The sequence below is a fragment of the Parasteatoda tepidariorum genome, chromosome 11 (assembly GCF_982258835.1).
Source record: "Parasteatoda tepidariorum strain Cologne lab strain chromosome 11, Ptep-v5.0, whole genome shotgun sequence".
NCBI classification, from domain to species: Eukaryota; Metazoa; Arthropoda; class Arachnida; order Araneae; family Theridiidae; genus Parasteatoda; species Parasteatoda tepidariorum.
Window position 1 is genome coordinate 87,599,335 of NC_141765.1, and position 117,863 is coordinate 87,717,197.

Consider the following 117,863-nt stretch of genomic DNA (forward strand, 5'->3'; position numbering starts at 1 on the left):
CACGTTGAAATTTCGAAAAATAAATTTTAAAAAGGAGAAGAAAATAAATAGGAAAAAAAATTAAAAAATAATCCTTGACCAGGAACGAACCCCTGTCCACCGAGTCTAAAAACTCTTTACCCATGGCGCTAACAACCACACCACGACTCACACGTTGCTTCCAAGAATTTATAGCTTAAAGAACTTCCTTCCGGTTAATTAACAAAATCTATTATGACCCATTATGTGCCCCCTTATTAGTGTATAGAAATTTCCTTTGGTACGATTGTTTGGTATATAAAACTCTAATTTCTGGCAGAGTTTGAAAATTATAAGTTAATATTAAATTGAGTTACGAAGTGAGTCGTGTGCGTAGCTCCGGAGGCGAAATTTATCCGTTTTTCAGCTATTATTCTCTCTTTTCCAAAGAAAAATAATTATTTTTATATATATAACACTTTATTCTCGTTGAAATATCGAAAAATAAATTTTAAAAAATAAAATAAAGTAAATAGAAAAAAAATTAATCCGTGACCAGGACCGAACCCCTGACCACCGAGTCCACAAACTTCTTTACCCATGACGCTAACAACCACACCACGACCCACACGTTGCTTACACGAATATATAGCTTAAAGAACTTCTTTCCGGTTAATTAACAAAATCTATTTTGGCCCATTATGTGCCTCCTAATTAGTGTAACGATTGTTTGGTATATAAAACTCTAATTTCTAGCAGAGTTTGAAAATTATAAGTTAATATTAAAGGGATTTTCGGAGTGAGTCATGTACGTAGCTCCGGAGTCGAAATTTATCCGTTTTTCAGCTATTATTCCCTCTTTCCCAAAGAAAAATAATTATTTTTATATATATAACACTTTATTCACGTTGAAATTTCGAAAAATAAATTTTAAAAAGAAAAAGAAAATAAATAGGAAAAAAAATTAAAAAATAATCCTTGGCCAGGAACGAACCCCTGTCCACCGAGTCTACAAACTTTTTACCCATGGCGCTAACAACCACACCACGACTCACACGTTGCTTCCACGAATTTATAGCTTAAAGAACTTCCTTCCGGTTAATTAACAAAATCTATTTTGACCCATTATGTGCCCCCTTATTAGTGTATAGAAATTTCCTTTGGTACGATTTTTTGGTATATAAAACTCTAATTTCTGGCAGAGTTTGAAAATTATAAGTAATAATATTAAAGGGAGTTACGGAGTGAGTCGTGTGCGTGGCTCCGGAGTCGAAATTTATCCCATTTTCAGCTATTATTCCCTCTTTCCCAACGAAAAATAATTATTTTTATATATATATATAACACTTTATTCTCGTAGAAATATCGAAAAATAAATTTTAAAAATTAAAATAAAGAAAATAGAAAAAAAAATGAAAATTAATCCGTGTCCAGGACCGAACCCCTGACCACCGAGACTACAAATTGCTTCACCCATGGCGATAACAACCGCACCACGACTCACACGTTGCTTCTACGAACATTTAGCTTAAAGAACTTCCTTCTAGTTAATTAGCAAAATCTATTTTGGCCCATTCTGTGCCCCGTAATTATTGTATAAAAATTTCCTTTGGTACGATTTTTTGGTATATAAAACTCTAATTTCTGGCAGAGTTTGAAAATTATAAGTTAATATTAAAGGGAGTTACGTAATGAGTCGTGTGCGTAGCTCCGGAATCGAAATTTATCCGTTTTTCAGCTATTATTCCCTCTTTCCCAACGAAAAATAACTATTTTTATATATATAACACTTTATTCACGTTGAAATATCGAAAAATTAATTTTAAAAAATAAAATAAAGTAAAGAGAATAAAAAATTAATCCGTGACCAGGCCCGAACCCCTGACCACCTAGTCTACAAACTTTTTTACCCATGGCGCTAACAACCACACCACGACCCACACGTTGCTTCCACGAATATATAGCTTAAAGATCTTCTTTCCGGTTAATTAACAAAATCTATTTTGGCCCACTATGTGCCCCCTAATAAGTGTATAAAAATTTCCTTTGGTACGATTGTTTGGTATATAAAACTCTAATTCCTGGCAGAGTTTGAAAATTATAAGTTAATATTAAAGGGAGTTACGTAGTGAGTCGTGTGCGTAGCTCCGGAGTCGAAATTTATGCGTTTTTCAGCTATTATTCCCTCTTTCCCAAAGAAAAATAATTACTTTTATATATATAACACTTTATTCTCGTTGAAATATCAAAAAATAAATTTTAAAAAGTAAAATAAAGTAAATAAAAAAAATTAAAAATTAATCCGTAACCGGGACCGAACCCCTGATCACCGATTCAACAAACTTCTTTACCCATGGCACTAACAACCACACCACGACTCACACGTTGTTTCCACGAATATATAGCTTAAAGAACTTCCTTCCCGTTAATTAACAAAATCTATTTTGGCCCACTATGTGCCCCCTAATTAGTGTATAAAAATTTCCTTTATTACGATTGTTTGGTATATAAAACTCTAATTTCTGGCTGAGTTTGAAAATTATAAGTTAATATTAAAGGGAGTTACGTAGTGAGTCGTGTGCGTAGCTGCGGAGTCGAAATTTATCCGTTTTTCAGCTATTATACCCTCTTTCCCAAAGAAAAATAATTATTTTTATATATATAACACTTTATTCGCGTTGAAATTTCGAAAAATAAATTTTAAAAAGAAAAAGAAAATAAATAGGAAAAAAAATTAAAAAATAATCCTTATCCAGGAACGAACCCCTGTCCACCGAGTCTACAAACTTTTTACCCATGGCGCTAACAACCACACCACGACTCACACGTTGCTTCCACGAATTTATAGCTTAAAGAACTTCCTTCCCGTTAATTAACAAAATCTATTTTGGCCCACTATGTGCCCCCTAATTAGTGTATAAAAATTTCCTTTATTACGATTGTTTGGTATATAAAAATCCAATTTCTGGCAGAGTTCGAAAATTAAAAGTTAATATTAAAGGGAGTTACGTAGTGAGTCGTGTGCGTAGCTGCGGAGTCGAAATTTATCCGTTTTTCAGCTATTATTCCCTCTTTCCCAAAGAAAAACAATTATTTTTATATATATAACACTTTATTCACGTTGAAATTTCGAAAAATAAATTTTAAAAAGAAAAAGAAAATAAATAGGAAAAAAAATTAAAAAATTATCCTTGACCAGGACCGAACCCCTGTCACCGAGTCTACAAACTTTTTTACCCATGGCGCTAACAACCACACCACGACTCACACGTTGCTTCCACGAATTTATAGCTTAAAGAACTTCCTTCCCGTTAATTAACAAAATCTATTTTGGCCCACTATGTGCCCCCTAATTAGTGTATAAAAATTTCCTTTATTACGATTGTTTGGTATATAAAAATCCAATTTCTGGCAGAGTTCGAAAATTAAAAGTTAATATTAAAGGGAGTTACGTAGTGAGTCGTGTGCGTAGCTGCGGAGTCGAAATTTATCCGTTTTTCAGCTATTATTCCCTCTTTCCCAAAGAAAAATAATTATTTTTACATATATAACACTTTATTCACGTTGAAATTTCGAAAAATAAATTTTAAAAAGAAAAAGAAAATAAATAGGAAAAAAAATTAAAAAATAATCCTTGGCCAGGAACGAACCCCTGTCCACCGAGTCTACAAACTTTTTCCCCATGGCGCTAACAACCACACCACGACTCACACGTTGCTTCCACGAATTTATAGCTTAAACAACTTCCTTCCGGTTAATTAACAAAATCTATTTTGGCCCATTATGTGCCCCCTAATTAGTGTATAAAAATTTCCTTTGGTACGATTGTTTGGTACATAAAACTCTAATTTCTGGCAGAGTTTCAAAATTATAAAATAATATTAAAGGGAGTTACGGAGTGAGTCGTGTGCATAGCTCCGGAGTCGAAATTTATCGGTTTTTAGCTATTATTCCCTCTTTCCCAAAGAAAAAATAATTATTTTTTTATATATAACACTTTATTCACGTTGAAATATCGAAAAATAAATTTTAAAAAATAAAATAAAGTAAATAGAAAAAAAAATTAATCCTTAACCAGGACCGAACCCCTGACCACCGAGTCCACAAACTTCTTTACCCATGACGCTAACAACCACACCACGACCCACACGTTGCTTACACGAATATATAGCTTAAAGAACTTCTTTCCGGTTAATTAACAAAATCTATTTGGGCCCATTATGTGCCTCCTAATTAGTGTATAAAAATTTCCTTTTTTACGATTGTTTGGTATATAAAACTCTAATTTCTAGCAGAGTTTGAAAATTATAAGTTAATATTAAAGGGATTTTCGGAGTGAGTCATGTACGTAGCTCCGGAGTCGAAATTTATCCGTTTTTCAGCTATTATTCCCTCTTTCCCAAAGAAAAACAATTACTTTTATATATATAACACTTTATTCTCGTTGAAATATCGAAAAATAAATTTTAAAAAGTAAAATAAAGTAAATAAAAAAAAATTAAAAATTAATCCATGACCAGGACCGAACCCCTGGTCACCGATTCAACAAACTTCTTCACCCATGGCGCTAACAACCACACCACGACTCACACGTTGCTTCCACGAATATATAGCTTAAAGAACTTCCTTCCCGCTAATTAACAAAATCTATTTTGGCCCATTATGTGCCCCCTTATTAGTGTATAGAAATTTCCTTTGGTACGATTTTTTGGTATATAAAACTCTAATTTCTGGCAGTGTTTGAAAATTATAAGTTAATATTAAATTGAGTTACGAAGTGAGTCGTATGCGTAGCTCCGAAAGCGAAATTTATCCGTTTTTCAGCTATTATTCCCTCTTTTCCAAAGAAAAATAATTATTTTTATATATATAACACTTTATTCTCGTTGAAATATCGAAAATTAAATTTTAAAAAATAAAATAAAGAAAATAGAAAAAAAAAATTGAAAATTAATCCGTGTCCAGGACCGAACCCCTGACCACAGAGACTACAAATTGCTTCACCCATGGCGCTGACAACCACACCACGACTCACACGTTGCTTCCACGAATTTATAGCTTAAAGAACTTCCTTCCCGTTAATTAACAAAATCTATTTTGGCCCACTATGTGCCCCCTAATTAGTGTATAAAAATTTCCTTTATTACGATTGTTTGGTATATAAAAATCCAATTTCTGGCAGAGTTCGAAAATTAAAAGTTAATATTAAAGGGAGTTACGTAGTGAGTCGTGTGCGTAGCTGCGGAGTCGAAATTTATCCGTTTTTCAGCTATTATTCCCTCTTTCCCAAAGAAAAATAATTATTTTTACATATATAACACTTTATTCACGTTGAAATTTCGAAAAATAAATTTTAAAAAGAAAAAGAAAATAAATAGGAAAAAAAATTAAAAAATAATCCTTGGCCAGGAACGAACCCCTGTCCACCGAGTCTACAAACTTTTTCCCCATGGCGCTAACAACCACACCACGACTCACACGTTGCTTCCACGAATTTATAGCTTAAAGAACTTCCTTCCGGTTAATTAACAAAATCTATTTTGGCCCATTATGTGCCCCCTAATTAGTGTATAAAAATTTCCTTTGGTACGATTGTTTGGTACATAAAACTCTAATTTCTGGCAGAGTTTCAAAATTATAAAATAATATTAAAGGGAGTTACGGAGTGAGTCGTGTGCATAGCTCCGGAGTCGAAATTTATCGGTTTTTAGCTATTATTCCCTCTTTCCCAAAGAAAAAATAATTATTTTTTTATATATAACACTTTATTCACGTTGAAATATCGAAAAATAAATTTTAAAAAATAAAATAAAGTAAATAGAAAAAAAAATTAATCCTTAACCAGGACCGAACCCCTGACCACCGAGTCCACAAACTTCTTTACCCATGACGCTAACAACCACACCACGACCCACACGTTGCTTACACGAATATATAGCTTAAAGAACTTCTTTCCGGTTAATTAACAAAATCTATTTGGGCCCATTATGTGCCTCCTAATTAGTGTATAAAAATTTCCTTTTTTACGATTGTTTGGTATATAAAACTCTAATTTCTAGCAGAGTTTGAAAATTATAAGTTAATATTAAAGGGATTTTCGGAGTGAGTCATGTACGTAGCTCCGGAGTCGAAATTTATCCGTTTTTCAGCTATTATTCCCTCTTTCCCAAAGAAAAACAATTACTTTTATATATATAACACTTTATTCTCGTTGAAATATCGAAAAATAAATTTTAAAAAGTAAAATAAAGTAAATAAAAAAAAATTAAAAATTAATCCATGACCAGGACCGAACCCCTGGTCACCGATTCAACAAACTTCTTCACCCATGGCGCTAACAACCACACCACGACTCACACGTTGCTTCCACGAATATATAGCTTAAAGAACTTCCTTCCCGCTAATTAACAAAATCTATTTTGGCCCATTATGTGCCCCCTTATTAGTGTATAGAAATTTCCTTTGGTACGATTTTTTGGTATATAAAACTCTAATTTCTGGCAGTGTTTGAAAATTATAAGTTAATATTAAATTGAGTTACGAAGTGAGTCGTATGCGTAGCTCCGAAAGCGAAATTTATCCGTTTTTCAGCTATTATTCCCTCTTTTCCAAAGAAAAATAATTATTTTTATATATATAACACTTTATTCTCGTTGAAATATCGAAAATTAAATTTTAAAAAATAAAATAAAGAAAATAGAAAAAAAAAATTGAAAATTAATCCGTGTCCAGGACCGAACCCCTGACCACCGAGACTACAAATTGCTTCACCCATGGCGCTGACAACCACACCACGACTCACACGTTGCTTCCACGAACATTTAGCTTAAAGAACTTCCTTCTGGTTAATTAGCAAAATCTATTTTGGCCCATTATGTGCCCCCTAATTAGTGTATAAAAATTTCCTTTGGTACGATTGTTTGGTATATAAAACTCTAATTTCTGGCAGAGTTTGAAAATTATAAGTTAATATTAAAGGGAGTTACGTAATGAGTCGTGTGCGTAGCTCCGGAATCGAAATTTATCCGTTTTTCAGCTATTATTCCCTCTTTCCCAACGAAAAATGACTATTTTTATATATATAACACTTTATTCACGTTGAAATATCGAAAAATTAATTTTAAAAAATAAAATAAAATAAATAGAATAAAAAATTAATCCGTGACCAGGCCCGAACCCCTGACCACCTAGTCTACAAACTTCTTTACCCATGGCGCTAACAACCACACCACGACCCACACGTTGCTTCCACGAATATATAGCTTAAAGATCTCCTTTCCGGTTAATTAACAAAATCTATTTTGGCCCACTATGTGCCCCCTAATTAGTGTATAAATATTTCCTTTGGTACGATTGTTTGGTATATTAAACTCTAATTCCTGGCAGAGTTTGAAAATTATAAATTAATATTAAAGGGAGTTTCGGAGTGAGTCGTGTGAGTAGCTCCGGAGTCGAAATTTATCCGTTTTTCAGCTATTATTCCCTCTTTCTCGAAGAAAAATAATTATTTTTAAATACTACATATAACACTTTATTCTCGTTGAAATATCGAAAAATAAATTTTAAAAAGTAAAATAAAGTAAATAAAAAAAAATTTAAAATTAATCCATGACCAGGACCGAACCCCTGATCACCGATTCAACAAACTTCTTCACCCATGGCGCTAACAACCACACCACGACTCACACGTTGCTTCCACGAATATATAGCTTAAAGAACTTCCTTCCCGTTAATTAACAAAATATATTTTGGCCCACTATGTGCCCCCTAATTAGTGTATAAAACTATCCTTTATTACGATTGTTTGGTATATAAAACTCTAATTTCTGGCAGAGTTTGAAAATTATAAGTTAATATTAAAGGGAGTTACGTAGTGAGTCGTGTGCGTAGCTCCGGAGTCGAAATTTATCCGTTTTTCAGCTATTATTCCCTCTTTAACAAAGAAAAATAATTATTTTTAAATATATATAACACTTTATTCACGTTGAAATTTCGAAAAATAAATTTTAAAAAGAAAAAGAAAATAAATAGAAAAAAAAAATAAAAATTAATCCGTGACCGAACCCCTGACCACCGAGTCAACAAACTTCTTTACCCATAGCGCTAACAGCCACACCACGACTCACACGTTGCTTCCACGAATATATAGCTTAAAGAACTTCCTTCCGGTTAATTAACAAAATCTATTTTGGCCCACTATGTGCCCCCTAATTAGTGTATAAATATTTCCTTTGGTACGATTGTTTGGTATATTAAAGTCTAATTCCTGGCAGAGTTTGAAAATTATAAATTAATATTAAAGGGAGTTTCGGAGTGAGTCGTGTGAGTAGCTCCGGAGTCGAAATTTATCCATTTTTCAGCTATTATTCCCTCTTTCCCAAGGAAAAAAAATAATTTTTATATATATAACACTTTATTCTCGTTGAAAAATCGAAAAATAAATTTTAAAAAATAAAATAAAGTAAATATAAAAAAAAATTAATCCGTGTCCAGGACCGAACCCCTGACCACCGAGTCTATAAATTTCTTCACCCATGGCGCTAACAACCACACCACGACTCACACGTTGCTTCCACGAATATTTAGCTTAAAGAACTTCCTTCTGGTTAATTAGCAAAATCTATTTTGGCCCATTATGAGCCCCCTAATTAGTGTATAAAAATTTCCTTTATTACGATTGTTTGGTACATAAAACTCTAGTTTCTGGCAGAGTTTGAAAATTATAAGTAATAATATTAAAGGGAGTTACGGAGTGAGTCGTGTGCGTAGCTCCGGAGTCGAAATTTATCCCTTTCTCAGCTATTATTCCCTCTTTCCCAACGAAAAATAATTATTTTTATGTATGTAAAATGATGCAGTCGGACCGAGCAGGAAAACAGACACAGGATTTTAATTAAATCAGAGTAACTTTTATTTGATCCTTCTTAGTTGAATGGGAGCGAAGAAGTGATGTTTACTCCATCAGCAAACAGTCTTTCTGGTAGGGAAAATCTTGCAAAAAATCCTAAAATGTCTCTATTTAGGGAAAATGAGGGAAATCTCAGAAATTACTATTGGTTAATGAACTTGCTCGAGTGATTCCCACGGCTTAAAAGGGAAAAAAGATCTTTATTCAAATTTATGCATAGTTGGGCCAAAAATAGATTTAGAAACAGGATGTAGCTTTTAAAACTGTGAGAAAGTATTTCGATTTGAATAATTAATTAGTAATAATGTAGGAGTTATTTTATAGCAAAGAAACTAACATAAAAAGATCAATAGAAGCTTTTTATGTTACATCCCCCCTCGCCAAAAATGTTTAGTTACAAACCAAAAATTTTAATAATTATCTATTTGCAAAATCTTCCCTATGGTAGAAGTACAATTAAAATGAAAAAAAAAATCAAATTTGTAATTTCAACATTATATAAAAGTAAAATGAATTATAAAAAATACACATTTGTGCACATGGTAAATTTTAGCACAATTAAAAATCTGTAGTAGCATCCATCAGCAAATTTAAAATTTTTAAATCTTTTTTTAAAAATATTGTTATTTAGGTTAAAAAACAAGCAAATTGTAAACCTTATTTTTTGCATTTTTGTTTGCTGTCATGATTAGATTAGCAGAAATATTAAGCGAAAACCTTTTACATAGGAAACGAAATAAAGCAAATATTAACCTTTTCAGCGAAAATATTAATAAATAATAAGAAAATATTTTGCAAAGGGCCTCATTTAAAGGAAAGCAAATAAACGAGCATAAGACCATGATTTTGGATTGTTTTTTTTAAAGTCTGCGAAAGTACAATACGAAAACTTTCTTTGAAAGTTTTCTCGACACAAGTATAAGTAATAGTTCTTTTTTAGAAACTTTTCATTCGAACAATCTCATTAAAATAGTAAATAAAATTCGCATCTTGAGTTTAAAATTGACTCTTCAATATTTTATTATATATTTTTCTTCCTTCTCGAATTTGGCTTTAGGGGTCCTATGCGTTGCGGTTCCTTTAAAATGTGGGGCCTTCTCTCGTTCATTTTACCTTATTGCAAACCTAATTATGGTATAGCAATAAAATATTCGCGCGAAGAGGATTTTATTTAAAATATTTATGTGCAGAAAAAATTCGCCCAACAGTCTATTGTGAGCTAGAGGGTCATCAATATTAAGACTCCACGATTTATGACTAACGAGGAGTGATGGTGAAAATAAAATCAGCATTGTGCACCTACCGCCTTTATTTCCCTGACAAGCTGGTACCCGCTCTACAGCAGGGTGGATTCAAAACCTAGACCCACAGTTTTTTTCATCATATCTTTGGAGTGAATTTAAGAACATTTTGTTCACAGAACTCGATGTATAGTGTACAAAATAAAAGCCAGACCACCCTGAATAGATTTTGATCTAATGATTGAATTTTCACGTTTTATAAATCAATCTTAATATACCAAACAATCGTACCAAAGGGAATTTTTATACACTATTTAGGGGGCACATAAAGAGCCAAAATAGATTTTGTTAATTAACCGGAGGGATGTTTTTTAAGCTATAAATTCGTGGAAGCAACGTGTGAGTCGTGGTGTGGTTGTTAGCGCCATGGGTAAAAAAAGTTTGTAGACTCTGTGGACAGGGGTTCGTTCCTGGTCACGGATTATTTTTTAATTTTTTTTTCAATTTACTTTATTTTATTTTTTAAAATTTATTTTTCGATATTTCAACGTGAATAAAGTGTTATATATATGTAACATAAAAAGCTTCTATTAATCTTTTTATGTTAGTTTCTTTGCTATAAAACAACTCCTACTTTATTACTAATTAATTATTCAAATCGAAATATTTTCTCACACTTTTAAAAGCTACATCCTGTTTATAAATCTATTTTTGGCCCAACTATGCCTAAATTTAAATAAAGATCTTTTTTCCCTTTTAAGCCGTGGCAATCACTCGAGCAAGTTCATTAACCAATAGTAATTTCTAAGATTTCCCTCTTTTCCCTAAATAGAGACATTTTAGGATTTTTTGCAAGATTTTCCCTACCAGAAAGACTGTTTGCTGATGGAGTAAACATCACTTCTTCGCTCCCATTCAACTAAGAATGATCAAATAAAAGTTACTCTGATTTAATTAAAATCCTGTGTCTGTTTTCCTGCTCGGTCCGACTGCATCATTTTACATACATAAAAATAATTATTTTTCGTTGGGAAAGAGGGAATAATAGCTGAGAAAGGGATAAATTTCGACTCCGGAGCTACGCACACGACTCACTCCGTAACTCCCTTTAATATTATTACTTATAATTTTCAAACTCTGCCAGAAACTAGAGTTTTATGTACCAAACAATCGTAATAAAGGAAATTTTTATACACTAATTAGGGGGCTCATAATGGGCCAAAATAGATTTTGCTAATTAACCAGAAGGAAGTTCTTTAAGCTAAATAAAAGCTCCGAATTAAGCTCCGAACTAAAATGTTTGAAAAAAAAATTATGTCCGAAAAGAAAGAAAGAAAAATATAAATAATTAAAAAAAAAGAAAAAAAAAAGATCTTCATTTAAATTTATGCATAGTTGGGCCAAAAATAGATTTAGAAACAGGATGTAGCTTTTAAAAGTGTGAGAAAGTATTTCGATTTGAATAATTAATTAGTAATAAAGTAGGAGTTGTTTTATAGCAAAGAAACTAACATAAAAAGATTAATAGAAGCTTTTTATGTTACATATATATAACACTTTATTCACGTTGAAATATCGAAAAATAAATTTTAAAAAATAAAATAAAGTAAATTGAAAAAAAATTACAAAATAATCCGTGACCAGGAACGAACCCCTGTCCACAGAGTCTACAAACTTTTTTACCCATGGCGCTAACAACCACACCACGACTCACACGTTGCTTCCACGAATTTATAGCTTAAAAAACTTCCCTCCGGTTAATTAACAAAATCTATTTTGGCTCTTTATGTGCCCCCTAAATAGTGTATAAAAATTCCCTTTGGTACGATTGTTTGGTATATTAAGATTGATTTATAAAACGTGAAAATTCAATCATTAGATCAAAATCTATTCAGGGTGGTCTGGCTTTTATTTTGTACACTATACATCGAGTTCTGTGAACAAAATGTTCTTAAATTCACTCCAAAGATATGATGAAAAAAACTGTGGGTCTAGGTTTTGAATCCACCCTGCTGTAGAGCGGGTACCAGCTTGTCAGGGAAATAAAGGCGGTAGGTGCACAATGCTGATTTTATTTTCACCATCACTCCTCGTTAGTCATAAATCGTGGAGTCTTAATATTGATGACCCTCTAGCTCACAATAGACTGTTGGGCGAATTTTTTCTGCACATAAATATTTTAAATAAAATTCTCTTCGCGCGAATATTTTATTGCTATACCATAATTAGGTTTGCAATAAGGTAAAATGAACGAGAGAAGGCCCCACATTTTAAAGGAACCGCAACGCATAGGACCCCTAAAGCCAAATTCGAGAAGGAAGAAAAATATATAACAAAATATTGAAGAGTCAATTTTAAACTCAAGATGCGAATTTTATTTACTATTTTAATGAGATTGTTCGAATGAAAAGTTTCTAAAAAAGAACTATTACTTATACTTGTGTCGAGAAACCTTTCAAAGAAAGTTTTCGTATTGTACTTTCGCAGACTTTAAAAAAACAATCCAAAATCATGGTCTTATGCTCGTTTATTTGCTTTCCTTTAAATGAGGCCCTTTGCAAAATATTTTCTTATTATTTATTAATATTTTCGCTGAAAAGGTTAATATTTGCTTTATTTCGTTTCCTTTGAAAAAGGTTTTCGCTTAATATTTCTGCTAATCTAATCATGACAGCAAACAAAAATGCAAAAAATAAGGTTTACAATTTGCTTGTTTTTTAACCTAAATAACAATATTTTTAAAAAAAGATTTAAAAATCATTTAGTTTTCCTTTAAGGAGGAAAGGTTGGAAATTGCAATATTTTTATGTCATTGAAATAAGGTTTTTACCGCAAACCTTTTCGTAACAATGAAAGTAAAGTTATAACTCAAGGTTGTCGTAAGGTTACATGCTTTCTGGGAAATACTTATGTCTTGGCTGTTAGCTCAGTTAACTGCTAATTTAGCTACATCACAAAAACGAAAATTTGCCTTTTCCCATTTTATACGGACGGATAGCCTAGCTTATATGGTGTTGGGTCCTTGTCCGAGAGGTCGTGAGTTCGATCCTCACTAGCCGAATACTTCCCTTGTAAAAATGGAGACCGGTACTTGCTAAATCTGACGTTGCCACGAAATCCTCCAAGTTCCTATAACAAGTCAAAACTCTGGGGGTACTGGATTGGAGATTGATCGCTTTCTGGTTCAAGTCAAAAGTACGATCTGCGGACGTAAAGATCGTGTATGAATGTGTCTGTAAACGGTGAGACGTATATGTACCTTGTAAAACGGTATTTGACATATATGAGTTGTCTCCGGATCATCGCTGGGATATTTCTCCTACTGTCGCCAATAGCCCATCGGCCATCTCAAGTGCTACATGAATAAAAGTATCAGCACCGTTCTGGGCCGAGTCGTTTCATGCGATGGGGAAAACTAGAGCTCGAATCAACCACCATTCTTACTCCATACGATTCACGCAGTTTCGATCACTGTTGTAAAAAAATAAGAAATTAAAATAAAAATGGGAAGAAAAAGTGAGATACCCCCCCCCCCCAAAAAAAAAAACACCAATTAAATTCTCCTGCTCTTTCTCGACGGCAATAAGAGATGCGTAAATTGTCTCTAGTGAAAACGGTCTCGTAGAATCAGAGAAATCTTCATGTGCAGTTTCGCACTAATGTGCTCCTTAAATAAAAATACAAGGTTGTACAAAGGGACTTAAGTTCAAAAGAAACAAGCATTCGGAAGCGTATTGCAATAAATAATTTTGTATACAACCGGTAAAAATTATTGTTTTGAAATTTTTATCAAAGGAGCTTAATAAACTTTATTTACTGTTGAACATCATCGTGCAATTTTCTCTACTTTTTAAACGTTTGTATAACATTTCATTTTATTCTAAAGTGTTATCTAATTCAAATAATATGAATAAATTATTATAGTGATAAAATAATTTTTTTTGTATATTGCCTTATTACTTGTTTTAGATTTATATCTTGCATTGCTATTTTTTAGCAATTTTCTAGTGTGCGTGTCCATAATGAATATTAGTGTAATTTGTCTGTTTTTAAAACGACTTTCCCGCATTATTGGCAATCTAATTTTTTTTTTTAATATCTGAAAAATAATCGCCCATAAAAATCTGAATAATAATTCCCCATGTACTGCATATAAAAATCTAAAAATTAATTCCTCATGAAAAGTACCTTAGTGACGGAGACTTGATTGTAATAACTATAACAATATAAATAACAAATATAAAGATAGTAAAATAAAAAGCAACGTATCAAAACTTTTTAAATTCATGATGTGTAAGGCATATCCATAATTTCATATCCCTTTATGCTCTTATGAAAAAATTCTACTCCTATTCTTATGTTAAATTTTAATCTTCATTACTCACGCCTGGTCTTTTCTGTAAGGTATCCGTTTGGTAATGTGTTTCTTTTTAAAAAAGAAAACTGAAATAGGCACGCACTAAAATCGAAATACCATAAGCACAATCTTAATAATTTTTTCTTTTTCATTTTGTTTGAGCAAAAATATGCTATTTTAATGTTTTTGTAAGGGAATATTTCCTTATCTCTGACCTGTTAGAGCCAAATGTCATTAGCAAGGTGCCTAGAGGTTTTTGTACATGCATAAATTAAAAAAAATTTAGTGTTTTACCTGTAAGTGGCTATAAATTATATTCTTTGAGTTGGTCTCCTTCTGTAATCTTTTTACTCTATAGTTGTGCCACTTCCTGAATTATTGGTGCTGGAATATGGAAATCATCCTTTTTTCCTTATTTAAATGTCACACATTGTATTTGGCCTGTACATTTCAAAATTATTTTAGTATAGTTTGATATTATGACCAGCCTCGTGGCAGAATTGCAGCGACATTGAACGTTACAGAGTTCTTGCAGGAAGATTTTTCTCTTGAAGAGTAAAAAAAAAAATTACTTTTCTTTTCTACAGAAATTTATATGTAATATTTGAATCATGCATTTAGATAATCACTTTTTGAGGCTCTCAATTTACGCTGTAGTTTTGTAAATTGGTGTAATGTTTTGATTGTATTTTCAGCATTTATTGATATTGATTTTCACATGGATTTTAAATATCCTGATATATTTCAAACAATACGGAAATTTGAAATTGTGCATTTGAGTATTTACTTTTTAAAGCCATAATTTTATTGAATGTTTGGCACTTATTGCTATTAGATTCTCCATAGTTTTTAAATCCGAAATTTTTTATATGATATTATTTATTACAACAACTAATCTCGAAATGAAACACGCATTTGAAGAATCTGATTCTCGTTATTTCGTCGTCGATCTTTTTTTCGGCAGTTACTGCAGATTTCATGATTTTTAATTAATTTATTTATTATATATTTTTTTATTGTATTTTTTTATTATTTTCTTTAGTATAAAAAATTATTACATGTTCAATTAAAAAATGGTATGTTTTTTTTTTTTTTGTTAACCCAGCGCTTTTGCTATTTTAAATTAGTAACATGTTTATTATTATTAAAAGCATCATGCAGAAAGATATTAGTGCCAGAGAGTTTTGACGCAGATAGCTCAAAAAAAATTCTGCCTCAAAAATGACAAGAAAATTACAATAGTTGAAAAGATATTCTATACTTATACCTCTATTAATCTCTAAATAAATTAATTGCTTTTCTGTTTTTCTTCGGAACTTCTTAATCATTTTGCACTTATTTTTTAGTAAATTGTTTTGCCCACATTAGCCATAGTACTGTCCGAGTAATATTTAGGTTTGACTTGTGTTCATGTAAATATTTAGTGTAATGTAATAATCAAGAGAGTGAGGAGCTACAACCTATGATTAGGGCTGCATGTTTGCCGCGGAGCGAATTTCTGCAATGATTTCCGCGAAATTGTCATCTTTTTTCCTAAAATCCGCAAATTTCTCAATATGTCTTGACTTGCTCGAAAATTGCTTAAAATTTGATTTTTTTTTATTTATTATTTTTATTAAACAGAATTTTTTATTTTCCTGAACCTTAAATTGAACATGTAAAATTGATTAGATATTTAGGGGAGTAAATCAATAGCAAAATGACATGAAAATAGTTCAGAGATAAGAGATAATCACAATCTTGTCAACTAAGGTGGTCTTTCTACACTTAGGGAGGGTAATTACCTTCCTGAAGTCAGTAAGAGTACAAAAGAAATTGGAATCACAAAAGAAGGAAAATATTATAAATCAAATCTTTGACAGAAAAATTGTTATACATGCTATTGCACTGGGCAATGAAATTTCTACTGCCTTTCTACATATCCAGTTAATTTTTCCTAGGCAGCTTCTTGTGATTTCTTAAATATGGATCAGTTTCTTGGATGAAGGGGGGCACTAGTAGTTAGTAGAGTCTTGTAACTAGTAGTTTGAATGTAGAATGTTTGAGTTTTCACAGCAATTACTTCTTACAAAGCAACGGTCAAGGAATTGCGCGCTGGTGAAGGAAAATTGATCGAGTTTTGGAAATTAAAGACCGAACGCTCCAAAATTGGCAAAAGTGGCGTTGATGCAGAAAGATCGTTTTCTAAGTATAAAAATTTATTAAGTGATGAAGGACGAAGGATAAATGAGAATAATCTGACAATGTACAATACTTTGTATCAAAATTCTGTTCATTTAAATAAAAATATTAATATTGCTTGAAATTCAAAGAAATACTTTTGTTGTGTATTTTTAAGCTTTTTTTATTATTTGCGCAATTTCTGTCTTTTGCATCATTTATATAATAAATTTTTTTATGTTTAGAATTTGTGTAATTTTCAAAATTTCCCCCGAGTTTTCCTCGAATTTGGGGTCTTTTTTCCCGTGACAAACTTGCAGCCCTACCTATGATGAGTCAACTTCATTTATGTTATAAATGATAATACTAAATATGTACGTCCCCATTCCTTAAATTCCACTGGATCTTGGTTCAAGAAATGGTGATAATTAAGATGGATAAAAGAGCAAATTTTATCTAAAGCTACCTTGGCCTTAAACTGAACTTAAGTATAGCTACAACTGTGGTGTTTTTCATTACAAAAAACAACTTTTCTGATTGTTTTTTATTGTAATAGTTTTTTTTGGGAAGTTTTTATGCAAATTTCTTTAAATGTGAAATAATCAGTTGATATAAGATTTTGAATTTTCAACTTTACAGAAATTTAATGTTAATTTTTCGTTTTTAGATTGAAGTTTTCGAGCTTTGGTAATCTGAAGCAGTAACTTCCTCTGGAAGAAATTAATTACTACTATACAAAAGTTTTTGAAGGTATTGCGATTATTTTCTGACAATGTACTTAACTAACCTTTATGAGGGGAGTGAAGAAATGATTGAATATTTTGAAACTTCTCTCAAAGATGTGAATCAAGAGCTTCAAAAGTGGAATACTGTGATCGAAAATCATTTATTGAAAATAAATGGATTAACAGAAGTACTTCGATTACCAAGCATTAATCAAAGTAAGCATTTATGTATATTAATACCTTCATATTTATTCAGTAGAAAGTTCCTGTTTCTGTAATTGTGGTATACAAAGTATTGTACCATTTGTATGAATGGGTACCAATTTAGAAAATGGTGTCCGATATTTTCTAATTTGAATGTGTTTTAAAAAATTTGTATTTCGTATAGAAATTCTTATTTATGCTAAAATTTGAAAATAAAATTTTATATCAAAATAATTCTAGTGCCGACATTAAATTAGTAATTTATTAATATTAATAATTTTATTAACATTAATAATATAAATTCTACTAAACAACCACTCAGTTGTATGTCATTTTTTTTTACTATTATAATTTTTTTGCGATCTCTATTAATTATTTGTACAGTCGGCAAAAAAAGAGATATCACCCTGAATAACTCTCATTCTAATGATCTGATTTTCACGAACTAAACATCAATTTTGATGTTTCCTGAGGGTGACCTCAAATATGCTTATTAATTGGTGCTAACTATTAATTAAGTTACAAAATCAGACTCAAAAACATATTTCTCTGAATAAAGACATTGTTTTTACAATTTTCTTGAAATCAATAATAAAAATTTTATAAATTTTCTAATTTTAATTGGAATTGGGTTCAATTCTTTGAAAATTGTAAATTATTTGATGTGGAATGAATTGCTCACTTTTATCTTTTTACTTTAACACCTAAGTTAAGTTTTAAATTAATCTGTTAAAGTTACAGTTTTACTTTTGTTGCTGTACAATTTTAATGTAGCATTATTGTTTTTAATTGATAAATATTTTTTTAGGCTTTGAATGGGTAAACACAAGTAGGCCTCTCTCAATAGAAAAAGATCTTAGTGGTAAAATTGTCATATTGGACTTTTTTACTTATTGTTGCATTAATTGCGAACATATATTACCATATTTAAAAGCAGTTGAAGATGAATTTTCTGATAATGCAAGTGTTGTAATAGTTGGAATTCATTCACCTAAATTTCCAAATGAAAGAGACAAAAACAATGTTAAGGACGCTGTCTTCAGAAATAATATTACACATCCTGTATTGCATGATCCAGAAAACTTTTTATGGAAAGAAATGGGTATATATTGTTGGCCAACAGTCCTTATATTAAGTAAGTTTTTTCCTGTTCCTTTTGCTTTTGGAAGTTAGGTTATACAAATTAGATAATAAATATCATTCTGGAAAATCTTTATATAGTATTTTATATAGGTCTTCTGTAATATTTTTACAAGTGCTGTATCAGTTTATCCTAAGAATACAGCTTTAAAATTTTTTTTTGATATTTATGTGAAAATTAAGTTCTTATTTATTTGATTATCTTTTTTGATTTCAAATTTAATCTTAATAATTTATTGATGTTTTTTTTTATAAATATAAGGAAAATTTATTGCTTAGTTTAGTTTAAAGATTACATTTCCTAAGTGTATTATAAAATGTGTTATTAAAGCAATATTTATTATTTTTTTCTGACAGACTAAATAATAAATGATGACTAACTGATTATAGTTTTATTTATTTTTAGAATAATTTTTTTTTACTTAATTTTTAAACTTTTTATGTCACATATGCTCACCGCTCACTAATTTTAGCAGTATTAAGTTTTGAAAGAGCTGTTAGGAAAGTCAAAACAATGTGCAATACATGTTCTGATTTGACTAATAGTCTATGAATTTTTTGTAATTTTGTGCTTTCTGTTAACTGTATTGAAGAAAAAAACTTCATTTATGTTATTTTTTTATTTATTTATTTTGTGGCATGGTTTTGTCTTTAATTGTCCGTTTGCTTCACACTTTTAAAATTTTTTGGTCTTTTGCATAAAATAAAGTCTTATGTAAAATATTTTGAAATATATAATACGTAATGTATTTTTATATATCATGTAAAATATTTTTTCAGGAGATAATTGCTGAGTTTAGACACTTTATTTTTTTTCACATTAGTGATGGAAATTTTTTTTATTATTTTCTTTTTTTTTGCTGCCTAAATTTTGTATACATTAACGGTCATGTTATATGTAAAATCTCTTTCATATGAAAAAATTTTCTCTTGAAAATGAACTTGCATCAGATCCTTGCAATTATTTTCTCTGATTTTGTCTATTTTTGCATTTTATATTTTCTTTATGGGAAATCATCTGAAATTTTTAATTTTTAAGAAGTAAAATCATTGCCCTAAAAATTAAATATGAGATGGTAACATTATTGCTTGAAAGGTAAATTATGATTAAAGTATCGCAGAATATCTCAAGATGTACTAATTAAAATAGCTCAACATAGACCTTTTACTTTAAATATTATTGATGGAGTTGACAAATATTTTCAAGTCATCTGATTACTGTATCTAATAATCAGTTTTTCCTCCTAATTTTTAGGTCCTGCTCATGTAGTGCAGTTTTCTATATTTGGAGAAAGTCAAATTGATAAATTAAGTCATCTTGTTCATCAGACATTGAAGTTCTTCGATTCTCAAAAACTTACTTTGAACTATGAGTCTTTATCAAATGCAATTCAAACAGAAAATGTTTTGTCTGAAACATTACGTTATCCAAGCAATCTAACAGTTTGTGATGATTATATAATTGTCTCAGATACAGGTCACAATCGACTCATCGTCATTACCTTGCAAGGAAAAATTATGGTTAATATTTTTTTAATATAATAAACTTAAAAATTACTTATTGTATAATGTTGTAACTTTTTTATAAATGTAATACTTGTACAGTCAAATCCTGCTATTGTGAACCCAGCAATAAGTATACTATAAGTGGTGGTTCACTATATCCAAATACTTAGAAAAGTTTCATTTTTAGCTTATGACAATAACATTGTTAGAAATAGTGATTTCAATTGTGCATAATTTGTTTATAAATTATTAACTGATTAAATAGATAATAAATTAAATATTAAAAAGTATAAAAATTAATTTTTATATTCTGTGGAAGAAGTTGATTTTTAATTGACTGCAATTCAGTTTTAGTGGAGTCCGCTGATTGTCGTATCAGCAATTAGTAAAGAATTCAGTATTTTTCCAGTCTGCAATTTTGCAGTAAAAAAAATCAGTTCATTTAATGCGGATTTCACTTCTGAGTTTTTGTTCTTCTTCAACATAGAGGGGAGGATAAAAAGTGAAATGTGCTGCTTAACAACTTGTTTGCCTTCATTTAAATTTTTAAGAGTACTAAGATTGGTCACAATGTAAAGATATGCCATCATTCACAATTGCAATTCCTGCAAATTTGAAGGAGAAATGAAAAAAAAAATTTGAAAAGGAAATGATATAAACAAATTACCAATTTTTTAACTGTTTACTATAAGCATTTAAAATAGCATTAATTAGATTCCACTAAAAAAGTTCACTGTAACCAAGTATTCAGTATATACTATTTTCATTATGGTTCATTCATAGTGGGGTTAGCTGTAAAATGTTTTGTTTGATCAATTTTTGTGGATATAAGGTACACCAAAATTTATTTAATGCTTAATAGCTGTTTCAGAATACTTGAAATGCTGTAATATTTGTTTTTATAAGTTTCTTATTTTCACGAGGAAAAGTTGAGCATTTGGGATCAAAGCATTCCAAGATCATACTGTAGAATTACAATTTTTAGGATATTGTGAAAAATTTTAAAATTGTCTACTTTGAGTAAAAGTTAATGTCTAATCTTTTAACTGCCAATCTGTTTGAGAAAGCAACCTGGCCTTTTAAACCTTTAATTATTAATTTTATGGGAATTTATAATTAAAGGTTTAAAAGGCCTAGTTGCTTTCTCATACAGGTTTTATTCTTTGTTAAAGAAACACTTAAGGTTCAAAAATGCTCACAGTTCAAATTTACCCAAAGAGCTTTGAACTTATAATTGAGACAAAAAGATTCATGTTGTATTATAGAATTTAAAAAAAATATACTATCTGATTATTTTACTGATCTGATTATTTAATTACTGAATAATTTTAATTTGAACATTTGCAGTTTCACTTTTGAACTTAATTTTCACTGCAAATAAGAACCAGTTATTTTGGAAAATGTTATATTCTTTAACAAATATTTTATTAGCTTTACAAGTTAACGAAAAAAAAAACTAATAATATTTTATTTTATATGATAAATTTCAAGTTATAATTCAAATTATGTTACGATAATATGTAGCACAAATTGTGTGCAAGGTTTTCCAAAAATGCGTTTTTATCTAGAGCTTACGTAACTTCATAAGTTTAGTTACCCTTTACTTAAAAATAATTCTAGCATTCAAATTTCTTTTTATGTAAAAAAAATGTACATTAATGCGTTCTTAAACTTAGTATGTAAATTTTCTCATCCTTCCAGACAAAACACTAAAGAATCACAGCTAATGTGGATTGAGAAATGGAAGGTTTTCTCCTAAAAATAATATTCTTGCTTTAAGATCTGCTAATCATGCTATTTTTAGTTTCATTGAAGAATATTTGGAATTTTTACTTATTCATGAAAAAGTTTTAGTAGTTTTTTCTTACTACTAGTGTTTTAATATTTTATGACTGCCATAATTTTTCAAACTTGTATTCATTTTTCATTTAATCAGGATATAATTGGTAATGGAAAAGCAGGTTTTGAAGATGGCCCATACTCAAAAGCTTTATTTAACAACCCTCATGGAACTGCATGGCTGAAACCTAATATTATATTTGTGGCTGACACAGGAAATCATAGTATTAGACAAGTAAGCTGTTGTATTTTTAATATTTATTTTAATAAATACGTTTTTTTTTTTGCTAGATTGAAATCTGTGTGAGTTGGATGATTTGATTTTCACTTGCTAAAATGCAATGTTATTCGACTGAGTGTTTGATGGACCCCACACATAAAAGGTTAATTAGTTAAAGCTAACATGGATTTAAGTAACAAATTGTACTTTCTCTGAACAATCATATCTTTTGTTTTGACAAACGTAAATTTTTAGCTGTCTGGGAATTATGTTTTCAGTAGTTAAGTCAGCAAACAAGTTGTCAAAATGATGGGACTTTCAACGCTATTTATTAATGTTTAATATTTCATCAAATCTCTTAAATTAATTTCACTCATCTAAATATTAAATCGACAAATTACATCTATATAAACTTTTGAAACTTTACTTAATGACTGTTTTATGTAAAAAAATAATAATATTAATAATTATGTATTTTTCATTATTTAATTAAATCTTGATCAAAATTTTTCTAATTGTAAGATATGCAAGTTTTTACACCATCTTATGCATTGTAATTTTTGTTGTTGAAATTTAAAACTTGAATTAATTTTGTTGAATAGTTCTCGTAAACGATATAATTAGGACTGCTTTAAGTTTTTATAAAGTTGTGTTTTAGGGTGTGAGGAAATATACAAAAATCGATCAATATTAAAGGACCCAAACTTTTGTTAAGTTTTCTTAACTAAGTCATGAAAACCAGATCTTACAGACTGCATCTATTGTTTGTAACTTAAGGGTCAAAAATTCAAAAACCCACCAAAAGAAAAGTATATTTCCAAATATAGTTTGGTTGTACTTTGTGTTACAAATGAGTAAAGTTAAACAAACTAATTGATTACTGTTAAGTAATCACAAAAATAGACAAGGATATACTATTTTTTGATTTTATAAATTGGAAACTTTTTGTCATACAATAAAAGGACAGATAAAAAAATGAGATAAAAAATTGTTTAAGCAAATCGTTAGTATTGTTTTAAGGTTGTGGAAGAAGAGGAAAAAGATGAAATACGCAAATCAAATGTGGTGAAAACCGGGGGTGTGTGGGGGTAGTATGAGAAACCCAAATGTGCAAGATGTAGAAATTAAAACATATTTCTAAACATTAGAAAGGAATGGGATACTAAAAAGATAATTAATTTAACTATAAGAATTTTTCAAAGATTAATTCCCAGAAGTCAAGATTAGTATTGAATTATTTTAACAGAAGGAGCTCAAACTTATGAATGATTAGAATTCCAGCTATGCCAAGTGATGGAAGATTGTGTATGTTTATTTAGAGAAAGCTTGTTTTTGTGTCTGGTTTTATGACTTAAACTATCATTGATACTAATTAATTAGTGTAACTTAAATGATATCCTTAAACCATGAAGATTATCTTAATATGTTAAAAGTATTATTGAAGGTTTCCTGTTTAAAATTCATAAACCTCTAATTAAAGAAATAGAAGTAATATCTTAAGTATAATACCAAATAAATATTGAATCTCATTTTGTAATAAAATGGTTTTATTTTGTTTTTGTTTAAACTCTATAAATTTTCTTTAATTAAAATATTTAATTTAAATTTATATTGCTCAGTAAAATATGTATTATTTATAAAATATGTATGTGTATGTTTCTTTTTTTTATACTCTAATTCTGTAAACATTGCAGTTTTTTTACTTTCTTTTTTAGAATTTATTTCAGAATGAACTTCTGTATTACATGATTTGATAATAATAAAAAACATTTCTTTTCCCCAATGTGTATATATATACATATATTGATAAAAATGGAGGGGGAAAAAATTTAAAAAGTGTTTTTTCTTTCTTTTTAATTTTTGAACAAATTAAAACAATTTTATTTTCTGTAAATATGCTACCAAGTTTATTAAAAAGATTTTGTGCTTAGAGCACAAATGTTTATAATAAAAATTATATTTGTACAAGTGCATGCGGCCCTTTAATATTCAACCTGCAGTGCAAGTGGCCCTTCCTTCAAAAAGGTTGTGCATCCCTATATTACAGGCTGATTGCATTTTCTATTTACTCCATTTGCCATTTTCTGGATGTTTTCATATTTTAAATCATAAAAATTATATCTTTGCAAAATTTAAATAAAATTCATATAAGTAATCTTTCCTAAAGCTAAAAGTCATTTTTTCTCAGCTTCTTTCCTGAATCTCAAGTTACATTCATTTGTGAACTTCCTAAACCTTTTAATTCACAGGGCTGATTGTGCTCCGGAAAAATCCCTATTTCCGGAATTTTCGCTAACAGTGATCCGGAAGTTTCCGGAGATCGAAGGTCCAGACGTTTCAAAAAATCATTGGTCACAGAAGTTTCCGGAAATCAAATTTTCAAAAGTTGAACTTAAAAACACAGTTTATTTTATTTGTTTGTAAGGAAGACCCAGAGAGATACTTTATTAGCTTATATTCATGATTAATATTCATTTTTTATCAGTAAATAGTTGTTATAATCATAAACTCAAAAAAGAAAGACATATTTGTAAATTTTAATTACTTCTCCAGGTCATCATAGGTATGTGTAAAATTTTAAATATATTTTAAGTAAACTAAGAAATATTGAAGAAAAGGAAAGAAACCTTGTTTAAATTTTTTTCTAATTTTTCAATTTAAACTGTTTTTTTTTTTAACTCAAGAAATTTTCCGAAATTTTGACTTGTGCTCACAATTACAATTCAAAGAGGTTTCATAGCTATTACAAAATCTTGAATTTCTAATTATTTCATATATTTAATTTTTTGAGGAATTTACTGATAATATAGTTTTAAAATGTGAACAAGTGAATTTGACTGTAGCATTTTATTTATATTTCTTTCATTACCTTCGTACATTTTACCTTTATTACATTATCTCAGTAAAAATATAAGTAAAATAATAATTGTTGTTAGTGATCGCAGTATGTTTCCTACCTAGAATGTTTCTTCATCCCTTAAGTTAGAGAATTTTTTAGAGTGAAGCCTTTCATTACTGTGCATGTGTCTGATGATTTTGAAACTGGGGCATTTTCATTTCATTAAATAAGTTTAAAAATGTATATTTAACCTTTTGATCTGTTTTCATAAAATTTTTCTGTAGCTAAGCTTCTGTAGCTTTTCTGTAGTTTCAACAAAAATGTGCACCATTTTATAAGAGAGAAACTATGCTTTTCCACCTAATATTTGTCTGAATTATTTATGTCAAATTGATGCTTTTTATAATCGTGTTTTTTTATATATTACTTTTTGTAAGATTTTTATTTACTTCTTTTAGATAGATCTTCTTTCTAAAACAGTCATTACTATTTTTGATGGCAGAACTAAAAATTATGATTCTAATCTTAGCACAGAAGAAACTGTACCTCAATATAACTTCTTGTCTCCTTGGGATTTATGCATTGGACCCAAGTTAGGTAATTAAAGTCAATTTCTTTATGAATATGTTTTTCACTGTGATTGGGTGTTAGAGGCACACCCTTTTCAAGCTTTATTTTTTTATAATCTTAGAAAATTTTTTAATCCTACATGAAAATGTCTAAAATAAATAAATTTGAAGTGAAAATAAATAATATGGGATTTTTAAAACACCTTAACTTATTCGTATCTCTTTTTAGCATAAGACATTAAATTTTTTTTCTCTAATTATTTAATAAACTTTTAGTAGCAAGGAAAAATTCTATATAAATTTTGAGTGCGATTCATACATACATTAACTTGTGTTATGTGAAAATTCTTGTATTTGTAACAAGATTTCATGCATCAGAATTTGTGAAAAGAAGAAAATGTATCAAAAAGAAGTAAATATATATAAATTTAAAAAAAAAAAATATTTTTTTGTCAGCCTAAATATTATATGTTATATTGACAGTAAATTGTTCAAATGTTAAAAGAATTAATCAAAGGCTTTTGATTACTGACAAAGTCAAAAGAATTTAAATACTTTAATATTTAATTTATGTAATCAGTATTTTCTTGCAAAAATTGTAAATATTTTCTTGAAAATTTTATGTTTCAAAAATGTTATTTATAAATTTATGTTCATAGTCAAAGCCAAATTTTTTTTAAACTTTAGTAAGCAAGAGAACTTAAAAGATTGGTTTAGTTTTGTGTAATAATGATTTTTATGATGTATAATTTATTAAAATGAACTCCACTGTGTTATCGTTTCTGAATAAATATGTGATTAATGTTTTTGCCCCACAGTCATAAAATAAACAAAATGTTTGAAGATGTGTTTGTGTCAAAAAGAATTTAAATCTTATTCAAAATGGTGTCAAGTCCTTAATTCCTCATCTTACTATATATGTATCACAAATTTTGTATAGGTACAAATAGTAGAGATAGCTAAGTATTGATTTTTTCGCTATCAGTTACTAACTGATACAGCAAAATATCAGTTACAAAAACCTGATATGTTTTTAATCAGATACATTTCAATGTTAATTTAGATCTTAATTATTAAATTGCACGGTAAAACTTCTATTATTTTTATTAAATCTAATTTTGTTGAAATGTTTTCACTTCAAATTAAAATATAAAGATATTTTTGCCTTTAAAATAATAAATTCATCTAGAATATAACTATCACAAATTCTTGTATTAAATACCACTGAATAATAAAAGTAATACCAAAGAAACATTTTTTCTTTATTTCCTAATAATTGGCTATCGAAATATAATTAATTCTGTTCATGAGAAAATATTTATGAATCAAAATTGGTTCTTCCTCTAGATAGCTTGTGAAAACCATTTAAATTATCTTTTCTTAATTTATGGTTTAATTAATTTAAATGGTTTGCAATTGCTGTCAAAATATTAATTAAGAGTTTTTGTAAAAATTCATGTATTATTTTGCAAGTTGAACAAAGAAAATATTCAAATATCATATGACCTATGAAATATATCTTGAAAACCTATTCATATAATATAAGAAATCTTTGATTATGGATATCTGTGATGAGCCAAAATCAAAAATTACTTGATTGAGATAATTGATTTATTGAGCTTAAAATGTAAATTTTTTATTGTACAAAATAAATATTGTAAAACTCACATGTAAATAAGGTGGGAGAACTGAGAAAGAGGAAATAAATTTTAAAAAAAACAAAACATGAACAAGTATTTCTAGAAACATTCCAATTGTCTGTGACAAGGGAAAAAATTGAAACAACTTCAAATATCAAGTTACTTAAAATAGATTAAAAAATTGAGTTAGTTTAGTGTTAATTAAACATAAATGAGTCCAGATTCACTCAAAAAGTTCTCCACAAAGAACATTCAGGAGTTTCCTCATCTTTTTAAATGGGTTCAAATATATAAGGGCACAAGTTAATTTTGTAACCACAAGATACATACCTAAGTGAATGAAACTGTTGTTCCCGAGCATTATTTATGTGGGTCCCTGAGTGTTTTTTTTTTATTTAGTTACTGTCATTGAACAGTCAGTGCATATTGGATTTGTAGTTATATCAATAGAACTATAAACTATATTCTATGTATTATCTTATAGCACTCTAAAGTAATTGTGAAAAAAATTAAAACTTTTCTTTTTAATTATTTGAATGTTTGTTGTAGATGTTTTTTCCTGTTGTTTCATCTTTGTCATTTTCAGGAGCTAATTCTAAACTTTTGAATACTTTATATATTGCTGTTGCTGGATCACATCAAATTTGGGAATTAAGTCTGGATAATTTAATATCATCTGATGAACAGTTAGTATAGTATGAAAATTTTACCTTTTAAACCATAGAAATTTAAATTTCCTTGATGAGTAGCTGTATAAAATCTGATAAAATATATTTCTAATTAAGTATCTGCTTAAATAAAGAGGATTTAAGCAATTTTTTGTTTAGTAACAATAAGTTTTCTATTTTTTCCACAATAACATTTCCAGTAGTTATTTTTTATTATTTTCTGATTTTGTGTCTTATTTTTAAACTAGTGCCCCTTGATTTTATCAATTTGAAATGTTGAATAAGTTAAGTACAGGGTAATTCAAAATTGCTATAGCTATTAATAACTATTTAATGAAAAATAATTTAATGATAAGATTAACATAGAATGTGGATGGAACTTCAAAATTTCTTTATGTAAGGCACAGACGCGAGTTCATTAGTGAAAATGGCGAGTACCAAGAAAATGAGATTAGAAAGCATTCTGCGTGTTGTTAGAATTTAACAATTGTCATTCTGTTATCACAGTGCAGAGAAGATTTCGTTAGCGTTGTAATCAAGAACCTCCAAATGGACATTAGCGTTGTGATCAAGAAAAACAATCAATTCGACTGTATTCACCAAAAAAAGCTGATTGTGAGTGTTTGGTGCTCTCACACAGGTGTGATCCATTATCATTTTATGAAGCCTTGCTCAATGGTCCCAATAGAAATACACTGTAACTAACTAGGCAAAATTATGTAAATACTTAAAGAAAAATAGCCTATATTGAGCAACAGCTCAGTCCCTACTGACTATCAATTCTTTCTAAATTGTAACAACTTTATTATGGGATTTGAAAGTATAAAAATTTAATTGCAAAAATGCTGTAAAACTAGCCTTCCTGGAATTCATTGACTCTCGTACGCCAAGGCTTCATACACCTTGCCTTAACAACCCTGATGCTTACATGGAAAAAATGTCAATAAAATATGTGTCATTCTGTACTATAGTTCTTTATATCTGCAAACTATAAAACAACTTTTTTTTTTCTTCACAGATTTTATATTTGATGACCTGATAACAGCATTTTACTGTATTTATAAATTTAATACTTTTATTTCAGTTTTTTTTCTTCTAAATAAGTATTTCATCAAAACATGAAATTGCATGCATTTTAATAATTTTGGTATACTAAGTATATATTATTCTTGCAGATATGTCCCTGTAAAGTGTGTTCCCTTTGCTGGAAGTGGTAAAGAAGAGTGTCGCAATAATTCTTACAAAATGAAAGCTGGATTTGCTCAACCATCTGGAATAACTTATAATGAAGCATGCCCAGGAGATTTATTTATTGCAGACAGTGAAAGCTCAACTATTAGATCAATCTCTGTTATTAATGGTGCTGTGAAAACTGTTGTTGGAGGAAGCTTCAACCCTGAAGTAAATATATGAATATACAGTGAAACTGCGGCTTAGCGGATATTCTTCGGACTAAAAAAATTGTCCGTTTATGAGAGTTATCCGTTTACGGAAAGGGTACCCTATTAACTAAGTGTTTAACCTTGTAAATTGTTTTTAGAATATTTTCTAAGATTATAGAAATAATTAAATAATATAAAATAACTATCTACAAGGATATTTATTTAAACTTTTTTAAAAAAATTCGATAAAAAAAGAATATATTAAGAAGTTTGATATAAATACATAAATCTAGATGTAGCTACAGATAAATGAATATAATTTTCCTATTAGCACAGATATTCAATTTAGCCATATGATACAGAATAGGAGCTTTTAGTCCTCGCTCTGTTTCAGTTATTAGGTTTACATCCCCTAACACCTACCTTTCACTTAATAGGAAAGGTGGTTAATTCTTCCTTGAAAAGAACCCTCCCATGATTCACAGAAAAAAAGCAATGCATACCAGTTTGTCATGGGCACCTATGGAGTTGATTATTCACAATTGATCATCTATCAAGTGTATGTATAAATATTTCATTTACATGAACACCTCAAAGATTATACTTCTGTTCTCTTTTTTTATACTCCAACAATGTAAAATATAGTCTTCAAATTGATACGAAAAATAAGAGAAATTTTCTGTGGGGAAGAAGCATTGAGAGCATTTAAGACGCCATTTAAACGTGAGGAGTCTCATAACCTGTGTTGTCCAGATGAAAAGATGAAAAGATGCCGCCGTCTAAATTATTTCACAAGAGCAGTATTATTTTCTCTTCTTTCTTTGCAAAGATAAGACAAGGGGACAGGAAAAAGATTGATTCTTTAGTAGTGAAATAGCTTAACAATATTTTTAATTGTGCATAAGGTAAAAAATTTACATGCTTTAAAAATGGTGAAAAATTGCATTTTTTTTCTTGCAGTTTAAAGCAGAAATAATTTTATTTTCAAATTTAAAAAAAGTAGTGTTCAGTTTGAAAAAATAGAAGATAACGTTTCTGGGCAAAAATGACCATCCACGTTGGGTTACAGGAGTGTCCGCTTTGCGGAGAATGTACATAATGGTTTATTCATCCAAGTTTCCCGGGGAATTAAAAATATGACACTACTGAGAGTCGTCCATTTTGCAGGAGTGTCCATAACATTAGGTTTCACTGTATATGTACAAGTTTATCCTTATTGTTTTTATTGTGCTATATATATATATGTATTATATAATTTCAGTAATTGCTGCAATTATTCTAATTTGAATCATCTTTATTACTGATTATCAGGATTACATTTAAAAAAATGGATGAGTCACGAATAGCAACAGAATCTTAAGTAAAAAATAGCATGTGTCAGTTAAATGTAAATATTCAGATATTATCATTATCATCCTTATATATATATATATACACAGACATATATACATGTGTACATACATACATGATATAAACATAAATATATGTAATCACTGTTTTTTTTCTAGTTGTTTAATCAATACAATATAAGCGAATTTTATAATATAAGCTAATTTAATAACTTTTTTTGTCAATTATCCAATCAATCTAGATATTTGATTATCCAAATCTTATCTCTTCAGATTAATCTTGATTAGAGTTTTACTATATTCTTAAGATGGTTACTAAACTTATCCTTGCATTATTATATTCATGTAATATACTCGTATACATGTATCTAGGATTTGCAGTCATGGTCATGTGAACAGAGCAAACAGGCACAGGATTTCAAAGAGAGCAAACAAATTAATTTTATTTAATCATTTTGAGATGTATGAGAGAGAATGTGTCACAGTATCATCGTGGTCCAGCATAAATGTTAGGGAAAATCTTGCAAAGAAAATCCGTAACATGTGTCAATTTAGGGAATAAGGGAAATCTTAGTAATTGATATTAGTTTATTAAATAGGTCACGCGATTCCCACTAAGAGCAAAGGGGGAAATGTCTTTCTTTTAATTAATACATGCTTGAGCCCTAAATAGATTTAAGGACAGGATGTGAATTTAAAGGTGTGGGAAAGTGTTTTGATTAGAATATTAAATTAAGAAAAAGATTTGCAGAAACGAAATAACAAAAAGATTAATTGAAGCTTTTTATGTTATATGTATATATATGTATGTATGTAAACATACATACATACATACAATGCACACATAGAAAAGTTAAACACAAGTGGAAACACTCCTATACTAACTAATTTTTTCATATTTCTCACGAAATACTCATAGTATTATTTTAAAAGTGTTTTAAGTCATGCAATTTCTTATCCATATCAATAAATTTAAAACTTTTAGCGATTTGACTGATTGGCAAGAAATTGCAAATGAAAAGGTGTGTCTTTGTACACCCTTTGTCAAAAAATACAGCGATGAGCTTATAAGCCATGTCAGTTACATTGATTATCACATGAAGAAGTAATATCTTCATGTGATAATCAATAGAAGTATATACAGAGCAAGCAAAGAAAAAAAATTTTTAAAAATTTCTTAATTTTACTCTGAATTGTATTTGATAACTTATGAAAAATTCCAATTTGAGTATATCTTGAAAGTTTAAAAAGTTTCTAGCAATTTTCTAAGTATTTTTGTTAATTTGCAAAGAATGCTTAGAATGGTAAGGGGTTTTCCACATTTCCACAAATTTAATTTTGTACTGTTAAACAAGATTTATTAAATATATTAACATTATATCGAAAACACTCCATTAAATTAAGTTTTATTTCCTAATTCCATTGCATTTTATTCTCTTAACCATCATTTTAGAGTATTACCATTTGTTATGAAATTTTATTTTATGATACAGAAAGAAATGTATGTAACACCCCTTATCATTTAGAGCTTTCAATTAAAAGGTACAAAAGCTACTTTGAAATTTACTAAAACCTTTTTACATTTTTACGATATTCTAAGTGGACTTTTTTCATAAGTTTTTAGTTACAATTATAAACAAAATTATGAAAAAAAATTTATGTTTTCCCCACATATGCAGTATGAAAGGATTACTTTAGATATTCATACCTTACATAATTTTTTACGAATTTTATTAAAATTTTAAAATGATATTTTTATTATTACTTGAAATATATTAATATTATTAATCAAAATGATATTATACTCAAAAATTTGTTTAATTTTATCGAATACTTCTGCCGAAGAAAATGTTTGTCAAAAAAATTAGTTTTTCATTAAAATGTCCATATCATCATGAATATTTAAGCTAGGTTTATAAATTTTTCTGCAGTTTTTCATATGATTATGTAATATAATGTAATTGACAGGAATTACAAGCTTAATATTGTATTTTTTAGCATAATGTGTTCAAAAACTTTCTCTCTTGTTCGTCAGTCCCTCAAACCTCTAAAAGCTTTAAACTTTAATGATATATATGAGAAATTGCACGACTTAAACACTTCCATTTATCTCAGTATTTTTTAAGAAATATGAAAAAATGAGTTAGTATAGAAGTGTTTCCATTTATTTGTCCACGTTAAACTCACTCGACTGCGAATCGGTCACACCCGGTTAACACATCTTCATTTGCTGTTCGGAGAACCTCCCCCTGAATGCAGTACCTGTAACGTTCCTCTCACAATTCATCATATTTTAATAACGTGTCCATGTTTTAATCAACATCGTTTAAAGTTATTTGGTAGTTCCATTTTATGCATTCAAGATTTGTTGGATGACATTCACCATCCTAACATTTTTGCATTTTTACGTGTCGTTGGCATTTTTAACAGCATATAAAAGTCTAACACATCTACTGTTTTATACACTCTTGTAAATATCTTACCAGCTTTGTACATTTTACTCACTTCGTGCGTTTTATACTGTATTCATACTTTTTATCTGATTTTAATTAGATTATCTTGTCTTAATCACCCACTAGTACTATTTTATCAACTATAATTGTGTTAGAATTAAATTTTGTATGCACTTAGGTTTTTAAATGGATTCACCGTATTGTTTGGCGCAGCATGTCCTCATCTGGACCTTGCGCCACTAAACCCTACGTTCAATTCAATTCAATTCCATTTATTTGTCCAAACCTATGTATGCATAGCAGTAACAAAGTTAATATGCATTTGAATCACTGACAAAAGGAAAATTTACTTTTTTAAAATACATAAGAAAATATATAATGATTATCAATGTGAACTCAATTTTATATTCGAGCTTATGCAATTATATTATATCTTTAGGATCTTTTTCAATTTGGAGATACTGATGGGAAAGGCCTGAATGTGAAGCTACAGCATCCATTGTGTGTATGTGTTGCTGATGATGGAAAAATATATGTTGCTGATACATATAACCATAAAGTATGTTTTATTAGCTATGAAAGTTGCTAGGAAAACACTACTGTAACTTTTTAGTTACACTGTTTTATTATATTATAAAAATGCAAGACCATTATAACAGAGTTTTATTTAGGACAGAGGACCAAATCTCAAAGCAATAAGTTTTTACATCAATAAGACTTTACGTGATTAAAGTATGAAAGAGAGATTGATTTTATCTTGGAAATAGTTTTTAAATATTTTTGGACTTTTGCAAGCATTGTAAATACTCAGGCTCTTTTGCCACATCATCATATTTTCTTAACTAATATAAATTAAATTGAAATTAATATATATACATACAGTTATGTATAATACATATCTTATAACTTTAAAAAGAGACAATGTGATCTGTCAGTTAATGAGAGCGCTTTAAACAAACACTTTAGTGTAAAGAATATCTCTGAACAATTATACTATTCTTCCCTAATGTAAATAAAAATGTCCTTTTCTTTTTTCAAAATTTAAAAAGCATTAATTGCTTATGAGTGAGTAGCATATTGAAAAGCAATAGTTTTAGAATTGTTTGTACATAATTACGAAAATGCAGTACATACATGTTGTTATGACTTAGAGCAAGTTTTATCCTAATTCTAAAGTAATTTATGCACTTTCAAGAGATTTTTGATGCATGGGTATTCAGAATACTCCATGAAGAGTTCTGTTCTGAACAATTAACTGTCATGATATTTTGCTTTGGGGCTTATGAGGAGGTATTCAAACTTATATTCTTACATTATTTAGAATAATAATGTGAATATACTTAAACTATTAATTCTTTTAATTAATCTTTACGTAGTCAGTAATCAGGTGACCACTTTGATCAGCCTGCGTAGGGACCGAGGGTGTGCGGTATGGGTCCTCGTTAAACTGTTCTACCGTAAAGTGCTCGACTTACACGCAGGTTGTCAGACTTCCATAGCGAAGGAATAATCCCCTCTACGGAGGATCAAAATTGTGGTGACATATCTTCAAATCATCCACAAGGATGTTTCCCAGACTCACCAATAGCCAATTATGCAGCTCTAGTGTGTGTCCTAAATAAAGTACCTACTTCACTATTTAGTTATAATGACTTCTGGTCATCTAATTTACATTTATAATAAGGTTATTCTAATTCAACCAGTCTGGTTCCTTTATTTTGAATTAATGCATAAATTTCAACTTTTATGTATAATTTTTTCTTGATTTTCTTTTTTCCTTTGTTAAAGTATGTATTTCTCATAGTTTTGAAATGCTAAAATATTTTTTTATTTTGCACCTACACATTTTGAAAATGGCATCCTTTTAAACTCGCTATATTGATACCTTCTTACTTTGTATATATTTTGGACAAACAACGCATGTATAATAAGATTCAAGTGTATTTTTCTTCAAAATATCTAGAGATGTATTTATATGTTTAAGTAAACTCATATGTTAAGAAATTTATAAAATTCCTAATTTTCTCTGTAATACTTTGTCCAATTTCATTATTTTCAGATGAAGGTAGTCAATAACAAGACACGAGAATGCACAACTTTAGATCTCCATCAAGCCAGTCATGGAGCCAGTAATTTAGATTCAGAACTCTTTTTTCTTGAACCTAGTGGCTTATGTTACATTAAAAAAGACAATTCTTTGTTGGTATCAGATACTAATAAACATTGCCTTAAATTAATTGATTTAAAAACAAACATGATTACAAAGGTCAGTATAAAATATTGTTTTAAATTTGTAAAATAAAATTTTAACTGTTGAATAGTTTTTTATTATAATTTAAATGCATATTTTCTTATGATTTGTGAAATTTGCTTTTAGCTGCTGTAATTACACACTAATATCACAATGTGTAAATAAAATTTTAATTGTTGAATAGTTTTTTATTATAATTTAAATGCATATTTTCTTATGGTTTGTGAAATTTGCTTTTTGCTGTTGTAATTACACTAGATGTATTTACACTAATATCACAATGTGGATAATTTTCTTTTCACAACTGAGAAATTAGTCTTTATTTTAAATATTTTTCATGCAGATTAAGGTTACATTCTATAACTCCTGAAAAATGAATTTTTATGGTTTTTCAGTCATTTGTTAATAATATCTCATGCGTTAATAATATCTGTTTCTTTTTTTGTATGTGAGCCGATTTTCTTAAATTTGGTGTCATTAGAGGGACAATGTTAAAACTGCGTAATTGAACTATTAAAATGATGAAATATTTATATAGTTGTTTAAAAATTTTATTGTACTTTTTTTCAGATTTTTTTTTTCTTTAAAAATTTCAAAAATTTGCAAAAAGTAGGGAAATTACTATTTTTGCCTCATCAACTTACTGCATTGTGGTATTACTTACTGCATACTTCAAAAAAAAATTCAAATGTGTGTCTTTTGTTATTGAAGAATAAAAAGTGTTTTTAGGCAAAACATTTAAGTTTTTTTTTATATATGAAATAACAAAGTTCCCCAATCCTGTTCAAAACAAAAAACAGCCTCTCGATTTTTTATAATGTAAAATATGGCAGTTAACATTATGAGAAAAAATCTTGTATTTTGACAAAAAACCACTTTTCATTTTTGTAATGGGCAAAAACAAAAAGCTCTCTCTTTATTTATTTTTTTTTTTTGTTGAAATACATAATATTAAGCATTTTGAACAAATAAAGATTTTTAAAAAAACATTCCGCTATAAAAATTATTGTAGTATTTTGACTTAAAACCACTTTACAGCCAAAAAAACTCTTGTTTCTTTACGTTTAAAAGTATGATATTTAACATTGTGTGAAAAAAAATTGAGATGGTAAAAGTTGTGATTTACCAGTGGAAAATTCTTGAAATACACAAAAAAAAAATATTCATTAAATGCTTTAAATACTTAAATTTATATTTCTAAACTTTCAAAAGTTTAAGTACATAGTTCTCTTTTTTTTTCTAATGACACTAAGCAACTGACTCATAAATAAAAGAGTAGTAATTGTTATGAACACATTTGAATTATGCCATTTTAAAGTAAGTCAATTTTTATAATGTCCCCTTTATTGTAGTTTTGGACCAAGAAATTTAATCCTTTTTCAGCAAATACTTTTTCATTAAAAAATATGCATTAAAATTTGTGACACAACAGTAACGACAGTGGTCCATTTAATTTAGAATGAGCCATATGTATCTCTCTCATTGTGCCAACTTATGTTATGTTATAAACACAAAACTATACAATGCATCTATTATTTATAGCAATTCGGCCTCATTTACTTAGAATTCAATTCAATTTATTATAAAATGATAAAGTTCTAATCGTAGTGTGATTATTTTATAGGTAGCTGTGTCTCAACCTCTTGATTGTGTTGATAGTTCTATTGTGACAACATTACAAAAAAGTCCCAGTTCAGCCTCTTTGAACAGTACTTCTATAAAGTTACATCCCACATCAAGACAAAACTTAAACATTGAGCCTATACAAATTTATTTGAATGTTAATGGGGAAATACATTTCATGTTTTTGATCAATACAAAAGGAATTTCTTTAACACAAGATTCTCTACAACAGTGGGACGTTTCTTTTATAGGTAATTTTGGACAAATTTCATAATTAATAGACTAAAAACATTTTTGATTGAATATTTATTTGCATAAATAATGTAAATTATTTATCATTACACTGTTTATACTAAGCTATGGTGTTAATTTTAAGCTTTTATTTGATTGCTTAAAATATAGTTTTAATTTCATGGGTAAATTTGTCTGTTTATTACAATCACCCGTCTATGCAGTAGAACCTTGAGTGGTCGTTCCTCAAGATACCTCTCAATGTAAAAGATTGATATGTGAAAACTTAGAATAGGCGTGAATATGAAATATTAAATAATGATTTGAAACTGTATGAAAGGTTATAAAGAAATTATGGAAATTTATAAACTTACAGTAAGTATAAAAAATTTTAATGTCAGAAATTATGCATTCATTGCAATAATACTTACAAAGTACAACAAAGCAGAATTAACGCATTTACTTAAGTAAAATATTTCAAAATTTTGGTTTGAACAAATTCTTTTCTTCTCGGTGTAAATTTGTGACTGATTACTATTCATTTTCTGTTTTGTTTATGTGAATACAGGAAATTCCTCATTGTTTCAAAGACTTGAAGATTTTCTGCTAATGTTGGCATTGGTTGTGGTTCCATTTTACCCTGTATATCAGTATGCACTTTTTCAACGTATTTTTGAGCCAACAACACCACAACTTTCAACATTTTCATCAATTAATGAATAAACATCAAACTTTTTTGAAGCATTTTTTGCCTACTGTAACAAATCATCATTTTCACCATCATTAGCATTAAGTCTCAGAAGTTATTGTTCTTCGTCTCAAAGTGAAATAACTTCAATATTTTTTTAAAAAATTTTGCTAGAATTCCTGAATGAAAGACGCAAGAGTCTACTTGTTTCAAAAATTATTTAAAGGAGTATTATTATTATTATAAAAATAGCATTTGTGATGCGACCATTAAAACAAGATGATGTATAATAAAAACAAAAACTGTGGGAATGACAGATCAGGGTTTGAGTTTAGTAGTAACTGGATTGATGTCTTGCACTCAAATACTACTCTATTGTGTGGACTGCAAATTAAAGGAAGAAAACCAGCTTAAAATCAGTAAAGAGAGTAAAATATCAGTTGCTTAGTAGTAGAAAAATAAGACTAAATAGATAAATTAATTTCTATTTTTTTCATGACATAAGTAATTTTATTTTACCAAGTAAGACTTGCATTCCAATTTAATAATTTTTTTTGGAAGTAACATATCTTGCTAATAATGTATCTCATCTGTATTTACATGATCTTTTTAATCTAATCTAAGTGTAGAATTTAAAAATAAAAATTAGAGAAAAGATTACATAATATAAAAAAGAGGGCAAATTCATCCATTAGTTGCCATTTTTACAAATAATGATCACTTTTATTAAAAATTAAAATGGCTATTAAAACTAATTAAAAAGTTGTAGTTTAAATTAATAAAAAAAAATTCTTAATTGTACGCTTCTTGAAACTTTTTTTCTAACATTTAATATATTATTATAATATGAAATTAACATTTAACTTTTATGTGAAATGTAGAAAATTTTTTTATAGATTTTAGCACTTTAGTTGTTTAGCTAAATGAATTTTTGAACTCAAAATTTTATTGTTGCTTCTGACTTCTATTTCTTTTTAAATGTAGCTTAATTTCATGACTTTTTAAAAAATGTATGTATTTACTCAATTTAAAAATAAAATCTTAAACTTCATATTGGTACTAACCATTTTTTAATTTTAAAAATTCTGCCCAATCTTTTGATATTAATTTAGAAAAAAAGTAAATATTATTTTGCAAACATTATGAGTACAGAAATTAGAATTGAGGAGATTTAAGAGAAAATTGTAGGACGAATGTGGTTATAAAAATAATCTGCAAAAAATAGTGTTTTTTTTTTATTTGAAAAGAATAAAATTGTACTTTATTGATGCTTTGACTTAGCTTATTTTATATGCATATTTGGCATGGTATATGCCAATCTTAATAATTAGATCTCTTTTAAACTTTTACTATTTTAAGCAAATGTACAAAATTAAAATTTTCATGGATATCTGTCAATTTAAATTAAGCTAACTTAAAAATTTAAAAAAAATAAATACTTATATTTTTTTAAAATTTTAACTAAATTTCTTATCTTTATTCATTGTGAATATTTCTTAGTTTCAACTTTATGTTTTAAAATTTGTTTTTACCTTTCATTCAGTAGGCTTAAATTACATCCTTTTCTGTCCCTAATGTTTTCCTTATTAGTAGCTCATAAAAATAATGACTGTAATGCAAATACATTGTTTTACGAAGTAAAACTAAGATATGAACAATACAAACAAAACAAATTGTGATATTTAAAAGATAACTTATGTAATAATTGCTAATATTCACAAACGTTTGGTGAAAAATGCAAATTAATAACTAGAAAATTACTAAGGAACTCAGTCAGTTTAGGGTTTGTAGAAAAGTTTAATGCCACCTCTATGACAATAGCTTTTACAGTTGCTTGGGATAAGGCAATTTTACTAAAACTTCAAACCAAGCATTTTAACCATTTTCATTTATCTTCCCCATATTGCATTTTTTTTATCTCATATGATCTAAACCCATGCTTCTAAATAAATATATATTAAGCTGAAGGGGAGAGTGTTTGTCAAAAACTAAATTTGTTCAGGGATTCAGTCAGATTGTATTTTTGTTGCATTAGTGATATTTTTAAACCTAATATAAATTTAGTAAAAAAATTATTAGGGGGGGGGGAAATTCTTCATGTTTTTACCAGTAAACTGTAGAATTTGTTCTGTAAAAAATATAAGAGAATAAGTAAGGGAACATAGAGCTCTGAGAGTTCCACTAGTACACTAGAGTTTTCAACTGAGAAACCCTTATGTGCTGTTGGAACTTGCAGAGACTTGTCTGCTAGTGGAATTCTGAAAATTTATGTAAAACCTAAAAGTGGTTACAGACTTCTAAGAATTTCTTTTGTCTTCAAGAATTGCGTATATACTTTTAAATTTATACATATTTTGTAGTTTTTTCTTTGTTCTAATTGTACTAATTTTTCATTCAAGGCAACACAAAAATATAAATGTTTAAGGCAGAAAATTTAGTGGTATTGATGCAAAAAAATTGCTCTTTTCATGTGATTTTGATTGGTTTTTGAATAATTTATAAAATGTTTAAAGCTTAGAGATACTTATTTTCAATGTAACATATTTCAGAGATAGTAATAAACAATTTAATCTATTGCAAATCTAATTTTTTTCTTTTTAAAAATTATCTCTTAATAGCATGTAGCAATATTTCTGGAAACTGACATTAAAAGCTTTACTCGAATGTAACAATGTGTGTTTTCATTATTACTTATTTTAAGTGTTCTTTTCAATGTTAAAATTTACATCCATCTATGAAGAAAATTGAAACACAATAAAAACTGTTTTTTATAAATTTCCATTCTAAAATTTTCTTTCTAATAAAAGGAAATAGGACCCTAAGTTCTAACACAAATGATTCATAGATACAACCTGTCTGGCAAAAATTTTGTACTGTATATTCAAGCTTGTTCAGATTCATCATGTTTTACTGTATCTTTATTACTATGATATAAAGTATTCATATACTAAATGCACAAGTTACTGCCACAATTTTGCTTAAATTACTTAAGTAAAAATGTTACATATTTTGAGTAGTTTTTGAAGAGTTACACTCATAAATATTCTTAGGGCTTTTTTTTAAGAATGATTTACTTTACATCAAATGTAGTTATTTTCTTTTAAGTCTCATTTTCATGGATACAACCTTCTAAAGGTTACTTCATAAAAAAAAAAATATAAAAACTTTTTCCTCTGCAACCTTTTTTTTCTGTAAAGTTTGTTCAAAATTATATGTTTATTTATTTATAAATATTTTGCTTATATATTTTATTGATGTATATATTTGATTTTAGGAGAATGTGACTGGAAAGTTGTTTGTTTAGGAGGACTATTCCAAGAAGATATTCAGCCATCATTGATATTAAAATGCTTGTCAAAGCAAAAATCTTGCATGTCCGAAGTCAAACTCAATATTAATGTTTCAGCTTGCGATGATTTGAAAAAAACTTGTTTTGCTACTAGTGCACAAATAGTTCTTAAAACCACTATTTCAAATGCTGGATGTAATATTTTCGACGTCAAAGTATTTTTGTAAAATGTTACTCTATTTTATTATTAAGGTTTAAATATTTTTCAAGCTCTGTCATTTTCTTTCTTAATTTCAAGCATTTTCATATATCTCACCACATGAACATTATCTGTGATCTCTTTCTATTTTTGATACTAGACTTTTATTGCAGCTTTTATTGATATTTCTCTGCAGCTTTTGTTGATATTTCTCTGCAGCTTTTATTGATAAGATTTTAAAGGCAATAAAGATTATAAATTTTTATTACTATGTATTACTTTTAATAGAAAATTATTTTATCCTTCTAACATATTTAAACATTGTAACACAAAATATGAAGTAAGAAAATATTTACAGAAGACAGTTTTTGTGTGACTGAGTTAGTATATAAGTAGAGTCGGCAGAGAGTTCATTTATCTGAGAAAGGGCAGATTTCAGCATAGGGTTGCTAAAAGTCACTAATGCCTATTTCACTGGATGTGAAGAAGACTGGAAGGAATGGTACGTACTGAACACACCCCTGCCATGTTTTACTTATATTTCTTTGTTGAAAAGTTGCTTTGAAAAGAAAAGAATGTGCTCAAACGAAACTTTCAAATATTTTGAATAAACTGTGTTTTTAATTCTCTTTCTTTTGCTCCGTAAATATTTTTGCAATAATTATATAATTTTTCAATTAAAATTTTTTTCACTTATGAAAATTAAAATTTTAAGTCCATTACTTAAATATTACTTTTTATGCCTCTCCAAGTCTTTAATTTATGTGGATCCGCTTTTGTCCTTTTCCCCTAACTATTGTTTGTAATGGATGGTCCCATGAAAAATGATCGATCAAGGCTCTACTACAGGGCTGCTAACTTTTTACGCCTTTGGAAAAATGTCTTCTAGTGCTAAGTTTATGTTTTAGTGTAAGATTCTGTGCTTTGTTAAGTTATTTTCCACACTACTACAAGTAAATGATTGAAAAGTTCATGTGAAACGCCACTCTGTTCCAGAAATCTCCTGGTAAGGCTTTTAAAATGTTGGCAAAATTACAAAAAATTCAGAAAGCTTCTTTTTTTAGTTAGCTATCACTCTAAAAAATATTTTGAAAAAAGTGTAGTTCAGTGATATTCAAAATTAAGAGGATATTTTGTTGAGTTTTCTACAAACAACTGAGCACAATGTAAAACAAATGTTTGAAACATAAACTAATTATATAAGTAGACTGTTCGTGATGCATTACATTCGGAAACCAGCAATCCTTCATGTGATTCATTCTCCAATCGAAGCTGTTCAAGACCAGCTGTCCTGTTTAGTAATTTATTCTAGAGCAGGCGTGATTCTTGACTTCATTCTTGTATGAAAGAGTAAAAGGGAGAGGTTCTTTCTTTTTAGAAGAGAAACATTGAACTTCGTCTTTCTCTTCAATAAAATGATTTTTTTAGTCGTATGTTATTTTGTAAGCCGGTATTTTTTCACCCTTCCAATTATTATTATTATATTTTTATCTTTCGTATTCGACGGCACTGTAACAATATCTAGGTTTTATGTATCACTGTATAAAACTTAGTATTTTTTGATTCACAACAATGAAGATTCAGGGTTTTGAAAGATATATAACGTAACTGATTCATAAATTATGAAAATTAAAAAGTTCTTAAACAATAACTTACTAATTAATGAAGCATAATCGATGTAAAAATTTTTTTACTTCAATTAAAAAGCTAAGCTCTTAATCCAAAAATATTTTAAGCTTGACTCAGTTTTGTTACTGACAGTCAAGTATTCAATACATGTTTAAGATTGAAAAAAGAAAACTCATTAATTATTTTAAAAAAAGTTATACAAGAAAAATAAGTTCGTTCTTACATTTGTACCATAAACTCTATGAGAAGATATATTAAAAAAATTTTAACCGTTAGATTTTTTTTTATTGTAGAATATTCTTTTGAAAATGTGATCGGTGTACATAAATATGCTAAGATAACTTAATGATTTTTGTTAATATCATAATAACGGAAATGGACCATTTGTTTTTAAAACAATTTAACACATATTTTGAAAGGAATAACAGAGCAAATTTATAAGAATAATTCTTATTTAATTATAAAATAGAAATGGAACATTCAATAAGGAGAAAAGAATTATTTGAATGAACTTTTACCAATACAATATAAATATGATGAACTCCTCTTAATAAAATTGTAGATCAAATTGATCTTTAAATAACTTAATTCAAATTTGCGTTTGCTCCCAATAATACACTGCATAGTCAATTATATATTTTTGATTTTCCTAGTAGAAAATAGAGAGATAGGGAGTTCCGTAAGGAGATTCTTTGATTTTGACATGAAAAATCTAATTTTATTTATTTAAAAAAGGTGATTTTTTTTGGTTAATGGCGAATACTTGGGTCTATTTCCCATTGGCCTCAGAACTGCTACTCACTTCTGGTTACTCAGTGAGCAATTATGGCCTATCCACGGCGGTGGAGCAGCGTCACCCACGTCACACAAACCCGTTTATAGAGCTGGTCGCAATCACACAGAACGACATAGAGAGAGAAAGAAACATCCCTGAGTGAGATTCGAACCAGCAACCATCGGCTCCGCAGTCAGGCATGCTAACCACTCGGCCACCTGGTGGGCATAAAAGGTAAATTTTGGTAATATGTTATTACAGCATTAATTTTCCCTGTGATTTATGTGATGTGACTGCCAAAAAAGCTAGCGTTGTCTAAATCTACCACCCACGTCACCTTTTTTAACAATACATCTATAAATTACTAAAACAAATTTTCACTTGAAACTCACCAGAATTACTTAATATTAATGTCTTAATAAAATAAAGCAGATTTGAGCTCAGAAATAAACTTATTTCTTTATTAAAAAACAAAATTATCTATTGACAAGGTAATTAGAGTTTCATAACGATTCTTATGTCTTGAAATGACAGGTCTTGACATGAAGATACTTATAACGATTCTTTTTTTATACACAAATAATAAATCGGGTAACAAGAAATATATCAGGTAATACACGTATACAAGAAATACTACTCAAGTTAGGTTCAAAGCACAATGATCACGTTGTAAGCCAAATGGCTTCGAAATACGCCAGAAATAGTAACTTAGAAGTATAAGCAGTAAAGAGCTTTCAGTGCGCCCCAGTAATGTAGAAAACACCATCTATACGGAATCTGCAATTTTAAAGGCCGTTCTCACGCATGCCATTCACTCACTTCCAATCGCCACCGAGAAAATTAAAGAACCTGATTGGTGAGTTTTTCGTTGGAAATTTTTTTTTCACAGATGAGGTTCTCGTTTTCCACAACGAAGATCGGAAGTGTGTGAAGCGCATTCAGTAAAAATGGGCCTGGAATATGAGTTTGTAGGTTTGATGACCGATCACTTACAGGGTCTGTGTTGGTCCTCGATAAACTGTTCTATCTTAAAGTGCTCGACTTCGCGTGCAGGTCGTCGGGCTACTGAAGCGGGGGTGCCATCCCCTCTGCAGAGGATCAAAATTGTGATGGCATGTCTTCGGATCATCCTCAGGGATGTTTCCCAGACCATCGCCAATAGCCCATTGTGCAGCTCTAGTGTGACGTAAACGAATTACAACAACAACTACAGGGTTTGTAGATTCGTTCAAATTGTACAGCTGCAGACTTACGAAATATCCTTACTGTAAGCGATCGTACGTCAATGTGATTTGTGCATGCAGGAGTAGTTCTTCCTGCCTGAGTAACTTTAGTTAGACCTGACAAACGTGTCAAACTGTCAGATTAGGCTAATCTATGCCTTAGAGTAAATTACCCCGCCATATTGAGCCCAAAAATATGTTACATAACCGAGTTCTTAGTAGTACCGCAACGGTAGTCAAAACCATACGTTAGGCTCAGCCAGGCTTTAATTATGCATTACACCTCCACGTTAGTATGAGCTATACCTTAGTGGTATGTTACACCTCCAGTTCAGGTATAGTTTTACATTAGAGGAATGTTAGGCTTAGCTGGACCTAAATTATCTATTACGCAACCATGTTAGGCTTAGCTAGGTTTAAATTATCTGTTAAGCATAACCAAGCCTAAATTATATGTTCGTTAAGACACGGTTCCCAGCAGCAGATCACCGAAGTCAAGCAACACTGGCTACGGTCAGTGTGCGGGTGGGTGACCACTTGGATCAGTCTGCGCAGGGACCGAGGGTGTGCGGTATTGGTCCTCGTTAAACTGTTCTATCGTAAAGTGCTCGACTTCGAATGCAGGTCGTTGGTCTACCGAAGCGGGGGTTCCATCCCCTCTGCAAAGGATCAAAATTGTGATGGCAGATCTTCGGATCATTCTCAGGGATGTCTCCCAGACCGTCGCCAATAGCTCAATGAGCAGCTCTAGTGCGACGTAAATGAACTACAACAACAACATTCATAACACTATGAATAAAGGGTAGAAATTTTAAATTACTTTATTGTTAAGCAGATTTTAACCCTATCAATTTATGTTATAGAATTGCAAGCATCCGATTTGTATTAAGAGCGCTACTAAAATTATCGATTCACTTCTGCTAGTTTGAATTCTCCACAGAATTATAAAAATGAATCACGAAGTACCTAAAACTAAAACCATCCATTCGAATATGGTTGAAACTATAAGGGGATATATCGATTATGGTTCCAACCAAAGCCGGATAAACCGGTCATGGTTCAAACCAAATCCGGATATATCGAATATGGTTGAAACTATAACAGTATAAATCCATTATGATTCATACCAAAACCGGTTGTGGTTAGAACCATAACCTTATAAACTGGTCCCGGGTCGAACCGAAACTGGATAAACCGGCTATGGTTCAAGCCAAATCCGGATATATCGAAAATGGTTGAAACTATAACGGGATATATCGATTATGGATTAAACCAAAATCGGATAAACGGGTTATAGTTCAAACCAAATCCGGATAAACCGGTTATGGTTCGAACCTTGTTTACACCAAACGTTCCACTGTTCTATTTAACAATTAAGAAAATAAAACAATTATTAAGAAAATAAAACAATTTTAGAAAAGGAAAAATTAAAGCACTTTTTAAGGACTTACAATGGAAGAAGCACCTTTAAGGGCTTTTAAAAATCGAAAATAATCACCTTTAAGCACTTTCTAAAAACGCTACGTACCCTGTTATAATGCTTGGTCGTTCATTAGGACCAAAGTAAAATGCAAAACAAGAATTTGGCATCTCAACTGTATGTCTTCGATGTTCATTTAAATGTATAGTAAATCTTATTCAATGTAACAAATTTATTCAAAGTTTAAGGCTTAAATCTATAAGTGTTTTTTTATTTTATTATTATTTTATAAAGTAACATTAAATTATCACACATTAGAATATAATTATTGAACAAGGGGTGCAGGTTATTAGAGGTTAAGAATATTTTTAAACTATTTATTTTTTCCCAAGTTTACAGTTTTTTATTATTGATGATTATCTATAGTTTATAAGTTTTGATTTCGTGATTATCTTTCTATATGAAAAAAACTCTTTTTTTTTTAAATTTTAAGTGTTTAATTTATTTTAGATTCCATTTAAAAAAAGTGTGATTTCTGGATTGTAAAAATAATTATTACTCTAGCAGTTTTGTTTTCCTAATTCAACATTTGATTTAGAATTCTTTTTTCTTAAATTATTTAAAAACATTTGATTTTTGTAATTTCTATGTACAATCGAACAATTTATTTATATTTAATTACACAATTTATTTAATTATCTTATATTTTATTAAAATTATGGATTATACTAGGATAATATAACATGTTTTTTATAAATTGTGTCTTCAGTTTTTTAAGTATAATCTTAAAATTTCTTTTGAGAAATAATAAAATTGCAAAATATTATTTTATTGTTAAACAAATTTAAAAATTTTAGTTAATTTAGTTCCTTTTTAATATTTATTTGAAAACATGAAACAGTATAAATTTTACTTGATTTTTTTATATTATGCAGTTTTTATTATTATTATTTAAGACATTTAATTTCTTTACTTATCTTTTTTTACATTTAACAAAATAAAGCTTTTAAGAAAGACAAAGCATAGATTTCTTTGAAAATTAAGTGATGGTTAGTTTTGGTATCTGATTGTAATTTCGGTATCTCAAATAATTTGGTATGTATTTAAATAATAATAAACAAGGTATCATTAGTTGTATATTTTCATCCGACAAGCCAGTGTTCTATTAATAGACAAGTCAATATATCCAGATATCCAGTCGTCTACTAATTATTTTCCATAGAGTATTACGCAGATCAACAAAAATTTTAAGGATTTAGTTGAGTGAAATGTTTTAAAATAGGAAGAAACATTAATAGGTTTCGCTAACTATGTTAGGGCTTATAAAATTTATGACTAGCATGACATACTTAATACAAAATTAAGTTAATCCTAAAATAATCAAATTTCACAACTTATCCGCTGCTGAGAAACGATGACTCGGAGTTTTTGCTCCTAACGACAAAGAGGCGCGGGAAAGAACCGAAAGTTAAATTGTTTTTATCCAAGGTCGCGGTATATGAGTAAATAATAAATCGTTTGCATTCAATGCTTTGAAGTGATGTAGTTTGGTATTTACCTGTATGGAGCAATAAATACATTTTATATTTTTACCTGCAATTCTGAAATTGATTCACAATAAACTTATTTATGATTTTTTTCTTTTTAAATTCCGTCATGAAAGTAACTCTATTTTCATCGCGGCAAGTGATTCCGCTAAGCGATTGCGAGAATTATCGTTCCAGCACATTCGTCATCTGTCGGTTATTTAATTCCATAGCGATATTTTTTTCATCCAATCTGAAGATGCTCATCAAATAAAATTTTATTTTAATAGCTAAACTAATTTCAAAAAATTTTGTTTTTGATATTTCAGTTTTTGCTTAAGAAGTTTAATTCCTTGTATAAGACCGTAAAAAAGCTTACGTATGCAGTGGCATTACGTTAAAGTGACCACACGTCCCGATTTTGGCGGGACAGTCCCGCTTTTTGGTGGACTGTCCCGCGTCCCGCCGATTTTTAAAAATGTCCCGCATTTTAGAAAATATCTGCATTTCTTATTTTAAATGTACTGTAAAAATATATTCCTATTATATATTAAGTATTATGGAGAATATAAAGAAATAAAAAATACATAAAAAACACATAAAATACGTGCAGAGTAAACTAAATTAGGCAATGTACCAAGTTAGATTTACTCGGTGGTGTGAGATCATTGTCTTTACGTCTCGGCTTAATTCAGATAAGTGCGGACTGCCGTTAGACAGAGCGGTTTGTTGTTTTCAATTTGACGTTAGGTTTGACCTCATTATTTGATTGACAAAGGTTGAGCAATAGTCGCCACAAAGTAACGGTCAATAAGGTAAAATTTAATACTCTTTTTTAGCTTTTGTAGTAAATTTTTTTATTTATTTCTAGTATTTACCCACAAAATAAAAGATGAGTAAAAAAAGAGGATGCAAATTTAATGAAGAGCTAAGCAGAGAATTTCCATTTATTTAAAGTACCAAAATAGACTATATGGTACGGTGTGATAAACTTAATGCTGAATTTTCGGTCTCACATGGTGGAAAAAACGATATTATTATACATTTGGCGACAAAGAGGCACAAAAGATTTTTTAAAAATGCCGCTTCCTCATCTAAAATGGAACAGTTTTTTCGCAGTGCTAGCTTTAGCAACACAGAAAAACAGCTAGCATTAGCGGAAGGGCTATTTGCTTTCCGCACCATAAACCACAATCAAAGTTTCAGATCAATGGATTGTACGTCGCAAGTGATCAAAACATTAAACCACAAAAATTTGCATGTTCAAGGACAAAAACCGAACTAATTATTAGTAATGTTTGTTCACCATATTCGTTTTCACAATTGCAGAAAGAATTAGAAAAATGCGCATTTATATCCATATATGCGCATTTATATTCATTCCAACCACAAAGATTTAAAATTATTTCCCACAGGTGTTAGAGTTTTTGATCCAGAAACAGGAATTAAAATTAGAATATTAGATTTTGTTTCATTGCCTGATGAAACTTCACAAATAATTTTCGATTGAATAAGTACTATTTTATAAAAGAATAACTTAAGCAATAAAATTATTGCCCATTGTGCGGATAACACTAACGTAAATTTTGGTGGAAAAGCTAGAAGAGGCATCAATAACGTTTTTACGAAACTTGACGAACATTTGAAGCAAAAAAATATTGGAGTAGGTTGTGCAGCGCACATTCTATACCTATACTATTCAAACAGCATCTGACTTACTTCCAGTTGATGTTGAAAATATTATTACAAACATTTATTCGTATTTTTATGTATATATTGTGCGTGTTGAAAGTTTGACTAAATTGTAATTCTCATTTCCTCCCATTTGTCCCGCTTTGTCTCAATAAAAATGTGGTCACTTTACATTACGTGCATCACAACAACCTTAAGAGCCATTTTAAAAAAAAAGAAATTCTGGCAAATCAGGCAACGTTAGATCTTTGACATTTTTGATTTTGTTAAAATTTTCAGGATATGTTCTTTATGTAAAACAATAAGACAAGCGTTTTTTCTTTTTCTTTATTTATTTTTTTGCGAAATTTCTTTTACCTAAAAGTTGTTTTATAACATCAACTCTCGTGAGTTTTCAGCATTACAGACATAAATGTGTTTATTTTATTATTTTGGATTAAATTCTTTTATCAAAATCTCCACAAAAAAAAATCTGATCTAATTTGATCTTCACGTTCTAGGACTCGATCTTAATATCTGGAAGGGGTGATTTCTAATATGATAATTAATATTACGAAATCAGACACAAAAACGTATTTTCTCTGAATAAACATACTTTTTTTTCGATGGTTTCTACGGACATGTTATCAAACAAATTGATTTCTAATGTGCTAATTAATATTACGAAATCAGACACAAAAACGTATTTTCTCTGATTAAACATACTTTTTTTTCGATGGTTTCTACGGACATGTTATCAAACAAACTGACTTATCAATGTTTAACGAGTTGATTTCGAAACATTACAAAAAATTTAAAAAAACTTTTAATTTTTTTTATACATGATCTAAATTTTTGATAAACAAGTTTTTTTTTAAAAAAATATGTGTACTTATTAACATACATGGGTATTTTATTAATAAAAATTATGCTCTTTTTTTAATGTGAAAGAAGCTTTAATGTATTCCGCTATTTATATAATTCTAAAAAAAATCGCGAATCGTCTACCCGTATGTTAGCGATTCTCATGCTATAAAATTAACGTGCTTTTCATTCGACAAGTTTTATTCAAAATTTTCTAAAACTATTTCTTGACATAAATGAACTTTTTCAAACAAATTAACACATGCCGTGTAATAATGAAACAAGTTTTAAATTAATACCACAGTTTAAGCAATTATAAAAAATTTGCAAATTACTCACCCTTATGATATACATACTCCGAACTGCGTATCTTTCGTACTAGACAAGTTTTTATTTTCTTTTGTAATTTTCTACAAACATTTCCTTACACATACAAGTATTTTCAAGTAAACTGACGCACACTTTTTAATGTGAAATGTTTCGGATGAGATCAGGATAACAAAAAAATATGGCAAGATAATTTCTCAAATTATCCATCCTTACATTAGCAATTTAAATAATCTTACTATTAAATTTACATATTTTGAAAGATGAGTGTTTTTAACAAAAGAAAAAAAAAACTAATTTGTGAAACAAAATATTAAAAGAAAAAAAAAGCACCCAGAAAAACTTTTAATCTAATTATCGTATTATCATGAACTCGGACTCAATCTTTCTGGTTTGAGAGCCTAAACTTAAGTATGCAAATTAATTTGTTTAGACGATTTTTTAAAATTCGAAATCAGTCACAAAAACGTATTTTTATTGAATAATCATACCTTTTTTGAGATGAATTTGGATTCTTGACACTTAAAACATAGGGGGGGGGGAGAGAAGCCGCGATTTGGAGAATATGTACAAATACTTTAGACAAGAGATCAGCCAAAAACTTGGACCCCTTAATATTAATTTCCCTTTTTGTATGTTTCGCCATCACAAAGAAGTTACACATTTTAAGTTTTGCTACTCATGAACTAATCAACCGATTTCCTTCAAATTTCTAGTTTTGTCATTTAAAACTACAAATATTTCAATCGGATAAATTTGCCTATACCCCATATTTTGAAAGTCAAAAATCTAAATACTTTAACGTATTAAAACGAAAAGTTGTGTTTATTCGGAGAAAGTGCGTTTATGAGTCTGATTTCGTAAATAAAGCATCATTTGCACAAATAAGTTAGAACATTTATGGTTTGGATCAAAAATCATTAAGATTGAGTCTCGCACGTAAAAATCTGAGCATTATATTATAAATTAATCGGAACGTTCTTTTTTTTTTCTTCTGTTTTTTACGCATTATACTCTTCTTTATTATAAATTTTCTTGCATTTTTTAAGACTAATTAGATGCACGGACTGTTGAATCTTTTAGAAAAAAGTTGTTTGGGAAATTTTATTAAAATAGATATAAGAAAAGAAGTACCGATTCTGAGCCAAATGTGGCGACATGCGGAGAAGTGTGACTACTGTTACTATGACAACAGATCACATGATCAACTGCACTAGAGCGTGTGGAGTGAAAAGGTTGTCTACCCAAATTTCGTAAAGCTCAATAAGCCAAACTACACTTATTATTTTTAAATTGTTTGGAAGGATTTTTTGTTTAAATTTACTTTCGATAATAAACATCTCAGTTAGTTCGTTGACAAAACCTTAAACAATCGTAAAGGTGCGCTACAGTTAAATTAGTTAAGTATAAAGGTACGAATCATTTAACATATTCATTTATTTACTAGAAAATAAATCTTTTTTGATGTTCAAATTCGAAATAACATTAGAATAATTAATGTGACATTTGTAAGAAAATATTTTAAGTTCTGTTTGCAAATGCTATTATGTTTCTTTGAAATACTTAGCCGACAATCCCAAATAATTGCATTAACAACAAATTGAAAACAATTTGAGTATGACAGTAAAATAATACAATTGAGTATGAGAGCAATATATCATATTTTTCTTCGATTATCTATGAATTTTATTTATGATGATTTTTTAACTTAAACTTTAAATAAATATCAATAAAATTCCCTGTCATTTATCAATTCCTACTTCAAAATGAACATTTATTTTTAGTGAATATATTTTATCTATCCCAAAAGTGTCCACTCTTCCAAGGTTTCCTTAAACTAAAATTCTACTAAAGAGTAAAATATGCCGTACCAATTATTTCAACTTGATTATTAGAAAACTAATGGAATACATGAATTTTCAAAATTGCAATTATTATTATGAATAGTTTTAAGGCTGAAATATGGTTTCAAATTCTAAATAGGGTTGAGTGGAACATAAATGTTATCCGTCACTGGATAACAGATAAAATTGGCCGGGTACGCGATATCGGGTAATACATTTCTACTGATGGATCCTGGGCAGGGCACCGGATAATTGCCGGGTACAGGGTCGTCTTAATAGCATGCACTCCCCCCCCCCCCAGCAACGAAATGTTTTGGGCCCTTATAACATGTCATACTGCTTAAAATCGAACTAAAAAATTTCACATACATAAAATAAAGCATTTTTAACATATGCAATATTTTGAACAAATTTAAATACATTTTGATTTAAATGTATTTAAATTTGTTTTTAGTATATCCCAAAAAACTGAATTCACATAAAAATTTCATTGGAACGTAGAAAAATAAACTTCGGTTACCTTTTTTAGTTTCCCTGGTGATAAATTATTCAAATCACTGTTGTTTGCAAGATAATCAATCACTATTAGTAGAAAGAACAACATGATACACACTTTATTCAAAATAATATACTTATTTAAAAAAATATATAAGGTAACTTTGATTGGTCTTAGTTTTTTTAATACAATTTATAAAAAGTAAGATTCTCAAGGCCCCCTGAGTACCTGGGGCCCTCGGGCACTCAGGGGGAAATCAATACCTCCTAGAATGTTGGGGAAATACCCGGGTGTGGCCATGCGCAAAGACGGTACTGACCGGGTACCCAGTACATCTCTAACTGAAAAACACACTTTTCAATTGGAAGTACTTTGCTTTCTGAAAGCCATGCTGCTTTAATGCCTTCTTTTGGTTTCAGTACTGCTTAATACCGCCTTCCCTTTCTACATAAAGCTTGTAAAACAATATCTATAAGCATTTTCTATGGGTATATGAGCAATTCTACAAATAAACGCCAGTTAGGCGGCCAAAAAAAAAATAAAAAAATTTTTGGGAGGCACACTATTTCTACATGAATTTTCTTCTTCTTTACACCCTAAAAAGGCGAGAAAAAATCATGAACATGAAATTTTTTCTTTGTGACATACTTTAAATGTGACATACTCTTTCTGACATACTCAGATAAATCTGAGCCGTTTATTCAGATAAAACGATTTTTACATAAATATAATATTATTATAATGTCTCTCTAATATGTATTTATAGAGATTTCATACTATAAGATTATATTTTAATATAAAAAACAAAAATAAAAAAATTTAATCTAAGTTCGTAAATTGAAAAAATCGAGAAAAATTCAAAATTGGTATTTTGTCATTTAAAGTATGTCACAAAGAAAAAATTTCATGTTTAATATTTTTTCTTGCTTTTTTAGGGTATAAAAAAGAAGAAAATTCATGTAGAAATAGCGTGCCCCCCCCCAAAAAAAAAATTATTTTTGTTTGGCCGCCCAATTCACGTTGATTTGTAGAATTGCTCATATCGTCGCTTTGAAACAAAACCGTAAAACTGAAAAAAATCGAAAAATGAGATATTTGGGTCACTTTGTGTAAAAAAAATCACCCTTTTAGAGAAACAAAGTATTATCTTCATAGTTCAATAAAATTAATTTAGAGAGCAGATAAATCGTTATAGCATTGGCGCGATCAGCATTAACGCAGAAAGTTAGAAATTGTTCTCCTGAAAAATTTGCTTTTTTGAGTTACCACGGTTTAGTTTCAAGGCGACGATATGAGCAATTCTACAAATAAACGCCAATTTTTATACTAAAATATAATCTTATACTATGAAATCTCTATAAATACATTTTAGAAAAACATTATAATAATATTATATTTATGTAAAAATCGTTTTATCTGAATAAATGGCTCAGATTTATCTGAGTATGTCAGAAAGAGTATGTCGCATTTAAAGTATGTCACAAAGAAAAAATTTCATGTTCACGATTTTTTCTTGCCTTTCTAGGGTGTAAAGAAGAAGAAAATTCATGTAGAAATAGTGTGCCCCCCAAAATTTTTTTAATTTTTTTTTGGCCGCCTAACTGGCGTTTATTTGTAGAATTGCTCATATGTCAGGACTATATGAGATGCAGTACAAAGCTGCTATATTTTTAGCTCTAAACGATTATTGTGTCAAAATAGATTTGTTGGTATTATTTTGTTGAAAAATCTATTTCGGTTCATCTAATATAACTCTAAAAGTTAGTTCTCGGTGAACATTGATAGTCCACTGAGGTTTCAGAACCACTCAAAAATTCGAAACTGGTTTATCCATAGATGGCAAAAGAACCCCACCACCATATGTTGACTTCTAAATACATCGCTTCGCATACTGATAATAACTTATGCTGTCTAGAACAACATAAATTCCCAATTTTCTTCGTAGCTGAACAACACATTAATACATTTATATTTGCCCGATTTAATCTTGCTTGTTTATTATGTAGTTTAAGACAACGGAATTCGACCCATTTAGCACGTTTTGGTGTCATGAAGCCATCTACGAAATGAGAAGGCTTGAATCAATATGACTCATTTCATTTTTAATGATTTGTTTAACAATTTTGGTGTTTTGCTGATTTTTGAATTTCTCAAAGTTGTCTTTCCGTGATTTTAGCTGCGTAATGGTGATTTGTAATTCTTACTCTTCAAAAATAGACTTAATTTCAAATCTTAACTTTAAAATTTCCTAAATTTCTTCAGGTATGAGCTGCTTTGACCATGATATTGTGAATGAAATTTAAAAGTAAAAGTTCAAAAGTATTTATAATGACGGTTGAAAATGTAACATACCCTAATTGGCCTAATTTGTTAAAAATCTGCCATTATTATCGAAAATTTTGTCTGCTGTCGACAATTTTGTGGCAAGTAAAATTCAAATTCTATTTTTTCCTATTTCGAGTGTTTAGTTATGGCTTTTCAACCGCCTCGAAAATTCTCCTTTGTTCTACACTTACTGTAAAATAACTGAGAAATAATTAGTATAATTTTGTAATCTATAGAAAAATACAATGCAGAATGTGAAGATCCGATCATTAGATCAAAAGTTATTCAAGGTGGTCTGTTTGCGCATTGTACTTATAAAGTTACTACTATATAGTTTAGACATATTTTAATAACGTTTTAAACGCAATTTTATTTATAAAATTTGACTATTTTTAAAGGAAGAATCTTAAATATCCTTAAATTTTTTTAAAAAAAAAGTTATATCTAAAATGAAAAGATATGTCTTAAATAAAACAAATGGAAAGTAAAATCTTGCTTACAACCAAGTATTAACACAATAGAATTTCAGGGGATTGACCAGGGTGTTTAGCAGAATTTTTTTTAACCATTCAAAAATGTATAAAAATGGTAATTTGAGCTCTAAAACACGTCAAAAAGTCGTATGTGTATGTGTTTTTAAAATCTTTGTCGAAAATAAAACTAAAAATGTATCCCATTAGATGTCGCAATAATGCGATTAGTTAATTAAATCTGTTAATAGTGTAGAAAAAAAATCTCACGTATTTTGTTATTTTAGCTTAACAATGAACACGTCGCAACATTTTACATCCAACAATAATTCGTTTTGTACAATTTCTGTTCTAACATATCTATGACAAAGCAGCCAAATTAAAGCTTTGATATCTGATTGCAAACACAAGAGTAATATTTTGACCTATGCTCTTGATACTAAATAAATGGGTGATTTTTTTTAAACATGACAATTCGGACCAAAAAATTTCTTCAAATTTAAAGTCTTTAAAATAATCTAAAATTTTTTTTGTATACTTCTTTAGTTACACTTATCTTACAGACAGCAGTGTAGTTTATTGACACTTGCTCGAGAAAAAAATAAAGTAGAAATTCACCAAATCTTGAATGCCAGGAAAATGACATATTAGCTTAGAAGTTTAAAAAACAGTCATTTTAAGTTAATAGTAAGTAACTCAACTTAAGCCTTTATGTTAGATGGACCATAAATTGCTTAAATTGATTCTTTTTATCCGCTGTAGGAAGAATCAAAAAAATTTTTGTTGCTGATATGTACAGAATAAAATTGTGTATAATAATCAATCATTAAATAAATAAATAACTTTGATAACCTCCAAACATACTACAATCATACATAAACTTGGTATTATGTTAATATTTGCCTTCCCTCCTTACAGTATTAGCAGTTTAAAAAAATTCTGGTAACACTTCATTGTCCTGGCATTCATAAGTCAGGAAAATGACAGCCAGGATAATGACAAATTCGCCATTTTATAACATATAACTTTACTTTAATTTAATATTTTGGCCTGAGCCGTTTATATTCCGCAGAAAACATCAAGATTTCTTAAAATAACTCAGATAAATCTATGTAGTTTTTATGTTATTAATGATTTCAAGAAGCCAGGAAAGTGACAACCCAAAAACCTACTCACCTTGAAAAATTTTTTGAGATAGATTTTAAACCAGAAAATTGGTTCTTTATTCATGCAACAAGGCATGTACATGTAGGAGGGTATCTAATCAATCTATTAACATAAGATATTGATTGCTGGCTCTATCTATTTTGGTTATAAACCACTAAATAAAAGTAGCCAGGAAAATGACAGATTTTTTGGGGACAAACAAATTATTGACAGAAAAAATTAATTTAAACGAAGTTTTTGTAAATAATACCCTCTGCTTATATTCTAGAAATGATTACACCGGTTAAGATAAAAAAAAGTTAGATATTGAAAAAGTTATGAGAAGTTTTGAAGCTAGTTATTATTGGAAACATTGTTTGTGACATGTAAGAAACATGAAATTTTGAAGTTCATTTAAATTTCTTAACTATACAAAACAGTCAATGCTAGTGCAAAGTCCTTTTAAAATGCTAACAGCAATGCTATTTATTATTTATTTTTTTAAAAAGAGTTCTTTTGGTATTATAGTATTAGATCTTGGAGCAAGGGACAGTGAATTGTCATATTTCGTGAGAATCACCCAAATACTACAATTGAACTCCTTACTTGGCGAAATCGAATAATCGCCAACTTTTGGTAACCATAGTGCACCGTCACATTCTGCTGCCGACGGTATACGTTGCCGGTTTTCATCCCCAAAATGTATCGAGATTTAAAATAACACATTAATAAAAAGCACATTATATTTATGATTCCCTATTTCTGAGGTAAGATTCTTCTTTATTTCCAGTTTATCACAAAAACTGATTCTTTTTTACGCCTTTTTAATAAAAACAAAACTCAAAATATTTTAAGCTCAGCAAAATAATCATTAAAACCACAATCTCTCATAAAATTAGGCATTTTGTAAATAACAAATCGATTTCTTATTAGCTGATGGTAGTGTAAATGATATTAAAATGCCGCCCCACCCGGCAATCATTTTGTTTTATTATTTATCTAGGAGTAAATATTCTTTAGATAGGATCTAGGAGTACCATTCTCCAAAAGTAACATTATTCTTTTTTTATTTATAGTTCGAGATAATTTTTGATTCAAAGTTATGAAAAAAAAGGTATTCAACTCCCTTTTTATAAATTTTTGTCAAAAGTTGAGCTAAAAATTTGTATTAGGGGTAAAAAATACAATGCTATCAAAATACTTGTTTAATTACTTTTGATGAAAAGTGCTTCTAATTATTTTTCTGAACTAGTTTTCATATTTTCGGTCACGCTTTCCTCAAAAGTGATTTTATAGATTCATTTGGGACCTCTAAAATTAAGAGAAGAATGAGTAAATATTTCTGCCTTCAAGTGCCATTCAATATATGTTGTTGTAAGTCATTCCAAGCTTTTAGATTGGATATTATGAAAACTAAACTAATCTCATAAAAATGTCATTAACACTAATTTTTTTATATTTAATATATTTGTTGAAATATTTATTTTAAAAACAAAACACACTACAGAAAGTTACAGTGACGTATAAAATTAGAAAGAAAAAAATGACCATCATTGCAACAATACAACTTTTAAACACAACTTTTTAAAAATAGTGAAAGACATATTTAAAAAATCAAGTCTTTACCATGTTAGTTAAAAGGCTGTATAAATTAAACAATTTTATGTATTATGTTTGCAAAATGAGCTTGCAAATAATTTATAATTACGTATATATTATAAACGTGTAATTTATATTTACGAGACATTTTACAACAAAAAATTAATTATTTAAAATATTAGAGCAATCGATCATATCTTGTAGGCATTACACCTGTTACGTATGTGTGATATAACTTTTAACTTAACTGAAAATTATTTTATAATACTATCAAATATATTTTAAAAAGGCTGAAATAGTTATAGACCTTTAGTTTTCGCAATCATTTAAACTTTTTATGAACAAGGGTAATTTAGTAATTTTGCTTCCAAATGTTCAAAGAGATTTAAACAAATTTCTTGAATTTTATTGCAATGTTTCGGGCTCATAACTTTTGTTTTAACAGATTTTTAGTTTCAAGAGAATACCAAAACAGAAACTTATTTTTCGAGTTTTTGAGCAGAATATTTTCTTTGGAAATGCCAAAAAGTATATTTTAAAAATTAGCTTTATTTATATCACTGAAAATCAGAATAAAATTTCAATTGCCGTTCTTTAAAAGATACCATAGGTTTAAAAAACCATTTTTCTTTTTGTAATCATACCTAAATGTAAGCATTTCATCAGTATTTTTTCTTTTTTTTTTACTTGCAGGCTCTAAATCATGATTACCTAATAAGGTGGTGTGATGTTAATCTTTGCGACATTATTAATAAATACTAAAATCATCACATATAAAAATATCTACATCAGAAGTAAAGTTGTCGAAATAATCAAAAAATTGTACACAAGTGTCAATACATACAATAGTGGTAGACGGATCATGGGTTAGAGTCCCTTACCGTCAGGCTAACCGTGGGAGGTTTTCGTGGTTTTCCTCTCCATGCAACGCATATACGAGTTATTTCCCTCAAAAAGTCCTCCACGAAAGCAAATTTCTCCCAATAATTGAACCAGGAGTTCCCTTGTCTTCTAGATTGGGTTCAAAATTACAAGGTTGAACATTGGTTGTCGTAAACGCAAAATAGGGTCGGCTATTCAAAGATGGTTATAAAATAATATGAAGTAGTTTTGTGTGAGCCGTCATTGCTTAAGGGTTAGAGCACTCACCTCCCAATGAGGTAAACCGGGTTCGAATCCGCTGTTCGATAAGAATTCCGCCTCACAGCGACCACAAAGCTGACGTAAAATATTCTTAGTGTTAGATAGATCAGGGGTTAGAGTTCACCTGCAGTCAGGCTAACCTTGGAATGTTTTCGTGGTTTTCCTCTCCCTGTAAAGCAAATGCGGATTAGTTCTATCAAAAAGTCCACCACGATGAAAAATTTCTCCCAATATTTGATACAGGGAGTTTCCATGTCTTCTGGATTGTGTTCCAAATTACAAGGCTACAGAGTTGAACTTAGGTCGTCATAGGGGTTAGGCTAACCTTAGGAGGTTTTTCTCTCCAAATGCTGATTAGTTCCATCCAAAAGCTCTCCATGAAGGCAAATTTCTTCCAACACTTGGACCAGAAGTTCCCATGTCTTCTAGATAAGGTTCAAAACTACAAGACTATGGAGTAGAACATTAGTAGTGTTAAACTCAAAATTGACTGAGCTGCTCAAAGATGGTTATAAAATAACATAAAATAGCTATGTGTTAGCCGTTGTTGCTTAAGAAATAAAACGCTCAACTCCCAATGAGGTAAACCGAATTCGAATCTCACCGATGGCAGATCGATAAGAATTTCCCACCTGACTCGCAACGTCCACAGTGCTGACGTAAAATATCCTTAGCTGTAGACAGAATTATGGGTTAGAGTTCCCTTGTTGTCAGGCTAACGGTGGAGGTTTTCGTGGTTTTCCTTCCCATGTAACGCAAATGCGGGTTAGTTCTATCAAAAAGTCAGCCACGAAGCTAAATTTCTCCCAATACTTGATACAGGAAGTTCCCATGCCTTCTGGATTGGGTTAAAAATTACAAAGCTTCAGAGTTGAACCTAGGTTATACCCTGGTTATAAAGTAAAAAAAAGTTGAACCCTGGTTATAAAGTTGAACCCTGGTTATAAAGTTGAACCCTGGTTATAAAGTAAAAAAATAGTTCTGTGCTAGTTTCAATCGATATCTTGGTAATATTTGGCGATTGCATGAAAAGAGTTAAGACTTAAGATGGAGTTCCATCTTAGTCAGGGAATCCCCATTCAAGATCTTCGTCATGGCAGCGATAACCAAGCAGGAAACAAATGAATCGAATATACATTTTATTTCAAGATTGGCAGAGCTCAAATCGAACTCCGAAATCGGTGAGTTTGAGTTTTTATCTCAAGAAAAGGTAACATTTGTCCCTGTGATATGTTACGTCTCATGGAAAAAACGAAACCTTAACAATTACAAATGGTTCATTAAATAGGTCAAGGGAGTAATATGATTCTCACACTTAAAAAGGAAAAACTTAAAATGAGAAAAAGGGAGAAACCTAATTCTATAATACTCGAATCTAAATAGTTAAAATGAAAAGGCAGGATGTGAATAATAAAGTGTGAGAATGCATTTAATATTAAATTAGAATTCAGGAAATAGAATTTAGATATCAAAAATGTGACGCAAGATTTGTAGAAGCTTTCTATGGTATATCCCCGTCCCTAAAAACTTTAATTAGCTTGTAAAAAAAATTTTTAAATCAATATTATTTACTTGCAATACTTTCCCTATGTTAGAATCACAATTAACATGAAGAGACTATAATTTGAATTATTAACATACAAGCGATATATAAAAGTAATAAGAATTGTTAGAAGCGCACTTTCGTAAATATGATCAAAATTAAAAATAAAAATGTTACTAGTTTAGGTCATAATTAACTGTAAATAAATGTTTGTAAGCGTACTTTTCAATTAAATGAATCGATTTTTTTTTTGTTTTTTTTTTGTTTAATAGTTTTTATGACTTTCTGTCAGTTCAAAGTCATTTGATTGTATCTTTTGATGAGTGTCTTTCATCAATAAATACCATTCTTCATCCTTATGACTTTTAATATATTCAATTACAATTATAATTTCCCTTGCACTTTAAAAATACAAAGGTTCAAAAACATGATATAAGAAAATAGGAAAATAGAAGTTGACATTTTTTGTTGTAAGAAAAAAAAATTCAAGCTGAAGTTAAAGACTTCAGTATTGACTTTGTTTAAAAAAATGACCCAGTACTCGTTATTCTCAAGTTCAGGATATCAGTATTGTTTTTTTTTTGTTTTTTTTTTGTTGAAAAAATAAGACATTGGTGGTTATTCTGAATTTAGTGAAGTTTAAGAATTCAGTATTTTTAGGAACAATATTTTGCTGGATAAGGGGCTGTATTCCTCCAAAAGGGGAAAATCCTAAATCTCAGTAATATTGTACATGAAGTACCTAGTTTCAGATATAAGGAACACATTATAAAAAATTTATTTATTTGCGGTGTTGACTGAACCGTCTTTTGAGAGGTTATATTCGGTATTAATTTTAATGTTATAACATATTAAAGTTTAATTATTGCATTTATTTATTATTCATGAGATAATTTTAGTTTTGCCAGTTGGGTGGTATCTTCGCAATTTTAATCGATGAACTATTTATGTATTTAAGCAGGTTTTCTAGTATTGTGGTATTTAAAATCTTCAAACATTACAGTATCGTAAGAGGAAAATTCGATATGAGTGAATCTTGGATCATAATATTGTTCTTTTTTTTATTATTTCAACAGCAATTTTTCTAGTTTCTGTTGGTGTGTAAATTTTCTCTGTCAAGGGGTGAGTGAATGGGAGAGTGCCACACATTAAATAAACAGGTAGAAATTTAGTTACCGAGTGTGGAAACTAAAACTAAACTCAGTGGCGCGACAGCCCATAGAGAGCCAAGGCCTACTGTGTCCATCTCAGTTTTCTTGACCTTGGGCTCTGGGATGCAGGAGCATATGTTCCGGTCAGGTGGTCAGCCGAGCACGGAACACCCAGTGTTTAGTTCCCAAGCATGCTTGGTACTCATTTATCGAAAGGCTGAGTCAACCTTGCCCGGCCCGAGGATCGAACCAGGGTCCTGTGGCACGACAGCGCGAAGCGCTACCGCTCAGCCACCGGGAGTCACCGAGTGTGGAGTCAAACTATATTCTTCATTTACTTATTTTAATAATTTAGGCTAAGGATTTTTTTTTTAAGAAGAATCATTAATTTTATATTTTAAACGCGTTACTATAGTTTGTCCTAAACGTTCATCTTTTCCATTAGTCTATGGGCTGCATTTAATGATTGCTTAATTTTAAAATGTTTAAGGAATTTTTTAAAATTAGAATATGTAAATGCTGCGTTTCTATAGCTGAAAATACTTTAAAGAATTTAAATTTGAAAACTTTGGTGCAAAAAGTTTATAAAGTTTCTGTAGTTACAGATTTAGATGCAAAAGACCACATATGTGATGATCAAGCATTAAAGTTAATTATTTTAGTAGAATTATAATAATTAAAACCACCTATACTATTTATTGCAATTACTTCAAAAGGTTTGCAAACTAAGGGCATTGCCTGAAGTAAACCAAATCATTTTTGTATAGGTTTTTTATTCATTTAACAGGTATGACAATGCATATTAAAATTTGTAATTATCTAAAGTTATATTTTTCCAATAATAGACAGGAGTAAGTATATAAAAAAATTTTGAATCCCAGAATGACCGATTTTTTTATAAATAATTTCAAATTATTTATGACTTAAAGAAAATGGAACAACGATTTTAGTAAAACTCTTTTTATGTAAGCGTAAAACATTATCAATTTCAATGAAATTTCCAATTAAATTATCATTTTGTTGGGGTTTTATGAATTTTTTCTAATTGCAAAAGATGTGAAAAATGGTTTCTATTATTGATATCAATATTGTTATTATTGCTCCACCACCACTTTGACTGTCGTTATCATTAATTTAAGATTAAGCATTTTAAAAACAGTAAAAATCTAAGCATTTTTTAAAATTCCAAATGTTTCTTGACGTTTGGGAGTCCAACAACAAGTTGTATCTTTCGTCAAGAAATAATTCAAAGATGTACTAATTTTAGCATAGTTATTTATAAATTTACTACGCATATTTCGAGAACCAAAACAATTTTAAGGAAGTTTAACATTAATTGGAGGTTTTAAATTTTTAATTGCTACAATATCATTGTTATCGAGAGTCACTATACCATTATATACTTCATAACCTAAAAATTGAATTTTAGTTCGTAAAGAAAGAACGCTTAGAAGCTTACAATTTTAGGTTTTCAAATCTGCATATTTCAAAATATTTTAAGGTGATTTAAATGTTCTTCGAAACTATTAGAAATAATAATAATTTTATCAAAAAAATTCGATGTAAATGAAACTTTATATTTAGTGATTATTCAGCTTATTTTTCTTCGAAAGATACTTGAATCGTTATTCCATCCAAATGGAAATTCGTAAAACCCATTATTGGTGAAAAATGGAATTTTTTCACTGTCATCAGGGGGAATTTGAATATTCTAGAAACCACTGACCATATCCAGGCGACTTAAAAAGAAAAAAAAAGCATTGCCTTATTTTTGTCTAAAAGATTCCATGAGAGGTGATGGTTTTGCATTTGATTAGTATATACGTGATTTGGTACGCGATTACGTGACGTGATATTTGATTAGTCTATACGTGATCTACTTTTTTTATTTTAATTTTTTTAAAAGCTAAAGTTGCTGGAGCCAAACAGGGAGAAAAGCTTTCCTTAATTTTGTTATGCTTTAATAGGTCTTCAATTTTTTTTTATCTATTTCTTCTTGTTCTGGGGAAGTTTTGAATGCTCGTAAGGACATTGGTAAATCTGATGTTCATCTTACCCTTTGAGGTTCAATTTTAACTGTCCTTTCATCGTATTTATCTTGAGCAAAAACATCTGAAAACTCCTTTAAAATTTCCTCAAGTTGGGAATTACCATCACTATCTTGGATTTTCACAATTCCGTCAACATGGCTTTGACAATGCGAGCCCTCATTATCATATTTTGTTTCAAGAATATTTTAAAGATCAAGATTGTTTTCAGTCTTGCTATTTGAATCCTTATATTAAAGTCTGTTTTTTATTTTATTTTTCTTTAAGTTTGTTTATATTTTGGACATACTTATTTCTTCTTATTTTTATGTCCAAAATTTTTTAAAGATTTTTACAAATATTGTTATTGACATTTCATTATAATTCCTTCTCAGCTCTGCTCTTCATTCAACGTAAACACACATTAAATAGACCATATTGTTGTTTATTTTTAATAATTTGCTATAATTTAAAAATTAACATAAATAACGATGCATCAAAAACATGCGAATCATTCTATATTCAAGAAATAAAATAAAAATAAAATTCATTATTTTACAATATATTAAACAGAAAATAACAGTAGAGTTCGCCTTATGAGTAAAATTTCAAAAATTTGGTAATGGTTTTAACTGAAAAGTAGCCGATTAATTAATAATTATTTTAACATGGCAAACTTGTTTACTGATAATTATTTTTTATCTTTCTCACTGTTGCAGAAAATTCTGTCAGATGAGAACAACCTAGTAAACATTGTTTTTACGAGCCTATTCTAAGCTAACTACAATACTTATTATTTATAGCTAGACAATACGTTTTAACAGAGTAATCAACTACTAAGCGCGAACTACCTAATGACATAGTTAGATAATATAGACACACGGGAGCAAAGTCATGCGCAGATACATTGGCAGATATTCTCCTATTTTTTAAGATGCTTTTTATCTATTCTTTTAATACTGAAAAAAGCATCCATATTTAAAAAAAAGCATTTTCAGGGAAAAAAATAAAATTAAAAACAGACAACAACATAATCATAATTTATGCTAGGAAGACGAAGGTTGTTTAGTTGTAAATGTGCTACTACCGAAAAGATACTGCTCACTTAACCCCAAAATTAGTGATACCATGGCTAGCGGAAGAGTAAACTATTGATTTACAACAAAAATAAACAATTACGGTGAAATCTTTCAATACAGTTTTGTTTATTAATAAAAATGAAACATAGTTGCCCACGTTTGACACGAAAAATTAAAAATGGATTTCGCAATGAAGAATTACGGGGGCAAAATTATTAATATTACCGGTCTTTCGTCTGGGTATGATATGTTTAGTGTTAAAAGTTAATATGAATGTAGTTCTTTAACTCATTTTTGTTTATAATTATATTTATATTAATCTTTCTCTAATGTTCTTAATGCTTTAAAGTGCATGTATTTATTGTTTGTTTTTTTGCCAGGAATAAATAAATAAGTTAAATAATTAAATAATTTTTGACACTTTTGTACTGTAATAATATCATTCTGTACTAAAAAAAATATTGTGAACCTGCAGATACTTTTGGAATGTTTGCGCAGATACTTAATTTTTTTTTATCTTACTATGCTTACTAATTGTAAAGAATGGGCACAATCATAATATTTACGGATTTCATTAGATACATAATCATTAAATTCTGGAATTTTTTGATTAAGCGGTCAAGATTACTAAGTACACTGAATGTTTCTACATCATCATCCTGTCTAATACATCATGTATTGAAGTGCTTTAGATTGCTTTTCTAGCTGATTTTTAACTAAAGGAAAAACGCTACCTATATTACTTTAAGGTTTTGCGTATCTATCATAGAAATTTATAAAGTTTACTAAAAGAATTATTTAATTATAAATACCTTTGAAGTTGAAAAATTCATGCAACTGCAGACCACGAACAATGGCGACGATGGAACTATGGCGATGTAAACAATTGTGAAGAGTTACAACTCAACAGTTTAAAAAGTTTGTCCAGTTTTATATCGTTCACAAAAACAGTTTACCTCTGCAAATAGTTTCTTGTGTTTTCTGATGTAAAATTGCATCGGCTAAAAATGATATTTTAAGTAGTATTTAATTTATTCTTTTCTTTCATGAATAAATGTTTATTTATTAATAATTTTGTTATGCCCTTTCGAAAAAAGGTGGGGCTGGATAAAAAATATTGAAAAAAATTATAATTTTTAAGGTTCGAATGCTAGATTTAATACTATTTAATCTTATGTAATATTAGTTCTAATATAAGAAGATAGGATTCAAGAGATTCTAGCACAGCAGTATTATATTGCATCGTTCTAATGTTAGATAATATCTTTTTGCTACCTGGAATAGCTTGATGAAACTTCACATTGTTTAAAATCACATTGATCTCAAAGGAGCAGTGAACATACTGGGAGTTGCAAAACACTTTTTGGCAGTAGGTGAAACTTAGTTTCACATATGAACAATACTAGTAACCCATTCAGAGGACAAAAGTTTTGCAAGTGGCTACGAACAGGTTGACTGTAAATCTCAGTGCTACTACTACAGTCCTCAAGTTGGTGAAATTTTCTCAGTCAAGCTGCTACTCCAGTTCATCGCCGTTCGCTTACTTGGCGCAAATACGTTGTATGGTCAGTAAACCACGTACTTCCTTGAAACTAACTGATCGAAACATAGTTCCGTTTGCAACATCACTAAGATATCGAGCTTATTACTTACTCCAACTTTTCGGCTTATCTATTAAGTAAAATCGCATCTGGTAAAACGATATTTCCATGTCTAAAAGTCTGGACAAGAAAGCCAATCATCGATTCAATATTTAAAATACAAAATAACAAATCAACGAAAAAAATGATTTAGAACTTAATATGGTAGTGATTTTTAATGTCAACAAAAGAATTAGTCCGGCTTAATTGCTTCTGAGATGCAAACATACTGATTTTATAGCTACTACATCTTTTTTATTCTTTCAACCTTTTACGAAGTTAAATTTACTGAAGATAAAATCAATTTCACAATTTAGTACTTAAAATAAATTGATTAATTAAACATATTTATTCTAGCTAGTAGTCTTTAATATGAAAGGAAAAATTCTTTAAGTTATTTTTATAATTAATAATGAAAAACAATTTATTGTTTTCAAGTAGTAATTAAATCTGATCACCATATTGCTTAAATATATATCGTTTTGAAGAATCATTTTTTTTCTTTTCTAGATGCTTTACACACATGTTTTGTGAAACAATCCAATCCTCCAGAAATTTTCTTGTCCTCAGCTTATTTTGCCAAAAAACAGAGGTTTGTAAAATAATATTTTAGCATTTGTGTGCAATAAATGTTTTCACTGTAATTTATATCTATGCTATTCCAAACATATTGAAGATACAATATTGACATGCATTCTATAGACGAGCATGCTGGACATATGACATCACAGCTGACTGAAGCTACCGAAGATGAAAAATATCATTTACGTCAACTAATGGAAAAAGCATGTGATCAAATTCCAACTTTAAAAGAGGCTATCGAAGAGGTTAGTAACGTAATTTTTTCATTGGCTAATAATGATGAGAGAAATCGAATAATGATTTTAGAGTGCTTTCATAATTTAGAACAAGCTATAGCTAAAAGAAAAAGTCAACTTATTGAAGAATTAGATAAAATCACTGCCAAGAAAAGACAAGTGCTGGAGGAACAAAAGGCTTTGCTTGATATGTGTCTTTCAAACATTACTGTCAATTCTGAATTCACTCAAAATGCATTATGTTATGGGAGTGAAACTGAAATTATACTAGTGACTAAACAAATCGCCGAGAAATTAGAAGATTTAGCAACCATGAGAATTCAAAAAATGCCAGAAGAAAATAGTTTTATATTATTTGAAGCAGAAGATGCCGAATCTGCAAAATCAGCCATTTTAAAAGTTGGTACTTTAATAAGCAATAGTGCAGTAGCACATGAGTGTACAGCAGTTGGAGAAGGTCTTAAACTGTGTAGAATCAACAAACAAACGCTGGTGGTAGTGACTGCTAAAGATCGCCATAGTCAAATAGTAAGGGATGCTGTTTTTGATGTCGAACTAATATCATCAGAGTTTTCATGGAAACCTAAAATAGCCGACCAGAAAAATGGAACTTATCACATCTTATATATGGTTGAAAAAGAAGGTACTTATCAGCTGAGTATCAAATTACTTGGAAAACCCATCAATGGTAGCCCATTTACAGTGAAAACATACATAGAAGAAGAATGTTCTTCTAGTGACAGACGCTCTAAGATTCCGAGAACAACAGGACTGAGTAAATCATCCTCAAGTGGTTCTAGAGTGATTGAAGATGATTTAATATTAAAAATTGGACACAGAGGTAAGTCCCCTTATCTTTATTTATGATCTAAAAGCAATTTTATTTGCTTTGATTAGAGGGAATCATTTTAAAAAAATCCATAAAAATAAGCAAGTTTTGTCTCCAGTTTGTATAGACAAAAAAAAAAACTTAACTTCCTCAACGTAAAAATACAATAAAAATTATAATAGAATTTTCTGATGAATGTTTTTTAATTCCATTTAAAATATTAAAAAAAAGATGGAAAAAATGAAAAATTGCATTTAAGGAGTTTCGGAATAGCCTCCAAATTTTCATGCTATCAAAAAGTAATCTATTCTTTTGTTTCTGTTGCCTGGAAAAAATATAATAGCATAAAAATTACAACTCTCAAGAAGTTCTTGAAAATATGTAGAAAAGGGAAAATCAGGAGCCTTTTTTACGTTAAATGATAACTTAATGTTTATTCGCCTAAGAATTAAGAATTGAAAAGTTCATAAAACTAATAATAAACTTTTTTGGAGGAGAACAGAGTGTTGAATAATGTTTTCCAAACGCTTCTTAAATACGGATCAGCAGCTAGATTATTTATTATTGAATTTTTGTTTTTAATGGCACTCTATCAGCAATCACACGATTGGACTTGAGGACGTAAGTTAAATTTTCATGCACTCAATTTTATTGTTATTAAATTTGATTTATTGTATTAAATATTTTGAAACAATTTTAACCAGTGTTTATTCATCTGACAAATAGTATTGTTTTTTTCATGGAGTTCATATTGATGATTAATGATTATATTATGTTTTGATCTGTTGATTTCAAGTCTAGTGATGATTTTCGAAATATTTCATATTTATGAAAGTAATTAGTGTTTAAATAGAAAAAGAATTTAGTGATTTTGATTATAATTTATTATTTTTTCTCCCTCATCTTTGATGTTTTAGTTAATAATATTTGTATTTTATATATTGAACTTATTTACATAATTTATCAGATTTGTTTATTTTTACAATTCGACAATACTTTTAAAATTTATTGCAATTATTGAATTTTTTATTTCCTTTCAATAAATTTTCTTTTGATTCAGTTAATTTAGTCTATTCAGTATTATAATTAATATGAAAATATTTTAAGTAACTATAATCTATTTCATTGTTTAATGTGCTACAGTTTACATTTTTGATTGATTCGATGGTTAAAAGTTAAATTTTTTCTTCAACAATGTACCTAGGGTTAAGAAAATCAAGCAATTAAAATATTTGAACTTTTTTCTTCTAAATGTAATTTTTAATTATAATGCTTGAATGCCCTCAAGGAATTATAAATTTATCATGTATAATGATTTAACACCTGTTGAGAAATTTTCCAAATTTGAGAAAATCTGGAAGCATCAAATAATTAAAATGAATTAAACATTAGTTCTTGAAATTTAAATTTTAATCGTGATAAACAAGAAAAACCAGACATATTAATGTTTGAACCCCACATTGGTAATCAGTTCACAGCCGGGCTCCGACATATTCAAAAACAAACTAGAGATTCTAAATTCATTCACGATAGAAACTTAAAAATTTTCAAAAACTCCTTCGGGTTTCAGCTTTGAAAATATTTATAAATAACTGTTTAACTTATAATTTTTTTCAAGAAATAGTCAAAATTTTTCAGGAACAATAATTTTCACCCCCTTTTGGCTTTAACGATTTTCAAAATTTAAAGTTTTCTGGCCAAGCTAAGGACTCATATTTTACCGAAAAGGTCGAGTTAGGTCGGAAAAAAAAATTTAAGTAATCAACACATAATTGAGAGTTTGTCTATGGGATTACAGATAAGGACACTTTTTGTTCTAATAGAACCCAAAACCCCAATTGATTGGCTTACGATTGTTTCAAAAATTATATATGATGTCCTCACTCTTCTACCTCAAAATGAAAATAAACCAATCTCAGAATCAAAACGTAGTGGGTATAGGCAACGAAATCAAAAATATCAAGGCTTTACACTAAGGTAGCCATTGATTAATAACTCAGCTAGTTCAAATTATTATAATATTCTGTTACAAAATCAAAACTTATTCCTGTCAAGTCGACATTTTAACCCACAATTCCAAATTAGACCTTGATTTCATAAAGTAAGTGAAAATTTTAATAAAAAAATAAACAAAAAGCAAGTCATTTTTGCCCATGTGTCCCAGGAGATTCTTCCTAGGTCTTAAAAGTTTTGTGATGAGCGAGGAATTACTAATGTTTATCACTGAATCCGAAATTGCATAAACAAACCTATAATCTTTACTGCTGAGAATCAATTCCAGCCTAAAGATAAACAAGAAAGTGACCAACCTCAAAATTGACAGTTAAAAAATGAAAAAAATAAAAATAACAAGCACCCGATTGTGACTAATAAAAACTATCTTTTTAAATGTCGACGCAAGTAATGCTCTAAATGTTATCCAAACCAAAATTTTGGAAAATCTAATTGTCCAGAAAGAAAGAAAATTTTTCTTTAAATGTAGAACAAATTTATAAATTCTCATTTAAATCTCTAAATTTAAAAATTGGAAATAGCTAGGTCAGTAGAATTTTATATTTTAAGTACTATTTTACGTTATTTGATTTTGAGTTTAAAAGTGTATATTGGATTTCAATTATTGATTGTGTGAAACAGATTTTAATGCAAAATCTGTGAAAATTGGTAACTTTTTCCGATTATTGCAACTTGTCTTTACACATTGCTCTAGAAATCCAGGTTAAAGAATGTAATAATAGCACCGATAACGAAGATAAAGTTTTAAAAAAAAATAAGCAATGAAAAAATAAAGTGAAGAAAAGAAAGAATGGTAAATCAAAATCAAATAACACTAATGTTAAAAAAATGTTCAGCAAAATCTTCATGAATATCTTTAAGAAAATGAAGTTTTCGATATAAAGATAAAAAAAATAATTATGTCAAAAATGTAAATAAAGTAAATTTAAAGAAAAGAAAATAAGAAATGAATTTAAAAATAAAGATTTAGGTAGTAAAATTGAAAATAATCTTGAATTTTCAAATATTCATGAAACAAAATATGACAATGAGGATCCGCATTGTCAAAGTCAGGAATTTTGCACATCCAAGATGGTGAAAAAATTCCGAACTTCTGTAAGGTTTAAAACATTTTTAAAATATTTTTGCTAAAGATAAATACGATGTCGGGACAATAGGAACTAAACCTCAAAGAGTAAGATTATCATCAGACTTACCAAATACAAAACTTCCCCAAAACAATAAAAATTAACCAATTAAAGAATTATTAAATCATAACATAATTAAAGAAAGCTCCTCACCCTATACGGCTCCAGTAACTTTAGCTTTTAAAAAAGATTAAAATGAAAAAAAGTAGATTGCGTGTAGACTTTAGAAAATTAAATCAAATAACTAAATTAGATGCAGAACCATTACCCCTATAAGAAACTTCGCAGACAAATTAGACAACAGTGTTTATTTTAGTCGCTCTGACATGATCAGTTGTTACTGGGATATTCAAATTCATCCTAGTGACGCTGAAAAATCAACAATGGTCACCAAAAATGGTTTCTACGATTGGCTAAGATTGTCATTCGGGTGGAAGAACGTCCCAAGTATCTTTCAAAGAACAATCCACCGAATTTTCACTACAAAAAGTTTCATTTGCAACTAATTATTTTGATGATATTATTATTTTTTCTAATAGTTTTGAAAATCATTTAAAACATCTTAAAAATTGTTTTGAAATATGTAGGTTTGAAAACTCAAAATTTAAGACTTCGTAGTGTTCTTTTTTACTAACTAAAATTAGTTTTTTTGGTTATGAAATGTGTAATTGCATAGTGACTCCTGATAACAACAACATTGAAGCAATTGAAAATTTAAAACCTACTACTAATTTTAAATCTCTTCAACGTTTTTAAGATTCAATAAATGAGTATAATAAATTTATAATTATAAATTTATAAATTTATAATGAGTATAATAAATTTATAATAAATTTATAAATAATTGTGCTGAAATTAGAGCACCAATAAATCATCTTTTAAAGAAAGACAAAAATTAGTCGAAATTCGTTTGCATAACAAAATAATAATTTAATTGCAAATTTTATTGAAATTGATAAATTATGCTAACATAAAAGGGGTTTGACCAAAATTGTTGCTCCATTTTCTTTGAGACAAAAATTACTTGAAATTACTCATAAAAAATTCGGTTATCCTGGGAATAAAAGAATAATAATTTACTTACTCCTGTTTATTATTCGATAAATATTACTTTCAATATTACAATTTCAATAAACAATTTCATACTTGTAAAATAAATAAAAAACCTAAACAAAAATGATTTATTTACTTCAAGCAATACCCGCAGTTGACAAAACTTTTCATATAATTTCTCGTTTTCTGTGTTGGTGAGTTTGATTTCTCTGTTGGTGGTCAACACCACATATAGATAAAAAAAAAATTTAATAATATATTCGTTATATTTGAAACTAGGATCTCCCAGCAATTTTTGCTGAGTCCGTTTTCCTCCTTTCGAGGATTACAGCTTTTAATCCAGCAAAAATTCCCTAAAAATACTGAAGTCTTAAACCTCAGAATAACGACCAATAACCAATGTGTCATTCCTAATTTTTATCATTTTTATATTTTGTCATTTTTTATCATCTTTTTTAGCTTTTATCGTTTTCATAATAGTATATTTTTTACATTTCATATTACTTTTATATATTGGTGGTACATTCATATTAAAATTTTTATCCATTTCAATTGTGCTTCTAACATAGAAAAAGTATTAGAAATAATATTTTTTTTAAATTTCTAGATTGTAAATAAAATTTTTGGGGAAGGGCTGTAACTAATTTTTTTATTTTATTTCTTTTTCTAAATCCTGTTAATATCTCTAAAACTTCTTCTTAATTCAAAATTAAACACTTTCTCACACTTTATTATGCAAACCCTGCTTCTTTTTCTATTTTTCATTCAAGCATGCATAAATTAACATTTTGAGTTTTCCCTTTATTAAATGTGAGAACCATATTATTCCCTCGACCTATTTCATTGGACCAATGTAATTACTAAGGTTTCCCTTTTCCATGAAAAATAACATGTCGTTGAGACAACCTTTATTACCTATTCCTGAGATAAAAACTAAAGCACACCGATTTCGGAGTGCGATTTGAGCTCTGCCAAATATATATATATATATATATATATATATATATATATATATATATATATATATATATATATATATATATATATATATATATATATATATATATATATATATATATATATATATATATATATATATATATATATATATATATATATAGCTGTATTGTTGATTCATACGATAAAAGAAATGATTTTAAATTTAATATAAATAAATTAATTACTTACAATTAAAAATACATTTAAATACCACTCTTAATCAAATGAATTGAACTAAAAGAATTTGTAGTAATGTTTATTTATCAAAAAGGGAAATCGACGTAATTTTCCAAAATTTAGTAAAAAAACCATGGATATCTAACTGATATGATTGAATTCTATATGAAATCGTTGATTTATTTGTATGTTATTAAAAATTTCTTTGTTAACTAAATTTATATTTTTACTATGGAGAAAACCAATTCGGACAAATCTGTTGCAAAAAACCTTCTAATATGCAGTAAAGAATTTTTTAAAAGAAAAAGAAAAATTCATTAAACGTTAATAATTTCTATGAAAAACACCAATATAAAAATTTTAGAATTAAAATTCAACCTTATTAGTGTTAAAATTTTACAATTCAAATTCTGCCTTATTAATTAAAAACTTTGAATAATCCACCGTAATATTATTACTTACGCACATCCAGATTCAGGCCACTCCACGGTAGCTATCAGAATAAACGCGCTTCTGTACTTCATTAAGAACGCGTCATAAGTTGATCCCATCATCCTCTCTTTACGCTTCTATTTTCATATTTTGTAATCTGGCAAACTTGTTACGAAAACATTTTAAATCATTTTTGAAAAATGCCGGTAATTGTATGTACTTTTGAATTCGCTACTCACTTTATATATTACATTTCGAGTTTCATTCTATATTTTCTTAAATTCTTATTTTCTATTTTTTGCTTGATTGTTTTTATTTCTTTTTTTTTTCATTTTTATTTCATTTTACGTTTTTGCTTAATAAGTTCCATTTTCTTTACAAATTTTTTTGATGTTCCTCACACTATTGTATTGATATATTTTGCTTTGTCTATATTAATACAATATTAGAAAACAATCTTTTTCCCGGATTTGTCCGTGTGACCAAGAGAAGTCACAATCTGTAACGCATGCAAACAAAATTTTGAAGTTCCATCTACATCCTGTGTAAATTTTATCGATAAATTCTTTTTTATTAAATAGTTACAGCAGTTTGTAATTGCTATATTCATTTTGAATTACCCTGTATAGGGGGGAACCGTAATCTGGGAAATATGGTCCTAATAGTTTGGTCAGGAGAGTGCTGCAAAGTTTGAACCCACTAATATTAATTTTATTTTGTACGTATTTCACCATATCTCGAGAAAAAAAAATTTTAAATTCAAAAATTTTTGCACACAATTATAAAATTCGCTAAACCAAAGATAATCCCATGCATAAAATATCCCATGCGAAGAACATTAGCATATTTCAAGTCATCCTTTCGAACTAGTAAGGTTGAATCCTAGAAGGTGAAGATCCGATCATTAGATCAAAAATCATTCAGGTTGGTTAATTTCTTCCCCCTGTTCTCTGTACATTTAATATACTTTTCCATTTTTGTACGTATGAGCAATGTACAGTGCACGTTAAATAAGAGTGGACCACCCTGATCTAATGATCAGATCTTCACATTCTAAGACTCAATCTTAATGACTCGAGGAGTTGTCCTCAAACATTCTAATTAATAAGTGCAGACGATATTTTAAGTTACGAAAGCAGACAGAAAAACGTACTTTCTCTGAATAAACATACTTTTTTTTCGATGGATTCGGATTTCTAACTAAATTATAGGGGGTAGCCGCAGTCTGCAAAATGTAATAAGTTAAATTATTAATTAATAAAATTAATTAAAATTTTTGAAATTTATTTTCTCATAAACCATTCAACCGATTTTGCTGATTTTGTATTTAGCCTCGTAAAAATATATTCTTTAAAATTATGAAAAAACTTAAATGTCTTAACGTTCAACATTTTTTCAACCATTATTAAATAAAATTATGAAAAATAATAAATATTTACTAAAAATTATTTTTCCCGTGGAAGCTAGCTTTAGATAAACGAATTTTATAATTGGGTGCAAAAATTTTTGAATTCGCTCAAAAAGTTCTTGAGATATGGCGAAATACGCAAAAAGTAAAACTAACATTGAAGGGTCGAAATTTTGGAGCACTCTCCCGACCAAACTATTGGAACCATATTTCCCAGATTGCGGCTACCCCCTATCATTTGGGGGTCAGAAATCTGAATCCGTCAAAAAAAAAGGGTATGTTTATTTAGAAAAAGTACGTTTTTGTGTCTGATTTCGTAACTTAAAATATCGTCTGCACTTATTAATTAGCATATTGAGGTCACCCCTTCGAGGCATTAAGATTGAGTCCTAGAACATGACGATCCAATCATTAGATCAAAAGTTATTCTGGGTGGTTCATTTTTTTTTCGCACTGTACATGGTCACGTTTTTAGAAACCTTTAGTTATTTTACGTACAAAATTTAAATGACAGTTAGATAAACATCAGTTGTAGTTTTTAGCAAGTATCAGGAGCAGGCATTTTAGAAATGTTATAGTGATCAGAAAATATGGAAATCTGATGGTGTAAGGTAGAACAATTATGATGGGTGATTGAAGTACCTTTATCCATTAAATTTTATATGATAATTGAAGACCATACAGTGCAAAACAATCCCTAAAACAATTATGAATTGTGGTAGGAGTTCTCAAGTTACCTATCATATATACTAAATATAAATACTAAAATTTATTTTTTTGCATAGAATTATCTTAGGATAAACGAATTTTATAAGTGTAGCAAAAATGCTTCAATTCACTTAAAAAGTTCTAGAGATATTGCGAAATACGCTAAAAGTAAAATTATTTTTAAGGAGTCCCAAATATGAATCGGTCTCCTGACCCAACTATGTGGTCCATATTTCCAGATTGCGGATACGTATGCTGGGGGTCAAAAATCGTAGTCCGTTGGGAAAAAAAGGTATTGAGAGAATTATTTATTGAGAGGAAGAACGTTTTTGTGAGTGATTTCATAACTTAAAATATCGTCTGCACTTATTAATTAGCATATTTGAGGTTTACCCCTTCAAGCTTTTAAAATTCAGTTCTAGAATGTGAATATCCAATCATTAGATCGAAAGTTATTCAGGGTGGTCCGTTTTCCTTTTCTTTTCTTTTTTTGTCGCATTGTTCACATGTATTTATGAGCGTACATTTAATATTTATGTGTATGTACAGTCCGCAAAAAAAAAAAGATATCACCCTGAATAACTTCTAATGATTCGTTCTAATGATCCGATTTTCACGAACTAAGTGTCAATCTTAATGGTTCCTGGGGGTGACCTCAAATATGCTAATTAATTAGTGCTAACTATTAATTAAGTTACGAAATCAGACACAAAAACGTACTTTCTCTGAATAAACATATATTTTTTCTTACATATTTGGATTTTTAACCTTCAAAATATAGGGGGTAGCCGCAATCTGGGAAATATGGTCCCCATAGTTTGGTCAGGAGAGCGATCCAAAGTTCGTACCCCTTAATGTTAATTTCACTTTTTACGTTTTTAGTCATATTTTAAAAACTAATAAAGCAATTCGAAGAAAATTTCACCCAGTTATAAAACTCATTTACCCAAAGATAATTTCACGAAAAAAATAATTTTTAATAATTGTTAATTATTTTTTATTATTTAATTAAATTAAGGATGAAAAATTTTTGAATTATAAGGTATGAATTTTTTTATACCATATTAATCTACATATTTTTCATTTGAAAAATCTAAAGTTTCAACTGTTTTTATTTATTAGAAGCTGAGAAAAATTAAAATGAATTATTTTTAAAAAAATAATTTGGCGACAATGAAGAAATGATTAAATGGAGCGATTAATATTAAAATGTGATAAACTTGCGAGGAACTTGACTTCGCGCGCTTAGCATAAAATTTCATTCATATTTTTTTCGCTAATAATCTTTTGCTTATCTTTTCATTTTTATTTTTTTAAGCTATAAAATACGATGTTTCTTCTTTAGTCGTCTAAAATTCTATTTGCAATTTAGTAAAGAAATTTGAATAAAACATTTTATTGAATAAAATACATTTTATTCAGAGAATGTGGAGTTTTATAAAAGCATGCTTCTGATAGAATATGATTATACAACAGATTGTGCTTCTTTAATGTGATTATTTTGTATTTTTTTCTCTCAATAACTGATAAAATTTCAATAATATACATACGAATGAATAAATTTGGAATAAAATATTCATCAATTTCTTGAATATATATTTTATAAATATTAATAAAAATACGCAGTCAACATTTTTAAGCATCTCTCACAACATCGCAAATTTCTCAAAATCTTATAGGGTAAACTAACCAGTGAAGGAATACTTAAGCTTAGCTTGTCTTTAAAAAAAAATCATAAAAATTTCAAAATTTGTAATTTTAGCTAAATGACGTATTTGTTATTAAATGCATGTCGACATATTTGTTATTAAATGCAAATTATGTAAAAAAATTTAGATAACTTACATAATATTGTTTTAAGCTTTTGGTGGTTTAAATAATAAGTAGTAAGATAACCAAGTGAAGGAACAGTTCTTAAATTGAATAAACACTAAATTTTCCAGTGAATGAACACTTAATTTTGAGAATGTTTGATGCTCGTTAGGAATCCTTAGGCCACACAGATATCTGTCGCCCTGTAGATGCCTGAATTGACTGATGTTAACACAGGCGGGCATTAGGAAAAAAAAAATCTTTTAAGTTTTCGTGCCCCCATTTCAGTATCTTAAGGGCCTTACGAGCTCTGTTTAAAAAGAGAGTATCATATCAGATATATATATATATATAACAAAAATAATCATAGTAGCAGTATTTGGTGGTAAATGTAGCTTATCGTAATTGAAGAATATGCTGTGCGACATTTTATGGTGAATTTGCGAACGTAAGTTTCAGAATGTATCGAAACATGTGGATGCTATTTGCTAATCATCTTTATCCAAAGAAAACCATGTAACGTAAATATCTAGCAAAATGAAGAATTTTTTAAACAATGAATCATACAATATGCAACATATTATTTCAATATCTTATTCTTAAACATAACATATTTCAATGTTTTTAAAATGCCACTAAATATTCAGCAATTCATTGAGTTATAGAAAAAAGAAATCGTAAATTACAGAAAACCTTGTGAATGTGCATTAGAATTACTATACAATCTACATTTTGTTTTTCATGCACTTTTTTTTTCTTCAAACTTTCATGCCTAGAAGACTCGATTAAAGCTGTAAAAATCATTATCCCTAAAATTTTGTATATAGCTATTATGAGTTATGTTAATTTGATTTTAGTATGAAATCCTCGAATAAACATAGCAAAAATAGCATAATCTAAATAATATCAGATAAAAAGTTCATGTATTTAAATTCTGAAAACTTATAAATCGATTCAAATTTTCTTTTCAAAAGAGATTAAAATAATTTTTTATTTTATTTATTTATTTATTTTTTTTTGCTTTTTGGACATAAATGAACTTAAAAATTGTCTATTGCCTAGAAACTTCGAGGTGTTTTCTATTAACTATTAATTAAACCTCTCAGAGCAATCACAAAACATTATTTCAATTTTTTTACAGTCAGAAATTGGTTGCCTAGCAACCTAGTAAAATTAAGCGTTTCTCTTTTGAATCAGTCAAGGGTTATCTTAAAATATTTATTTGCGCAGGCGACTTTTTTTGGCGGTTTTCTGGACTATCGCCAAATATATAAACCTTTATTGCAACCCAATTTACGACCCAATTGTTTTAAAATTTTGTCTACCCCCCCCTAATTCAAGTGTCTAGATTCCAAATATGTAAAAAAAAATATAAGTTTATTCAGAGAAAGTACGTTTTTGTGTCTGATTTCGTAACTTAATTAATAGTTAGCACTAATTAATTAGCATATTTGAGGTCACCCCCAGGAACCATTAAGATTGACACTTAGTTCGTGAAAATCGGATCATTAGAACGAAAGTTATTCAGGGTGATATCTTTTTTTTTTGCGGACTGTACACAAAAAATTCTTCTTTATTTTTCAGTGAAGGGAATCTGATTAGGAAACAATTTATTTGAAGATTGTGTTGCTAATTTATTCATGTTACATGTTTTCTATCATTTATAAATCTTTATTTGGCAGAATGTTTTGCGCTCTAGGTTAGCATTTTGGAATGTCGGAGTTTCATGATTAAACACTTCACCTTTAACAATATCTAAACAACTGCAGTTGTAACGTTAACATCGTGCGTAATTCTAGACACCATTAGAAATCTATATGATAGTAATAAAATCAAGAAGAGAAAGAACAAGCTTCTGCAGAATAATTGAATTTTGCTTTATTCATTTTAGATTACAGTTTAGGTTTAGCATAAAAGAAGGCTAAGACTACAACAGTAGCAACTCTTCGGTACTCGAACCTAGTTTATCGATTGGTTCCACCACATAATTTTCGGTACTTAAACCTAGTTCATCGATTGATTACACCGCAGTTATTATACCGAAAATACCATTTGTTTCGTGTATTATCATGTAGGAAATAGCTGATTTAATTATGGTATATTTCTTTTGTATCATTTAACAAATAGTGATTTGACCCATAATATTGTTTTCCTTTATATATTTACAAAATACATAATTCAATTATAGGATATCTATTTTGTATCATTTACTTATGGTTATTATGACTATAATATTATTAGTTGTTATTACAAAATATGTTTGGAATCCCTGTATTCAATTTCGAAACAATTTTCAAAAAATATTTTCGTTATTATTGTATTTTCTACACTCGTTATATCATGCTTATTAAATGCAAGATAAATAAAAAATTGCTATTTAATTATTTTGACAAAATACGAAGATATTAAATGTTAGGTTTAACTATTATGCGAAAAATTGCATAGGCACTTTCACTGTCATCTAGATTTTCTCCCAGTAGAAATTCCCGAGATACAAGAGAAAACACACCAACTCTCTTTCTGAGTACAAGATATATCTTATTTATTTGTTTTTATTTATCAAATCATTAATAGAATAAAGTAACTATTGCATTTTAAATCATATTTTTACTTATGCATAAGTTACTTTTTATAGCGAAGGAAGTCAGACTCATAAAAGAGCTATTTTCCCCGCGGAATAATAAAGTAAATTGATTAAAAAAGAAAACAAATAGAAAACTATAAAAATTTAATGTAAAATAGATAACAGTTCGAATCGTTGCGACAAATTACATTGCCAAAGAAAATCTCGTCGCAAGGGGAATATTAACTGAGCTTGCAAAATGGCGAATGAAGATTCCTTATAATTATCTAGATCTAAGATGATTTTCTCCTTAAGACATGATGCTTTATCCCTTATGAAAAAATCGAGGTATAAATGAGGTATAAACAAGGTATATTTTAAAGGTATAAAGGAGGTTGTTATTTAAATACGTCGTTGAGGTTGAAAAGGGTGCAAATGAATACCTCAAAACCAACCTCAAATATATCTTAAATATACCTCCAGAGGTATATATGTTTCAACCTAAGGTGTTTAATTTTACATCTGGGGAGAGGTAGATATTTACTACTTTAAAGTGTTTCATTTTCAACCTTAGGTTATTACTTATCAGCCTGAAGTATATTTTTTTACACTTGTGGAAGTATTTATTCAACAACCTAAGGTGTGTCATTTTACACTTCAGGTTATTACAAATCAACCTCAGGTGTGTTTTGTTCGACTTCAGGTAATTATTTTTCAACCTCAGGTATCTAATTTTATGCTTGTAGAGGTATATATTTTTCAACCTACGGTGTGTCATTTTACACTTCTGGTTGTTATAAATCAGCCTCAAATGTATTTTGTTCTACCTCAGGTAATTATTTTTCAACCTCAGGTATATAATTTTATGCTTGTAGAGATATATATTTTTCAGCCTAAGGTGGGCCATTTTACACTTCTGGTTGTTATAAATCAACCTGAAGTGTATTTTCAACACTTGGAAAGGTTATTTTTTATTAGCGCCATGTGTTCCATGTTCTACCTTGAGTTATTATTTCGTAACTTCAAGTATATATTTTTCTATTTTTAGAAGTATTAATTTATTTTACACTTCAAGCTTATGTAGCTCAACTTAAATCTGTTCTTTTTAGCACTTACGAAGGTGAGGTGTTATACGGACCACCTAGTTTATTAATTTTTAGACTCACTATATAAAAAATATAATATATATAAAGATATTATTTATATTATATGAAGAATAATGTATATCATTATATTTTTTTCACTAGTAGAGATCATTTATCAACCTGAAATTTTTAATATTAGACCTTTGGCAGTTTGCTTTTGTTAAGCTATAAAAGAAAGTTCCAAATGTATAATTCTTCTAGAATTTTGACAGATTGATTTAAATCATCTTAAAATAACACTTATCCAAATTCTACAGTTAGTAAAAATTATTTATGGGAACTCATACTCGTATTTTTAGAAGATAGTTGTCTAAGCTGCTTGAATTTTTAAAACTATAAAACTACAAATTTAAATAATTAGTCAGCTGAAATTCAAAGTACTACTTTTATTTAAAACTAAAATGTCATTTTTTTTACAACCAACAAAATTATTTTAAAAACTGTTTCCGTCTGCATGTTGAAACTTGTAATTATTGGAACCTAAAAGAAAAAAAATATGAATTAGTAAGAAAGTCATATCTACAATAATAGTGGCAGGTTTTAAAATATTAGAAATTGTTTTTTTTTATGATTTAAATTAACTGGATGAAATTAATTTTCTTTTTCAGATAAATAGTATTACTCTTCTGCTATTTCAATTCAATCCTCGTAGCTAAAAAGCATGATATGTATCACAGCCACAAGATAAAATACACTGAAGACAGTATAACCATTAACAACATATACAGAAATTCAAGTATACAGGGTGTTTATAAAGTCCCGGACTAATTTTGATGTTTAATAACTCATAAAATAATAAAGATAGATTAAAATTAATAACATAAATGGTTAGATAGACTCAAAAAATTTCATGACCCTTGTCAATGAACTTCCACGTGTGCCCCATTCGTCGCATGGAGAATATCAAGTCGATAGTCAATTTCACACCAGGTAGCGGCAAGCATGTCGGCATCCACAGAGGGTATTGCGGTTGTAATTCTGGCTTTTAGGTCATCAATGTTCGACACGATCCTCTTGTAAACATTGTCCTTTATAAATCCCCAAAGAAAAAAGTCCAGTGGCGTTATATCAGGTGATCTGGGTGGCCAAGGGATTGGACCTCCTCGCCCAATCCATCTTCCTGGAAAATGGTCATTCAAAGAACTACGAACGATGATACCCCAATGAGGTGGTGCACCATCTTGTTGAAAAAAGACATGTGGCTGAAGCTCTTCTAGTTGTGGAAATACGAAGTTTTCCAACATGTCTAAGTAGACGCCTGATGAGACCGTCTTTTCTGTAAAAAAGAAAGCTACCTGGCGTGAAATTGACTATCGACTTGATATTCTCCGTGCGACGAAGGGGGCAAACGTGGAAGTTCATTGACAAGGGTCATGAAACTTTTTGAGTCTATCTAACCATTTATGTTATTAATTTTAATCTATCTTTATTATTTAATGAGTTATCAAACATCAAAATGGGTCCGGGACTTTATAAACACCCTGTATAATTCCAATCTTATTATGCAATTCTAGCACTTTTTATTTTTCTATACATCTGTAACATTATGGTACTTGTAAGTTTAATAATTAGATTTTCTATTTTGTCTTTTTTTAAAAATCTCTTAACTCAATAAACCTAGTCTATATTTTTAAACTTTTTGTCAGACTTCATGAAACTAACAGCTTTTTTTTAAAATTTTTGACGTTGATTCTGAAAAGGACTTACGTTATTGTCAATCACATCAGAGTTTCTTAAAAAATAGTTATTTTAATATTTTTTAATCTATGTAATCAAGAATCAACAATCGTTTAATAAATTAAAATTTTAAAGTTATGTACCAATTTTTATTCTTTTTTTACACTCGAATAGAACAAATTACAAGTTGATAAGGAGCATTTATTTTAAAGTTGTGAGTAATTTTATGTGAGGAATATTTCTAAGAGAGAATGATTTGAAATAATACTTTTAAAATAAATTGAGTATAATATCTCCTATATAACTTATAATACCGAGCAGAATAAAACTAATAATTAGTTGTTACAAACACTTGTTTAAATATAAATACACATCCCATAGGATTCAAAACAATGCATATTACTTTCAACCATAAATGTTTTTATTTGCAATTGATTTTATTCAATTCAGGATCAAAATTGCATACTATACTGACTTATTTCTAAAAAATTTAAGATTTCCGAAATTCGCACATTTTTGAAGTAGTGAACCCTAAACAGCTGCATGAAAATGCTCATAACCTTGAAGCAAATTGTCATATAAACTTGAAATCGGAATTAATTTAATTCTGCTCAATATTCTAATAAGTAATAACAATCTGCTTAGTAAATAATTAACGTGGGCAAAATGCGAGAAAATAACATGTAGTGAAAATAGCAATTTTGTGATCAAACATGAAGAAGTGAGCTAGTACAGTTACTAGTTTTCAATCATCAAATATCTAGAAAACTATTGTTATCAACAATTACATAAATTCTGTAGTTTATTAGGAGAGATTACTTTCTCTTTTAGTTACAAATTCAGAACTATTTCCTAGGGGAAGGCTCTGAGTAGCTTGCTAGTCTCTTCTTGCGCCGCTGCGCATGTGCTATTTACAACCTAGGTCATCTCATCAATATCAGGGAACTGCGGATAAGCTCTGTAAATATATATATATATATAAACTTTGTATATATATAAACAATATAAACTTTGCAACAAATATCCAAAGATAAGCATACAGCTATAGTAGAATTTCAAAGCAAAATTGCTATTCTAAAAATCTTTCAATTTTCAATGACTTATTTATAAGAAAAATTCTGAGCATTTTTCTCAATTACTCAGCATGCATACTGCTACGTTAAAGCATATACATTTAAGCAAAATAAAAAGAATAGTTCTATTTGAATAAATTACAAACAATAAAATATACTGTGCATAACCTGCTGTAACGATTCACCAGTAACGTTATCCTAAACAGCGACGAAAAATATTTCGGTTATTCTCTGTTATTGCTAAGCCTACAACGATAGCCTCTAAGAATATCCTCCAACTTAAATTATTTAAGATCAGGAAGCGTGGTTAAAACAAAAATAATAACATTTAAGTTTAAAAATTGAAACACATTTGATTAAAAGTGATAAAACTAAATTCATAAATGTCAAGCACACTTACCGAATTTCAAATAGACTTTCGAATGTCAACACACACGCCATTTACCGGTTCGCATGGAACTCTGGGAGGTGAGCTAGTTAATATGAAGTGCACTTTAAACAACCTTAAAACAAGCTTAGGTATAAATAAAATGACTTCATACACCTCAATAAATACCTCACTCTCTTTAGTTGAAATAAAGTATATTTTTTTATACCTCATAAATACCTCACTATCGTTAGTAGAAAAATGGTATATTTTTTTATGCCTCGTAAATACCTCACTCTCGTTAGTTGAAATAAGGTTGATTTTTTTATACCTCATAAATACCTCTTTTGTTACAAGTGTAAAAAAAACAGCCTCGTATACCTTAAAAATCACTTTATCAGTCTGGATGATTTGAAGTGAATTTAAAACAACCTCAAAATAAGCTTAGGTATAAATAAAATGACTTCATATACCTCAATAAATACCTCACTCTCGTTAGTTGAAATAAGGTAAAAATTTTTATGACTCAAAAATACCTCTTTTGTTACAAGTGTAAGAAAATAAACCTGGTATACCTTAAAGATCACCTTATCAGTCTGGATGATTTGAAGTGAATTTTAAACAACCTCAAAACAAGCTGAAGTATTTGTAAATCTACCTCGTACACCTTAATTACAACCTTTACAAGGTATAATTTTTATTGCTGTTTTCTCTGCAACCTTAAATATACCTCAAATATACCTCAAAACAACCTTAATACCTCAAAAATACCTCAAATCAACCTTAAATATACCTTAAATTTTCGTAAGGGATGCTACGAATTTTTCGCGCTTGAAATTCCTAAGACAGCCTAGCTTTGAGGCTGCTATATAGAAGGTTATTTCTCAAGGTTTTGGGTTAGGGTAATATACGTATAATAAAGCAGATTATTACAGACCTCGTTTCTAGGTCAAAAGGTTTACACGTAAACCGTGAAAAAAACCTTTTTAAAATTGTATGAAAATGCTTTAACGGAGTGAAAATAAATCTTTCGATCTGGTTAAAAACATGTTCTACTTTTATACGAACATTGTATGAATTTATAATTAATAAAGACGATATTCATAATTTTTTGAATCTTTGAGAAAAACAGGAATATGTTTTTTTTACTCAGCTATCTGCCAAACTATTATTTCGTCTATTAACAATAAACTTTTTTAGTTCTTCTTAGTTTATTACAAAAAAAAAAATTTCCATTAATATTATTTAAAAACATATAATATTTTATACTTCTTATAAACATTATTTTATTTATACCAATCTTTGTATATATTAAGAATCCCTAAATATTTATACACTATAATACACACATATATTGAAACTTGTACATACACATTTTTGAAAATTAAATATTATATACGCACACAACCTATATATATATATATATATATATATATATATGTTGTATCCTCACATATTTAATTTTTAGAAATGTGTATGTACAAGGTTTAATATATGTGCGTATGTATGTTGTAAGTATGTATAAATATTTAGGGACTCTTAATTTTCTCCATGACGTTTTTTTTAATGTTTAATTTTATAAATTTTCGGTGATTTCTCTCTAAATCACCTAAACAGAATATATGATATATCCTCTTGGTGATGAATATATGTTTATTTTGATTATTTTTGAACTTATCTACCTTCAGTTTTGTTCAATAAGGTTTTCTTGTTTGTTGCTAAAATGAAGTGAAGAAACTTGTCACGTTTCGAATCTTTGGGGTTTCTAAAAGCAAAAAAAGAAAATCTATCTATCTATCTATATATATATATCATCCAAAAACAAGTTTATTTGTCTGAAATTTTCCATCTTGTGGTAGAAACCATATTTATTCTCAAATAAACTGAATATAATAATTCCTTCCTTGCTATTTTTGACCTAAATAGTAATTTATTTGTGCCTCCTTATGAACATAGTTTCTCAAGGAAATGGATGTTAAATGAGGTAATTTAGGAGATTTATAATTTGCAGGTAGAGGAAGAGGTGACTTCAGTAATCCTCAAGGCGTATGCTGTACAACGGATGGACATATTATAATAGCAGATAGTAATAATCAATGCGTTCAGGTTTTTGACTCAACAACAGGAGAATTTCATCTGAGATTTGGATCAAGAGGTCGAGCTCCTGGTGAAATGCAAAGACCTACGGGCGTAACTACTCTTCCTAATGGGAACTATGCTGTAGCGGATTATGAGAACAAATGGATTAGCATTCATGATCCAAAAGGAAAATATGTCTCTCGAATAGGAATTGGAAAACTCTTAGGTCCCAAAGGAGTAACAGTAAATAAAAATGGACACATTATAGTTGTGGATAACAAAGGTATGAAACAAAAAAACAATTTTAAAACTTTCTTAATAAGTTTATTTAGAAACATTTCTTTTTTCCAGTGATTTTACCCCAACAGGAAACACAATGACATATTGGTAAAAGAGTCTTTTTTGTAGGATCTCCAATGGGTTTTCATCTTCTTCTCAAGTAGACTTCCTGTTTTGCAAGACTATTTACAATTATAATTAGAACATACGTAAATGCATAACTTTATACAATTTAAAACACTTTTTGAATTCTGAGTAAAAACCAAAACATGGAAAACTCCTAACTTACAACAGTAACAAAGTGGCTCACAAGGGAAACTAGAGAAGTGTGACTCGCCAATTTTGAAATAAGCTAGTGGGATGTATGCCTTATGAGGAATAATTTTAGGGGGCAACATTCGTTTCGGCCTATAGAAGGTCCTGTGAGAGATAAAGAATAATTCAACATATAGAAAAATCAGTATTTTATTGCTTCAATGCAGACTATTAGTTATTGTAATTGTCTCAAAATCCAATTAATTTTGTGGTGCTTTCACGTACTATATAATGCATATTTATTGTCAAAATTGAATTCGAAAATTTTATATATCTGCAGTTTTTCAGAAAAACCTGTGAGGTTAATTTAAAAAACAATCATCATCAAACAATTGACATCAATTTGTTTTAATTTTTTTTTTCAAAAAACTTTCCAAATTAATTGGAGCATGTAATTGCAAATCAATTAATAATTAATTAACAATTAATTAATAATTAATTGATAATTAATTAATGATTTTCTGATTAATTTTCTGATTAATTCCTTAATTAGGAAGATAAAAAATTATCCAATTAATTACAAATTAATTGCATTAGGAGACAATTACAATAACTAATAGTCTGCATTGAAGTAATAAAATACCGATTTTTCTATATATTGAATTATTTTTTATCTCTCACAGGACCTTCTATGGCCGAAACGAATGCTGCCCCCTAAAATTATTCCTCATAAGGCATACATCCCACTAGCTTATTTCAAAATTGGCGAGTCACACTTCCCTAGCTTCCCTTGTCAGTAGAAAGAAACCCAAATGAGGTGACCTAGGTTTGAATTTCAGCAATGACTGGTCGATACGAATTCTTCTCCCGTTTCGCATCGACTACAGTGCTGACAAAAAATATCCACAATGGTATCCTTAATAAAGATCGCACATAACATATTTCTAAGTTACCAAGAAATTTTAGATGCAATGACTAAATTGAAAATATGCAGCAATTTTAAGACTCCAATATAATTTGGATAGAATTTCTTTTCAACATCTAGCTCTTTGAAAATAGTGCTTCAAGAGATTTTTGAGCATGTGATATGGAAAACTGCTCGACCTTCCGCCACTGGGTACTGTAGATGGAGCCTGATTGACCAAAAGGCTGTGAGGCCCTGTCCTGAAACTATTCAAACTTGATTTTTTTTTAAAAAAAAGGATTAAACTTTAATGAAGAAAAAAAATAGGATACGTGATTCAGATACGTGATATGAATTTTCCGTATCATTATAATGTAGAAATTCTTTTTAAAAAATCATGTGGAAATCAACAACAATAACTGCAAAATAAATAAATAAAAATATGTTTGGAACGCTACATGGATTTAGCGCAAATCAAAAGCGTTAAAAAGTATTTACTTAAATGTGCGATTCAAATTTCTCATTTTTTTTATATCATATGAAAATACCGAGATTTAAGAAACCACGTAGATCAATAGAAATAACTGCGAAAAAGTCGATAAAAACACAGTGATATCGTCGAGTCAAAAATTGACTAATAAATGCACGAATTGAATTTTGCATATCGTAATAATGATATGTAAGAAATATAAGATTTTAAAAAAATTGAGAAAATTCGTAGCAATTAATAGCCGAGAATAAAAACACCACATAAATTTATGATGGTATTGACTCAAATCGAGTGAATCAAAAGTGATTATTCATATGCAAGATTCAAATTTTGCGTATTGTATATCGGAATTTTAAAAGTTATGCGAAAATGTCTTGCATTTAGTGCAAAAGAAAAAAAAATTGAAACAGTGATTTACCATAGCACGTTGAAAAGTGATTACTGTAAAGCTCAATTCGAAATTTCTATGTCGTAATATCATATTAAAATTAATTCGATCTAATTGTAGCATAAAAAAGGTCGATCTAATTGTAACAGAAAAATGCTTAAATCATTTTTCTGTTGTATATCGGAATTTGCAATAAAATTACTGCTTATTAAAATATAAGTTTAAAGAAAGGAGAAAAAGACATTTTTTCCAGCGAGATTTTTAAAACGTTTGCCATTTTGGTTGCAATTTTCTTTAACAAATCTGCTAAAAAAATAGTTATGGTTCTTACCAATATTGATGAAAGACTTATTTTGTCCAGAGAAACATTAAATATTTTTTTTATCCTTATTTATTGTGATTTTAACTATTTTATTCTTCATTGGATATCTGACAAATGCCTCCCAATCTTTAAGCTATTAGGATGTTTAGATTTGATCAAAAATAACCGTGATTTTATTTATTTTGTGAATAGTTTGTAATAATTAAAAAAATAATTTTTGAAACATTTTAGTTGGAAATATCAACAATTTTAGCTATATTGTTTTTGAATAATGCTTCTAATACATTTTATAGCAATACTGTTAATTACTAATATATTGTTAATACATTGTATCAAATAATTTGGTTAATTAATGTTAAAAAAAAATTTAATAAATAAATCCAATTTTTGTTTTGTCCCGCAGTGGACTGATCGTTAAGACACGGTTCCCAGCAGATCACCGAAGTCAAGCATCACTGGCTGCGGTCAGTGTGCGGGTGGGTGACCACTTGGATCAGCCTGCGTAGGGACCGAGGGTGTGCGGTATTGGTCCTCGTTAAACTGTTCTACCGTAAAGTGCTCGACTTCGTGCGCAGGTCGTCGGGATACCGAAGCTGGGGAGCCATCCCCTCCGCAGAGGATCAAAATTGTGATGGAATGTCTTCGGATCATCCTCAGGGATGTTTCCCAGACCGTCGCCAATAGCCCATTGTGCAGCTCTACTGCGGCGTAAATGAAAAACAACAACAGCAACACCAATTTTTGTCTTAATATTTTTAAATATTTTCTAATATTCTGCAAATCCTAGTAACCGCATAATTCCAATAAAAATTACAGCTATTATGGTGTTAATTGATAACAATTTATAAATTGCATCAGAAATTTGCAGACCGCAAGTACGATAACTGCATTTTAGTCGCGTGATTTATTTGAATGCTAGGTACTACGGTATTGCAATAAAATTCTAAATAAATGGATGGTTTATTTTCATGGTCACAGATTAAAAAAAAAATTTAAAAATCTGTGATTAAAAGCATAACTCTAACAAGAAATTTTTCGTTAAACATTTCTAACGAGAAAAGTTTCTGAAGATTTTATTCCCTTTAAAAAACTTTAGGTCAAAAATTTTTGGTGGATAATCAACGAACTATAATAAAGTGGGATAAACATTATTCACAAGAAAACAAAGAATTTTCAATAAGCAACAGTGCATTTAAGAATGTTACTGAGCTTACAATAGACGCTTATAGCTCACGTATTTGTAAAAGCAATTTTTTAATTACAAAAGCTGGATGCATGTAAACTACCTTTACATCTACAGGTTGTAAAGAGATATTTTGAGCTCGCTGATTGGATTTCTCGGCAAAGCCTTCTGTTACATCTTTTTGTAGCTCGTTCCCAATATCATTTCTTCGCGCGCAGATCGTCGGGCTACCGAAGCGGGGGTGCCATGCCCTCCGTAGAGGATCAAAATTGTGATGGCATGTCTTCGGATCATCCTCCGGGATGTTTCCCAGACCGTCGCCAATAGCCCATTGTGCAGCTCTAGTGCGACGTAAATTAACAACAATATCATTTCTCCGTAATTTGCTCACAAAATGTAAATAAATTACAAATCAGTTCTAGTATAGTTCTTACACTAATTTTAAGACAAATGTTAAAGTTTTGTAAAGAAAATGAAATAGCGTCATCGACGATCTTTTAGTAGTAGCAAATTTTATGAAATCTAGTTTGCTTTAAATTTTATTCTTATTTTTTTTATCGGTTCTTTTTTTTACGTTTTAGCATAATATTTTTTTAATATTATGTTATAGATTTCAGGTATATGCAAGGTAAACAACAATATTTTGGTAAAACATCAAATTAGAGCAATAATAATTATTTAACTTTAATTGTGAGCATATATTTTAAAAGTACTTTTTGCTAGCTTTTATAAAACAAATATAAGAAGTGATTAATATTCAAACTGAATATTATTTTGAATCTCCTTATGTTCTTAGAAACTAAAATCTCTAACTTAAATTTATCAAGAATGATTGCAGAACCAAACAAATAAAAACTATGCATGCAGGTTCAGTTTAAATTTATTATATGAGATTTTAAAATGTATATAAATATTTTCGTAAAATTATAGATTATTTGACAAAAATTTATCTTATCTTAGAGGAAAATATTCTAAAATGTTATAATTCAGCAAAATAGTTCTACTAGAACATTTATAATTTATAAAATTTACTTTATAGCGAGTGGCATATAACAAGTTTACAAATTACAATAAGTATAACAACACGTTACAAGAAAATAAAAGTACATATTAAAGTATAATTATTATTATTATTATTTTATAGATTTTCCACTTCCACTCATCACCGCATTCTATCTTCAGTCGAAAAATTTAAATCAAATGTTTGAATATTGTTGAATATATTAAGGTTTGAATATATTGTTTAGTGTTTAAAAAATAAATAAATTTATGAAATGAAAGGATAGGAAAAGATTTTAACAGATAAAGTTTAGTTTAATTTCTATTATTTCATAAAAATAGCTTTTTTAAAATGGATGAATATTTAACTGACTCAAGGAAACATTTGAAATAAATTTTAAATTCTAATATTTGCAGACTTTACTTATGCAGACTTTATCATTGAATTCTAAAATAAAAGAGGGTGCCACGTGCTGAATAAATCTGTTTAAAATTAACAAAACCAATAAAAAAAAGTTAGACAGACTCATTCTTTGCATAAAGAAATGAAATTTTTTTATTAGTATATAAATAGAATTGACAGCTGACAAATAATTTCAAAACAAACCAAACAAAAACTTAAGAATAAATCAAAAAGTTTTTTAAGGAATAGCTTTATTAAATTACAACAAAGATTTATCGATTTTTGGAGCACATCATGCTTTTAAAATTTCAAAATTAAATTAACTATACGTACAAACTGAGGGGAACGAAAGTTTCTAATTAAAAACCATGCAATTTAGATCCATAATGTGAGAATCTTTGTCCTTGAGGTTTCGAACTTTTGGAATTCTATTTCGTATTTGTCAGTTCTCCAAATTTTTTTACAAACTTGTTGTAATCTTCTAAATTTAGAACATTGCTTCTAAGGTTAATAATGTTTGATGAAATAGTTTCTATTTCATTTTTAAATAAAGAAGGCAGTATCTCAGGTGAAAAAACTGATATTTTAAGTTTGAAAAAGAAAAGCTTCAGTACAGAAATCGCCCTGTGCTTAAAACAACAAGCATAGCAGAATAAGATAGCCATATGTCACAGAGTCACACATTGCCGAGAAATCCAATCAGCGCTCTCAAAATCTCTCTTTACAACCTGTAGATGTAAAGGTAATTCACATGCAACCCGGATACTTTATTAATTATGAAATCTGAATGCTCGGCAAGATGAGGAAAGGGATAACTTTACGAGCATGCCCAAGGGTTCCAATTGCATACGATCGCATACGCAATTTGCATGCATTGAGACATGAACTATGCAAGTGTGCGAATAGGAGCATTCTCACTGCCTGTGATTTTTTTTTCCACATGTGAATGAGAACCTGGCATGTTGAAAATATTCATCCTCGTTTAGAAACTACATGGCCTTCACATTGCGGGCAATTGCCTTAGGCAGACGTGCGAATGTTTAAAATCTATGTGTTGTAAACGTACATGCGCGAATCGGATTGACGTACGATCGCATAAGCGAAACCCATGCAGTGAGTATGCTCCCTAAATGTTAATAACTGGCCAGCATTCAAATTAAATTTTATAATGAAATAAAATTTTATATGCTTATTACAAATAGTTTAATCCGAAGTGATTCCTCAATAGTGAAAAAGAGTCATGCTTTATCTTAGTAAATTTTAGGACGGCTTTGTAAATAGCAACATGCTCATGTATTATTGCACTTTTTTTGTGTGTTTGGACATAAAATTTTATTGGTTAATGAAATAAGTATACCCATAACAGATAACAAAACAAGTAATAGAACACAGGTAGTTGAACAGGAAGTGAAAACAGGTATTTGAACAGGAATTGAACAAAACAAATAATTGAAGTTCGTGTAAGTTACAGATAAGTTTTTCTTTTTAATAAAAGTTATTACTCTGATTAATTAATGCATAAATATTATACTTTTAAGCAAAATTTACACAAAAATTCTAAATTTTAAGGGAAAAATATCAATCATGCGTGCAATGGAATTACCAGTAGTTGGTTACACATTCTTCAGATTGTTGATTTTATAATTTTATGAGATAAATTCAACAAAGAAAGGGAAAAAATGACAGGATCTGCAGGAATTAAAAACTATTCTTAAAATTTACGAACACTTATTTCGTACATTAGAATTTCATTGTTGAAATTTCAATATGCAAATATTTGTCTCTCATATGTTATACTATATACCTCGTATGTTATATATATAATTATTTCTCTTATAGTATATATCTCATTAATGTGAATTTTTAGTTTAACTTTTCAGACAATGTTCTCCCTCACACATGGCGCATAATATAAATGATATCATCCAGAAGAACGTTTATTTTAATGATCGAATTTTCGCGGTTTAAAGGTCAATAATAATGGTTCAAAGAGGCAGCAAACATGCTAACAATTAATTACGTTACACAACCTAACATAAACGTTCTTTTTCTGAATAAAAATACATTTTTTTCGACGAATTTGGTTTTTTGACTATCAAAACACGAAGGATAGCCACAGTCTGGAAAATATGGTCCCAATAGTTTAATTGGGAGAGCGGTCTAAAGTTTGGGTTTCTTAATGTTAATCTTACCTCTTGCGAATTTTGCTATATACCTCGAAAACTTTTGAAGGAAATTTAAAAACATTTTTCACGCCACTGTGAAATTCGTTTATCTAAAAATAATGCCATGTGACAATTATTTATCAATATGTTTTTTGATTAGTTTTTTATGTAGGTTCTATGAAATTTGTAATTTTAAGGTATACACATTTTTGCATAATTTTAGACTCGGTAATTTAAAATGGCAAAGTACAAAATTTGAACAAAATTGGCCGAATATTTCTGAATGAATAAAATTTTTAAAATAATTTGTTGAAAATAACTCAGAAACTTTCAGACCGATTTCGCTAAAATTTCGTTTGCTCTTATTAATGCACATTTTAAACCATTAAAATTGACACTTTATCAGTGAACATTTGATAAGTCGATCAAAATTAACGTGACATTTTGCGCACTATACCTCCTTGAAATAAGCTGAAATGTAATTTTTTTTTATTTTTTTATTTTTAAGATTTGGAGTTTTTCTTTAAAACTCTAAAATAGTTTAAAATGTCTTAATGTAGAGTATTGAAAGACGCTCTACCTCGTACGAGTATTTATGTAATAGACGATAGAACAAAACAATAATACATACAATAATGGAAGAGATACTTTTAGATTTTGACATTTTTATGAATTTCTTAAAAAGTAACTTTAGAGATACTTAGGTCATTCGTAGGATTCACACCAGCAGAAAGAATTTAGTGATCCAATAGGGCCACCTAGATTTTCATTTAGTTGTCAGAAAATTTAATATGGTCGACAAACTTAAAAAAAGAAAATCCAACTCTATAATTGAATATTTTATGTCATGGTACACATCAGAGATTATTAATTGCCATTTATTACACCCTAAAAAAATATTAAATATTTCAATCTATGTTAAATGGTGTTCAATGCTCAGAAAATTCAAAAAGTTAAACAAAAATTTTAAGTTAAGCACCCCATTGCTGTTAAACTAACCATGAATAAATTTCGTTGCTTCTCTCTCCATGAAACTCAAAAGTAGTTCTTGAAAGTCTTTCACAAAAAAAAAAGTTTGTTCCAGTGCTTAAACCAAGGGTTTCTTTAGCGATAAGTCCCGCAGTGGACTGATTGTAAAGACACGATTCCCAGTAGAACATCACTGGCTGCGGTCAATAAGCAGGTGGGTGACCACTTTGACAAAGCCTACGTAGGGACCGAGGGTGCACGGTATCTGCCCTCGTTAAACTGTTCTACCGTAAAGTGTTCGACTTTGCGTGCAGGTCGTCGGGCTACCAAAGAGGAGGGGACATTTGCTCTGCAGAGGATCAAAATTGTGATGGCATGTCTCTGGATCATCCTCGGGGATGTTTCCCAGACCATCGCCCATTGTGCAGCTCTAGTGCGTCGTAAATAAAATACCTACCTACCTGTAATTATGTGATAAAAATTGTAATTATGTGATGAAAAAAAATTCTATTCTATATTGTGATAAGTTTGGAGTGAAGACGTTATTTTCCATAATTTTTTTTAAAGAATGAATTAACCCCTTAATGATCTGTTGAATTTATAATAAATTTATAAAGTAAATATATAAAATATATAAACCTATAAAAATGTGAAATGAAAAAATAATTAAAATTATTCCGCACATGCACCGTATGAAACTACTTTAAATGCTCGTATCTTCAAATTTTAATGCTTTTTTTATAAGTCTTAAATTAGCAATTTTGATATTAATTGAAAATAGTTCCAAAAATTTTGGTAAATTTTGCTGATTATTTACAAAGTTATAGACAAAAAATGTAAGACAAAAAAAAATAGTTTTCTCATAAAAATGTCCATATATCCATAAATATGTAAGCTGCGTGTACGAAATTTTAGGAAATTATTGCATATAACAAGCAGAGTAATCAATGCAAGTTACAAGCTTATTGCGATATTTTTTGGCATAGGGTGTTCAAAAAATAATCGTAATTTGTTACAGGTCGCTTAATTCTCTGAATGCTGTAAAACTTTTTGATAAGTATGAGAAACTGCATGACCTAAAGTTATAAAATAATTCTCTAAGTATTTCTTAAGAAATCTTTTGTAATTGCCTTCAAACTACTATATTTTAATTTTGCCATTTAAACATTTTTCAATGTTTCGAATGTCTCCTGCCTCGTAAATTTTTGGTCAAGTTTTGATTAAATTTTTTCCTGTTATTTTGTGACATCTAACAAGACAAATATTTCAAGTTCACTTTTGAAAAGAATTTTAAAAATATTATTAACGGACATTATGTATGGGAATACTCTGTGTGTAAGAAAAGTTTTTTTTTACATAACATTTATCTTGCATATAATATAATTTAATTGACATTTAAAAACTGTTTTGATTGAGCGGATTGATTTACATTTCTTCATTTCGTATGACAAAACCAAGCAAATATATTTAGCTTAATTTATAGTTATAGTGCATTTTTCTGAAAGCTAACAAAAAAATTTTCGCGAAAAAGTTTATTTGTGTTGATTTCGTAAAATTTATTTGTGAAAAAGAAATAGCAATTATTAAAAAAAAAGTTTGTTTGGAAAAAAAGTGAGTTGATTATAATGTGCTTACTACTAATAAATAATAAATAAAATTGTAATGAAAATATTTTGTTAATGCGATTAAGATTATTGGATGATTTCACAATTCAGTACTGTACATGACAAATGAAATTTATTTATTTCTTAAAAGAAAGTATTTCACAAGTATGTACTATGCTTTAAATATCAGTCTCTAAAAATTGTTTCAATCATAATCACATAAAATACTAAAAAAAAATTATAATTTCTAATTATCTCTTTTCCGTAAAAAATCTCATTATGTTAAATTCTTATATGTGTTTAATTTTCAAACGTCATTAAAACAGATGATAAATTGTAAAGTTTAAAATTAATAATTATAATTATAAGAAGAAGAACACCAATTGATTTCGTTAATTTTAATTACTGTAGTAATTGTAGGTTTTCATTGTGCTTTGTGAAAAGTTAGAGTTGAGCTACCATCAAAAAATTTTTAAAAAATTCAAATTCTTTTTTAATGTGACAGTTAATAACAGCTTCGGTCAGAATATTTTCAATGTTTAAAAAATGTTCTGGTTATAGAAATTTTATTTAATTCTAATATTTATTTAAATTTGAAGAAATACTGCATAAATCCATCTTGATTCGCGAGACAAGCTAGCTGTTAATGAAATAGTGGTTAATCATAATAAAGTAATTGCTCTTTCGCTTCTTCTTCGAACATAAATTTTCCCTTTGAAACCTAACAATCTCACTCTTGCTGAGAGAAATCTTTCTTCATACCTTACTATATAGCAACCTCTTCATCAGGTAAACGCCAAGAGAAGCTAAATTCTCTCTACATGTTGACGATGGGATACCGCAGCTGAAAGTCCTTATCTTGACGGCTAAAGATGTTGGCGAGACATGGAATAAACCGCAACTTATTGAGGTGAAAAATTTTCTGTAATTAGTGAGGCTCATCGGACCTTATATAAGGTTTCTCCGGAATTCTCGAAGCCTTGCATTGGCAATTTCGCTTCTCTAATAAATCACTTTAATGCACAGGTAGTATCGGAGCCATCGAAAGACAATACGACTAAGAATGGACAGACATGCACAGGATTAAAAAACAGCAAACTGGAATTTATTTAAACATCATAATCAGAGAACGAACATCCAAGTGACACACCAATCGAAATGCTTACCAGTAAAAACTAGGGACTATCTTTCAAAATAATGTTTTGTCTTAAGAAAAAAGGGAAACCCGAGTAGTTACAATTGGTCGAGACAAAAACATGTTTCTAAAGGTTAGTAAAGGAAAACTGTAAATGTTAAAATACATACATATTTAAGATCTAAATATAGAATAATAAAAGAGGAAGTGAATAATTACGTGTCAGAAAGCGTTTAAACTTGAATTTAAGTAAGGAAGAAGATTTAGATAAAGGAATAACATCAAAAGATTAGTTGAAGCTTTTTATGTTACATATATATATATATATTTATGCATTACCCGAATATATTTTTATGCATGTACTTTTTTTAAGGTAATAACGTGCTGGTTTTTCGGGAGAATGGAAAAGTTCTTCACAAATTTGGTAGTCGTCCTTCAGATCCTGGCAGGTTTACAGGTCCGCACTATGCAGCTGTCAATAGTAAAAATCAAATTGTTGTCTCTGATTTTCATGGCCATTGTATAAAGGTAATATTTCCACAATAATATTATTAATATAATATCAATTTACACTAGCATGCAAAAGGTTTTGGTCAACCTGTGGAGGGCATTTTGGTCTTCCTGATTTTTCCATTGTTCTTATTTGAGCCCCAATGTTACACTTCATTTCGAAATTTTATATCTTCTTGCTATTTTATTGTAAATGTAACCCATTTTGGATAAAATCTTTGTTCAAAGCTCAGTTGAATATTCCTTTCTTTTTTCCCCTTATTTCGAGTCACGAAAGAAAAAATTCACCTAAAACAAATGTCAGTATTAAATTAATATTACACATGTAAATTACAATTAGAATGCAATAATTAAATATGCGAAAACCTATACTTATTGGAACATATTGTATTTTAACTAAATATTATTATTGCAAACCCAGAAATTCATCTAATACTTATTTTGATGAACAGTGCGCAAAATAAAAAACGGACCACCCTAAATAACTGATCTAATGTTCAGATTTTCACGTTCTAGGACTCAAACTTAATGGTCCAAAGGAGTGACTCCAAATAGGCTACATAATTACTGCAGACGATATTTTAAGTAACAAAATCATACGCAAAAACGTACTTTTCCTGAAAAATTATACTTTTTTTCGACGAAATCGGATTTTTGACCCCCAAAATATAGGAGATAGTCGCAATCTGGGAAATATAGTTTGGTTATAATAATTTAATAATAATTGTTTGGTTATGAGAGCGATCCAAAGTTTGTTCGACCTAATGTTATTTTAATTTTTGCGTATTTCGCCACAACTAGAGAACCCTTAAATGAAAAAATTTTGCCTACAATTATAAACTCTTTTGTCGAAGGATAATTCCAAGCAAAATATAACTTTTACTAGATATTTATTATTTTTATTATTTTATTTAATAACAGTCAAAACATTTTTTAATTATACGGAATATAATTTTTTACATCATTTTAAAGAATGTAATTTTAAATGGCAAAATATAAAATTTGAGTGAAATTGGTGAAATAGTTATTAAGAAATCAAATTTAAAAAATATGACTTTTTCAAAATTCGATTTTTTAGGAACTATGTCACCGATTTCGCCCAGATTTTGTATTTTAGTATTTAAAATTGAAATCTTTGAAATGATATAAAAAAATTGCATACTAATAATTTTCCGACTGTAATTAAATGAAATAAAAACGATAATCAATATTTCCTAAAAGTTATATTCTGCATGAAATTATCTTCTGACAAACGAGTTTTATAATAGTGGGCGAATATTTTTAAATTCGCTTAAAAAGTTTATGAGAAATCGCGAAAAAGGAAAATTAACATTAAGGGGTTCAAACTTTGAACCACTTCATAACCAAACAATTAGGACCCTATTTCCCAGAGTGCGGCTATGGCCTATATTTTGGGAGTCAGAAATCTGAATTTAATTCACTTAAAAGGTTATGGTGATATTCGCAAAAATTAAAATAAGCATTAAGTCGTACAAATTTTGGACAGCTCTCATAACCAAACTATTATTATTAAATTATTATAACCAAACTATATTTCCCAGATTGTGACTATCTCCTATATTTTGGAGATCAGAAATCCGAATTCGTCGAAAAAAAGTATAATTACTCAGGAAAAGTACGTTTTTGTGTATGATTTCGTAACTTAAAATATCGTTAGCACTAACTATGAAGCCTATTAGGAGTCACTCCTTTGAACCATTAAGATTGAGTCCTAGAACGTGAAAATCTGAACATTAGGGGATCAAAAGCTATTTAGGGTGGTAAATTTCTTATTTTGCGTACTGTGCATCAAAGTAAGTATTAGATGAATTTTTTGTTAATAGATGAATTTCCAAACTATTAAGATCATATTTCCCAAGTAAAGGCTACAACATATATTTTGGGGGACAGAAATCCGAATCAATGGAAAAAGAGGTATGTTTCTTCAGAGAATGTACGTTTGTGTGTCTGAAATCGTAACTGAAAATATTGTCTGCAGTAATTAATTGGCATATTTGAGGTCCACCATTGAACCTTTAAGATTGAATCCTAAAGCATGAAGATCCAATCATTAGATCTAAAGTTATTCAGGGTGGTCAGTTTTTTATTTTGCGCATACTGTATAAAATTTTAATTGAGTTTTAAAGCGCTGCTTTCTCGTTGATAATAACACTAAACATGTTTAGAATTGGAATTATACATTATTTTACTACATTTTGAATACTGAGTTTGACCTAAGACTTTTGCATGTTTTTTATGTCTTTTTTTCCCCTTATGTTTCCACCTACAATACCCTCACGACACACTGTGATAAATAGTTTCTTTTCATTTGTCTGAAGCTGTATTAAAATTTTTGTGTTTTTGTAGATTTTTGATGCTGAAGGTAGTTTTCTAACTTCTTTTGGATCCAACGGAGAGGGAAATGGTCAGTTTAATGCACCTACGGGAGTAACCATTGATGATCAGGACAACATTATTGTTGCTGATTGGGGAAACTGTCGTATTCAAGTAATAAACTTCATATGTATGCTGCTATATGATAACCAAACATACCTATGGCATTTGCTTTTAAAAAAAAAATTTGATACATTTCCTTTTTGATGAATAAGAATTCTAATATTATCTAAGAATCGTGAAATATATGTATGTACAGAGAGAGAGAGAAAACATGGAAAAAAATGTAATAAAGAATTATAAACGAGATGAAAAATTATTAACCCTAAAATAATATGAAATGTTAAAAAAAAATTTTTTAAAAAATATTTAAAAAAACAATTATTAAAAAGCCGAAAAACAAAATAATGAAAAAAATATAATCTCGTGATCAGCTCATACGATTATAGCCGCTAAAAGGAGTGCTTTCTAATATTGTATTAACAGAATTAAATTAATAGATTTAAAAGAATATATAGTAATGTTTATTTATCCACAAAGAAATAGACAAACTCTTTCAAAATTTGATTTTAAAAAAACTGATATGCAACTAATATGATTACAGAAATCCGTACATCATCGAGTTAATTAAATGTTATTATTAATAATAAATTTACTAAAGACTTTTTTGTTAACTAAATTTATATTTCTACCATGTGCAAGTCCATGTGGCGAATTCGTGGCAAAAAATCTGTGCAAACGAGGCAAATCATGTTTCTTTCGTAAATGCATGTTAATTCCCTAAGACCATCAAAATTGTGCATTTTAATATCAAACTTATTAATTAAAAAACTCTAAATTATCCAGTATAATATAATTACCTTGCGCACATTCATTTTCGAGCCTATCTAAGGTAACTAGTAAACCAAACGCGCATCAGTACTGCAGTAAGAACCCTCTATCTACGCTTCTAACCTCTATTTCCGCTTCCATTTTCATATTTTATAATCTGACAGGCTTAATACGAAAATAATTTAAATTATTCTTGAAGGATTGCGGTACGTGTAAGTTCATTTGTTTTCGCTACTCGTTTATAAATAACGATTTGTGTTTTGTTCTGTATTTTTCTGGCATTTTATTTTCTGTTTTTTGCTTGATATGTTTAATTTCGTATATTTTTCCTAAAAGTGTTCTGTTTTCGCTTCAATTTTTTTAGTGCTTTTCACACTATTATATTGATATATTTTGCGGTATTGATATATTTATTGATATATAAAGCGGATATAATCATGTGAGCTGATGACGAGATTATATCTTTTCATTATTTTGGTTTCCAGCTCTTCAATTTATTTTTTTAAATAAGATTTTTTTAAATAGTTTTTAAAAATTGTATATTATATTTAATTTAATAATTTTTCTTCTCTTTTCATTAATCTCTGTTATATAATTTTCCCTGTTTCCTCTATATTTTTAAGTATTTTATGAGTTCTATATACTTGCAGCTTATGCGCAGTAAATAAAACTTTTTAATTTTCTTCGTTTTTCTCTTTTCTTTTCATCCTTTTCATTTTTATTGTGAGATATATGTATATTTTTGACATAGTGATTTTGCTGTTAGTCGAGAATGCCTTTACGAAGACGAAGAAGCCATTATCAACAACTCATTGACTTTGAACGTGGTTGCGTGATAGGGCTGCGAGAAGGTGGATTTTCTTCCCGCGATATTGCAGAAAGACTAGGGTGAAATATTCCCACTGTGCCTGATTTTCTTTTAATTTAATACCATCGTTAAACAGCCGACCCAATTTTGGGTTTACGATTATAAATGTTCAACTCAGTAGCCTTGTAATTTTGAACCCAATCCAGAAGACAAGGGAACTCCTGGTTCAAGTAATCGGAGAAATTTGCCTTCATGTAGGACGTTTAATGAAAATAACCCATCTTTGCGTTACATGGAGAAGAAAACCACGAAAACATCCCTTTAGTTAGTTGGACGGCAAGGGAACTCTAACCAATGAACTGTCTACCACTGAAGTTATTTTACGTCAGCACTGTGGCCGGATGGGGAATTCGTATCAATCAGCCATCGCTGGGATTCGAACCTGCTTCACCTCATTGGAAAACTAACGCTCTAACCCCTGAGCTATCACGGCTCATTGTGCCTGATCGTTGGCAGCAGTGGTCTAGGTGAGGTACTGCTTCAAGAAAATCGGGTTCTTGGTGGTAACATGGCACTACTCAGAGGGAAGACCACAGTGTACGGCGAGTGGTTGCGGCACACCGCACTGTGTTTGCATGAGAAAGAGAAATTCGAGCTGTAGTTGGCACTGCACTGACACAACGAACTGTTACAAATCGCTACATTAAGTGCAGCTCCGAGCGAGACGCCCTATAGCTTGCATTCCACAGTAGGGGAAAAATGGGGGTTCGGTAGTAGCAGGAGGGGTACAACTCAATATTTCAGATTCGGCTATTGCCGCAGTAGGAGAAATACAACTCAACAATCTATGACGACTGCAGTTTTTCTACGATTGTGAGATCCCTTCTTTAGATAAGGTTTTATCAGATTATTATTTTTTTTTAATCTTTTCTTCAGAAAGTAAAAGAATTATTTTTATTTTCGGGACTTTTTCGCAAGCTAGTATATTTTATTATGTTTTCAATATTTAAATTAATATTTTAAATAAATCATTTTTTTTTTTTTTTTTTTGCAGTTGAAACTTGATATTTACTTTGATTTCTAAAATGAAGCCTTTTATTAGAGATTTCATTTTTAATAATTATAAATGATGTGGTTAGTAATTTTAATCTGATTTTTTAATTTGATTATCCTATTTTAAGCTAATTTTTCTTCACACACACTTTTGTTCTTGTTCAATACTCGTGGATCCATCTAGTGAGTGAAATAGATGCTAATTTTATAAAACACATTAGAAAGAAAAAAAATTTTGTAAGAGGAATACTCATGCTGCCATCTATTAGAGGAGGTCCCAACACTATTTTTGTGTAATTTAAACAGAATGTCTGCTAAAGTAATATATACATGTAATATTTAAACACGAGATTCGAAAAAGCAATCTTATATTAACAAAATGTTTTCATGATACAACAGTTTTCAGCCGACGTGTTAAAACCGTTGTCTCAAATTTAATTCTATCAATATTATCAATTATCAATATTTATTAGAGATTATCAATATTTTCACGTTGACGCAAATTTTCTAAAGCCTTCCCGAGCATGCTATTGTTCATAAGCTTATAGAAATCTTCATCGAAGGAATTAGTTGCCTTTTTTTCTCATCTCTGTGTCAAAATTTATGAATGTTTGTAACCAAGCTTCTTGTTTGAAACGTAAAATTTTATGTATTTTTTTCAATTTTAACCCTAATTTTAAATATAACTTTAAGTTTCTGTAATGGAGTACATATCTATTCTTATCATATAAATTAGGTATTAGTTTTGAAACGTTTGAGGGGTTATTCTCATTTAATTCTGCCGCTACTCTCTGAGAATAGGGTAAAAGCATATCTGTTGTAACTGTTAATTGTTCCGGAGCGACAGGTAAATCGCTATGCAAATCATGAATTTCCGTAGGATATTCCAAGTCTACCTAGAGAATCATTCCCTCTTCCTGATCATCTGACATATTTAATATGTCACAAATTTTTCCATGTGCAAATCCATTTCGGGCAAATCCGTGGCTAAAATTATGTGCAAAACAGGCAATTCATGTTTCTCTCTCTTTTCTATTTTATATTTTTTTCTTAAAAAAATATTTATTTCCTAAAACTATTTATAGTCAACTTCTTTAAATTATCCAGTATAATATTACCTTGCGCAGATCTCTTTTTGGGCCCATCCTTGGTAACTAGCAAATCAAACACACTTCAGTAATGCAGTAAGAACGCACTTTAAAACAAAACTCTTCTAGTTACGCTCAATTTGCGCTTTTGTTTTCCTATTTTGCAATCTGGCAATCTTGTTACGAAAATATTTTAAATCATTCTTGAAAAATTTCCCGTTCATGTAAGTTCATTTGAATTCGCTACTCGCTTTATAGATTATGTTTTATTCTGTTTTTTCTTTATATTTTATTTTATGTTTTTACGTGTTATTTTTACTTATTGTGTTCTATTTTATTTGTTGTAATTTTTGTAAAAATTTTTTTATTGCTCCTCACAATATTGTATTGATATATTTTGCTTTGGCTATATTGATACAATACTGGAAAGCACTCTTTTTTTGCAGATAGAATCGTGTGGGCTGATGAAAAGATTATATCTCTTATTTTCCTGATTTTTTAAAAAAAAAAAAAATTTTTCATATGTCTGTAATTTTTCTTTGTTTTATCTTCATTTTGAACTCATGAGTTCTATTTACTTTCAGCTTATGCGCAATAAATGAAACTTATTGTTTTTCTGTATTTATTTATTTTGCTGTATATATATATATATATATATATATATATATATATATATATATATATATATATATATATATATATATATATATATATATATACATGCAGGGGGAGAGAGAGAGAAAGAATACGTAAAAAAAGATGTAAAGATTTTTTAAAAACCGAAGAAAAAATATTTGTTTCTTTTTCTTTTAAGTATTAAAAAATTTCAAAAGAACGGAATGCAAACTAAGGAAAAGATATAATTTCGTCATCAGCTCAAACGATTATATCGGAAAAAAAGTGTTTTTCAATATTGTATTAATATGTATAGCTAAAGCAAAATATATCAGTACAATAGTGTGAGGAGCAGCAAAAACTGAAACGAAAATAGAACTTAGAATGCAAAATATGTAAACTAAAACAGAAATGCAAAATAAAACAACCAAGCAAAAAACAGAAAACAAAAAAATCAAGAAAACACAGAATAAAACTCAAAATTTAATAAATAAAATGAGTAGCGAATTCAAATATACTTACACTTACCGAAATTTTTCAAAAATGATTTAAAACATTTTCGTAACAAGTTTGCCAGATTATAAAATATGAAAATAGAAGCGCAAATGGAGGATGATGAAATCAACTTATGGCACGTTCTTTCTGAAATACAGAAGCACGTTTGGTTCGTTAGTAACCTTGGATTTGCCCGAATCTGGATGTGCGCTTAGGGTAATAATATTATACCGGATAATTTAAAATTTATCAGGCTGAATTTTAATTATAAAATTTTTTATAACATAAAATCAACTCAACGATTTTATTTAGAATTTAATTGCATTAGTTGGATATCCATTGATTTTTTTTTAAATTTTGGAACAGTTCGTCGATTTGTTTTTTTTTTTTTTTTTCGATAGAAAAAGCATTACTGCAAATTCTTTTAATTCTATTCATTTGCGTAAACGTCTTTAATTCATTAAATATTCATTAAATAAACGTCTTTAGAAACATTAGAATTCCATGTAATTAGTTTGTTTATACTAAATTTAAAATATTTTCTTTTATCGTATAAATCAATAATACAGACATATTCTTCTTTTTTAATACTTAAATCCATAAAATTAAATTTAATATTATCCTCGCGGTTACGAAGCAAGTTTTGCTTCCTATTCATGACGTTATCATTCGTTGAGTACAATTTTTCAATAAAAAAATATAGTGGTACACTTTAGACACCTAAAAATAATGAATCGAAATTCAACTGGCACACTAATCGAAAAAAAGTGAGCTATCTCTGATTTGAACGGTTAGTCCTGATCAGCATAACTGGTAAAATATACAACAAGGAAGGGTACATAATGCTCAAAATATTGCAGAACAATGAAAAAGCACTGTTCCTCACTCAGATTTCTATTTTTATTAACTTTCAGCTGTCTCCTTGGCACCATTTTAAAGGTCAAATTTAGATTTTGCATGACACCCTTTAGAAATTTGAGAGATTTTGCAAAGCGTTATTTTACGTTAACGGTATCGTTGTCATTATTTTGCACCAATTAGCAAATTTTTGAATTGTTGAGAAATTTTACGAAGTTTTGAGAAATCTTGTTGAGAAATTTCAAACGATGTGAAGCTCAAATCCCTTAGTGGAAAGCCATAGATATATGCTAAATCTCTGTAATGTTTAAGTGATCATTATAATTGTACTCAAACTGTCCCTGAAATTGTATAAATTCGTGAATGCCGGGACCATTATTATTTTCTATGCAAGGTGGCCGAGTCTGTAATCAAGTGGTGAGAACTATTTTGTAATCAAGTGGTGACAACTATTTTATGAGGTTATCATATATTTTGAAGGCATTAATTTCATGTTAATGTTAAGAATTCACTTGTAATATAGATATTTAATTTACAAATATTTTTAGTAATTAGTTAAAACATTATGTTTCCTCTATCTGATCTTACGAGTTTTTCTGAAAAATAGCTGATGTTTTTGTTAAATGACACTTTTTGCTGTAATTCAACGAAATTTGACAATTAATGTTTTCCTTAGGTGTTCGACATAAATGGCTCATTCCTCTCATTTATAAATACTTTTGGAGATCCACTTTATGGTCCTCAAGGCTTAGCTATGACATCAGATGGTCATGTTGTAGTCTCTGATTCTGGAAATCATTGTTTTAAAATTTATAAATACTTACAATAACTTTATTGTGAATTTCATTTGAATTAGAATAAATAAAATAAAAAATTCTAAAATTTTTTTTTAATTCATATCATTGTTATTGTCATTTATTTCAACCTTATTGTTATTCATTTTATATTGTGGTTAAATATCTCAAATGAATGACTATCAATGAATAGAAACTATTTTTCTTTTTAACCAACACAGCCATGTTTTTGTCATTGTTATTAACCAAAATTGATTTATTTATAACAGGAACAAATTTCAAAGGTTAAGTCGTGCAATAATATAAAAATCTAGCGAAATGATCACACATAGCCTCACACGGAAGTGTTATAGTTTCGAAATAAGTGTCTTGAAATACTTCATTTATCATGGGGGTCAGATAAACCTTAATTCTCCCAATAATAAAATGCAGTAATTAGGTGCTAGATGGTTGTTCATCTGACAGCCCAGTTTAATGCTGGTTCAAGTTCAAATGTTTCGAAACACATAGTTCAGGAGACACTGTAGGATATTGCAGCAGACGTCGTGTGTCTCTGTTGACCGAGCGTCGTTGGAATAACGGCACTTTATCATGAATAAGTGAAAGACAGTTGTCTGGTCAGATGAATTACGATTTCACCCCGTCGATGGTCACATCAGGGTCTCCCAAAAAGCAGCTGCTCCCCATATGTACAGCAGGTCATACACAGGCAGGTGGTGACGGTATTGTGAATTGGAGGTCCCATATAGTTGTGGTAAAACAGATTCCCGGCTAAAAACCAACTTCGCCCCGGGGTCGAGTTTCCCAAGACAAAATTTATCATGGTTTTTCTTTGATGGACTAACATGAATATGATGGTAATCATCATGAACTTCCATCAAAAACCATCATATTTTATGATGGTACCAACAAGACTGACCATCACCTCATATTAGGAATTGAAACAAATTTATGTTGAACCAACAATATGAACAAAACCACCATTGTTTGATGGTATTTTCCGATGGTCCAACAAATAAATCCGTCAAGAACCAACATGGTTTAATGGTAGTTTTTGATAGCCCAGCAAAAAAATTAACCAGGAACCAATATATGTTGTTGGTCTCAAACTTATATTCCATCAAATACCATCTTAATTCCTGATGGCACCATTAAGTGTGACCATCACCTCATGTTGGGAATTGGAACTAATTTATGTTGGACCAACATAGACAAAACCAACATAGTTTGATGGTGCTTTTCAATCCTCAAACAAAAAATCCATCAAGAACCAACATAGTTTGATGGTATTTTTTGATGGTCCAACACAAAAATTAATCAGGAACCAACATATTATGTTTGCTTCCAACTTACATTCCATCAAAAACCAGCTTAATTTCCGCTGCCACTATCAAGAATGACCATCACCCTATGTTAGAAAACCAACATGAGCTGATGGTTTCCAGCTTAATGTCGCATAAAAAACCATTTTATTCTTTGCTGGTACCATCTAGATAGACTATCACTTCATGTTAGAATTTGAAACAACCTATGTTGAGCAAATTTGAGCTGAACCAACTTTGCTTGATCGTTTAACAAAACACAAATCAACAAATTCCAACATCGTAAACTAAATTGGCTGGTTACAACCACAACTTTTCGCCATAATCCATGCATCTTTATGTTAGTCCAATTTACATTTGAAAATTATATATATATATATATATATATATATATATATATATATATATATATATATATATATATATATATATATATATATATATATATATATATATATATATATATGGTGGGCATTTAAAAATTTTTGCTAATTTTGCCAACAGCCTTAAAACGAAAGAGCTAAAACAAAGGCGCATTGCATAGGAACTAATTTATGAGTATTGGCATGAAAAATTGGCTGAAATAAAAAATACGCTAAAACATAAACTTAGGTAGCACTAGAATTATTATTTTTTGTAAAAAAGCGTAGAAAGTTAACAGTTCTGTAATAATAATGAAAACATGTAAAATAAATTTAGTCATGGGAGAAAATATTGCGTAATTTTTAACACTAGAAAAACTGAACAAAAAACTGAGGGGGTTAGTGATTAGACATCCAAAATCTTAATATAATTATTTAATAAAAATATATAAGCTTGATCATAGAAATTCAGTGGTATTTCATTCTATTTAGTTAATTTACTCTCAAACAAGCTTTTCGATTTATTTTCCTTATGCAATCTATTCTTTGGTAATAATTATTATTAAACTCATTATATAAAAAGCTTATGCTATCTCATGCTCTTTTAAAGCCATATCTTATCACAACTGCTATTGTAAATAGATATAGGGATTGAAAAAAAAATTATTTTTTCTAAAATAAACTATTCATAAATAAACCTTAATTTTTCATCTTTCTTTTCTGACATCCCTAGCCATATATCGAAAGTAAAACCTGGTCGTACTGGTAATCCATTGGACTTGCTGATTTTAAATTTTGAATTGAATTAGTTAAAAACAAAAAGACTGTTTTGAATAATTGTAAATAAATTTGGATTTCATTGGAATTCGCTCAGAAATTTAGCAACTTGAGAGAAAGCTTCCAGAAAGTTCCAGAAATATTCTTTGATGCTTAATAATTGAAGGTAATCGCTATTTAATTCCTACATGGTTTATTATAGTTATAAAGCAAATTTTACATTAAGAAAAGTATTGATTTCAATAAATTTTGCACGTTTAAACTTTTCATCGGGATCACCTTTACATCTAATACAGAAAAATAAACTATTTATTAAAATTTATTAGTCAACTCCATTGAAATCCAATTTTATTTTCTTGCAACATACAAGCACAAGTTCTTAGTTTTAAAAATTTTATTGGCAAGAAAAACATTGGATTACAAATCATTCGAAGTGGGAAAGAACAATATATTAAATTGAAAAAAAGTATTTTTATAGTAAATTTAGGCATATCAGTTTAAGCAAATAACTTTAATGGAATACACTGAAGCTATCAATGAACAAAACTATAAGGTCTCAGCCATACACTAATTTGACTAATTTCCAATACCAAAAAAAAAAGAGAGAGAGAGAGAATAAGAACAAAAAGTTGCGCATAATGCGTTATGCAGTATAAACATTGAAATTGTACAATATAAAACGTCCCGCAGTGGACTGATCGTTAAAGCACGGTTCCCAGCAGATCACCGAAGTCAAGCATCACTGGCTACAGTCAGTGTGCGGGTGGGCGACCACTTGGATCAGTCTGCGTAGGGACCGAGGGTGTGAGGTATTGGTCCTCGTTAAACTGTTCTACCGTAAAGTGCTCGACTTCGCGTGCAGGTCGTCGGGCTACCGAAGAGGGGGTTCCATCCCCTCTGCAAAGGATCAAAATTGTGATGGCATGTCTTCGGATCATTCTCAGGGATGTTTCCCAGACCGTCACCAATAGCCCATCGTGCAGCTCTAGTGCGACGTAAATTAACTATAACTAACTACTACAATATAAAACAATTATAAGTTTACATTTAAAAAAAGAATCTTGAACTGTTTAATAATAAAAATATAATTTTAATCTATAACGAATATATAATTGCAAATTTTCTCAGATTAAATGTTTAGAAAATATTTAAAAATGTTTTGCGTAACAATTTTGTGTAGGCCACAGTAAAATGTTGTTAACCCAATAAAAGATACTGTACAAAACAATTTTTTTTTAAAAAATTGCTTCCACGATTATCCCCAAAAAATTTTTAGAACATAAATAACTAATAAATAATTAAGATTATGAAAGTCCTGATATGATTAAGATTAATTAAGAAAATTAAGATAAAAAGTTATAAATGAGTATGAAAGTCCTCTAAGGTCAAAACATTTTTCTCTGAACACTTTCACTACTGCTCTTTCTACTTCTTTTTATACATGGTTTTCAGATAATGAAAACTTGTGATTATTTCAGGCTGTGATACAATACAGGTTATTTTAAATGCAGAAGAGGAGACAATGAATAAAATCTGTCAACCTAGAAAAGATAAAAATACATTACTTGAAATAAAAAAACACATTTATAAAAGGTTTTTAATAAATTTTTCTTTAATAATTTAATTTTTTTATGCTGTTACATTATATTATTATCATTCGACTTTTCATTGTGACTTCTACGAAATTAGTGGCTAGCATTTGCTACGCTATCAATTTCTTTAAAAAATAGCTATTAACTTTTTTCGAATACAATTTAGACTACTCTCCCTTAAAATTTACACGAAATACTAACACGATTTCAAACATAAAAAAATCTTAATTTTTTAACATATTTTAATAAAATTAATTGTTTAAAAGTAATAGTAGTGTTTCAAAATGGTCTACGCCGCGTAAAATTAAAATGTCTTCATTAAATATTTATTTCGAAAAAATAATAAACAAATTTATGTAGATCAAAAATAATTGCCTATTAATGAACACTTGAATTGTGCAAACTGTTACTTCCAATTTGTGTACTTTTGAATAAAATGAAGTTTTCAATCAAGTAATACAATTAGTATCAACTTCTCATTAATATTAAAACAATATTTATAAAAAGCATAGATTAAAAGTTTCAATTGACTTTGATAAAACTTGAATTTGAATAGCCCAATTAGATATAGGCTATATACATGGTATTTCGTGAGGATTGCTCTTAATATGTCTTTTTAAATACCTTCAAACGAAAAAAAAAAAGCGCTGTCGTAATTTGACAAATCACCGTTCTGGAAGGCAAAAGAAATGTACAACAAGACACTTTTGACTGAAAAAAGAAATAGACAGGAGTTGAGAAGAGGATTATTAAAAACGCACCTTCAAGTTTCAACATCCAATTAAACCTGTTTAGATGTTAATTATATCTACATTTTTCAACTGAAAAATAGTCAAAATTCAATAGTGCATGTGTTTTTTCCATACCTTAATACTAATTGTAACACACACACTTTTTGTTTTCCTTTTTGATAAGGATTATAAAAATATAAATCAAAAGCGGTATTTAGAGAACACACTATGTATTATGCATTAAGTATTGTATCTATGCTCGCAAAACTAAACACATTTTAATCAAATTTTTTAAAATTTTGTATATCGTATGTTTCCAGAAAGAAAAAAAGAAAAGTTTTTTTGTTCTTTCTGAGAGCAAATAATGTAACTTTGAACAAAAAAAAATAATTTAACATTACATAAGTTAATAGAAATAAAAGCAAGTCCATAGGAATTCAATTTTATAACTGTAACATAGTATAAAGCATCACGAACAGTTCAAAATGGAGTTAACAAGAGAAAAATTAAACATTTTTTATTCAACAACAAAATTTTCTATAGTTCATCAAAATACTCATGAAAATAATTTTAAATTATTATACATGGAAATAAGATATTCTTTGTATGAAACAATTTTAGTGTCTAGTAAGCTAGAGTGCATGTGGTCAAATAAAACATGAGACATCTGTCAAACAAACAGACACTTTAAAACTCTCAAGCAAATTTGCATAAAGATCAAATCAATGTAAAAAGATAAGGATCTTTATATTAAGCTAGAAATGCATAAAAATTTACAATGACTGAATTTTAATATAGAATTAAAAACTAATGAAGTTCCATGTTTTTAAAATTCCACACTTATCATGACACTAAATTTTCGCTATTAGCCATTTTTCTTTACGTAAATACAGACGGAAAGTAACCAAAAACAATTAATTATATAAAATTTTGACAGAAAATAATCTGCATTAGTATCTAAAAGTCTACGCAGTAATAAAAGTTAAGCAATAAATTATACTAAAAAATAATAGAGCTGAAAAACAGTTCGACTAAATATTTTATCAACTTTAATAAAAATGATTAATACAGAAAAAGATCGGAAATAAATGAACTATTAGACATGGAATAAATATTTTTTGTTTATTTCAGATTATTCAGTTCAGAAATACTTCTAATAATCTATTAATTACACAAAGATATCGTATATACATTAGTATAAAGTATATTAGTATGTGATATAATTAGTAGTATTTAGAATAATAAATGTAATATTCATTTTAAAAGCACATATAATTGATTATAAACGAAGAAATTTTCACTTACCCGATAATATTGAGTAGTTGTCAAATCCTATTAATACATCCAGATTTTTTGAAAATAAGCTTCAAAATAACAAATCTGTAAACAAAAACAACTTCTTCTAAATCGTCTCATTTCCCTAAAAATATTTCCCTACTGGTGAACGCGCGCTTACTTTGATCAAAGTACTTTGATCGTGTCAACCCGCCTTAATTAGGTGGGACACATTAAGAGCAATCCTCACGAAATACCATGTATATAGCTTATATCTCATTGGGCTATTCAAATTCAAGTTTTATCAAAGTAAATTGAAACTTTTAATCTATGCTTTTTATAAATATTGTTTTAATATTAATGAAAAGTTGATACTAATTGTATTACTTGATCGAAAACTTCATTCTCCTCAAAAATATACAAATTGGAAGTAACAGTCTGCACAATTCAAGTGCTCATTAATAGGCAATTATTATTGAGCAACTTAAATTTGTTTATTATTTTTTCGAAATGAATATTCAATAAAGACATTTTGATTTTACGTGGTGTAGACCATTTTGAAACACTACTATTACTTTTAAACAATTAATTTTACTAAAATATGTTAAAAAATTAAGATTTTTTTATGTTTGAAATCGTGTTAGTATTTCGTGTAAATTTTAAGGGGGAGTAGTCGAAATTGTATTCGAAAAAAATTAATGGCTATTTTTTAAAGAAATTGATAGCGTAGCAAATGCTAACCACTAATTCCGTAGAAGTCACAATGAAAAGTCGAATGATAATAATGTAATGTGACAGCATAAAAAAATTAAATTATTAAAGAAAAATTTATTAAAAACCTTTTATAAATGTGTTTTTTTATTTCAAATAATGTATTTTTATCTTTTATAGGTTGACAGAATTTATTCGTTGTCTCCTCTTCTGCATTTAAAATAACTTGTATTGTATCACAGTCTGAAATAATCACAAGTTTTCATTATCTGAAAGCCATATAGGAAAAAAAGGAGAAAGAGCAGTAGTGAAAGTGTTCAGAAAAAAATGTTTTGACCTTAGGGCAGTGTTTCCCAAAGTGTGGTACGCGTGCCCCCAGGGGTACGGGAACAGTTTAGCGGGGGAACTCGTTCTTATGCGAAATATCTTGCAACAAACGAAAATTTCGAAAACTTTTATTTAAAAACAAAACTAGGTATGAAAATTTACGATTACGTATTTTTCTATAGGCTATTTTTTGCTGAGTTGACAGTTAATAAATAGTGGTGTCAACAGCCAGTTGTGATTTTTAACTTTTGTGCAATTTTTTTATAGTAAAGGTTTGTAATAAATTCTACATATTTTGATTATTTTTAGAAAATATAATTTTTATTCCTAACATAGAATATGGATCGCCGGTTGGTATCTACGAAACTTTGTACCAAAAAAGAAGAAAAAAACATATTTTTAAAAAAATACATTCATTTTTTTTTAGTGGTACACAGCGTTATGAAAAATGTAGAAAGGGTACACAAAAGTCATAAGTTTGGGAAACACTGCCTTAGGGGACTTTCATACTCATGTATAACTTTTTATCTTAATTTACTTAATTATCTTAATTAATCTTAATCTTATCAGGACTTTAATAATCTTAATTATTTATTAGTTATTTTTGCTCTAAAAATTTTTGGGGGCAATTTAAAAAAAAAAAAAAATTTGTACGGTATCTTTTATTGGGTTAGTAACATTTTACTGTGGCCTATGCAAAATTGTTACACAAAACATTTTTAATTTATGAATGTTTAAAACATTTTAAACATTCATAGTTCTAAACATTTAATCTGAGAAAATTTGCTATTATCTATTCTTTGCAAATTAAAATTATATTTTTATTATTAAACAGTTCAAGATTCTTTCTTTAAATGTAAACTTATAATTGTTTTTTATTGTACAATTTCAATGCTTATACTGCAAAACGCATTATATGCAACTTTTTGTTCTTATTCTCTCTCTCCCTCCCTCTCTCTTTTTTTTTTTTTGGTACTGGAAATAGTCAAAATAGTGTATGGCTGAGACCTTATAAGTTTGTTCATTGATAGTTGCAGTGCATTCCATTAAAATTATTTGCTTAAACTGATATGCTTAAATTTATTAAAAATTTTTTTTTCAATTTAATATATTGTTCTTTCCCACTTCGAATAATTTGTAATCCATAATTCTCTTGCCAATAAAAGTTTTAAAACTAAGAACTTGTGCTTGTATGCTGCAAGAAAATAAAATTGGATTTCAGTGGCATTGACTAATAAATTTAATAAATAGTTTATTTCTCTGTATTTAATGTAAAGGTTATCCCGATGAAAAGTTTCAACGTATAAAATTTATAGAAATCAATGCTTTTCAGAAATCTTTGCTACATTTTTTCCTTAAATCGTCTATATATATTTTTCATTTGTTAAGTATTTTTCGAATAAATAAAACTGCGACATCAATGGTTATTATTATTAATAGTAGATAGAGGAAATAAAAATCCAATAACGAATTTTTGCTGTTAATTGGGTAGGGAAGGATTTACAGCATGAAAACCCAATTAATTTGAATAATTAAACCAGAAATGGTATAAGGTGATTAATAGAAACTCCTTTAGTACTTCAAAAGCAATCAAACTGGTTCTGATATTCTAATTTTTGCATACTTTGTGATTTAAAAATGTGTATTTGTCATTTTAATTTCATTTAAGATATATTTCAAAGAGAAAGAACGATAGATAACTCATATGCGAATAAGGACGTTAATTTTTTAAATTTCCAATAAAATTATAATAGCCACTAAGGTAGATCATTTATTGGAGATAGAAAAGACATACAGAAGGAAAAATACACATGCTAATACCAACAAAAGATAATTCGACTCCTGTATGCCCTTTGCATTCAAAGTGTGGAATCCGCATGAAAAACTAAATAAGAAAAGAAATATGGGAAGCTACTAGCACATAGGTACTTAATTTACGTCTCACTAGAGCTGCACAATGGGCCATTGCGGCTGTCTGGGAAACATTCCAGAGGATGATCCGAAGACATGCCATCGAAATTTTGATCCTCTGCAGAAGGGATGGCTCTCCTGCTTTGGTAGCCCTACGATCAGCTCGCGAAGTCGAGCACTTTACAGTAGAACAGTTTAGCGAGGACCAATACCGCTCGTCCTGGGTTCCTACTCTGCCTGATCAAAGTGGTCACCCACCAGTTTAATGACCGCAGCCAGTGATGCTTGATTTCGGTGTTCTACTGGGAACTGTGTCTTTACGATCTGTCCACTGCGGGACTACTAGCACAAGTATTGTACAGAATGTAATGGAAATGGTTCCTTAGAGACCGCTAGCACAATATTCAAATATTTCGCTTTATGCGAATGTGATCTTGATTGGTCAAAAATATTTATCGACAAAAGACTTGCCAATCAGGTTCCTGCTCGCATTGTGATTAACTTGATTGTAACCGTTAAAGTGAAGTTAGGATCGAGCTTCCTTATCCCACGAAACTGGAAAAATTCTATGTAACGCATCTTTGGAATTGACCCTAAGTATTGTTGTTGTTGTTAATTTACGTCGCACTAGAGCTGCACAATGGGCTATTGGCGACGGTCTGGGAAACATCCCGGAGGATGATCCGAAGACATGCC

At 29.0% G+C, this 117,863-nt stretch overlaps 2 protein-coding genes across 5 annotated transcripts; both read left to right on the top strand.

Moving 5' to 3' along the window:
• Positions 1-13,716: 13,716 nt before the first annotated feature.
• Positions 13,717-41,704, top strand: LOC107441645 (NHL repeat-containing protein 2). Its single transcript, XM_016054986.4, has 12 exons — positions 13,717-13,963; positions 17,292-17,565; positions 18,362-18,688; positions 19,949-20,214; positions 22,136-22,273; positions 25,556-25,694; positions 27,893-27,992; positions 29,150-29,375; positions 33,598-33,717; positions 35,218-35,424; positions 37,034-37,283; positions 41,226-41,704. Exons 2-12 carry the CDS (start codon positions 17,397-17,399, stop codon positions 41,465-41,467), a joined length of 2,184 nt encoding a protein of 727 aa, XP_015910472.3. The 5' UTR covers positions 13,717-13,963; positions 17,292-17,396; the 3' UTR covers positions 41,468-41,704.
• A 10,435-nt stretch (positions 41,705-52,139) lies between these two features.
• Positions 52,140-108,262, top strand: LOC107441643 (tripartite motif-containing protein 2). 4 transcript variants are annotated; one of them, XM_071187299.2, is made up of 7 exons: positions 52,140-52,286; positions 67,848-67,929; positions 68,040-68,996; positions 87,550-87,900; positions 99,087-99,241; positions 101,591-101,731; positions 108,042-108,262. In XM_071187299.2, the coding sequence occupies exons 3-7, from the start codon at positions 68,057-68,059 to the stop codon at positions 108,192-108,194; spliced, it is 1,740 nt and encodes a 579-aa protein (XP_071043400.2). In that variant the 5' UTR covers positions 52,140-52,286; positions 67,848-67,929; positions 68,040-68,056; the 3' UTR covers positions 108,195-108,262. The 4 variants fall into 4 exon arrangements, with proteins under 4 accessions (XP_071043400.2, XP_071043398.2, XP_071043399.2 ...); XM_071187298.2 differs by lacking the exon at positions 52,140-52,286 and adding an exon at positions 57,772-57,922; XM_071187297.2 differs by having other exon boundaries at positions 52,141-52,286; positions 67,848-68,996.
• The last annotated feature ends 9,601 nt before the right edge of the window (positions 108,263-117,863 follow it).

Coding starts and splice junctions, on each gene's coding strand:
- LOC107441645 (XM_016054986.4), top strand. CDS start 17,397: ATGTACTTAACTAACCTTTATGAGGGGAGTGAAGAAATGATTGAATAT. Junction 17,566..18,361: donor ATTACCAAGCATTAATCAAA/GTAAGCATTTAT, acceptor ATATTTTTTTAG/GCTTTGAATGGGTAAACACA. Junction 33,718..35,217: donor CTGATACATATAACCATAAA/GTATGTTTTATT, acceptor CATTATTTTCAG/ATGAAGGTAGTCAATAACAA.
- LOC107441643 (XM_071187297.2), top strand. CDS start 68,027: ATGCATTCTATAGACGAGCATGCTGGACATATGACATCACAGCTGACT. Junction 87,901..99,086: donor TATAGTTGTGGATAACAAAG/GTATGAAACAAA, acceptor ACTTTTTTTAAG/GTAATAACGTGCTGGTTTTT. Junction 101,732..108,041: donor GGGGAAACTGTCGTATTCAA/GTAATAAACTTC, acceptor TGTTTTCCTTAG/GTGTTCGACATAAATGGCTC.